General features: G+C 35.8%; 2 protein-coding genes across 7 annotated transcripts; both read right to left on the bottom strand.

The window, feature by feature from the left end:
* Positions 1-22,313: 22,313 nt before the first annotated feature.
* Positions 22,314-55,544, bottom strand: LOC145666961 (trypsin 5G1-like). The gene is made up of 7 exons (XM_081734596.1): positions 55,443-55,544; positions 52,137-52,231; positions 41,368-41,453; positions 38,874-39,021; positions 32,169-32,282; positions 25,332-25,481; positions 22,314-22,525 (listed from the first exon to the last, which is right to left on the bottom strand). The coding sequence occupies exons 1-7, from the start codon at positions 55,486-55,488 to the stop codon at positions 22,382-22,384; spliced, it is 783 nt and encodes a 260-aa protein (XP_081590722.1). The 5' UTR covers positions 55,489-55,544; the 3' UTR covers positions 22,314-22,381.
* A 22,890-nt stretch (positions 55,545-78,434) lies between these two features.
* LOC145692637 (uncharacterized) lies at positions 78,435-138,147 on the bottom strand. Of its 6 annotated transcripts, none has more exons than XR_014132625.1 (5): positions 137,964-138,147; positions 126,404-126,579; positions 105,711-106,198; positions 104,642-104,927; positions 78,435-80,470 (listed from the first exon to the last, which is right to left on the bottom strand). XR_014132625.1 is itself a non-coding variant. In XM_081768001.1 (5 exons), the coding sequence occupies exons 4-5, from the start codon at positions 106,061-106,063 to the stop codon at positions 79,132-79,134; spliced, it is 1,692 nt and encodes a 563-aa protein (XP_081624127.1). In that variant the 5' UTR covers positions 106,064-106,198; positions 109,101-109,354; positions 126,404-126,579; positions 137,964-138,147; the 3' UTR covers positions 78,436-79,131. The 6 variants fall into 6 exon arrangements, 5 of the variants coding, with proteins under 5 accessions (XP_081624127.1, XP_081624119.1, XP_081624111.1 ...); XM_081768001.1 differs by lacking the exon at positions 104,642-104,927 and adding an exon at positions 109,101-109,354 and having other exon boundaries at positions 78,436-80,470; XM_081767993.1 differs by lacking the exon at positions 104,642-104,927 and adding an exon at positions 109,101-109,328 and having other exon boundaries at positions 78,436-80,470.
* Between the last annotated feature and the right edge of the window lie 6,032 nt (positions 138,148-144,179).

Genomic DNA, 144,179 nt, shown 5'->3' with positions numbered 1-144,179 from the left:
TTCAAAATCGATAAGGATATATCGTAAAAGAACTAATCTTATGCCATTAGTAAAAGGTGCCCACTCTTGGATAATTTCTAATTGCGCATTTTATACTAATTTGAGGATACTGAATCCGATGGGACTATACCTTACATATCCGTTTATAGGGTCACGAGAAAAATAACCTGAAAGTTGATATATTTACATTTATTTATATCTCAACTTTGAGATAACTTTTCTTCTGAATTATGGGCGCCTGTATTTAAAAGCAGCTCAAAACGTTCCACTGGATTCAGAATTCTCAAATTAGTATAATAGCACAATTCCAAATGTATTCAATCATGGGAACTTCCTTACCGGTTTCATAAGCGTCAGTTTGTTCAGTAGACGTGCGATTTAACCTTAAACTAGAATATATGAATATATTTCTACAATTAAACTGAAGTCAATATCATACTCGTTTGGTATAACCTTGCGCTTCGGCCTGTAAAACACATAACTTTCCAGGAAATAAATAAAAAATTGCAGCGTTGTCAAAGGTAAGATTGTTCTGCACCCGCATCATCTTTGTTTCTCAGTTTATTGATTTATATGGATAAGTATTATTCTCTTTCATTTGAAATTAACTCGAATGTATCGAAAGTTTTAGGCCATACACCAACTCTGTTATGAATTAATATTGATGTGTTCAAACATTTAATACTTACTTACTGACGGCATCTTATAGTGTGAAGAAATACAGCAACTCGATTTCGACCCCTTCCCTGGAAAACTTGCGGCGGCGCCCATGATTAATTTTCTGAATATATTTTTCTTCATTTTTTAAATATAATTTCATTAATGTAACTAGTGATGCATACCAATTGGTAACGGCAAGGGCAGGGCAGTTGATAGATTTGACATCCCGTCATTCGCCTGTTGAGACTGAGGGCGGACATTGCCGTATTTTCTGTCAGCATATTTTTTCTGTTTTCATTCTACTTTACTTAACTTCTTCTGCATTGGCCGCAAAAGCGAGCAAAGGCTCCCTCCCATCAATATCTGATTGACAGGCCATATTCTTAAGAATTGTAGGGCCCATTATTTCTGATTTCGAACACCTGCAAAACGAATGCTTCCACACGTTTTTTTTTCTATTCCCATTAACTACTCCTCCACCAAATTTGGTACAATTATGTCTGAGTGACATTGCGTCCTTACCTCATTAGTTTCTTTATTTTAAAATTAGACAAGATCATTACATATTTAGATTTGAACATTTACATGCATGTATTTATACAGTCATATTTTGTGCCAATTTAAATACAACTTATACAACAGTGTTATGTTTGAATTATTTGCGAATATCTAATCGTCATCCTGAATCTGAATGTGCTTTATTTCTTTTTATTATTATTACAATGGCCATATTCATATTTGCATTTGAGTCTTATTACTCCTGTAGACACCATTTAGTTGGTGACTAAACTAAAGAAGGAAAATAAGTTAAATGGAAAGAACTTTTAATTAAACTGGAATTTAAGTGTACGGCAAGGTGAAGGTTTCAGAGCAAGCAAGCAGTTATATACAAGTATGTAATTAAATATTCTGTGTTTTATGTAAATGTATACAAGTAGGATGTTATTGTCAACTTTTAATATTGATTCCATATAAAGAAATATTAAGTAAGATTTCTTTGCAAATAAAAATAATTATGGCAATAACTTGAATAATAGTTCATGTAATTAAATAACTCATAAAAGAGTGACGGAAAAGAAATATAAACTTAAGAAATTGAACACGATTTAGGCTCAAGATTAGAAACTGAAAAAAATTGAATGTCTAATACGTATGTATATTGATTTTACATGTACATATACATATACATATATATTCTCAACAACTTAAACACTTGTAGTAGGAAAGACGTCAGATATATGTGGGCTAGTAAACTTAGTGCCGGGTTGTTGGAGTACCCGTAGTATGCTAGGGCAAACTCCGTGTTACGTAAGAAGCAGACTAGCAATGTGCAGTGAACAGAACAAAGTGAATGTAAACTGGGTGATTTCTGATTATCAAGGAGAGGAAATTCTTCGCGCTCAGATATATGGTGGGAGCGTGACGAAATAGGAAACTGTGATGAGTGTATCGTGATGCGCACTGTCGAAGGAGATGGCCGCCAACAAATCTCACATGAAAACTATACTATATTGACGAAAAAAGAACGGTGGTCGGAAGAAAACTCTCAGTGACAGCTACTATCAAATTTTAAAGTGGATTAGCATTCAGGACCGTCGTCAGATTGCGGTGCAAGCAACGCAGGAACTAAAGGAGCACCTTACACAGCTTCCATCTACAATGTTAGTGAGTCGTGAGACACACGAGATCGAGTATGGACACACGAGATCGAGTTACAGCTGATAATGGACCATAACACTTTACCGCAACATCAATGGTGCATCGAACTTTCAACGTGGATGCTGATAACTTGGAACATGTAATTTCGTCGGATGCAAAATTTTCACCTTACTTCAAACCACTGACCATATTTATATACAACGGCCACCCAAAGGAAGATATGATCTGGGCCGGCTCATGAAGCATGGTGGCGGCTCTGTGATGATGTGGTTGGTAATAACCTGGTTTTCAGTGGGTCGTATGATTACACTTACCACTCACGTTACAGGCCAAGATTATATTGCTATTTTAGAGGAGCCATTGTGAATTCTACGGTCTCAATTTTGTTTTATTCCAGATTGTTAATCCACTTATTCACAGAAGTTAAATTGCCTGACGTGATATGCATAAATACCACAATGAAGTTGAATATCTTCTTCAGCCCACTCAATCCAAACCTGGATATTATTGAAAAATTTTAGTTCGTCTTGGAGACACGAATCCAGGTCAGATTTCTATCTCTACCATCTCTCACCGCACTGAGTGATGCACTGCAAGCAGCATAATGGTGTGATGTTCCACTCTCTGTTATTCATGACCTCTATATCTCCATTCCAGGTAGCATCAGAGCAGTTCTGAGAGCAAGAGCTGATCCAACGCCAAATTAGTTGTTGCAAATTTTAGATATTTTTATTAAATTGATAAATATTAATACACACATATGTGCCGCTTGAATACCTATCGGCACAAATCCGTAATTTCCAGGTAAAAATTCCAGAAGAAACCAGTTGAGAATGCTCCAAGAGCTTTGCCAGAACGAACTTAAAAAGAATTAATTTCTCTTAATAACTTCTTTAAGCTTTATACAAAGTGCTCTATGTACTCTATTATTATGCTTATTAAACAGTTCTTGTGATATATCTATCCATTTATAATTTCCTTGAATAGTACTTTTTTATGCATGTTTTGTTTAAGAGTTCTTTTAAAATGTTCTATGATACGTTGTTTTACGAAGACACATGTTCAAATTGGAGGGCTCAAAATAGAAAATAATTCGCAAAATATCATCTCTCTATAACTTATGGTTTCCGAGATTAGTCTTCTTAAATCTCCCGAAATCGGAATTTTTGACCAATAACACGAGAACGATAAGAGTTATGCGAAAAATTCTATCACCTGTTTGAGATAGTTTTTGGTGCTCTGGCGAATGGAGGGCTGAAAATTAGAAAACTTAGCAAATAACACACGCACACGCACACAAACACACACACGCACAAAGAGAGAGAGAGAGAGAGAGAGAGAGAGAAATTAAAAACGAACTTTTTAATTTTCTTGCAAAATTTGAAGTTGAACACCTCATGAAAAAATCATATTTCTATTATGAAGGCATATAAAATCATAATTATTCAGTTTATGGTCTTATAATTTACTAGTGTTAATTATCGACTTCGCTGGATTAAACTTCAAGTGCATAATTTGTTATGCTATGTGTTTGGTAAAAATATACAGTAAAAGTGAAAGATTAAAATTGTAGGCTAAATTTGAATTTAAACGGCATCAGAAACGTCACTGTTCACCTCAGCGACACCGAAAACTATAGTTTCGACACTAATATAAGTCATTTTCGATCATTTGTAAATGTCTCTCTCACTCACCTACCCCTAAGTTGCACCGTCAAAATGATATAATGAAAAACATCCCAGGTCCGAACTTCATCTATCTTGAAAATTTGATCAAGGTCAGTCGGATGGTTCAAAACTAATGAAGTCACAAAGACAGACACTTTCATTTATATATATATATATATATATATATATATATATATATATATATATATATATATATATATATATATATATATATATATATATTCTCCGACCCTTCCCCTAAACTTCATCGTCAAAGTGAAATGAAAATCATTGCAGGCCCGAACCTCATCTTTGTTTAAACTTTGATCGAGATCGGTCTGGTGGTTCAAGAGTTCACATCCTAAGTTCTACCGTCAAAGTGATATGATAAAAACCATATCCTCATCTATGTTGAAAATTTGATTAAAATCGGTCCTGTGATTCATGAGTGATGAAGTCACGAAGAAAGTTATTTTCATTTTTATTTTTTACATATATTTCCCCTCCTCTTACCGTACGTTTTGCCGTCAAAGTAAAATGATAAAAATCGACCCAGGTTCGAACCTCATCTATGTTGAAAATTTGATTGAGATTGGTTGAAACTTTGATTGAGATCGGTCGTGTGGTTCAAGAGTTACTAAGTCACAAACCTAGTCACTTTTATTTTTCTTTATATTGATTTTTGTATATCTCCCCTTCTTCTCCTCTCCTATGTTGCTCCTTCAAAGTGAAATGATAAAAAAATATGTTTGAACTTTATCTACTTTAAAAACTTAATTAAGATAGGTCGTTTGCCTCGAGAGTTATTTATTTTTATAACTCCCCCATCAACCCCACCCCTAAATTCTACCATCAAAGCAAAATGATAAAACAGTCCCAGGCTCGAACTTCATCCATGTTGAAAATTTGATCCATATTGGTCGGGTGGTTCAAGCGATTAAGAGTCACAAACATAGTCACAATCAATTTTATAATATAGATTATAAACCACTTATCATGATAATAGTTTGCAGTTCCATTTTCTTGGCTTATACCACTTGTCATCCAAACTAGGTATATATTGACAAAAAGATATTCAAGAATGAAAAGGAATGAAGAATACGGTCTGGTATAAACTGTCAGAAATCAGACACTTAAATGAATAACTAAAAATCATTTGACTCTTTGTCATTAAAATATCCTGCAAAATACTATAGGGAGCTTTCTGAGCAAGGAAATTAAATCAAATTACAAAAGAAGTTACAAAAAAGACAAGGTGCCCTGACTTAATTATCCTCCCACCTATGTTTATCTTTTCCAGACACACCTGTTCTTTATATATGACAAGTTCCCTTAAAACTTTCTCTTAATCTTCCTCTGATGCCTATTAGATATAAATAACAGACTATACTACATACAACTGATTATAAATACAGCAATATAAAAATATACCTAGACATAAAAAATAAACTATAAAATATAGTAATATATAAAACTCTATATAACTATATACAATATTAAACTACATATATAATATTAAATATATGAATATAAATTACATATAAATATATTCAATCTTGTTTTTTCACTTCGATTTGTTCCAATAATTTTATCCCATTGATCATGTATTAACAGTCCATTTGTACAGTTCATTAATTTGTCACTTTTCTCTTTCTTTATCCTTCGTGCTTTCTTCCATTTCCTTATCATTGGTCTATTCTCCCTTCCTAGCCCTTTTACACCTTCCCAATCTATATCATGCCCCGTTTCTTTAACATGTTTATATATGGCATTATTTTCTCTCTTAAGTCTCACATCATCCCTATGTTGTTTAATTCTCTCCCTAAGTTTTTTTCCCTGTTTCCCCTATGTATATCATATCACAATCCTTACACGTCACTTTATACACTACACCTTCATCTTTCTCACATATTTCCTTCGTTCCACTTTTCGCTTTCTTAATCACCTCCAAAATTCTTCTTCCTCCTTTTCTGTCACCTCTTCTAAGTAAGTTCTTTAGTACTTCTGTCTTCTCCCCGATGCTCTCTATTCCGTGCCATTTGTTCTCTTCCTCTTCCTTCCTCTCCTTTCTCCTTCCTTTCCTTCTTGCCTCTTTAATTCTGTTCTTCCTTAACTTCTGTTTGTTGTACCCGTTCTGCTCTAGTAAACTGTGGAACTTCTCTATGTCCTCCTTCTTTTTCTCTTCCTCAGTATCTATTTCTTCTATTCTTCTCTCCATATTCCTCATGAAGTTTCTCTTGGTGCTGTATTCCACATCACTTCTTTCGTGACAGTAAACTCCTGCCGCACATTCTTTCCTACACCATCTTGTTGTAAATCGTCCATCTTTTCTCTCTATAGTCATGTCCAGGAAGTTTATAATGTTGTTCTTCTCCAATTCCATTTCCAGTCTTATCCCTTTCTCTTCATCTTCAACATTCTTTACGAATTTTTCCAGTTGTCTCTTTGTTCCTCTCCATACTCCCAAACAGTCATCCACATATCTGCAAAACAACATTAGGTTGTTTCCACCCTCTTCTATCACTTTCTGCTCCCATCTGTTCATCACCAGTTCTGACAACACTGGGCTTAATCTTGAACCTATACACAGTCCTTCCTTGATCTTGATTAGTTTGTTCCCTATTGTACAAAAACTATTGCCCCATATTACTCTCAAGGCTTTCACTATCTTCTCTTTCTTCCAGTCTTTTATTTCTTTCCCTTTCACCTCTTCTTCTATGACTTTCACTATGTAATCCTTCTTTATACTCGGAAACATTGCTTTAACGTCAATACTAAACATAATTGTTTTCTCCTTTTTATTTCCTATACATTCTAATATTCTTTTACTTCCTCCGTATTCCTTACTCGATGACTCTCTTCACCTATCAGTATCTCTTCTGCTACTTTTCTTAACTCTTCTTCTAATGGTTCTAGACAGTTTCTTCTACAGTTCAACACTGGCCTTAGCTTACTCTCTTCCTTGTGAATCTTCGGAAATCCTTTCATCTTTGGAATCCTTCCTTCTTCTTTCACCCACTTTTTAAATCCTTTTCTTCTTCCGTTCTCAACCACTTCCTTCAGTACATCATCCTTAATCTTGTTCTCTCCTACGACTTCATACGTTTCATCACAAAGTTCATCCAATTTTCTTTCATATCATTCTTTCTGCATTACTACCACTGCACCTCCTTTGGAAGCTTGTTCAATAACCACGTCTTTCCTCTTCCTCACTCTTTCTAAGCCCTCCCTTTCTTCTTTCAAGGGTAATAAGGGCGTAAGGTTCTCTTTTCTAACGTAAGCATTCTGCGTCACTATCGCCACCGCTCTTCTCCTTATTCTCTCTCTCTCTCTTCTTTGTCTTTCACATCCATGATAGCTTCTTTTACTGAAAACACTACTTCTTTGATATCCACTTTTTCGTCTTTCACTTTAAATTTGTATACGGAGGAACTTTCTTTCTTCCTCCGTTAGATCCACATTTCCTATAACTACCAGTCTGTTCTCTTCACCCATTGTCTTACCGTCTTTCTTCCATCCTAATCTTTCTCTATTCCTCCTTAATCTTGGTCTCTCCTTTTCCCTAAAACTATTTTCCCATTCTTCCAAATTCTTTACTATACTCTCTCTCTTACAAACACTGATAGTCTATCCACTATCTCGGACCACATTCTCTTGGTCACTTTGTAACTCTCTTTACTTTCTTTGGTCCTTTTTCTTATCACGTCCCACACTAACTCTTTTTCTAACTTTTTAACCAGTTTCTTGTATTTCACTGAATCACAATGCACACCTTTCTTGTTCACTCTCAATCCTTTGGGTGCTGTTCATATTCCTTTGGGTGTACCATATTTACATTGGAAATATAATTATTTTATTACCAGCTCATTTCGCTTTTAGTTGGTCAGGATAACCGTGTAGTCTATAAGGCTAGAGAACCGACATATTAGACATCGCGGGTTCCAATTCCACATCGGACATGTTTTTGTTGTACTTTTCACCTTACATTTCATTGTAATCTTTCTCTTTCATAGTGATTCGGATCCCACTTTACATTCCTATACAGATTCGAAGCTGACACAAGGCGTAAAAATAGCATCACTCAATTTTGTTTTTCAAATGCATCAATATTTGGTGAAACTGCAAATCCATTGTTTTTGACCTAGATTCCTTTATTACTATCTGTTGCCACATATCAAACTTCTCCATTGTATATTTTCAGCACACGTAGCTCCAATAGCGTGCAACACTGTACCACTACACTTCACTGTTATGTTTAGTGATAATAGTGCATTTTAAACCTGTGCACATTTGTATATGGTGCTATTTCAAATAAAATATTTTTATGCTGAGTTGGCAACACTGCTTCACCAATGGCAACATTGTTTATGGTTTTCGATAGGGTATTTTGTTCTCATTATATTGTGCAACTTTGTTGTGATTGCTTTAACGGTTTTCAAGATATTTACTTTAAACATACATAATTCTATTATATATATATATATATATATATATATATATATATATATATATATATATATATATATATATATTTGTATTTTCAAATTTTGAAGCCCCCTAGCTCCTATCCTTCTGGCCCATAGAACCTTAAATTTTGCGAATGTTCATTTCTCATGACGCTCTATCATATTTGCCATGTGGCAATCAGAATTTAGCGACAACTTGTGGGTCCCTCCCGTGTAAGTTTCGAAAAAGATATTTGAAACATAATATATGTCCAAAATATCCAAACGCGGACTTGATTTCCGTGTGCACTGGCGTGTCATGTACTGAATATATCACTGTATTAATTTCGAAAGAGAGTAAAACGTTCAATCATTCAATATACCAATGACATTTTCGAAGGATTGAACGTAACCATTATACCAAGTTATGATTTATGCTTCTACCAGACTGATTGCCTTATTGTATTGTGTGCTTGTGATTTTCCAGAGAAAAAAAAAGAGTGCGCTCAACTCTGAAAACTTGTAAGTACCTTTTATTTACGCGTATGATGGAATAACTTACAAAACAAATAGCACAATTTGTTTAAAAGTTGCATATACATTTCTAAGTGACATTTCACTCTCGTTTTACGTGATGGTCATCGAAAATTATATAGTGGTTTACCTGAAACTGGAATCCTCCTGAAGAAGCTGGACTCTCTCCAACCATTCGTTTGTTTGAGGACAAATCATTTCTCTGAAATAATGTGTTCGGTGCAGCTGGAAGTAAAATATAATTTATAAATACAGCTGTTTAAAAAACAGAGTAAAAAATAAACACCGAAGGTTTATGTATAGTATTTAGTAAGAATACCTAAGACAACAAAAATTAATCAAATTTTCATTGATGTTTAAAATGCTTGATCCAGCAGCTCATTTTGTTCGGGAACTAACTTTTCTATTTCCCAAACGTAACTATAAATCAAACCAAACTAGCGGCATCACTAGAATATTGAGAAACAATTAACCATTTTAATGTGGAATTGGTCTTTAGACGCGATAGAAGACGATGCTAAAACAGGAAGAGCGTCTATAGATGCGCTTAACAAAACATATACTGTCAGTGTTCGTAATTTGAGGGAAATTTCCCTAATTTAGGGAAATTTCGTAGATAATTTTAGTAAAAACGGAAAAAGGGAATTTTTCGAAAGGATGTAGAAATTCAGGGAAATTCTTGTGTTGACTGATTGGTCAATGTAAATGCTTAATTTTGCCTTTGTTCACCAGATATAAACCAATACAGTAGGAATAGTTGAGTCCGTTGGAAGTGAAGGAAAGGGCCTAAGCACTGGCCAAGTGGCAAAAAGATTGGGTCACGCTCATTGTTTGCGCATTAATGCGTGTTCGGTACAAGATAAAAGAATAAAATTTTCTCTTTTCGTTCATTATTGTACAGTGTACCGTATTGACGTTACAATTTTTATCTTTCCTTTCTCTTCAGAATGAAGTGAGTTAGTTAAACCCGGATATCCAGAATATGTGAACTATATCTGGCAGGTTCATGAACTAGCTATTCAAGGCGTCTGCCTTTGGATGACTTTTACGTCATTGAGAGTGGAAAGTTTGAACCGTTTCATGAAGTTATATGGGCACTGTAATAAGCCTTCATGGCATTGCAACTTTGGGTAGAAATTATATTTGAGTTTTAAAAGTATCAGAAGTGATTTGAAGATTTTATCTCCATAATGCGAAGATGTCTCATATTTCTAGTCAGTGAATTTATATTTTGCAATAGTATATGTGGTTTCATTAAGAACGTCAGAGTTACATTTTGTGGGTCGATCCGAGTATACATATTTTATTTCAGCTGAGTGTCAAGATAGGTGAGTGTATATTTTAAATTATTAGTAATATATTTAAGCAACCAGATTACAAGCAAAAAGCTCAATATTCAAATAATTAAGATATTAAAGTATATATAGGCCTTAGGGTTAATTGTCTAAACGCTCGTTGCTTGTTTGGACATGTTATTATACAATCAATACAAAATTGTTTGTATTGAGTGACTATTCGTATCCCATTCTGTTTAAATTTGATACAGTTTATAAAGTTTATTTGAAAAGAGAATCTAATCTTTTTGTTATTTTGCAAGATTTACTTTCTGCACAAATTTAGAATTGTCCTACATGATTCGAACAATTTTCCTATCTAGGGGTATTATTAATTACTATTATTATTAATAGGTACGTTTATAATTCCCTTGTTACGGGTAAATATGTGTCCTAGTCTAATTGAATTAGCTAGTGCCTCGCGAACGAGCTTAAGTTTATAACGAAAGCATCTTACAACAGCAGTACTTGAAGTTAAAAGTAATGAACTTCGATTTAGAAACTCCAATATAACACCAATGGAACTCGAAACTCATCCAAGTGAGAATAATGTTGGCAGCCGTACGTCCTTTGTGTCCACCATAATGAAGGAATTTAATTTCATATTTGAAAAAGAAAACTGAGACACGCTGGACGTAAGCAAACAAACCAAATTATACATTTAGAACTACACATTGAAGAAAATTATAGAAGAGCTTCCCGTACTACTACTACTACTACTACTACTACTACTACTACTAATAATAATAATAATAATAATAATAATAATAATAATAATAATAATAATAATGTCTCGTTTTAGAGGGTGAAACTACTTCAGAAACGAAAATTCAATACTGAATAGAAGAAGTAAATCTATAATTATATTGGTTTTAATAGAGGGATAAGGTAGGAGACAGCACCTATTCTTTGTAATCAGAATCCATATCAAAAGGAGTTTCTCATTACCTATTATAATTAAAGAAAGTAATGTTTTACTTAGTTTTCACTACTGCCGGTTTCAGAAGAAGAATAAGTACCGAGCTGCCAGCTATATAAATATAAATGTGTATGTCTCTCTCTATTATTTTCTTGTGACTCTGCATATCAAAAAGCCATTCCTCCCTATATCTTATCGACTTTGGTCTACGGAGATTAATATTAAAACTGGATCGTGGTATATAAGCGCCCGGAGGGGAGGGCACTGTGACCCCCACCTGGCTCATTAAATTTCTTAAGATTTTCTTATTATAAATAAAATAATACCAAACATAGTAGTAACCAGGGAGATGAGACTCCCTAGAAAATTTGCTTTGGGCGACCATGTCGTAATACGCTTCTACTAATGTTCGTTGCGATGCGATACTGGATTCATGTATAAACTAGTTGTGAATGCTCGAAATGTATTGCCAGAACAAACTTAAAAAGAATTGATTTTCCTTACTAATTTCTACAGGTTTTATACCAATTGTTCTATGCAGTTTATTATTATACTTATTAAACAATTCTTGTAATACATCTATCTATTTATAATTTCTATGAGTAGTAAATTTTTGCACATGTTTTGTTTAAGAGTTTTGTTAGAACATTCTACGATATGTTGTTTTACGAAGACATGCCCAAAATAGAGGACTCAAAATTGAAAAATTCGCAAAATATCTCTTTATGACTTAAGGTTTGTCTACTTAAATCTCCCGAAATCCGAACTTTTTTGGCCAATATCTGGGGAACGGTGGCCAGCTGGTACTAGGATGTTTACCATCCTCTTGGGCATTGATCAACACCAATATGATCTCTCTCTGATTTACGGTTTCTGAGATACGGCTCCTTAACATTTTTGGACAGTATCTCTGGAACGGTAAGAGTTACGCGAAAAATTTCATAACTTCATTGAGATAAGTTTAGTTGTCTATCGAATGTAGGGCTCAAAATTGAAAACTTCGCAAATAACAGACACACACAGACAGACGTAGAGAATTCAGTATCGAACTTTTTTAAGTTCGTTGCAAACTGCTTTCTCATCTACTGGCCTCTTTTTACTATGACGACCGGTATGAAATGGAAATCATCTTTTACCATCACTTGTATTTTGAACACAAGGATACAAATCGACACGAAACTTATTCCTAATAGAGAAACCTACACAATTTCTCGTTATCCCTTACCGTTTCTGCATTTGAATTTGTACTATCCAGTACAAATTCAGGTTTCAACATTGATATCTAAAATGGCAATGATATAGGGACAAAGTTATTCTTCCAACGCTTACCCACTGAAGAAAACCAATATTCGGTATCTCAATAACATCTTTGTTTTACGACAATCAACGAAACTAGAAATAAGACCTCTTTCGGTTCGAATAGAGGGTTAACGGGTGATGAACCTATTCTGGGGGTGTAGCATCTATTCTAAAGCAAAAATACTTCCCGCTATCTGATACAATTTTTGCCATCAGGGCCACCAATACTTATACATAGTGTATGCTATAGTATAAAAGTGAATGACAGAAAAAGTAAATATTTAACAGATTTTACAATTTTGCCAATAAAGAATGTTGCATTATAATACAGGCAGTGGCTACTTACCAATTACCACGTTTTTAAATACCACTTACCAGTTGCGCACACCAGTATAATCCCAAAGATTACAAGTCCGAACATATTTATTCACTGATTAATACACGATATATTTTCTCTTTCTTATATAGAGATTTATCTACACTGAATATTAAGCAATGTAAATCGAAAACCAATAATTCTTCTTTGAAATTGTTGTCAATTGCTTTGACCTTGTTAAGTTTAAATGGATTTATAAATCATCGTTATACTTTACAGGTAGACAATTATTTTCGTACAGCTGTAAATCACTTTATCAAGTACTGTATCATAGATCATCGTACGATAATTTAATTTCATTTCCATCTCATAAATCAACATTATATAGGCCCTACTTTGTATTTTACACAAACGTTAAAGGAATTACGGTGATTTTGAAGTAGGCTTACACCATGATTTCTTACGACAATATACGGAATGTGGCGAAAAATGAACTGAACTCCAACATTAAGATGATTACTACCTGATATAATCATCACATTTCGATTCCAGTACTTCAATTTACGATGCAGCCGCAACTGGTAACTTAACAATACTTAGAAGGTCATATTCTGTTAGTTAATGAAAGAAGTATCTTCAGTTTCTTTCCCTAGGCTTCTTCAACTGATCCAAAATTAGGAAAAACGTTAAATGTTTCCGCACTTGTGGCATATTTTTCCTTATCATTTTGCAGATTTTGTCAAACTCTCAATGTCGTAATAATGGTTTATCCCCTCCTAGTAGAAAAATATCACATTGAAACATTATATTTGCATGAATGTCGCAGAACACTGGCCGCATTACCTTAAATTTTTCCCATGGTATTTGTGCATTTCACAATTTTAAGAAATTGGGGCTCTTTAATTAGCATGTATTGTATCTTTGTCTGAATCTTTGCCAAAAATTCATATTTCGTAGAGAGCAATTACAAATCCCAAGTTTGGTTTGTTATCAATGCACTGAACATATGTATACTTCAATAGGGCAACTTTTGTTCGGCACAGATTTTCCAAATGTTTAATTCGACTGTGATAATTCAATAATACTGTTTTCTTATTTATTGTTCTCTTTCCAGTATGACAATCAGTGTTGAAAACGGACATCGTAGGTTCATCACTTCCAATTTGAATAAAGAGAGAAAAATCTAGATACATTCAAAATGCCTTAATGTCAAATTCCACTTTTTTTCTTTTTTTTCAAGGAAATCAACGAAATTTATCCGAGTGGAATACATAGTATGTACATAAGTACAATACCGAATGCAATGAAGCACCTAAAGATCATCTAATACAGAAGATTACAATCCTTGAACAGTATTCTTCTTCTATCATGTGATGTATTTTGAACAAGTACAAACTAAATCATAACGAATTGAGATGTTGAGTCTTTCCAAAGGACATTATTTCGAAAAAGTGTTTAGGTAAATATGATATCGAATCACGTAGATGTTTTTTTTTTCAAAAAAAATACATAAAGATCATAATATCGTTTAAAGCAATTTGATGTCTCGATCCACTTGGGAAATAAGATAAAATGTGAACTTTGGGTTAAAACGGTTTATTTGTAGTAACCTTTTAAGACAAATTTTAACTTATTTTGCTTCTATGACATGAGAATAACACTTCTTGGTAGATGTAATTACATTCTTCGAATTACATCATTTCAAGCAGTGTTGAAAACTTTAATTGTGTTTGCCACATATAAAGAAATATTTGGGATATTTAATTGCTGTTAACGGCATTGTGTTCTTTGCAGCTATTGAAAATATTTATGTGTTGTAAGTGAATGAGATTTTCTTTTCTAAAGAATTAATCGGATTTTTTTGTTTTTCAAAAAGTCAGATTTTCAATATCCTTGTGTAAATTTATTCGAAATAACTCAGATTGTCACGGAATCTTAATAATTTATTATTTTTAAATAAAAACAAAAATATTGGAAACATTGCGTATGTTAATTCTCAGTTTTGGAAGATGACCAAAGTTTCTTTTTTTTGGTATTCAGTTTCAGAAAAACAGTCTGAGTGTAATAAGTTTTATTTTCAGAGAGATTTCTATCAATGGAAGCATTTTGTAATTATATGTTGCTGTTAGCAAATACACATTTCGTCGGACAGCGTGGTGTAAGGTTATGAAGAATTCTGAGTGTCGACATGATGCTCAACCTGAAGGAAGTATTGGTTAACAAAGATTTCTTCAGAGAAATTTCATATGAACGTTTAATCATTTCAACCCAAATTTTGGGAGCCACAAACTGCAGCGTAAATACCTTTTATTGTAAAAATGCTATAGTTTGCTTCGTTGTAATCAGTCATTGAAGGGTCAAGGGAAGTCAAGGAATAGTAAGGGTTAGTGATGTTCAGTAACTTAGCGAATCTGATACGCAATGTGTCAGAATTATGAAAAGATGCAGAATTACCGAAAATCATCGAGATTTAGAAACAAGCATTCACAATGTTACTCACTCGTAGATGTATTTAATTCTGAGGCTGCATTTAACTTTGTACTACGACGATATTTTAATTGATAAATTCTAGGCAGCTATTATAAATCTTTCCTGTTATTGGTTAGATTATTATCTTGTGTTATCATCTCTTAGATTTGTTAGATATCCCAGTGTAAATTGACATTCAGCTGCATCTGGAATTATTTTCGTAAATAAATAAAACATAAATAAATCCAATACCTAGGATATTAGATCAATATAAAAAATATATTTCTCGCTCTCTTACAGTTTTTGGTATATTATCGATATTGAAATGACAGTAGTTATATCACTTCCAATTGTAATATAATATTATTTTGGCGACGGAAGCCATCCTTGCAGTAAACTGAATATATATATATATATATATATATATATATATATATATATATATATATATATATATATATATATATATATATATATAAGAACTGCTTTTCACTTTCTATTGATTTCCACTGTTCCAGTGGCTAGCGTGCGCGCCTTTCCTGCATGGACTATCGTCTTCAATCCTCTGTATGAGAACATTGAAATTACAGTTGTTCGAATTTCTTGTTAAAGTGTAGGTTTACCTCTCGTAAACCATCGGTGCTGAAAAGCGACTAAACTACAAGCAACCAAACAAAGCTCATCACATATTACTGTTTTCTCACTATGGTGAGTGCTGTTGAAACCGGAAGTCGTTGATTTTTTTACCATTCTAGTTTGAATAGAAGGACAAAAATCGAGATGTGATTTATACTTGAGACACTGAAGCTATGTCTCGCTGTTTTTGCTCTATCCCATTAAGATTTCTACCACTTTCGGTTGTAGTAGATAGATAATACAGGTAAGAAGAAGTTGGATTCTATTTCGCGGACAGTGAATCGATCAAACCGTTTTTGGTTTGAATTGAGGGTTATTGGAGAAGATGGAATCAATTCCTGCAAAACTGAACCGATTTTAAAATATCGCTTCTCGCTGCCTTTTAGTATTTCAGATCTGATACCTTCTGCCAGATGGACGGATAGACATACCAGTTCTAAAAGATTGTCCATGCTTACGCAGCACGAATAGGAAGGGAGAAAATAGAACAGATGACCAGTTTTCGATACCTGGATTGTATTATAAGCGATAACATGAAGTGCAAACATGAGACAAAGGCAAGGATGAGAAATATTGCTCTGGAATATTGGAGTATACTGGAGTATTGTATACAAAATAACTGGAAGATTTCAAAATGTAAGTGTAGAGAAGAAGTGAGAGAATTAGCTGGGTCGAGCACAAAGCGAATGAGAAACTAGTAGGAAGAGCAGGACAGGTAAGAACAGTTTTAGATGTAATTGAAAAGAGGGAGAGAAACAGCTTAGTATGTTGTCCCAAAATCGACTGTGTTATGAAGGACTTGCAAGGGGGTATGATGACAAGAAAAAAAAAGAAAGTTATGATAGAGATTATAGTTGATGGACAGTATTAAACAGAGAAATAATACGTGAAGACAAAGAAATTAGCTGAACACTGTGTATATGGAAACTTCTTAGTTGCAGCAAATGGTCTTCCATTAATGTAAAATACCGTAATGATTAAGCTTACGCATAGCATACTTTGGAAGGCAAAGTATGCTATATCTGTGGACATAAGTGACCAATTTAAGTATGATCTTCTGTTATATAAACATAATTATTTTCCTTTCAATCAATGAAAATTGTGCTCTATTTGAAGATTTTTTCCCAAGTTATTGAAAAATAACTTTTTTTTGGGCTGATATATTATTTTCCAGTTTGTTGTGCACTACACATAAACATTTTTTAGGATAACTGGCCTTGGTCAAATTGCTTCTTCAATCTCTCCATTCAGTGAATAATATCAGAAAGCACATAATAAAAAGTAAAAATGTAAAAATTAAAAAAAGAAAGGTAAAACCTTTGAAGTTCACGCTCACCTTCTTGTTCTTCTTCTGTTTATGACTTTCTTATCTCTTTCAATTATGGAACAAACATATCGGAGATGTAACTGTCAATCTAACTCTGATGACGTATTTTCTTAGTCACATGTCAGACTTCTCGACATAAGGGAGCTGTAAAATATGTTTTTCTCCATTTTTGAGCCATTTATTCATTAGAGTATTACTAGAAGCAGGCATGTACGCATGAATTTATTTCAGGAGGTCGAAAACTTTTCAGACGGGGATACCAAATTCAGTATGAGAATAAATTAGATTAAAATTAGTAAAATTACCCCTAAAATTTGATTAAATTTGCATCCAAGTCGGAATTTTCGAAAGGGGTTCCGGATCTCTGCAACCCATTTCTTTCGTACATCCCTGCTGGAAGTAGAAAAAGTGGCAACATTTTGAATGTGTACAGCATACGTTACAACCAACAACTAAACCAAATGTTACAAAGGAAACACACCGATTTTCGTGAAACAATTGTCTAAGTGCGATTGTAATCAACAGTTATCATTATTAAGAATATAATTACCATCCATTTTTTGTTTACGTTTGTGTTATTATCTGAAGTATTTTATCGTGTCAATCGGTACAAACGGATCTCTTGGTCCACATGGGTTAACCTAGTTCAAACAGTTTCAACCGGTCCAAACTTGTCAAACGGTCCAAACAGGTTTAACGGGCCACAGATGCTATCAGGTCATTCCGTTTCATTCGGGTAAAAATTCAATATCGATCCAACCAGCAAGCAGGCGGTCCAGGCCTATTTTAATTTTCCGAGCACTACTACGTAGGCCTACTATTTAAATTGGCCACATTTATATTGTTTTATAGAATCCAGTCGTATTTAGAAAATTTGCCACCTGGAGCCATAATAAAAATGTAATCCTCTCAATGGCAATTATAAATGACAGTGTAGAACATTTGGGCCAATTGCTAATTATGACATTAAGCTGATGTGATCAATCAATTTTCAGAATAAAATATAAGTTTGTCACAACGAAACAAAATACTCAAATTTCTTCTTGTGCTTGCAGCTGGGTTGATAAGCTTTGAAAACTGAAGGTAATCTTGTGCGTTGATCAATCAGTATTGAAAATATTTTAAATTACGATAAGAGAATCCGGTGTCAACAATGGACGAAGAAAGTAATAATTATATTTTCATAACGAAAATGTTCATAAAATTTTCATAACCTCTTTCTAGTAAAACAGTGTCTTGTTACAAGGATATTTGAAAGTATAAAAGTCACGTGTTAAATCCATATATAGAATTATAATATGTTTCTGAATTCTAGAAATTCTGAAATTTCTAGAACTGAATTCTGAAACAAACAAAAAAAAAGTGTTCGAGAAAATAGTGTATTCAGTGCAGATGAGAATCCATCCCACTTTTGATCATTTTGGACATAAAAAATAATGTTAAATTTTCCATATACCTAAGCGTACAATACATACTTTAGGTTTCTTGTCATAACTTAGTAATAGACTTTATTCCTCTGTGCTCTAAATATCCCATAATTGCCATTTAAGAAACCTTGCTGCTTATACAATCGTCCATGTAGCCCATGCAGAAATACGGCATTTATAGGAACTACCTGATATAAGTTCCCTCCCCTTCATTTTTATTATTTAGGTATTCGCTCTTTACTATAGAAAACGTATATCTATTACATTATTACTAAACAAGACACTGGAACATTCCTTCACCCGCCCCGAACAGTCTCATAAAATGTCCTTACATTCTGCTTAGGAAAAGTGACAAACCACACGAACCGCTCAGACATTTTGCTTTGGATAAATGGCAATCCTAAATAGATCATCACACACGATTAACCATATTTAAACAGATATCGACCTGTTCTCTAGCCGCCTTAGTTATTATCTCAGTGTCAGTCGCTCTTTCAGATGTATTAGTAAAAAGAAGTAATGATGTTGTAGTAGTCAAAGACGTCTATATAAGTAAATTGTGAATGTGCGTTGGGAGGTAACTGTTTAGTTGAAATGACTCCAGTCCTCGGGGAAAATTAACCTCATCGTGCAACATTTATATGATAAGGAGAGTTTTAAAGAGAAAATTTTAGCCTGGAGAACGCTCGAGGGTCAGTTCCACTGTGGTCGTCTCTCACTAAGGGAAATATTGATGTAGTATGACAAGTTCTTGAGACAGACAGGCATGTGAGAGAAGAATAATAGCAATATTCTTGGGCATTAACGCAACCGCAGTTCATTCAGTTAGTTCGAATGTACCATTAAATTTAAAAAGTACACCTTTTAGGAGTTATATAACTGGGCCGATAACTAAATGGCACGTGTTTCCTCGTGCTGCTAAATACTGAAGAAGTTCTAATATAGAACATCTTTATGAGAAAATTATTGTGGCAGATGATGAAATTTGTCTGTACTATTATGATGTCCTGACCGAGTTCAGAACAAATGTAGGTATTAAAAGACAATGAGCACCTCAACCTAGTTCGGTGCTAATTCGACAATCTAGTTCGGTGAAGAAATGAATTGTGACCTTTTTATTATATAAGAAGTTTTATATTTATTTGTGTTGGGACCACTGAAAATTATCAGAGGGAAGCTGTAAACCGAAAAATGCCTATCTAAAATTATCCAAGCTCTCGAAAAGTTTCGTCTAAACACAAGGAGGGGCACACGGTTTCTTCACCACTACAACGCTCAAAGTTTGCCCCAGTAATTGACTACTAGTAAAATATAACTGTTCAAGAACGCTCTCTATATTCCTCAACTAGCTCTATGCAACTTTGCACTGTTTCTCCAGATGAAGAACAAACTGAAAGTGATATTTCACAAGCAATGATGATCTCGTAAGGGCTTGAGACGATGAGAGTGCTCAGATTTTCAGCGTAATATTGTATGGTTTGTTTGTAGACTGGTTTCAAAGCATGGAAAAGTGTATATAGTTTATAAAAACTACTTGACAGTAACTTATAGTGCAATTGTCCGCCAACGCCTTTTATATTATATATACGGGTTGTGTTAAAAAAATATCGAGCTTTTGGTTGGCAAAAGTATATTTATTGATTTGGAAATCGGAAACACTATATTACTTCAACGTAGTCTCCTTGGTAATGCACACTCTTCTCCAGCACTCTCGTCACTGTGGGAAACACTTCTGGACAAAGATTTTGGAAATGTGAGCAACTGTGCCGTTGCATTCCGCACCCTGTCTTCTGTTAACTCAAAACATGTTCCTTTTAGTGGCAGTTTTAGCTTGGGAAATAACCAAAAGTCACACGGAGAGATGTCTAGTGAATAGGAAACCTCATGAAACACAGGGATGTGTTTGATGATAAAAGCCTGAATCAAATTTCGTAGACACTCTCCTCATGTCCAAATTCTCGTTCAAAATTGAATGTACCGGTCCGATTGAATGGTTTTCGTTTGAGTATCACCGAGCTTTTGGCAAAATTTGATGCAATGTTATTGCTCAAGGTTTTCTATCATTTTATATAAAAAACTGAAATCCGCCGACCGCTCACTACACGTCTTCACTCTTTGGCTGACTGCCAGCGACTTATACTTTCTGCTGGGGGTAGGAGGGAAATTTACGACTGCACATGACTGTCCTCTCTACATCTAAAATGAAGAAAGTTTCCCACGTTTCATTTGTTTATGCGGTTGAAAAATAAACTTTGATACATTTTGAACACACCTCCTATTACACAATAAATGCTCTTTTCATTGTACGAAGCTACGATTGGAGTTCGTGTGCGCAGGAGACAAATGACGAAAGTAGTGTGTCCACTGCTCGTGGATGTGCACGAGTCAGTTCAACGCAGCTGCGGTCCCATAATACGGTGTATGTGGTGAGTACACATTGTTAAAGAGATTATTGTGTGAAATACCGCCCGAATGCAATGTTCAAGCATGCAGAACAGCATGTATTTTTCAAATTCCAGGTTGTACGACGGCGAAATACTAGGACGATTCACAGAGGATTAGTAGAGGCCTGTGGTGAAGCTGCTCTACCATATCGTACAGTGGCGAGATGGGTTACAGCATTTCAGGCGGGACGACAGTCAAGAGACAAAATGCACTGTGTAGGGTATATGCGAAAAGCTATAGACGAAATTCATCTTGCAAGACTACGGACACTTGTTGACAGTGACCGGCGCTGGACTTGTAGTGAATTAGCGCAGGAGCTGAACATTTCTTTCGGATCGGTGTTCCGCATGCTATCACAAGATCTTAGCTTGTAGAAAATTGCAGCCAGATGGCTACCCCATGCTCTGACCAAGGTTCAAAAGTGGCATAGGTAGGAATGTGCCCACCTACAACTTCAACGTTACAATGAGGAAGGTGATGACTTCTTGCAACGCATTATTGCAAGTGATGAAACGTGGGTAAGATCCTACTAGCCTAAATTGAAACGTCAGTCAAGTGAATGGCGCCAACCAGAATCTCCACGACCGGAAAAACTTAGGCAAGAGCCAGCAGACGCGAAGGTGATGATGATAATGTCATAGACCACGAAGGCATTATCCTGTCACATCAAGTTACACCGGACGTTACCGTCAATGCTGAATATTGTAAACCTCAGTCACCATTTGCGACTACGATTGCGGCACAAACGTCCATACCTCGTGAAGTCTGGACCAATACTCCTACACGACAATGCCAGATGCCATACAGCCAATCCAGTACAGACTCGGTTAAGAGGATGGGGTTGGGAGGTACTGTAGCATCCGCCATACTCCCAGGATATGAGCTCCACTTTCATCTTTTCCCAAAAATGAAAGAACCTCTCAGAAGCAAATGTTTCAGTGACATTCCCAGCATAGTTCGTGCATTACGGCGAACTAGCAACACCCTGTCATAAAGTGGGGTTTTGACAGATATTCAATGATTATCAGACATCTGGCGAAGGGTTCAGCAGGCTAGTGGAGACTACATCGAAGGACTATAAGCTTCTTGAGGTGAGTGATTCACTACATTCCATTTCACAACTATGTTGCCACTTCGAGATAAATGACGCTAGTATAATTTAATTAACTACAAATCTATATTTAGGAAATGTTATTTATTTCACATATACTGAATGTAAATTGGATATACAAATTCAAATTTGTTTATGCAATAACACTGTTGATGAAATCTACGTAAGTAGCGACATCAGTGTAAACTCCTGGGTATCCTGCTTCAGCACAGCCGTAGCCCCATGAAACAACACCAACGAGGACACCATCAAGGGAAAGAGGACCACCACTATCTCCCTGCAAAAGCAATATATAATGTAAGTAGTGAAAAGTATAATGTGTATAATTTAATATTTTATTTATACTATTTAATCGACACTTGAAAAGACAATTAATTTTAACAGTTTTAAATCTGATATTTCAACGAATATCCTACAAGATTAGTTCTTGCTTTACACAGCAGTTCTGCAAGTGAAAGGCAAAAGTAACATTCTCAGTAGTAACAGCAACAGTAAATCCTTTGATTCAATGAAGGTTTGATTGATATATCGTTCTTTCAAGTTTCGAAACATAGTCAATGTAGTTTTTACCCACTAGATTGTCGTACAAACACACGAGTCTGAGAAATACAAGCTTAGCGAGTGTATTCTATATTGGATATTATTGTAGTTGATTTGACACTTAAAAATACGATTTAATAGTAAACAACCTAATTTGCGCTTTCCAGATACCACTTATTATTCTTTAGATATGACAGCAGAATTTTAACCCATGATACCATTGGAATGAGAATCGTAGATATATCAAATTTTAGTCAGCATAGTAATAGAAATTACATGCAACTGAAAGCGCAGTAACCTGGTTCTTAAGAAAATAACGCAGAGCTATCAACTCAACAAAGGAAACCCATCTGTCGATAATTGACGCAAGTCTCTACGCTAATGTAATAGAGAAAATAATGATCTAAGCAAGAAACACTCAATATTACAATAGTGTTTAACACAAAATTCTGATAATGTGGGACGTAACACATATATCTCTACAATAGTCCCTCTGATAGCACAATATTTTCTAATATCTTCAGTCTGGTGGTGCGGTAATGAAGAGAATCAGCCTTGACTTATGCCATATTTTATGTGTGTAATCAAATCATGAAAATGAGATATAGATTTATAACAGCACTTCTTTACATAGCATTTATTCCCTTAACCCTATTATTATGATAAATAGAAATTCTAATTTATATTTTACCAGTCAATGTCTACGTGTCCGGTGTTCACCATTGTACACCTTCCATATAGAATTTGTCTGAACTCTAAGTCTCGCATAAAATTCGGACGTCTCTTATTGGCACGTTAGGAAAGCACTGTAATCTCTTTTTTCCATTCTCTATCAAACATTTACAAACGGCGAGAACGCGTGTTTAACCATTTTAGATGAAACGCACAAACACCAAATTTCATCACTCAAGACTTAAGAGATTTCGAGGTATGGACATTTTATTATAATAAATGGAACCCTAGCCTTTTCTCCTTTCTTCTCTTCTTCTCTATTAGAAGAAATATGAAAACCCGATCGAACACGTATTTTATTGTTATAAATGAAGAATCAAAACATTAAAATGTCATGTCTGTAACCTTAAGGGATTCTGAGATTTGAATTTCTTATTACAATAATTGCAACCTAAACCCGTTTATTCTGACATATTCTCTTCTCTTCTCAAAAATGATAAAATAAGTGTTCACTTATTTTTCTTTAAAAAAGGCGAAATACCAAATTCTATGTCTCTCATATTCATATACTGCAAGATATTAACTTTTATTATAATAATTGTAATTCTCTTTTTACTGCCAATCTCATTTTCTTCTTATCTAGGTCAAAGGTGAGGAAAACGGTAAAACACACGTCCTATTATTTAACTGAGAAGTCTAAATACTATAATTTCATTGCCTATTTCTCCTTCTTTTTCATATAATTTCCAGAAATCATTCCCTATTGATATTTTATGTAACAAATTCTATGTATTATTCAAATCTGAATTTTATAGGTTAAGTCGTTTAAACTAGGCGTTAATGAGTCATTCAGTCATTTAGGACTTATTTCATATTGATAACTACTAACGTCACGTCTTGAATTAGGCAATGAAATCATAAACATTATCGGAATTATGTTATAACTAGTGTCAAAACATAAAAAGCATAAAATATAATGAAAACGGAATGTTTATGTAAGTCATTGTTTACTTGTATTTCCAGTGGATGTTTGTGAAGTGCAATTACATATTGAATTTATAATGTCAAAATTCAAGACTAGATATATAAATTGATTCTTGATTCCATATGATATAATGACCAAAAACAATGGCAGATATTATAATACCAAACACTATGTTGAAAATATCGCTATTTCCTAAACATGAATTTTAAAAGGATTAAACGATTACTAAAATTTAATACTTATGTCAACTCAAAGAATTGAACTGAAACGGGAACACGTGGTAAGAATATACACTCAGACATTTATATAAACGTTATTAACATTAAAGCTAACATTACAGTTCGTCAAAATGAAATTAAATCTGTTAGAACCAACGATTTTAGGCGCGTAACGTAATGTTTTTGAAACCTTTTGACTCTAACTTGCTTTAATTACATTCTATATCATCTTTAAACATATTGCACATTTTCCGAAGACGTAGTGTTCACGTAAAGACGTATAGTTTCTTCAAAGTTTTTCTTATGAAATCAATGTTAACTCATAGCTTCCATAAGCAGCTAGCTATGTACCCAGCTTTGATTAATAACAGTTAATTTGTCATACATTGAAAAAATATAGAACATACTTTAATGTAGAGTAAATATTTTGCTTCCACAGCCAATTATTATACTTTGTCAATTGACAACAATGTCCCACCTTAAATCAAATACAATATCTGCATGAAAGCTGAGAAGGTGTATAATATGTGAAGTGACATAAGTAGAATATACAATTGAATACATGTTTTTAATGAATTCATTCGTTAATGTGTTCTTCTGTGAAACTTGTCATACATGAGTGAGTGAATACAGTCTATCCTAAATAACATATAGTTTTAATTGCTTACCTGGCAAGAGTCCTTTCCACCCTCGGGAACACCGGCGCAGATCTCACCATCAGGAACTCCTCCGTCAGCTCCGTAAGCATCATCACATTCTTCTGGGCTCACGATTGGAACTTGAACTTGCAAAAGTTGGTTACTTGTTGCTCCACCTTCCTGTAAAACCATCACTTACGTAATTAACGAAAAACCTTTTTAACATTAGTGTTTCGTCTAGCAAGGTTATACACTTATGTTAAAGTGTTGAAATCCTTATTTTTGTTCCTTTTAAACTATTAAAAAGGTATAATATTGTACACGAAAAAAATCAATTATGCTATTTTTATTCTCATGAAATATTTTTTCCAAGTCACTAGATTATGTTTCTATATCTTCGAGAGTTACGATAAATCAATATTTAAAATGAGAGGCCACTATAAAATTGTTAAAAACAATTAATATTATAGTTTGTTACGTGTGGAAATGTTATCCACACTTTATATATATATAAAAATCTTGGAATGTATTGCCTGAGGAGTATGCAACCAGGAATAAAAATTTAAATTTTTTGTATTAGCGCCTCTGGCGGAAAGTTGTGCATTACGCACCTACAACGGCGCTTGAAGAGGATGGCTTAGCCATCCAATTGCTACTGTGCAAGTGGGCACTATCAGTTTTGTTATAGTGAACTGCGTATAATGTAATTATATATCTCTCGTTTCAGAATTAGTGAATTTTTCAGTTTATTCATGAGAAAGAAATCTATATTCCGATATTTTCTAAAGTATGGGTACCTAAGTTCCGAAAAGTGTTATTTCTGTTTGGTGATATTTTATGGATAAAATTTGCTGTGGTGTGATACCAAATCAATTAAATCGGGAGTGCATATAATTATATACCAGTCTTGTAAATAGCTGAGTGGTTAAACTAATTTGTTAAATTCCCTAATTTAAGGTGTTCCATTAGTTAGGAGTAAATATACAGTATGTCTATTTAAGTTATTTAACAAAATGCTATTAGAACAATTCTGATTTTTTTTTTTAAATTAACGTTATTGAATTGTGGTAGGGTAGATTTTGCTACTCTGTTAGACTCCTCAAATATGTTTACTGTAAAAATAGTTTTTTATAGTATATTAATTTACATATTTATTAATTCTATTCTTGTTCGATTCTAATGAAAGTATATATTGTTTGATTGCATTATGGTTATAAAAATTTTCAATTCACATATATAAACTTTTATTTCAATGTCCTGAGAGCATCTTTTTGATTATTTAAATCATGTTTTCTTGTTTTGCTAAGTTGAAACACGCAGAAATCGTATAGATGAACATTATTAGAGAAAATTTAGCTAAGATTTGCACTAGAAGGAACTCCCTTTATTTCCCTCATTAAATCATTATTATTATAAGGCATTCTTTACTCTATAGATATTTGTCCTGGTCATTAACGGCCGGTGGCCCACGACGGAGCTATACCTAAGGCACGTTACAAGTTTATAATTCTCTACATATTAGAATTATAATATCTATACGTTTATTATGAAATTATTATTATTATTATTTTGCTTGCTTGTTTGGTGATCTAAAAATATAACTATTCTACCTATTAAGTAAACGATGGGAAAACCTTCCTTTTCAAATATTCACAGTAGGAAGTACCTTATATGAACGGTTAAGTTCGCAAAATATTTTTAATGTTCTCGAATTCCACACGAAAGCAGAACTGAAACTATAGTAACAGACCCACTCGATATTGAAAAATATTCTATGATTGCTGTAAAGTGTAACTTTAGCACTTGCCGCAAATGAGACCATAGAACAGAGAAGGATCTTACAGTAAAGTTGCCAACGTCCGACGAAAAATGAAACTAAATCTCGTATAGTGGTCGACAAAATAGCGACAAAATTTTATTGTATATAGAGTTTATTACTTAAAAAATCATAAATAAAACATGTCTCTAGTGGTTGTGATAGAAGAGTTGTTTTTCAGTTAAATACCGACAGTTGAAATTATTGCATACATTAAATTCATACATATAATGTATGTCACTGAGGAGGTTGGGCGGCTAGCTAAGTTTTACTTTGGCACAGACTAGGGTGGCCGACAATGTTTTCTCTTATGGACAGGCTGAGTCCGGGTCAATTAATTATAGTTATTTAATAATTATTAACTTTCGTTGAATAACATTTAGAATGAAGTCGAACGTTGAAGTCTATGTGCAGGCAGGTGGAGTGAAAGGTATTACAAACAAAGCACTATTTACAGTTGATGTTGCTTAGCTGCGGCTTGCTAATCGGGTCGTACCAAAAACATCCAAAACTCTGGGTCCTGCCTGGACCAGGGCTAGGCGCATTCGGACTGTATTAGGCTTTTGCGGAAACGTTAGACCCATCCAGGTCTCTCGTGAGTGTGTTGTGTCTCCTTATAAACGAAATGTGCACATTAAGATTAAATACTATAGAGCAGAAACGCACAAAAACTTCATAAAGTAATGTAAGCATTACGAAAGTGCGCAAGTATTTTTCTTCTTCTTACTGTTAGTCTCTTACTACTAGTAAGAAGAAATAGAAAATCGAAGTCAAAATAAAGTCATATACAGCAGGGTAGAATAGTACAAGGTAATTACTCTAATCTAAATCGGGACCGTGGTGGCTCAGTCGTAGAGCGTTCATCTCTGGTACATGAGGTCTTTGATTCGATTCTAGCTCGCACCAAGTGAGTTATGTGGTGGACAAACACCATGTGCATGAGTTTTCTCGGGGTTCTCCCGTTTCCTCCCACTTTCTTCATTCCACCATTTATTAATTTATCATCATCACCGTCTTCTTTGGCCTAGCCAGCATAAGCGTCGGACGTAAAATTCAAACATTTCATATCTAACTTGTATCTTAAAGAAATAGATGTTGTCGCAAGAACAAGAAAGCTTTCCGTGGGTGGTTTCGGCAATGTCCGAACACTCGTATCCCCTTACTAGTGACATTGTAAGTAAATGTGTATCCACCAACGTTGCCATAGTTTTGGGTCTCTGTTATACTCTGATTTATGACTTACACATGTGGGTTTAAGAGGTCACTTTCCTCTCTTTCTTTTTCCCCCTTGCCGTGGATTTGGGATTCCATTTTGCTCTTTTCTCCCCCTCGCATTTCGCTCTATTTTGTGTTAATGCTAGTTAAAAAAAAAGAAAAAAAAGAAAAAGAAATAAAAGATTTTTAAGTACACGGCCACATCGCATATAATGCAAGAAAATTAATTAGGACGACCTATGCTTTGGTGTAGAATTTTATAAAAATAATCGATGTAATACGCGTATAATGTAATTATGTAATAAAGTAATTGAATATAATGTAATAAAATGCAAAATATAATTAAAATACATTATTCATAAATTTCTGATCTCATGTTGCCCAGTGGCGTAGGGAAGGGGGGCAGCCCCCAACCAAAGAGGTCCGACAATGTACTTTGGTACTTTGATGTTTGTAATTTTTTATATTTTATGTTTATATATTTTTGTTTGTAATTCCTCTATATGTACCTATAACAGCACTTGTCCCCCCCCAAACACACATCCTGGCTACGCTACTGATGTTTTAAGTTTTACGTCCCACGCATAAGCCTGTTACGCTAAAGGAGACGGTGAAGATGAGAAATGCATGAAATGGTGGAATGAAGAAAGTGGTAGGAAACGGGAGAACCCCGAGAAAACCCACGAGCACGGTGTTTGTCCACCACAAAGTCCACACGGCGCGAGCTGGGATCGAACCAGGGATCCCGAGCACCGGAGGTGAACGCTCTACCAAATGATTTATGAAACACGAAAAGAAATTCGTTATAGTTGTTTTTGAGAATATCACAAATTTTGATTTTCATCTTTCAGTAAACTACTCGTAGTTTTAGAGGTGTTAAGAAAATTGGAAAATGACGCTAGAGAATCTAGTAAAAAACCTTAAGTTTAAAATTATGTCTCGATACGCTGAACCGTAGATATGCCCTCTAGGCAACCGAACATATTTTCACTGGGACGAACAGAACTCCGTTTTGAGACATGTAGGGATCATCCAACGTACAAATCCGTTTAAATCTAATTTTTTTTTCATGATTGCTATACTTTCTTATTTCCTATCGTCACTCAAAGAAGACAATCGAGACTATCTTATCATCACGAGAAAACTGCTGAGCCGTTTGGAAAGAATTTTGGAACATTAGCACTTGGCTCAAACTGGGCTTTCCAGGTCTCTTTCATTATAATGAGTTTCCTAAGAGGTATTTGTCCTCCACACTCAAAATGATGTTATTTGTCATCATCATGAGAAAAACGGATAGATTGTTTCAAATGGATTTTGCAATGTAGGTAACAGTTGACTGGAGTCGGATTTCTTTCATGTCACTTTCATTAAAGGCGTATCCTAGGGGGAAAGGGTTCAAATATAGAATATGTCAAAAGCTGTTAAACAGTTTAAAATCAATTTTTGAAAATAGCACTTGGGTGGCCTAACCTTTTATAATTTAATTTCCATTTAAATACCTAAATGCGAAAAAAGGGTTCAAATATGATTAACATTTCAAATATTCTCCATAAATCTACTCTTCCCGTGAACGCCGGTTCTTCAGCCAGTTAATAAATAATTTTATTATTAGCGGTAATAAAAATAATAATTTAATGTTACAACGAAGGCAAGTTGTGTCATGTGTGGTTATCACATTGCTTTCTTTATTGTTGTTCTAGGCCAAGGTTCCCTCTTTCTTAATTCAATTATCTAAAGATGTAGATTAAAAACTGAAAATTCTGTGTTTGATCGGGAATCAATCCGAAACAAAGCATATTAAATTAACTATAATAGTAAAACAATAAATATTTCCTGGTGCTAAATTTCACATTACCATTGGAAAGTTTACAGAATTATGCAACGAGAAATCTTGACAGAATTGTCCACGATTTTCGTTTTCCTCTCAAACGAATTGTGAGATATTACCTTTTACTTATTATTTGTCAGCACCCTTTCCAAATTTTTTCCCCATTTCTCATTATAATGTTAAAATTCATTCAAACTATACCTAGATCACTATTAAATACGTAAATACCTCTCAGCAATAATAATAATAGATGAGAATAGTTGTTCCGCTAATAACTAACCATGGTCATCCTGGGTAACTCGATCTAAACCCCGTGGCCTATACATAACACTATCAAATAACGAAGAGAAAGAAGAAAATTTAATATTATGCCTATGTTCTTCCGGTGTCATGAGGAAAACTCAGTAAAAGAAAATTAATTTAGACGGCCTATGCTCTAGTGAAGAATTCTATAAAAATAATCGATGTAAAATATAGTGTAATTATGTAATAAAATAATTAAAAATAATGTAATTTAATAAAATGTAAAATATAATTGAAATACACTGTTTGTAAATTTTTGATATCTTGTTGCCTTATCTATTATGTAAATGAGAAAGTTACTTCTTCATCATGCATTTCAGATATTATTATTCGACTAGAATTGAAGATACTTTTATATAGATTAAAATCTTCCTCGTGTTTTCTTTTCAATAGATGCATTCATGTTTATCTTTTTAAAAAATGCACAGTCCAAAATGTGTTTCTTGCCTTCTTTGTTTATTCCATTCTTTCTATATAGAGAACAGGGAGATAAACAAACATTGACCAACTGGCCTGCACATTTGGTTCGCTCCTTCTTAACGGATGAAGAAAGATATTCTGTTGAAGTGTCAAATAACAAAACAACACGAAGGACTCGCAGCTTCCAGGCTACTTTTTTCTTCGCCAAAACATTTAAAACATTCCATTCCGTACTCAAGTAACGGAGATCAGCTTTTACTCACCCCCTCCTATTTTAGCTGAGAGCTGTCATGGAGTTCGAATTTGTTGGCAACATCGGATTTCGGAAAAAATATCTGTTTCACTACCATGTAATGGGCGGAGAAGGGTAATAGGTCAAGTTTCTGGACCTCACCCTAAGGCCGTCATGAAATTTCCAAAAGTCTAATTCTCACCTTGTTAATGGGAGATATGTTTGAATTATACACAATAAAATTGTTTGTTTTACGAGTAAATTGGTGTGTTCAGGATACATATCGAAATTCTTTCAGTTCCAAATAGGCGATATGATGTCGAAAGTTACGTATTGGCGACACTAACGTAAGATTGACCTCATATTGTTTGCATGCTATCGGAAAGTTGGTCAAGGTAGCTTATTTTCTCGTGCGAAATACATAGTTACATTATATTTTGTAAAATTTTCAGAAAAATTCATAAATTATTTACCAGAAAAGGCATAATCATTGTCGTACTATAATTTATTAGTTCCCTTCTGATGGACTTAGAATGATAAAGAACATTGTAAAAGCAATCTCTCTGATGCAAGATAACAGTTCACATCACTCAATTGTCAGGAAATTCTTGTTTAATATGGCAATTGACGTTCTTCCATAATATTGGATACTAGCATGATTTAGCAAACAGTGGATTGTATTTACTTTCTAAGGTATATGGTTAATGATTTACAAACAACAATAATATCAACGTACTTTGAGAGTCTTTTTTTCTACTCATCAAGACAAAGATCAAGAAATACTTCGAAAATATTATAGGATCGATTCAGTAGTGCAGGTTTTGATTAACAAGATTGCATTCAAAACTGGTAAAACTTCATTGAGTGAGTGAGTATGGGGAACGATGGGGACCTCAGCATCGAGACTATATGTCCCTCCGTAAAACTTCATCTTGCAAACTGCACATAAAGTATTACTTTTACTGTAAGTCTGTAGCGCCGTAAGTATCACTTTTGTTACTTACATTAAAAAGATGGAAATCATAGTTTTGTGATATTTGAAAAAGTACTTACGCTTGTAGCGCCCCATCCAGTGATTGTAACTTCAGTTCCAGCAGGGACTACAGATCCAGCCTCAGGAAGCTGAGCAGGTTGCACGTTATCATTGAGTTCGAACGCTTGAGCCAACTAGAACAACACTTTTATTAGACATATACACACCTGAGTCTTAGTTAATTACTTAACGAGAGATGAAATTTTTCCTGAATCTGAACTGAAGTAGAACCCTCATCTACATATCACTGACAAAACAAGCTATATAGATGCACATGTTAGTGTAAATTATATCAACTCCGAAGTTCGCCATACTCCTATTGTTTGAGTTATCTCTACATTCAAAAGTATGAATTATTTGTACTTAAAGTTGCTTTCTAAAAATAAGACTGATTAGCTTATTATATTTACTAAGGTAATTCTCACAAAGTAACACTAATTTACCAGGAAACAGTTCGAAATTTAAAAAATTACATGACTTTACTGAATCCTTATTTACCCTGATTCGTTCATACTATGTCTTCTATATTTAGAGATAAACAAGTTTATGTATTTACACACGTATATAAATCATAAATAGACAATGCTGGAAACAATTCCCAAAATCGCCGCATATACGTTATTTTTCCTGAGCGATTGTAGTTTTAAAATAATACAATGATGTTCCACAGGAAATACTAGAATAGCAAAGATCTAATCATGTGCGACATAATTTTATATTTCAAGCATTAAAAAATCTCAAATGCTAAACACAAGATTATATAGTACAACGAATGAGGACATTAGATAAACAATATAAGTTTAGAAAAAAGTTAATTAAAAATTATATTAGCTTTTGATTACTGATCGATGCTATTACTTAAATATTAATGAATTATATCAACGAGGAAATTTTCTCGTAAAAAACACATGACTGAGAAGGTAGGGGAAGCCCAAACATAAGAGAAGTGCTTATTACTGATATTGCATTTCGATCCTTATATATATATATATATATATATATATATATCCTATCTGGTCAAAAGTATCCGGTCATCCAGTGATACGAAGTCGGAGAGTCCTGAGGCAGATATTGATAGGGTGTTAGTCCCTCTTTCGCATCTATGACAGCCCGCACAATAGGAATGGACGTCCAGGCGTCCATCAGAGCTGAAGTGAGTTCTTGCAGGGAAGATGATTGTCTTGACTGGCTACGTAATTTGCGTTCCAACTCGTCCCAAAGGGCTTCAATGGGATTGAGATCGGGGCTCTGAGAGGACCAGTCCAGTGTTTGAATGCCCATGGCTGTGTAAGTCTCGATGTGTGACTGAGGCAGTTATTGTTCTCCCTCAAAATATTGCCATAGATGTGAAGAGCAGCGTTGTCCAGAATGTTCAAATACTTCTTAGAGTCCATGTTTCCCAGAACACGAGCTAAGGGACCCATCCCAAACCATGAAAAACACCCCCATACCATGACGCTGCCATCACCAAACTTCACAGTCAGCACAATGCAGTCATTGCACAAGCGCTCGCCGGGCACCCGCCATACCCGTACCCGTCCACTGAACTGCCAGATTGTATACCAGGATTCGTCACTCCACAGAAAACGTTTCAACATGCCCAAGTCCACATGGCCGGTGAGCTTTGCACCTTTGCAATCGACTCTTCGCGTTTAAATGACTGATGTTCTGCTTGTGCGCGGATGCACGACCATGTAGTCGCAGTTTTTTTTTTAACTCGCGACGACAAGTCCTGCTGCTAGAACTAACGCCGATTCACTTTTAAACTCCTGTGTGATTTCTACCAACGAAAACTTGCGATTTTGTTTCATTACATGTTTGAGCGTTATTTGGTTGCGTTCAGTAAGTATTTTTGGATTGCCATTCGTTTGTCCATCGTTTCATTGCCTGGCCGTTTCCACTTTATCATTACATCCCCCACAGCCGATGTTAGCGTCTGTAACATGTCCGCAATTTGACGAACAGATTTCCCACTACGGTGACATCCCACTACGACATGCCACAATCAAAGTAACTGTGCTTCGTAGAGTTATTCATTGTAACACGATCGCATCACTTTGACCTCCCACACTACTCCCGATACTGTTCTCGCTTTCAGTCACGCGCCACTTACGTCACCGGCCTAATCCACTTCTTCGGACGGGTGTCCAGATACTTTTGGCCAGATAGGGCATATATATATATATATATATATATATATATATATATATATATATATATATATATATATATATATATATATATATATATAGGGTGGCCCAAAAGTAGGTATGAACCCCTATATTAATCAGGTATAATATCCTAGCTTATAGGTTTATTTGCTTCTCTATTCCGAGCTTAAGGTATAAGTAAAAAGACATTAAGAACAAATAATAAAGAAGCTAAGCCTGCCTGATGGTTAGCAATAAGAAATTATGTAAAAAGCAATGAGTTGATTAGTACTGGACAATATACCTACTTTTGGGCCACCATATATATATATATATATATATATATATATATATATATATATATATATATATATATATATATATATGGGGGTGTTTTATAGCAGTTATTTAGAATCCTCTATCATACCTTTATGATAAATTTCGTAAAGTTAAATTACTTTATTCGTCAAATCAAAATGAATAAGTATGTTCGTTAACTTGACCCTGGGTCTTCCTCATATGGTAATGGCTGATTCGTTGTTTGTACTGTATTATATTACGAATTTACGCAACGCTAATATCAACATTTTTGTGCTCACATACCACATTTGTTGCACTTCTATCAACATCGCTTATTAAAACGTTTGGTATCTATGTTATAACTAATTGGTACATCTCCCATTAATAATAAAACTAAATTTTACTTATAGGAGCAGAAAGTGGAGAAAGCATCTTACTTGTCTATGCAGAGGTGCCATTACAGTATTACAATTGCTAAAGTAGCAAGCATATGTGTATCGAAATGAAATGCGTTCTTCACTTGATTCATGGATAAGAATAAGATGTAAATACTCGTTGGAGAGGTTTGAGAAAAGCCTTCGGGTCTCATCCTAAACGAAGGGAAAATCCCAACGTCTACCTCCTTGCGGGAGAAAGTGGGCAACGTCTTTGGTGGCTAAGGTAGGTGGGGACCGACCGACTCCCGGGATAAGGAGTCAGCTTCTACTAAGTGCCAACGTCCTTCTCGGAGGGCGGATGAGCGAGTGGAGGTCAGAGCACCTTCTTGTCCTTAGGAGAGGAAACTGTCCTGAAAGGCGGATGAACCACTAGATGGTCAACAGCATGGAGATGTGGAAAGGAAATGGGAACACTAACACATTATCTTTTTCCCATAAGGGACGAAGGAGGAGAATAAATAAATATGATGGTTCTTCCTGAGGTAAAAAATTCCGGAGGTAAAATAGTCCCCCGTTCGGATCTCCAGGTGGGGACTGCTCCGGGAAAAATCATCAGGGGAGAAAATAATAATAACTTTAATTTCAGCATAGGAACCTGAAACGTACAGACTCTACAAGGTGAGGGAAAACTTGAAAATTTAGTAGTGGAAATGGACAAATGTAAAATGGACATAGTGGCCTTGAGTGAAGTGATATGGCCAGGGAAAGATGAGATAATATCGGGAAATTACAGAATATACTATTCGGGTGGCGATAAGGGCGAGAATGTTGTTGCGATGGCAATAAAGAACGAAGTAGCAAGAAGTGTAACTATAGTGGAATACTGCAGTGATTGCTTGATGTTTGTAAAACTACATGCAAAAGCAGTGCATATTGTGATAATACAAGTGTATATGCCAACAACCGGCAATGATGATAATGAAGCAGAAGTAATGTATGATCAGATTAGTGACATATTGCATCAGGAAGGAAGAGGTAAAGTCAACGCCGTAGTAATGGGAGACTTCCACAGCGTAGTAGGAGAAGGAGCTGCGAATAAGGTAGTGGGACCGTTTGGACTAGGTAGAAGAAACGAACGAGGTCAAATGCTTATCGATTTCTTTAAGCAACATAATCTGGTGGTGATGAACACATGGTTTAAGAAAAGAAAAACCAAGCTGTACACGTGGAAAAGTCCAGAAGATACGAAACGCTACCAAATCGATTACATTCTTGTGAAGCAACGTTTCAGGAATAGTGTACGAGACGTGAAGACACTGCCAGGAGCGGACATTGAATCGGATCACAATCTCCTGGTGGTGGAAGGGCAAACCTGGTTAAAGTCGATCAAGAAAAATGAGAAGAGAAATCAAAAATGGAACTTGGATCGACTAAGAAATATCGACGATGATGTGGAAGAAGAAATTGGAGAAAAATTCTGTGCAATGGGCGACGTGGTTGACAATATAGAGAATAGTTGGGGAAAAGTTAAACAGATTCTACTTGACACACTCCATAATAACATTGGCACGATGGAAAGAGCGCCGAGAAATCCATGGATAACTGAAGCAATGCTTAAGAAGATGGAAGAACGCAGAAGAGCGAAAAACACGGGAATCAATGAATACAGAAGGCTGAATAATGAATTGAGAAAAGAGACAGAGAAAGCCAAAGAAAAGTACATGGAACAGATATGTTAAGACATAATGAAACTTCAACGGCGCGGTAAATATGATCTGATGTACCAGAAAGCACAAGAATTAGGAGGGAAAGCTAACAAAAATATACGAACGTTCGGCATCGAAGATCAACAAGGTAATGTAACCACTGATCATCAAAGCATCCTTAGAATTTGGGAGGAATACATAAAAGATCTGTATGATCAGAAGATCCAGCACAAAGATATTGCGATCGAAGAAGATGAAGAGGTGGATGATGATGAAAAAGGACCCAGTATATTGAATAGTGAAGTAGTACAAGCAATCAAAGACATGCAAAGGAGAAAAGCCACTGGAGAAGACGACATACCAGTAGATTTGCTCAAGGTATTAAGAGACAACGCAATGAAAGTACTGACTTCACTTATTAACAAGATCTACCTGAGTGGAGAATGGCCAAAGGATTTTCTTGGTATTACAATGATTGCATTGCTCCCCCCCAAAAGAAAAACAAGCAAAGAATTGCAGCGATCACAGAACCATTAGCCTGATTTCCCATACTGGAGAGATCATTGCACGCATACTGAACAGGCGGCTGGAAAGTAAGAGAGATGAGAGGTTAGAAGAAGCTCAATTTGGATTACGGAAAGGAAAGGGCACCAGAAATGCTATTGGATTGACGAGAATTATATCAAAAAGAATTATTGATGTAAAGGAAGAGTTATGTTTGTGCTTCATCGACTGGTGAAAAGCTTTCGACCGAGTCAATTGGACGAAACTTCTGAAAATACTTAAAAAATCGGAGTCAACTGGAGAGATCGACGACTCATTCAAAACCTGTACACAGGGAAACGAGTGAAGCTGCGCTTAAATGAAGGAGAAACCAATAGTGTGGAGATTGGAAAAGGAAAAAGCTTTGAGTTTTACGTCCCACGGTTATGCAGGTTAGGCTAAAGGAGACGATGATAATGAGAGATGAGTGAAATGGTGGAATGAAGAAAGTGGGAGGAAACGGGAGAACCCTGAGAAAACCCATGAGCACGGTGTTTGTCCACCACAAAGTTCACTTGGCGGGGGCTGGGATCGAACCCGGGACCCCAAGCACCAGAGGTGAACGCTCTACCACTGAGCCACCGCAGATTGGAAAAGGAATCAGACAAGGATGTAGTTTGTTGCCCCAATTATTCAACATTTACAGTGAATGTATAATGAAGGAAGCATTAATGGGAATTGAGAGATTTCAAGATTGGAGGGCAGATCATTAACAAGATCAGGTATGCAGATGATACGTTTATAATAGCTAAAACCGAAGGACTACAGGAGATGATTGACAAAACAGTTGACACTGGAAAACTGTATGGAATGGAAATTAACATCAAAAAGTCAAAAGTCATGAGAATATCTCGTGGAAACACGCCCTTACGGATCAGAGTAGAACAAAGAGAACTTGAAGATATCGATTATTTCAAGTATCTGGGAAGAATTTTGACGAGAGACGCTTACTGCACCAAAGAGATCCGGTCAAGGATTGCCATAGCTAAAGAAGCATTCAACAAGAAAAGATCACTCTTAACTAGCAGGCTCAATATTGGACTTAAGAAGTTGGTCATGTGCTATATATGGAGCATTGGACTGTATGGTTCAGAGACTTGGACATTACGGAAGTTAGAGAGGAAATATTTGGAGAGCTTCGAAATGTGGTGTTGGAAGAAGATCGAGAAGATAAAATGGACAGAGAGAGCAACAAACGAAGATTTTTTTTAAAACGGATAGAAGAAAAGAGGACACTTCTAGAAAAGCCAATTGGATTGGACACATCATGCGAAGAAATTGTCTTCTTCACACCGCCATAGAAGGTAAGATGGAAGGGAAGCGAGGAAGAGGAAGAAGAAGAACACAGCTGATCGATGATTTGAAAGATAGAAGAAAATATTGGGATTAAAAGAGGAAGCTGAAGATCGACAAAAGTGGAAGAAACATTTCCTGGCCCAAATCTAAAACTGAAAAAAAATCCTCATTAGTCCTAGGACCTGCCAAAACGCAGAATACTTAATAATAATAATAATTAGTAAGATAGTTAATGTTTGGAATTATTTACAATTCATCAAATGACAATATTTGTTTCCCAATAACGAATAAATTCAAAATTTATATATAATTAATTGATAATTTTCTATTAAACCAAACGAATAATTGCATACCTCAAAAACAGCAATGTCATTAACAGGAATGCCATTGGATAGAGTGGCGTAATCTGGATGAACATGTTTTGCAATTACTCTGCGCGTCTGACCTGCGCCATTTAGAGTATTTGATCCAGCGTGGATGGTGTAAAGCAAAGCAGCGAAGCTGTAATAAAAAAAATTAGTGACATTAATTAATAATTGCTAAAGACGCAAATATCTATTTTCGTATCAGTGTGTGTTCTAAAAAACTCTCCATTTGTTGTTCTCTATATGTACGGTAATTCTTAACAGTATAGTTGCATCTATTATGTAATTCAAAGAATTCAAGATAGTTTTTAAATAAAATGATTTTGGTCACAGTCTAGAGAGATTAAAAGAGCAATAATATTCTAACAGTTTTAAATCCATTATCCAATAAACGATTAACATACTTAAAATTTACATTGATTTCTTTATGTCGCTAATAATTTGTATCCTTAAAGTTAGACTAGTTCTCATTTCATAAAAAATTACAAGTTTAGAAATGTTCTTCGGAACTATTGAATATGATCCAACACGAATCTTACCCATATTTACAAATCATGTACACAATGAGGGGAAGGAGTAGTCAATTTAAATATCAGATAACATTTTAATATTTTTAAGGGATTGTCCTATAATTGAGATAATTAAACAGGTATTGATTATGTTGATAATAAATATAAAACCTATTGATATAGGGTGTGATATTTGAAATAGAATAGATCTTAGAACCGTTAAAACTATTAATAATATCCAAGTTATTTTAATATCAAGAGATAGTTTATTAAAATATTAGTTTTGGGGCCTAAAGATAAGTTTATACTTTCTCTTGATGCTTTTAGAATTAGATTGATTAATGATTTACTAAACCAACGTTTTAATTAATTTATAAAAGCTTATAAAAATATTATTTGTTTTGTTTTCCTGTTCTATTAATTGGACAATTTAGGCACGATATGTTTCATTATTCAGCGTAGGTACTTGTTCATAGTGCTTTTAAGACTGGAATTTGTAGTACTAATAATAACTTTTCTATTATTGTCTTATTCTTTATGAAGCTTACATGTTGAAAGCTACTTTCGTCTATTGTTTTTAACTTTCAGAGTTTGTGAAGGTAGATTAGAGTTGTCTATTTTAATGTCTATTGTTCAAACCTATGGGGCTTATTATTTGAATTAATTCATTGTATTACTAAGTTAAAATATTTAATATTTATGTTGCTTTTAATCCCTCTTGCTTTTAACTTTAAATTATGATGAATTGTTCAATTTTGTCTTGTTTTTATTTATGATGCGAAATATAATAGGATTTGTTCCTTGGGGTGGAGGATTTGTTCCTTGGGAGGGAGATTGTTACTTGTAGATAGAGGATTCAAATATTCTCTGATCTTATTAAGTATTTGAGTTATTATCCTTATATTATGACTAGAGAGAGAGTACTCAATAGTTCATTTTACATGAAAAGATTTCTTAGTTTAGTTTTGGTTTCTTGTATTACTTTACTCGAGACTTTCTTTTTCTAGAATCTGTATGTTCTATTTTTTAGGATTCAATTCCCACATTGCTTTTAACTTTAGGCTAAGTTTATCAGCCTGAGAGTGTGCAGGATGGCATGTACTTAGTGTTTTATACCTTGTTTGCTTCTCTCCCCTTTTAGTATGCATTTTTTTATCTTGCATATGTTAGTGATAGCTTGTTGATGATTAGTATGGGAAGTGTTATAAGAGTAGGTATAGATATTGTTTATGATCTTTTGCTTTAGTATTAGCATTCTTGATTAAGATACTATGTTTTTGGTTCATTTATGATTGCGGAGGGCGCATATCGAGGCTTCTGTAAGTGGGTCAATAATTTTAGCTGGGGTGTTACTAAAGTTGAGAGGGTATGGTTTATTACGTGTCATATATTTTATGAAGAATATTGCTGTAAGTATATATTTAATTTGGTTTCGAATTAGTGTTGTTGGTATTTGGTCGGTAAGATTAATTTGTTTGCGTCAAGTTGATGCTAAGTCTTTAATATCTTACACTTTTGTAGCACATATGTTTAGTATTAATAGGATTAATGAAAACATGGTTGTAGGGGTTTACAGGGTCTTTAACCTACTTTACGGCGCTGCTGCTCTTGTCGGAATACCACACATTCATTACAACTCGCCACACTTCATCGTTTCACACTGCCTTATGATCTCTGGAAATGTTTACAATGTTCATACCCAGTCATCTGACATTAGAACAGTGTTCCCACTAATTTTCACCCGAAATGTGTACATTCTCCCTTCAGAAATCCGGAACTTACGTGAAGAGAACAATATTTTTTAAAAAGATTTTTAGATTAATGTAACTGTCAAATGTCATAGCTACAATGCATTGATGAAACCGCTAAAATAATGTGCATTAGACCTACATTCGGTCCTTCATAACTATCCTACGAAACGCTATAAGTATGCTCTATAAAACTATGTAAGACAAAACGGTCAATATACTTACTCAGAACAATGTCCTGCAGTGACAACAAAATTTGGACTTACGATGGTTCCACCACAAATGTGGCTTCCAAGAACCCTAACAGAAACCTAAAAGATAAAGATACATTTTTTTGATGTTATGTAAGAAATGAGTCATAATTGCAGGTAAAGTACCCTGTGAAATAGCGTGGAGTGTTTTGCACTTTTGTTGGAAATTCGATGACGGCTAGTGTGGAAAGGTGCCGTTAGTGGCACCGACCTTACTGTATTTTGTTAATATTTTGGACAACCCCTTACCCTGCCGCAAAGTTTTTTAAGTATTTGGTTAGGCAACACGCACAACACTAATGACAGGAAAGATACTTGTGTTGTGTTTAGAGCTACCTTATGGCTATAATACAATTATTTTATTAATAGAAACTTGTAGCAATGGCAGAAATTATTTTAAAATGCTTATGAGTCAAAGTACAGCCATATTAGCTCAGTTGTTAGAATTAATGTCCAGATTTTGTTTGGAATACCACGTTAACGATGATTATAGGCATAGCTCTTGATATAACATGATTTAGTTTTGGAAACTCTTCGCTTGTTATGTACACCAACAGCAAATGCCATCTAGCGGCAGGCTACACAACTTCGTGGTTGCTTATTTTGGCCACGCTCTTCGAGCGTCGTCGCAACGTCCGGCTCCGTCCAGAAGATTCGCGCACCTCCCGCTCGCCTCGTGGGCTCCAGAACCTACGCCGACGTTTCTAGAATATTCTCGCTTGCAGTTCGGTGGTGGTATATATATTGCGTACTTCGGCCAACCAATCCAGCAAGCCAGTTTATTGCAGCTTAAGCTTTAACGGTTTTAGTTTCGCAACTGTTTCTGTTAAGACACAGAGTTTGTGCATTGAACGTAAAGTTATAGTCTTCTTAATGCGATACGATTCAGAGACATTTTGTATACTTTGGTTTCCAAGCTCGGAAGCAATGGAAAGCAAGATGAAGAGAAAGCCTCATAGCAGACTAACGCGCGAAATGTGAAACGAGGCTTTTTTGGCACTCCAAGTGAAATGAGTAAAGTACAGTTGCCTACGTACGCTGGCGTTATGCGACATTATTATTGGTTTCGAAGTGGTTTAAGTGGTGACGAAAGTGTAACTAAATTACCAGTGACTGACATTTGTAAACTAGTTGGACGAGTTGTACATATTTGACGTAAAGCAAGCATTCCTGTGGTTTCAGAAAAGAGAGCTTTCGACATGATGAAAACATTTTATAATAAGTGTCGCACCAAGGAAAAACATTCCAGTCGACAAGGACGAGAAACAACACTTCATGTAGGTTTTGTCGCACACGCGGAGAAGTTTCTTTTTGATATTGCGTCTTCCAAATGTAAAACCGCCGAAGATTGCAACTGTCAGAGGACACGCAAGATTCCAAAACGAGAATTCAAGTACCTTTTGGACCAGAGAACATCACGGAAAATGAGAATTTATAACATTGACGTCCGAACAAGGAAATCTCTGTCAAAGATGTTTTCCCGTAAAGTGAGCAGATTTAAGGGGCAGACAACCAAGAAAGACGCTGAAAGTGAAGGAAGTCCATCAACTAGTGGGATTAGGCATAGGCACAGGTCAAAGATATTGGCGTCGTCAGAGGAATCCAGTCAAGCTGTTGAATCGGGAAGCACGTCGGGGTCTGACTTCGAGGCGCGACCAAGAAGGAAACATAGCCCAAAGCACATCTGCCTTCAAAATACATCGGAGGCAGCGTTTAGAACTGAAGTTTCAAACAGACAGGTTGCTTTAATCGCTTCTGCCGTACTTTGGGACGCGAGACTCATAACGCCAGAGGACAAAAATCTTGTTATTAACAGATCTACGGTACGAAGAGGAAAATATAAGCTGGGTGAAGAGGTTCAGAAAGAAAAAGGCTTACTTAGACCGGGCGATTACTACTTCGACGGAAAAAAATTATGCAACTCTTGTGCAAGAAAAAATTAACGGAAAACTACGAAGACGAGAGGTTACAGAAAAGTATTTTCACAGGTCTATCGGAGCCCGGTTCAGAATACTTGGATCATGCCACACCTAAGTCAGGCACTGGCAAGGATATTGCCGACTCTATATTGGAGCTTTTAGAGAAGAACCAGTACAACGTGTCAAGTCTTGAGGCAGTCGACAGCGATGGTGAAGCAACGAACACAGGATAGGATAACGGCGTAATAAGTCAGATACAAAGATCCCTAAGAAAGGAGCTGCAACATCTGATTTCCCTGCTTCATACCAACGAGTTGCCATATCGACACCTGGTTACCGAATTGGATGGTGGGACGACCGGACCCAACGCTTTTTCCGGTCCAATGGGAAAGAAATTAAAGGATTGTGAACGTTCACCGCTCGTCTCCTTTACACCAATTCCCGTTGAATGGGTGTCTGAAATGAAAAAACCAGATGCTTTAAGCAGCGACAAGAATTATCTATTTGAAATTTGTAAGGCTGTTGCTACATGAATGTGTACTACGGATCTAGCAAACAGAAAACCAGGACCGTTATCACATTTACAATGACTTACATTGGCCTTAGAATGCTTCGCCACTACATCAGTACTGATAAACCTAGTTCAAGTTTGTGTATACTTTGAAAGTACATTGTTAAACTATACGCTCCCGTCTGGTTTTCAATACTGCGAAATACTTCGTGCGAATAGGGCGCCATGCATCTGTTTAGCATAGTTAAGCCATCACGTTTTCTGCCAGAAAATCTACAGCACATAGTTAATTCTGTTCTATAAACAAACGGATACTACGCTCATCGTGAAAACCTGCTGATAGCGATGACAGCAGTTGAAAATCCGCACATTCGAACGTTAGGCTGGAGAAGGATAAAAAAAAGTGCCGCAGCCAGAAGACTCCGAGATCAAGTCGCCCACGTGACTTCATTGTTCCGAAATTAAACTTTACAGCTGAAAATTACTACGACATGATTAATTGGTCTCATTGTCTAACAGAGCAGCCAATCACACCAAACAACGGATCAGCAGCTTCAAGAAAACATCCGAACTTCAGCTACTCTAACAACAACATTCCCTTATCATAGTCAAGCTGTGGAACGCACAGTGAAGCTGGTGTCCGAGGCAGCGTCGAAAAAGTGCGGCCAGAACGCAAGAGATATCTCCGTTAGAGCCAAACTAAAGTCTAGAAGAAGAATGCCCCGCTTCGAGACCAAGAAGAACTACGTGACCTAAGGTCAAATGTCAACGTATGCTTATTGGGTGGGTGGGTGGGCGTAACTCGATGTGCAACCACCTCCCCGTGGTGAGTTCTGGGTTACTTTGCGTACATAGCAAAAGAAGCGAAGAGTTGCACAAAAAAATCGTGTCATATCAATGACTATGCCTATAATCATCGTTAACGTGGCATTCCAAACAAAATCTGGACATTAATTCCAACAACTGAGCTAATATGGCTGTACTTTGACTCATAAACATTTTAAAATTATTTACTGGTATTGCTACAAGTTTCTTGTAATAAAATAACTGTATTATAGCCATCAAGTAACTCTAGAAACGACCACAAGTAGCTTTTCTGTCAGTGGTGTTGTGCGTGTTGCCTAACCAAACACTTAAAAATTTTTAAGTCCGTTGGGGCAGGGTAAGGGGTTGTCCAAAAAAAATTTAAAAATCAGTAAGATCGGTGCCACTAATGGCACTAGCCGTCATCGAATTTCCAACAAAAGTGCAAAACGCCCAACCCTACTGTGGAATGCCTAAATATATTTACGAAAGCATATTTATCACTATTTTGAAAAATATAATCATAGCTAATTTTTGAGAAAATTGCAAATGTAAAAAGAAATACAGTCTTAATTTTAAGTATTTGTGATTATCTCTAACAGGTTAATGATACGAATAATAAATGAAGTGAACGTCAATATAAGAGCAAAATGAAAGGATAGCAGAAAACGGAGAAATCTTATGTATGTTTCATGCTATCCACCTGAAGATCACATCACATAAGATGGAACTAAAGAATTTTTAATGAGAATTGAGCACTTCGCTCCTAACTAATATTGACGATACGGTAATTTTAATTCTACAGTTACAAGCACGAACAATTGATCATCCCGGCGATCAAGTGTACTTTTCTAGTACTGGAACCTGTCTAGATTCGAACTTCAGACTATCATCATTTCGTGCCAAAGACGGTACATCCATAATCCTAGCAGAGGACAGTAACCTAGTGTTTATAAGATATCAAACTACATTTGGAAGACTTCAATTTGTGTATTTTTATGTATGTCAAGTCACAATAAACAGCAGAAACTCTTCCTTTTCTTCTTTACTTCCCTTCGCAAAGAACATTTCCCTTGATCCAAATTTACACATCTCAGTACCTGATGTTGACAGCAATGACCAGAATTTAGGAAGGAGCTCCTGGCTGAGCCATTTGATACTTAGCCTTAAGATCCTAGGTTTGTAACCAAAGCCCTGATTGGGCTAGATCGCCGTTAAATGTAAAATAAATTAGCAGAACCTGTACTCTCAAAGTTGTTGAAATCTGTGAACCTTAATGGAAGTCAGATAACTTAGATGATAGATAACCAAACCCAAAGTTCTAACATCGGTGACAAGGGACTACTAACACTATGCATTCTCAGTTTCAGGTGTTAGGGTAGGTACTCTTAACACATTTGCCCCGATACTTACCCTTTCTCTACTTTCATGATTGAAGTAATTGGTTCATATTAAATTGAATTACCATACAAACGTCAACACATTTAGTGTAAGTTCTTTGATATTTACTGTTAGTTGCTGCTCATGTCCTCTTACTACCTGATATACTAGAATGCAGGTTAGGTAATACTTACTTTTCCTGTTACGGATTTCGAATGCAAATTTCTGTGTGTTATATTTTTTACTTCTATAATTTATGATTGTGTGTATTCCTTTCTTTCAGTGCATACTTGAAACATTTTAATTGGAAGAAAATGAAAAATAAAGGATAAAGATTAAATAGTCTCACAGTGTTAAAATAATAGTCTACAAGTCACTGTTTTATTACATAATTGCTTATCTTTATTTTGAAATGACTAGTGTACTTGTAAATAAATGTTTTTCACTTGTCAATATCTACTTATTAAAATGTTATCGCATTTAGATTAGAACAGGAAGTAGAATCTGGCGACCTTGCTGGTAATTACGAGTGAATGAAAAAAAAATACAAAAGCACTAGTACTTAAGAAATAAATCGACACCTCAGTTGAGATTTTTATTAAGTGATCCGACATAGGATAAGAAAATTAAATACTAACCTATATTTATATAAAAAGCGAATGTGAGTTTCTATGTGATTGCATCACCCAATAAGTACTGAAACAAAAAGAATAGTACTTGACATGATTATCAGCCATCAGCTTTTCAAGGATTTTATGATGTTCCATCGACAATTTTTGGTGTGCCGATTGAAGTTTAGATGGGAAGTGTTGCTATGTAAAAATATTTGAAAACCAAATATGTTAGTGTCCACCTAACAGTCTTCGGGATCTAGTTGCTGAAATTAACAGTGGCACTTCTGATCCAGTTTACCACATTAACATCGGGTAAGGGGGGTTGGAAATAGGTGGCATGCTAAAATAATCAAATATCGCTGATATCAGTATCCGATCAATAGTCGATGACATGGGAAGTGCGATTCTCAATAGTGCAACTTCAGTCTTATCGACATGGTGGCGAAAAGAGGTGAGGGAAGGAAATGGAAAGGAGTGATATTACGTATTTTCTCATTATACTTTCATTGAAATGCTTGTCCTAAGGGGGAGAGATTCAGATATGTATACGTATAATCGTACTGTAATGAGTAAATGTATGATAAAGTGACATCTCAGCTAGTATTATAAACAAAACGGATCGTTCTCTCTCCGCAGTGTTCACGGATTTTCGCGCTACAAATATCGCTGTTGAACATCAGTTACAATAGTAAAGAGTTCTTCAGACATTGTCATGAAGCTCACTGAATTAGTGATGAGCTCACTACACTTGTACAGACTCACACTTGTCAATAGTATTACGAACTCGGAGATTACAACACCGTCTTATATGTGGAAGGTGTGAAAACAGTACTCAAAAATATTGATAACACATGTTGAGCATGATTGGAGAATCGCACCGAGGAAATTGTCGTATCTTTTGGGTGAGGGGACATAATTTAATCCCTGGGCCATCCCTTTAAATCATCATTAGTTCATGCAACTCCGAAGATATAAAATAAAAATTCAATAACGCACTGTAACCTGAGGTATTTCTAATTTTTTTCAAAGTCTATGTACTCCACCCTGATTGAACTAGGGGTTACGTATATTAGCAGTACGTGCTAATCATTTTGCTATGGGGGCCGCGGTGGCTCAGTGGTAGAGCGTTCACCTCTGGTGCTTGGGGTCTCGGGTTCGATCCCAGCCCCCACCAAGTGAACTTTGTGGTGGACAAACACCGTGTGCGTGGGTTTTCTCGGGGTTCTCCCGTTTCCTCCCACTTTCTTCATTCCACCATTTCATTCATTTCTCATAATCACCGTCTCCTTTAGCCTAACCGGTATAACCGTGGGACGTAAAACTCAAAAATTTCATTTCATTTTGCTATGAAAGGAGAGCTTGCTTCTTTAAACAAAGTTATAGAAGGTTTTAAGTGTGTTGTATGAAACGAGAGAATCTATAACACAACTATTACAACATGCAATATTGCTTTGAATTTTTGTACGAGGTGTGTGTATGTGTGTGTGTGTATGTGATACATTGTCTTGAAAAGTACATAATCTTCTTACATTTTTATTATCATTATTTTCTATCTATTTTCACATAATACTGCGCTCAATTGGATATCCTACTCTTAATAAAATTGATAATTTCATTTTCAAGATGAGAGAAACCAATGTGCCATGAATATCGTACCAAGTGGCGATCCGATATAAGACTTTAATATTGACAAGTGACCAAAAGTTAAGCATAATGCAAGAAGTTACATGTAAAGTCCGGGAAGGGCATCGCGAGCACAAAATATTGTGATGGAGGGCATGTATTGCTTGTGAGGAGCATTCAACCGGTTATGACATACGTCTGCCTGGCATCCTATGGAAAGAAAGGGAATAGTAGAGCTTGGATTCGAAATAGGCGCATTCCGTATGTGTGCAATGAGTGGAGTGTTCTATTCAGCGGAGGGTACTGGTGAATTGAATGTAACAATAGATTAATGGAATATGCATAATTTGTATGGTTTACCAAAGCCCGGATCATCGGGCGCTTGGAAAAGGTTGACACACTGACACCAGTAGAACGAGCTATCAATGGGTCACAAAGTGTCATATCTAGGTTGCGAAAACAATTTATCGACACCGGAGATGACAGTCGTAAGCCTGGTGGAGGACATCGACAAATGACAACTCCACAACAGGACCGATACTTATAAGTAACTGCACGTCGGTACCTGACCATGCCAGCAAGACAACTGTCAGCGGAGCTTACAGCCGCATCAGGGGTGAGAGTATCAAGCCAGACTGTGTAGCGGAGACTGACTGCCAATAGTTTGCATGCCCTACAACCTGCAACATGCTTTTGTGTTGACTAAGGCACACAAAAGAGCCCATTTAAAGTGGTGTCGAGAACATTACCAGTGAATCCCCAACAAATTGGGGCCGCGTACTATTCACGAATGAATCCCGATTCAGTTACCAGAGCGTTTCCCATCGCACTCAGATCTGGCGCGAATAGAGAACTCGCTTACATCCCAAGGACATTTTGGAAAGGCGTTGGTATAGTGGTAGTAACGTACTGGTCTGGGCAGGCATCATGATGAAAGGTGGTACTGACCTGCACATCTTCGAAGCTGGGTCCACCAATGGACAGAGGTTCTGCATGCACATTTGTGTCTTTCGAGTGGCGCAGTTGGCCCACAGTTTCTGCTCATGGACGACAATGCCCATCCCCATCAAGCCAAACTGTTGGAAGAATACCTAGAGACGGAAGACATCCAACGTATCGAGAGGCCAAAGCGATCTCCTCACCTAAACCCGATTAAGCATGTTCAGGACGCATTAGGAAGACTTGTTGGAACCCACCAACCGTCAGCCAGGGCACACCAGAAGCTCTGTACTGCTCTTCGTGAGAAACGGAATCAGTTACCCCAAGAGGTCTTCAACAATCTGATCTTGAGCATGGAAAGTCGTCGTCAGGCACGTATGGCTGTTCGGGGCGTCCATACCCCACAGTAACTTGTTTTCGATACCGCCAGTGCGTCTCATAGCGTTTCTGTGGTATGGGTACTTTGATACCAAGATTTGAGTTTGTGTTCTGTGACCCTTTCTACCATTTTTCCTTCGAATTTGGCCTATTCAATGTTAGTATGGCCTTTACGTGTGATATGTTGGTATTATGGTTACATTTGGTATGACTTCTTTACGTTGTTCGTGCCCTATACTCTCGAACACTCATTATGCTTAAGTTTTGGACACCTCTGTATTAAAACTAACCTGACATTTGCAGACGCCTTTTTAAAGAACTGAAGAAAGCTTGGACAGCGAATGAGGAAGGAATTTTCCTATTTGAAACCAGACAGCTTCAACATCTTCAACATAATTATAAAGTACAAAAGAGATGCTTTTGAAAGTAAAAACTTCTTTCTTTTACTAAAAAATCAGTCTTTTATAGAAAGAATTTGATAATTTTAATATAATAACCCTATTCTGACAGAACTTATGGTTGTCGATTAGTATTCAATATACGGCTGATGACAAGCATTTCGTTCAGAATGCTGTTCCAATGTAGCACTTTCAGTTGCGCCTTCGCGTGACCGTTGTCATTGGTAAGCAATAAATTGATTCCGTTAATTGTACTTTAATTGTTCGTTCAACGTTGAAACTTCACAGCATATGAAGCAGATACTTCAAAAATAAATAAATAAATAAATAAAATAATAAATAATTAGGTTCCGCGAAATCTTCCTGCTCTCTCTCTCACAACTAAGAATTATACGTGGTGATGATGGTGAGTAGATTTCTTGCTTCAGGAAACGGCACATGGGACCCAGAAAGCATTTCCACTTATGTCACTGATCCTTGCGCCGCGTTCAGTAAATCCTTATTCATGTATGTGTCACGAAAGTCCACTAGCATATTAAACTCTATACTTACTGACAATGAATTTACGTTCTAGAGGGGATTTCTTTCAAATGTATAATAATTTATGTCAGTGTTAATCACTGTTGAAAACGTGGCAAAATATATAGATATTGGAATAGAGCCATCATGTAAGAACAGCTGTGCTGTTAACCTATGAGTTGGCAACATTATTTGCAATCGCACAGGAAGGAGAAACTATCTAATGACCAAGCGCACAAGAAGTCTTATTAACTTGTACGTGGTAAACATGAATACAAACTGTTTTCTCAATGTGTCAATTATATAAAACCGTTAGTTGATATCATGTGTATTTACGTAAACTATTACCAATGCATTTTGTCTTGTTGACCGTTCAATACAAGTGTTCAAGAACGATCAAGATGTATTTAAGAAGGAATACGAGTGGATACAGGTTAAGAGGTTCAATTTCTTATGACACATTTCGTTACTATATCTTGGATGTAAAAGCTTTTTTAAAAATAAGAAAATAATTTAGTGTAAACGGTACAAGCATTAATGAGGCCGTACCGATGAAAGATTCATGCGACATTTTAAAGTTGTAATCATATTAATACTCGAATTCCTCTTGGAACTTTCAAATAATAATTAAGACAGAATAATATATATATATATATATATATATATATATATATATATATATATATATATATATATATATATAAATCAAAAGTGTTTATGGTCAATATCAATTGAATTTCTTAATCCATATTAGTATTTCGTCTCAGTTATTATTATTATTATTATTATTATTATTATTATTATTATTATTATTATTATTATTATTATTATTAAAAGGAAGCAGATGGAGTGCTCTCATCAATATTGCCACACTTAATATTAACCTCAGTAAAGTAGTCAGAAAATATTTTTCAACATTTCACTAACATTACAATTTACCTAATACATCAGATTTAAGCTTTTTCCTTCATTTGAAATTTTTGATGGTGTTATGCCGATTTTCTAATCCCTATTTTTAAATAAAACCATGCTACGTTTGGAAATTTACGTCCTAGCCTTCTAAATTTATACATATGTTACGTCACACAATACGCACCAACATTAATGAAACGATGATGATGAGATGACAAATTTAGGCAGTTTGTCCACCACAAAAATCTTTTGATGGGAGCCAGGATCGAATCAGGGACCCTATAAACCAAAGGTGAGAGCTCTACCACTTCTTAAATTTCCTGACTCTCACTTTATGCACTGTTCAGGACTAGTGGACTCGACAGGAACACGAACACATAAACGTCGAGGACAGTTAAAATGCCGTCCTTGCTACTAGAGATGGACGCAAACCCCTTTCCGCTACGTTATATTTGGCATACCACTGAGCTACGTTATATTTGGGACATCACTTATTTAGCTTGTTATTTGTTCGAATGATGATCGTCGACATTTCCTGAATCGTCATTCAAAGGCAACAAATTGAACTAAATATTTTAACTTCATGTGATTACTTTTAAATGATTACTTTTGAACAATCTTCCATACATACACTAGTTCGATTCCACACATACACATGTTCACTAGTTTCGATTCATGACGATATATTTCTCCAATAAGATTTCGTTTTCTAATTTAAAACAATCATTTTACAAACCTATACTCACCTGGAAAGGAAATTCTCCTATATCAGCTGGACTTCCGCCTACAATTCTGCCATTTGGATAGATCTTCTTATTAGCAACAGATGAGTTGGGTGCGCCTACAAAATAAAAAGTACAATGTTGATCTAATATATTGCAACTCTACTGAAAGAAGAGTGACCCTCCATAATATATAGACATTTCTTCACTCAGTAGCGTACTTTCAGAACTTAAAATTGTTGGAAGAGAAGGGATGAAAATTGTACCCATATTAGTTTCGAAGCGAAAGTATTTTGAGTTTTAAAATAAGAACACATATTAAAGAGACTTGAAAATGACTTTAAAAGCTTCGATCTAGTGCAGGAGTGGAGTATCTGCGGTCTTCAGAGTCACAAAGTTCGGTCTTCTGGGTCTGTTGTGAAATACACTAAATTATATAAGGAATACGAAATATACGACAAATATAAATCTGAAGTTACATAAAACAAACCATAAGTTTCTTATTTTCTCTTTTTAATATGTTATAGTGGTATACATTTTGATATTTAGCTATATAACTAATAACTAGAAGATAACAACAAAAATTAGGTCTATGCAAAACTTTCATATGCAGCCTTCTTGGGATATGAGGATTGTCAATGTGGCCTTTAAACCAAGAAAAATTCTCCATTTGTGGTTTAGTGTATGCTCGAGGTTTAGGAAGAGGAGAATTCTAATTTCAGTACCATATCCGTCCCTATTTTTCCACACTATATGATATGTCCTCCACCTACAAAATTTTGCAATTGTGGATCGTCTTATCAACTACGTTTGATAGATAACTAACTACAAGTAAATAGCCGAAGTTATGTAGACTATAAAACAGAAAATAATAGATTTTAAATAATATTAAAACTCTTCTTCTTGCTTTATATAACAAATCGAACCTTCATGTTAGTTTGGTGCATTTTAAAACTATAAGAAATAAAGGTAGATATTAGTAATATATGCCAAAATAAATCTTTAAACATTCTATTTGAAGGTGTGTATAACATTTATTGGTATTGCTGGTTGGAATTATTAAATCATTAGCGAGATAGACCATGCATGTTAATACATTCCTTATCATGAGTTCTACTCGGGCTTATAATCGAAAGTTCTGAGAATACATTTTTAGTGTGATGTAAATCAATTTGTATTAAACAGTAAATTTATAGTCTATATCACAGTAGTGTAGTTAGATAATAAGGGGAAACAGTGAATCTTTAAAACCTTAGAATTAATTTACTTTTAGAGTTGAAAATCGCTTAAGTAATCTAATAATAAACATATAATTTCTTTATCTCAGTCGTCTGTGTATAGCATTATTGAATGATGAATTCCAATATTCCAACCCTATCTCATAACATTGAATTTACTGACTTTCCATAAGCAACAAATAAGAAACAAAATCATTAATACTTATTTTAAACACATATTAATATTTAAAATATGATCTAGTATTAAGTTGAGTACAAAATATGATTTCATATGAAAAGCCAGCTACCTAAGTTGGTAAAATGGGATGAAAACAGAAAAGGTGGAATTGTTATTCGAGGATATATAGATAAGATCTATCCTTCCTAAGAGAAATAATATATATAAAATTTGGGGAAATGTAATATATATGTGCATTGTGTATAATAACATTTTTTTTTTATTTTAGAGATCTGTTTCATCCAGAAAAAGAAAGTTCGTCGGAAATGAAGGATCTGCAGTGAAGAGTTACTGCAAAGGAGTGATCAATTTGTTTGTACATGGTGAAAATACCACATACCATCGTATTACTGGCAATAGCAAAGTTTCTGACACTAAGGAAAATTCCACTAAATTCTTCTATATACAATCGTATGATTTGGTGGAATTTCGCTATTCCTTTTGAAACCGATCCTGGTATTGAAACCTGAAAAGTGCAGTTCAATTGTGGACAAACAAACATGGAAGGGTGGCCAAGATTGATAAACACAATATGATTGGAGAACTGAGTAGTGTATGATCTTCGACGAAAAAGATACCTGTGTTGCTGTAATAGGCAAATTTACCGTACGTAGTGGTTTTGTTTCGTGCATACTTATGAAATATTGCTCTTTTGTGTATGTCCTGACTTATTTTTTTCTGTGTGATTATCAAGTGAAATGCTAGGTGGCTATAACTGAAAGGTGGATGCATACGTCAGACATAAAATGAGAATCAGAAATATAGACTGGAAAAATTGAAGATATTCGTCATCATGAAGCAAGTAAACAATTTCCTGTAAACGATGTGCTCTCGGAAATGAAAGAGATTTATTTTGACTAATGACCAGAAATTCTGACACCGTATTATTAAAATCATTACTGGAAAGCTTCAAGTCATAAAGTAGAAAACAGAATATAATTTTGAATTTCTGAGGAAAGTTCTTTATATCCATCTATATTCATTTTACTTATATGACATGGCATGTTCAGATGTACTACTTTTCCCGCACAGAACCTGAAACGGACAGTGATTTTCCTTTGATAAAAAAAAGAGCTATGTAGTGTAAAACTGTGGTTTCCATGTCAAAATTATGTCATTTTCAATAACACTCAGCGGAATGTGCTTGCTACGAGTGTGGGGTAAATGACTTGACAATGGAACAATTCACATATAGGAAACTTCTATGTACCTAATTGAATGTTTCCATAGTAGAATAAAAGTTTAAGAACATATTCTTGTATTAATGATATACCTTTGTATGAGAGAATAAAACTTTATACTTTCTAATAATAAGGAATAAAGGAGTCTAAAAGAAACGAATCAATAGCATGATAATTTGCACTAGAGATCTCTACTGCCTGTATTTATTTTTCTTTTATATTTTTGATGATTGATTAAAATTAACATTTTTCTCAACAGCAATGACATATAGGACCAGATCTACACTTTAAGTGGGATCTGAACTACTGTAGTACCTTCGATCTTCTCCAATCAGAAATCTAACTCAGAAAGTAGTGCATCAAAGATCACGGCACTAGCTTCTAGACCAGAAGTTGCTTCTCTTGTAATAATTTGAGGACCTAGATATGAATCTATTTTATTGGATTTAATCCTCAAGAAACGTTAGCGGTTAATATAGTCGCTGTTAGTCTATGAAATGTAATAAGTTTCACGCGATAAATACAAGAAATCTCGATTTTTCTGTTTGAAATTAAGTTCAATACATCGTTTTGCAGATTGTTATTACAGTGAGCATACCTAATTGTATTTTCTAGTTATATCTATTGGACACCCTTGTTTCAAACTCTTCTACAACCACTGATTTGTTTAATTACTGATGAAAGTGTAACTTACCGAAAACGCACACCACTAGAGCAGCAGCAACAACCAAACGAAACATGATTCTTTGTCCTTCAGAGAAGGATGAATAATCAAATCTTTACCTTTTTATAGAGAACTCTATCATTGATTATGTAAGATTCTTTATTCTAGTTTTCCCCAATGATGAATGAGTTTTGGATTTTTAATATCACATTTTTTTATCAATTGTGTTCATTTGTAGGTCCACTTGAAACTTGATTAATTTCTGGGTTTTTTGTAATGTTATCAGACATGTTTTATAAAGTTATTGTCATTCAAACATAAGCACGACACAACTACGTCAGTATCAGGAGAAAATCATCTAGATTATTAACATCTATTAATATAATTTCGTCCTTGTATAAGTATTTAATAAAATTATAAGCAAATATAATACGTCATAAGTAGCACAAGGACGTACATTTCTACAATAATCCATGTTACACGCAATGAAAAGGATCACGCGAAACTTAAAAGTACAGGGTGATTCAAAGAAAACTGGAAATTTTGAAAATTAAATAATTTCATGAAATTGTTTTCTTTTTTAAAAAAAGTATCTCATTTAATGATAAAAATAATGCCACTTAGAATACACAAAAATAAATTATATGCTGACAAGTTAGGAACCTTGGAAGTCATTGAATATCAATATATTTCAAGATTACATGTTCCCCAAACAATTGACGTACAGTAGCCATCGATATTCGTACTGTGTAGGACGTTTATCCATTTTGTTGAAACGAGACTGTGTCAATAATGTGTGGTACAAAGGTTTCACAACAGAGGTTCCAAGCATGGCAACGTAACAATTAGATAGTACTCTAATCGACTGTAAAATGACGGCGGAATTCTCTACGTACCCCCTCCACACTGTCATTGTTCTTAAATGTTTTCATCGCGAAAGCACGTTGCGCATCGCTCCAGGCGCAACGACAACTAAATGGCAGCGTGTCGTTGACATGCTGGCGGACTTATTCAGTGTTACCAAACTCCCACTGTTGGCACCACAACTTTCAAAATTTCCCGTTTCTTTGAATCACCTTGTATATAATATGAGATACAGATAGAAATCGTTCAAGTTACTGTTATCGATTAAGACATAAACGAATTCCATATGCGGTTGCGTATGTGGTAATATAAGAGCAACAGAGATGGTAGTATAGTCTGGAAATCTTTAATGAAGAAATTTCCATGCATTTAAACTTGATTTTCTGTTTCTTTCTTTGTGTGTGGGTGGGGGGAGGGTGTGTTTGTGTTTGTGTGTGTGTGTGTGTGTAGGGGTCTGGGTTATGGGTTTCATGTACGATGCCACGGAATTCATTCCATTAAAGAACTTGGACGAGATAATCATTAAAGAACTTGCAAGCCATTAAAGATAATCATTAAAGGGCTGCTGACACAACTTGTACTAGCATTTGCCAGTTTGCTCCAATACGTCACATAGGGTGTTCATGCTGAAATGTTTACAACTATACTTATGCAGGCATCAATGATTTATAGCATTTGTGCTGTCATCTCTTAAAATTTCTTTACCGATAGTTAAAAGCCCCGTAGATAAGAACCCATAAGTAACCCGTAGTTTCTTTTTTGGCCAAAGTAAAAGGTAGTACTATAGTTCTCCAAGTTCTTCAATTAGAATTTGATATAATTAATTTAAGGTTAAGAAAATTGTCTTTTTATATTTTATTTTCATATATAATTCAGTATAATTCATGTACTGTGTCAGCAGGAATGATTCTAACCATTATCTCTTAACTTTTAAATGACGAAATAAGTGTCACGCTTAAGATGTCATTGTCTTATGATTTGCACAATATACATAGAAGTACAAAGTATATATACAGTATGGCGCTAAATTCGTTGTACAAAAGAAGAGGAGTAATTCCTGAGAGGAAAACTAAGAAAAACGTTCCCATAAACATAGGGCGAAAACCTCATAGTTTACGTGTTATAGAATGCCGAAAACATGAAAAAATGAATTTTAAAGGTTCATAGCTCCAAAACTATGGGACCTACTTTAGTCGGGTCAAGACTTCACTTAGGAATTAGTATGTGCTCTATCCAAAAATACATGTTTTATAATCCTAAGGTACTCACGTAACAATTTTTATGCAGGTAGTTGGAAAGAGCTTTATATCACAGGCCTGTAGTCAAACTCCCTCTTTAAAAATTGTTGTGGAAGCACCTCAGGATTCTGAAACACGCATTTTTGGATAGGGCACATACTAGTTCCTAAGTGAAGTCTTGACCCAACTACGGTAGTCGCATAGTTTTGGAGCTATGGACCTTTAGAATTCATTTTCTCACGTTTTCGGCAGCCTATAACACGTAAACGATGGAGTTTTCGCCCTATGTTTATTTGAACTTTTTTGTTTGTTTTATTCTCAGGAATCACTCCTCTGCTTTTGTAAAACGACTTTAGTGGCATACTGTATATATATATATATATATATATATATATATATATATATATATATATATATATATATATATATATATATATATAATGTGATGACAACAGAGCGCTGTTCTGAAGGTCAAAATAAAGCGAAAATGCTATATAATGCTATACCCTCTAGGGCTTCCTTCAGTTGCTAAGGGGAATTAAAATTTTACTATGTGGTAAAGCCATAGATTAACTTCAAACTATTACCATTGATCTACGAATCCATCAAGCAGCTGCATCGATTGTTACGCTAGTAAGTGGTGCTAATCCATCGATACGACTATGGTAGATCTACTGAATGGGTTGTTGAAACACAGTACAATTTGCGTTCCCAGAGGAGGACCCGCTCTAGAACAGTGTTCTGTAGTCTGTGAATGCCAGTTTAGAACACCCGATATATATATATATATATATATATATATATATATATATATATATATATATATATATATATTCTTAGTAAACGAAGCTTGTTTTATGTAACTCGAACGTATAAAAGCGTCTGGCCTACAATATTAAAAGAAACTCATTTTCTTTTCTCACAAACTCCGTATTCGCATGCTTTTACATTGAAGTTTAGATCTGAAATCTGGAAGTTAAATCATCCCATAGAGAGACGTTTATACCTTGTATTTTGTTTAGAGATATCAGCTTATAACAAGGACATACATCTTGTTGCTGACGTCTGCATTAAACTTGAAAAATCAACCAATTACTGATAGGTATTCGCACGATTTTGTGGTAGTTTCATACTTACTTTTAGAGCCGGCTTGCATGGTTGAGGAGTGTAAGAAATTACTTTTGAGAATGGAGATTCCAATTCCGCTAGGCACATAAAATCTCAGGCATGTATGCTACATATCTTCCTTTTACAAATCAAATTCCATTTTATTTTACCTGAAGGGTTGAAAATGTAGAAAATAAAAGATAATAACAAAAATGTATTATGAGGAGACTTTCTGGGAAGCATTGGGCTATATTTATGATTGTTACTATACCTAAGTAAGTGAATGGGATCATTCTATGAAAATATAAATACACATCAAGGCCCAATCTGATTCGTTACTTTTTGTATGTCTTTTTGTAAGAACGTTATCACGAACATGTTGTTTCTCAGTACCCACTTATTACAATGCAATGTAAAGCCTTGTTTACATCATATCTTCACTTCCAATCGTAATATCAAGAAAGCTGCGGCCTTTAAACTGGCAAACGCTTCAACCTGATATGGTGTTAATGCAAAGTTGTACACGAAGCTATTGATTTTCTGTAAATTTAGAAGTATGTATTGTGTAAACTATTTGCAGTCTGTTTTGTGTTTAAGTCATCTATAAGAGCATTAATGGGTTTAATAATTAAACGAATATATAACCTGCACCTGTGATGTAATACACTCAATATCAGTGCAAACAATTAAGTGAACTTTGTAATAAACTAGTACTAAATGCGATAACACATTAATCGGCAGAGCATTCTTCTGCAAAATTTACCTACAGGGCCAAGTTGACGTTTAGAGCAGTCTTATGCTGAAAACGATTTTCGCAGAAACCTTACTCACTGAAAGCAAATATTCAGTTCATGCCAGTATGTTTCGTCCGGTCCCAGGCTACAAGTAAGTCGCGCTAGACATATGTGTTTGTGTATCAAATTATATAGCCTACACCTGATGATAACAAAAACTTCGAGTGTATCAGAAATGATACACGTAACCTGGACAGAACATGCTATGTATATCATCTGTGGTATACTTGCGATTTAAATTAGTACCAGATAATTTAAATGGCACTCCATCGACACCGAGCTGTTAAAATGGTTGCAGTATGCAACTTGAACTTCATAGAGTACATGCTTTACTGATAAAATATGAAGAGGATATTGTCGGAATGTGTAACACATGGATGGAGCATTATTATTTTTATATTTATACAGTATACTGTAGTAAAATAAAGTTCTTCAAACTTTTGAGGTTGGTTAATATGTATTTTATTTACAGACACCATAACCAAGTTGTACACACTTATTCAAAAGTAATTGCAGAAAGAAAATAAATGGAAAGTTATACTTTTTTGATCGTCTGTGTAGTTGAACAGTTGCTCTTATAAACTAATAATCACAAAATTTTATAAACCCAATGTACGTCGAGTGGCTATGAGATGCTGAGAAGCATTGCCAATGTTAAGATGGTTTGTCATGAGTAAGATCACTTGATATAGTTCAAAATGTACAACAAATATTAAGAAAGCTGTTTCTCTCGTCAATTAGATAACATCATGTAGCCAGAATTTAATTCAGTATTCATAAGAAATTATAAATTACGTAATGACAAGAACAGTGCTACGCCTTGATGGTTACTACTCTCAGCCGGACAAAGGATTCTGCTTGTATCAATCTGCATACCGAGTAAATCAGAAATCCGGGGACAAGGAATGTTGTTGGAAATGAGTGACTTTCAAACTATTTCCGAACTTATCCGTCCATGGAGTCACGAAAAAAGTGATCTAAAGTTAGAGTATTTATGTCACATGACTCCATTGATGGATATTTTAAAAATAGTTCTATTGTATCTACTACCCTCAATTAGTACAAAAGTGTGACTTCAAATGTTTCTGGGGGCGGGCATCTTTAATATTGACATAAGTGGTACTTCAAAGACTCCAACTTCTCTTGTGACACAATGGACAAATAAGATTAGAAATAGCTCCATTGGATTTACCACACTGAAATTAGTACATAAAGTACAAATCGAAATGTTTCCAAGAGTGGACGCCTTAGCTATTCACATAAACGGTACTTTATATACTCCAACTTCGAGGTCTTCTTCCCGTGGTATCAATGACAGAATAAATAATTTCTTTGGATTTAACGCCCTCCAATTGCATTAAAACCGCAACTAGAAATTTATCGAAACGTGGGTATTTTTATTAATGTCATGACCGGATTTTCGTTTTCCAGTCACACTAGCTGTTTGGACTCCAGTCGTACTGACAAGATGCTGTATGTTAAACGAAAAAGTGATTTATCTAGCTCAGCAGGCTCTTTGAACAGAACGTGACGGCAGGTAAAAACAATAAGAGAACTTGTATATTATTTTGTGGGGAAACCTAGGATGTCTCGAGTCCATTTCTCAACAATGCTGTGTTGTTGACATGATAAGGGCTAAAGGGAACAGCCTGCGGAACAGTCAATATTGCTCTTTCACTCAACCTAAGGCACTTTATCAGTATAGAAAACCAAAGGGCTGGTGCGGAAGAGTGGAACTCCGTATACACGATACTTGTCCATTGGAAAGGCCATTTAATAGAAGTTGGAGTGGGACCAGGCACCTCATGCAACAGAGATTGAGTACTCTAGCACTTAATGATCACGACTAACACACACACACACACACATTATATATATATATATATATATATATATATATATATATATATATATATATATATATATATAAATCTGGAGTGGGCACAAAGTAGCTTTCCCCAATATCTGAGAAATAACAAAAGAAGCTAGGTGAATTAACAATTTTTATTGTACTTACAAATACTGTTTAAATTGTTTTACATCATACTCAATGCACAGGGTACATCTCTTCTGTATTAATTTGCAAATATCATGACACAACTGAGGGTGCATAAAATCTCTCAAGTGTTTGTTCAATTAACTGTTTCAAGTGGTCCAAATCATGTTGTTGCCCACAAAACACCCAGTTTTTGACCATACTTGAAATGAGGTTGTCGCATAGTGTGATGTCATATGAAGGAGGTGGCCCTCTGTCATACCGCAACGACCAATTCATTTATCGAAATGTTGATTCATGAAAACCCTCACAAGTACCTCAACACCAAAGTGAGCAAGCAGGTGCTCCATCGTGTTATTACGTAAACCAAGTTTTTTTTGGGGGGGGACGAGCGATATTTTCAACTTCTCGAATCACAACTTCCTGCAACATCTGCAACAACTGACAACAGTGCCATTCAAAAAAAAAAAATAGTTCTCTGAACTATCACAGCAGATACCACCCCAAACAGTAACGCCAGGGATGTATAATTGTCTCAATTTCGTGTGGATTGGTAACACTCCAATAAACATAACTGTGCCTGTTTCTGCGACCGTTCATCTTGAATGAAGACACATCCAGACATATAATTCGTTTCCATAAGTCATTATCAGCTACGTTTCAAATGAGAAAACACTCACAGAACTAAACACGCCGGTCTGGATTACGTTTGTGCAACGTGTGCATAAACTTTCACCGCTAAGCTCTCATCTTCAAATCATTTAGCATATTCCTTAAAGAGATATTTGTTATTTCCAGTCCAAGTGTGCGCCTTCTGGTAGACTTCTTCAGGCTAGATATATAACTCTGAGTCACAAGTTCAATGTTTTCTTCATTCGAACACTTCATGGTCGTACGCTTCGTGGTAGATCACACACAGAACCCAGAGCCTCAAATCGTTTATTTATTTTTCTCATGTCTTGATGTGATGATTGTTCCACACCTGGAAATCTTCTCCTGAAGTCTTCGACACAACATTTTCTGTTTTTGTTGTGCTTCGACCAAGTTTGTACCACGGAAACAAGTAATTCCTTCTTAATTTTCGATTCATCTTAACACTTGTACTACTCGCCACAACTTCACTTAGTAAACAACAGTTAAACGAAATACATACGAAAACTTGTTATCAATTCCAGTCATACCAGAAAACACAATAGTACCAATTCAGGAATTAAAAAAGTAATCCCTTGTAACTTGCTTATTTCTATGCTTTTCTTACTTGTTTTGGAAAAAAGCTACTTTATGCTCACTCTGTATAAAGTATAAAAACACCCTAATAAGTGGCAAACGCTGCAGAACAAAACCAAAGTGGCAACAGAGGTGGGGAATAGGTATAGGAGAAAATGTTTGAATGTAAATCACAATCATGTCTGCCATTTTGAATTTTACGCATTGTCTTAAGTGAAAAACATAGTATTTGATACGTCATTTTAATAGCAATTTTTGTAGAAGTTGAGTTGCAATATTGTTATGTTTCTGTACTAAAAATTACAAAGTTATACCAGTTTTCTGTTTGTACGTTGCAGATGACTTACTAGCAAACGATGAACTTGGTGCATATAAAGCGCATTGAGAACGTGCTGATCTCTGGAAAACAAAGCACCGAGGTGATTGCACAATTTTGACTGCTGTCATCTGAAAAAGAACTCCCATCAGCAATGGTACTATGTTCAAACTGCTGATGAAATTCCAAGATACCGGATCAATGGCAGATTAACCCAAGACTGACAGACCATGCACGGCGACAGACAAGGCAACAGTTGTGACATGGTGGTATCATTCAATAAATGTCTCCAGATAAGCATGCGTAGTGTAGCTCGTGAAAGTGGTGTTAGTTGCACGTCAATCATGCACATTCTGTCAGTGAATATGTAGGACCATTATAAGCTGCAACGTCACCAACACCTTACAGAAGATGATCTACATCGTCACCTGGAATTTGCTCAAAAAGCCCGTAGAACAGCTACGACAAAACTCCACATTCGCCTGCGATGTATTGTTTACTGATAAAACAAACGTTTTCTGTGTCAGACCAAGTTATCAAACAGAACATGTGATACTGTTAGAATAGTAAACCACATTGGTTTGTTGCAACCACAGGTTTTCTCACTAGGCAATGAGTGGTGTTGCGTGTTATGAACGCATGTTCTGGGTCCGATCTTCATCGATGAGTTATCGGTGCATCTTAATGATTCCTTCAATCACTGCTGTCGGGGGATTCATCATTTACTAATTTTTCCAACACGAGAGCTCTCCATTCCATTATGGTACCTATCTCCTTTGAGTTTTCTAATGCTTGAGTTGATCGGTGAGGTGCTGTGAATAGTACCCTTCTATCCTCAGCCCGATCCAATTGAGCTACATGTGGAGCCATGTGAAGTCGGTTGTATGTGTGGTTAAAATTAGAGATGTTGAGCATTTCAAGGAATTAATTAGGGGCGCATGTTACAACATAACAGCTGTCACTTTGCGCAAGGTTGGGGTTACTAGGAACTAAGAATGCACATTTTACAATCAATTGGAAAGGGACCACATTGAACATGTTTTGTAACAGTAAGTAGTCATTCTCGTGCAACTAACCTCTTTGGTTGAGGACATAATCTCGTAATGGTTAGTGCTAGAATAGAAATAATAGAACAGAAATAATAATAATTCAATTTCTACGAACATTTATTATTTAAATATGTCACATGTTGTGGTTTCCATTTAATAAAATTGCATAAAATTTAAGATGGTCACTGTGGTGTCTCCTCAAACATTTCCCCAATACCTATTCTTTCCTTACAGTATTACTTCCGTTATATTTTGCAGTGTCATTTAGATTTCTCCTCTAACACTTCCCCGATAACTATTCTTTACTTAGAGTACTATTTCGGTTATAGTTTGCAGTGTTAACCATTTATTACGTTTCCAAACTTTCGGACTACCCTGTACAGTATAATGTCGTGAGGGGTTGACGCATGTGTGTATGTATAGTAACTGTAAACAGTCCTAACATAAATAATATCACGATTTTAGCAGATCAATACAAAGTGCTTGTGTTTTCTTGAGGTTCTTCCCTTTCCTCTTACCGTCTCCATTCCTCCACTTCAGTCCTTATCATCCTCACTGTCTCCTTTAACCTACATGGCATAATCATGCGGCGTAAAACTGATATCATGTATTTTTTTTTACCAGATTAATAATTTATATTATGACAAAAAGAAACGAATTATTTTAAGAGTATCGGCACCATCAGATAATGGTAAAGAGCTGAAGGATGAATAAGTTATTTTTTTTTCTCTACAAAAATACCCATTGACAGTTCTTCACTGATTGCATCGTATTTTATTTACAACAGCTGTACAAACACAACGTGAAAAGCGTGATATAAACTTAGAATGAAATGTACGTAATTTGATAAGATTAACCTATTTATTTTGATTCCGATGCACATAAAAGTGTTCATGCAGACAAACATACAGTAAACCTTCGACTCACGTAATACGCAACGTTCGTCAATTCGCAGTTAAGTAATAAATCTTCAGAATTATTATATGGCTGTATGTAAAATATTACATTAATTTAAGTATATATTTTTGGATCAAAAGATCCAATATATTTCAGTCAGAAACTTTCTTGAAGGTCATATATCTGGAGAACTACATATAGTGAAGCCAAACCCAAACTATCACTTTGCTCAGTATGATGTGCTTATTCCGCAAAAAACACGAAAAATCAATCTAGGGGGCGTTCAAAAATTTTGTGGCCACTGATCAGAAAACTAATTATTGGCCAAGATCGCAATTTTTAATGTATTTTTGATCATTTCTAAAATTCTTGGCCAAGATCGCAATCTTTTGATCCAGATTTTGCGATCATTCCTAAAATTCTTGTTTTAAACTTTTATACAATATATTTACACCGTATATTATACAGGAGTCCCGTGACTTATCTAAGTATAATATTAAGAATTGAATTCAAAAGAATAATAGGCTATATATGAATTGAAGTTTTAGAACTGAAGGTTCAACCACAGTCTAAAAATACTTGGACCTGAAACACTCTCATACGTAGTGGGTAACATAGGCGGAACTAGGAAAAAATGAAATGAAATGAAATCTTTGAGTTTTACGTCCCACGGTTATGCCGGTTAGACTAAAGGAGACGGTGATGATGAGAGATGAGTGAAATGGTGGAATGAAGAAAGTGGGAGGAAACGGGAGAACCCCGAGAAAACCCACGAGCACGGTGTTTGTCCACCACAAAGTTCACTTGGCGGGGACTGGGGTCGAACCCGGGACCCCAAGCACCATAGGCGGAACTAGGAATTGTCTGCGGAGGGGGGGGGGTCAAACCTTTTGGTCGGTCTCGGGGGTGTTGGTAGGTGGCCATCTTATAGGTGGCATTTTTATTTTTTGTCATAAAGTTGGGGGCAATGCCCCCCATGCTCCCCCATAACTCTTCTCATGGTAACAATCATTTGATCATTTCTAATGAAATGTTACATACTTTCGGTGAGTTAAATGGGCTCCATAAAAAAATGTTGCAAATTCAACGTTAGATAGGTGGTGTAGTTAGTTTTACTGGATCAATCGATCATCGATTTACTCATACTCGCCCCCTGCCCCACGCATTTAAGCTGTTGCGTTGGATATATATATATATATATATATATATATATATATATATATATATATATATATATATATATATATATATATATATATATATATACTAACAGTATACAAAGTTGTTTATATTAAGAAACTTAGTTTTTACTTATCTTTTTCCTAAGTTATCACTACTTAATATGCATTATGTTCATAGGAAATTAAATTACATTACTTAATTCAAACTGCTACTTTTGTACTTTAAAGGTAGATCATTGCTAATTGCTCTTAATACAAGTAGGGAGTACGTTCAGGATAGTTTATAAGTGTCAACTAGGTTTCAAACATGCCCAACTTTCGTTTTATTCCCTGGTGGGGGTGAAGCCCAGAAAGGGGCACGGCGCGCTGATTGCAATGACTCATTATGCAAAACTTTCACTAGGCATCTAGCTAGACAAACATTGCAGTGTCGATTGTCCAGATATTGCTCAGTGGGGACCCAGAAAGGGGGCGCGGAGGTCGCACGCCTTTCCATAAGGAATAAAATATATAAATTAGTTTCTATTGAAGCACTTCTTGAAAGGCTGTGGAAAAATAAGTTTTAAAATTTCTCTCAAAAGGAAGATTCTGAGTGCGTCCTCCACTCATTGAAGATAATGTATGGACTTCCAGATCATGGTAATCCTGGATTCTCTCGTGTTAAACAACATAGCTTTCCTCAATACAGAGAAGGACGTTGATAAATACGTATTATGAAGCACTTCAGTCCACATTTTTAGCTACGGAACCAAATATCGAAAAAGGCGTCAAGTTTATTTTTCAGACCTGCGTCCCCTTCAATAATTCCTGAATCCACTCCCGGTATAGGTTGTTGTCAAGTAACTGCTAATAGTCATAGTGTACCTTTTGAAATGTTTTCTATTTCTTAATAATAACGATTACATCTTTCCAGTACCAACACGTTCTAACTTGCTCATTTCTCCAAGCTGGGTAAACTATTTTTATAAACGTTCAATTCAGTTTCGGAGTTGGTTAAAACACGAAGAAGACATTATTAGAATTAGACAGAACGACAGAACAGTAAAAGACTCAGAGTTTAACCAGGCAAAGTGTTTGCTGTAAGATATCTAATCTAAGAACCAGCGGTCCGAATAAGCTGATTATTGAGTTTGAGACCACGAAAAAATATCAAGAGAATGATAAGTGCAATGCTATCACATACCCAATTTCTACCAGGAAATAGAAGTTACCAGAATATAAGACACCGTGCTCGGCACCCATTTGAACACTCTAATCTTTTCATTTTCCCTTATTTACCTTCCGCCCCAATCTGTCTTGATATTGTAAATTATATGTTTCATTTTGCAGACTAGGGAATAGATCTCTTACGTTCTGCTTGACTCTGATTCCTAGAAAGAAGAATGTGAGCCCATTTCCTTTTACACATCCCCTGAGTTTTAACAAGCTCGTACTGCGTCGGTGTTTCCCTAGCTGAATAATACACTGAGAAAAATCCGTTCTCCGGACAGCAGTATATTGTACAGTACAAATATATGGAATTCTCTTGCTTACAGAAATCAGTACGGAGCATACGTTATCCGTATGATACATAGTTACTGCCCTTAGATGTTACATCATGCCGTTGCAGGACATCTGATATCTAACAGTCTTCCTTATATTACAGACATATATGTATGTTATCTTATACGTCAGCTATATGTTATATAAGTCCATTTGTATGTGAGATCCTGACCGCCTATATTATTTCATACGTAAAGTACGTACAGATGGAGCACTTATACAGAAAGAATTATAAAACATGCATTCTACGTTTGCTGTACGTTGAGTCCAAAATCTACAGGATTTACAAATGTAACATACGATTGTACGTATGCCAAATATTTTTTTTTCTCAATATAGGATCTATGTTAAATTGAGTAGTTCCCTACAAGTTTTGTAAAGTATAGTAAGTACATACAGAAGCACTCGTGAGGGAAGTCAGACCTGTAAAAAATAACATTTTATTGCTTCAAACAAACAAACAAAAATACTTCATGATCTAATTTTCGTACGCAAGAATTAGATTGTTCGGTAACTGTTCTTCTCTTAGTTTGAAACGATAGTTCTTCCGCTCATTGATTTACCATTTTATCTTACTTTTAACGCACTTTAATCCAATAACATGAACACGTAAGAATGTTACAATGAGAGGGTAAGTGGAATTTATAAACCTTTGTGCAGACTTATATGAACATCTTTGATTTAATTACCTTTGTGGAAACTCATATGAAAAGTCCAGCTTTAATTACGTTTGTACCCACCCATATAAAAAGTTCTGACTACGTCCGTGAACACCTTATTGAATTTCACCTTAATTATGCAAATATGAGTTGTTATATAACAGAACAGTTTAAGATATCGACCATACAAACATTTGTGAGTTATCTTTCGTGCAATCGGAAATATTTATACGTGCTCGTAAATATTACAAGTAGTAAGAATTCTATATTTGATCCTTGTATAATCCTAGACACTTACAAATATCCATTTCATTCTCTCAGATTTAACTACGCGTACAACTGAAATAGATGTATTTTTTCGTATTTGTGAGGACCAAATTAAAATACATTAACTGTTCTTATCATGAGACTATTTCCAGTATTTTTCACATTACCTGTTTCGTTATTTTGTTTTCTTCGGATTAATCACGAATGATTAGAGCTTATAAGAGTATATATATAAAAATGAAAAGTGACTATGTTTCTGATTTAATAACTCTTGAACAACTCAACCAAATTATCAACATAGGTGAGGTTCGGGCCAGGGAAGGGGATGGAGATATATATATATAAATATGATCGAAAATGGCTGATTTTAGTGTCGAGACTATAGTTTTCGGGATCACTGAGACGAACAGTGGCACTTCTGATGCCATTTAGATCCAAATTTAGCCCAAATAGTAATATTTAATTTTTAAGACACAAGATCGTTTAGGGGCCGCGGTGGCTCAGTGGTAGAGCGTTCACCTCTGGTGCATGGGGTCCCGGGTTCAAACCCTGCTCCTGCCAAGTGAACTTTGTGGTGGACAAACACCGTGTGCGTGGGTTTCCTCGGGGTTCTCCCGTTTCCTCCCTTTCTTCATTCCATCATTTCATTCATTAATCATCATCACCGTCTCCTTTAGCCTACCCGGGTTACTGGTTCGATCCGTTGCAAAGTAAATTTGCGATACAACACCGTAGGATTTTTTCAGCTACTATCGTTTTTCTCCCAGTATTGCTCTCTTAGCGGGAATCTAACCCGGGATACTGTGTACCATTTGCATAAGCGCGAACTATTAGACCCTGCGGAAAGAATAATAGAAATTTTCATTTTAAAGTCATAGCCTTCAATGGGCTGTAGCGGGGTCGAGAGGGTACGGTAGCTCAGTGGTAGGATACTCACCTCTCATTTTGGTGGTTCCTGATTCTATCCTAGGTTAGGTTACTATATGGTGGACAACAACGTGTCCGTGTGTTTCCTCGGAGTTTTCCCGTTTCGTCCTACACTGTTTAAGAAACTGGTTAATTTCTTACCAAAGCTTTGGAGAAAATTGTTGAAAGGTCTATATGAATTCGGTTGATTTGGAGTTTAGCATACAGTTCAGCAGCAAGGGTGAACCGTGGACCTATAGTTAAAGGTACGATCCCGACCACACGAAATCTTATAGGGTATCTAGCTCGTACGCTAATATGGCATAGGGGAGTTAGACATGAATTTAGGATTTTTAATTGGAGTTTAGCATCGTTTCTACATGTATAATTTAAGATGAGGTCTGATTTTTGTCATAGCCATTCATCGGGTGAAGGGGGGCACGGTTGTTTAGTGGTAAGATACCATGTCATTTTAAAGATCATACATGTGTTTGTTAAAGAAAATTAAATAAAATATTTCCAGGTTTTGTACATTAAGGAGAAGGATGTGAACTAAAGGAGGGATAATAACACGAACTCAGTTTCTCTGCCACGTCCTGATAAAACCGTAGTGATGTTCTGGCAATATTACTCGAAGTCTTGTCCATATGGATCATCACCTGGTTCGCGTCCATTCCATACAAATGTCGAATGTAGGCTATCTCAGATAAATAGGTGTGATAATAGATTCTTGGAAGTATCTAGCATTCACCTTCACGTCTTTGTCCACCTTGAGTATCATCAACTTATCTTCATATCTGAATTCCGTAAGAACCATAATACCAAGAGCAAAACTTTATCTTCACTGACGAATGAAGTTGCTGTGCCTCTTACCGTCAACGTCACGGTATGTGATCGCCGGAATGTGACCATCAGCAGGAAGATGGACTTATGATTATAGTGGCAACTTTCTTCCATTTGGAATCCGCCAGGTACTTGAAACGTGAGTACGTACGAAAACTTAGCATGGAAAAGGTTCATTATGTAACTTCCCCATATTTGTTGATTTTCGGCGCCATTTGATAACACTCACGCACCTACAAGGTCACACACAGCACCACTCCCGCCAGCAGACTTATAGTTCCAGTATGATACGATAGTGCAGCACCGAATCGAATATAGTCGAATATAAGTGAACGACCTACTGTAAACATTTTTTTTTATTTCATGGACGATGAGATACTTTCTCACCAAATTCAGTTGAGATCCGACCAGCAGTTATCGAGAAATAAAACACCACATACAGATACACATACACCTGGTAGGAACCTATAAGCTCCCGTATACTTACACCTGCATCTAATAATACGCATACCTGCAATCATTATTGTATGCATTTTTATGCCGTTGTATATACATGAAAAGCTACTTTTCACTATATTTTACCGTTCTACCTCGCAATATTTTATCATGTGCAATAATAACGATATTACAAAATACAGTGAAACTTGTCTTTAGCGGAATCGAGCGGGACTCGCAAAAATTCCTGTTAAGGTCAGGTTTCCACTTAACAGAGATAGACTTTTACTTAAAAAAAATACAATTCAATTTCATGTTCTTCGATTATGGAATGTAGTTTAGCAACACATTCATTAAATATTTCACCATTTACATCATACCATAACCACAAAATTCGTAAAAAACTACCTGATGTATTTTGCGTAAACTTTCTAACTATACATTGTATGCTTTGAATTCAGTTTTGCCCAGTTTTTCAGCTCCTGTTTTAGCGTATTCCTGTAATATAGGGCCCAATATGCGGTGATTTTACAGTTTGACACTAACAAACCACTCCCATACTATTCCATTAATGTCTTATTTTTCAGTTTCCTTAACTTCTATTTATATTTTGCCATTACTGCAGTTTTATTTTGCCATTACTGCAGTTTTCTCACTCCTTCAAAATTTTGATTTTTTTCTTTAGAATCTCGTACACCTGAGTTTTGCCGACGTTGAACATCTTCATGATTTGCTTTACATTCAATTATCTCGTTCACTAGCATGAATAATTTTATTCTAGTGTTAAGATCAAACACAACTCTTGTTTTACAAGCCATAATGACTGCTGCCGAACCAATGTAAAAATGTAAGTTTAGAGCAGTATTGGTAAAAGTTTTATTTCAATGTGATTGATCAGGTGTAAAACCGAGAGTTAAGAAGGTCAAAGACAACAATAAACAGGAAGTTACTGTATATTTCTGGGTATTGATGGGTGTCAAGGAACATTTTGTTTCCTTAAATCTGGTATGTCCATGTTTATGAGATTTCAGAACCATAAACTGCTAAGAGCAAGGGAGAGAGCGTATCAGAAAGGGTAAATGAGAAAGAATGACATAATTTTCTTAAATGTTCTGCACATGAATTTTTGCTTCAGACCGAGGTACATTTCGTCTAAACCTCGCGCGGTATAATTTTGGACAGAAGAGTTTTCTTTGGAATTCCGAAACTCCTCTGAATCCTTCACTGCTTATCTTCACGACACGTGATAGAGATTATGACTCTTGCTTTGTTGGTTCAATTTTTTTTCAGAACATTGTTTTATTAGTTTTATTCTCATTTCTGTCGGCTGTCGCTAGTCGCTATACAATCGGAAAAGAAGTACACCTACAAAGAAGACTGATAGCTGACTTGCTTCGTACGTCTAGCCGAAAATTGTGGGAGTGAATATGAATAGTGGCTGGGGAAGGTCAACACTGTCCAGAAAGATTTAACAGAAGAACGAACTTATCGCAGACATTATGTTTGCCCTCTAACAGGATGCCTAAAAATTTTCTAAATGTTGTAGTCCGGAACTAAGAATTTTCCGTTAAACGTTTGTTTTGCTTTCCGTTGTCGGCATAACATAGTTTCTACTTAATGAAGGGACGTTTACTTGCTTTTACTCCAAACTTCATGGGAACGTGAAATATTTCCCTTTTTAGTAGTAACAGAAACCATTTTGTTCCGGTAATTAATTACTATATAGTTATGATACCGTTAAGTTAGAAAGTCCTGAGAATAACCTATACAATAATAACGTTAACGCTATTGATACATACTATATTTCAGTCTATCTTTTCTTAACGTTATTTAGTGATATCGGAAAGCATTTTCTTCTTCTAATTCGTCACTATATAGTTACGCGAAAAGTATAGTAACATTATCATTTTATAACAAATGTAAAAGTTATAAATGGTACATAACGAAAAAATTAACAAACACATTGCTATACTTGGCTGGATTTCCATCTTTTTCGTTATTTTAACATTAAGTTAAATTTGTAAGTCTTGGGAATAACCTATAAAATAATAAAGTTATTACAATATACTTTATTCCTATCAATCTTTTCATAAGATTATTAAGTGGTAACAGAAAGTAGATTGATCCTGTAATTCGTTACTCTATAGTTATCTGATAAGTATAGTAACGTAATTGTTTCGTAGCAAATATATAAAGCTACGATCGGTACATAACAAAAAAATTAACAAATACATTGCTATACTTGGCTGGATTTCCATCCATTTCGTTATTTTAACGTTTTAAGTTAAATCAGCAAGCCTTAGGAATAAACTATAAAGTAGTACCGTTATTACAATATACTTGTAGTGGGCCGCAAAATCGCAATCTCTTTTTGCGAATAAATATTCTCTTTTTTTTACATTTTTAAACCTGCAACAGAATTCGTGTTTCATTTACTTCTTTTAAAATACAAATTCGTGTTGAGCGTTCTTTTTTTCTCTTAGTTAGAACGAAAGACTTCTTGTCTTCCCGTTCTGAGTAACCGAGTTCCCCCTTCTTGACCTCAGGGTCAACCGTCTGGTAGATAACGACATTCTCTCTGTAACAGGGAAATGTCTGGCTCTTTGTCTGACATATATGTATTCTTCTTCTTCTTATTATTATTATTATTAGTGGTAGAATACTGTTAAGAAAACCCATATAGTTTTGTGTATCTGTTAAATGTCATTTTTTGCTTCTGAAAGAAGATTCTTTTTCGTTCTTCGAAACATTAAATATATATGTATGTCTTTGGTTGAAAACAAGCAGATAAACTGTCGAAGGGTCTTGAGTTCATTATGTATAAAACCTTTCAAGTTTATTACTTGAAATCTTTTACGTTTAGTATATGTTTTATAGTTTAAGATACTATTTGTACAATTCTCTGTAATATCTCGTGTAAAATCATTCTTCCAGAGAAAGGGGCTCACACACCTAAACTCAAGGACTACACATCACACGCACACGCATGCGCACACACAAAATCTTATCTTTTGCCTGGCTCCGCCCAAGGCACCTTGTTCTAGCCAATCTAGATGTTAATGGCATGGCTCGTTCCAATAGCTAGTATCTCCACCCCTCAGAGTGGAACCCTTCCGAGCACTTGTGCACCCGAAACCGTGTGCAAAGCCAATAATCTTTCTTTTCAGGATACGGGTCCCCCTCGGGCTCCGCCCTAGGTACTTTTTACATCTCCACGCATGCTCAACCTCTGACCTTACGGTCTTGGTGCAACGTTTGCACACGTTACTATTTTGCACACAGACCGTAAATTGGTGCCGGTTGCACCCCCGACCGAGGCCCTTAAAAACGCATGTTTTGGGCTCTCTCGTCGGACAACGCCCCTCTCCTGAACCCCTCAGAGACGTGCAGACTACGAGGAGTACGCAATTCGTTAGGTACGTCTCAGTTCAGGAACTTATCACGAAGAAGTCTCTAGTTGTCCATCCCTTTGCCTTCCAACCTCTCTGCCTCTACGGAGGCCTGCCTACTCAATCTCTTGGTTACCTACCTCAACCTCTTGGTTTACCCAGTACTTGGCAATCTGTTTCTAAAAGCTCGATGGCTCAGCCAGGGTTCTCCCATAATTGCTGGTCGGCTTAGGAAACTGACGGTCAAAGTACTACCCTACCTAATCCTCACGGTAACTTGGCAATCTGTTTCTAAAAGCTCGATGGCTCAGCCAGGGTTCTCCCATAATTGCTGGTCTGCTTAGGAAACTGACGGCTAAAGTTACCTCCTTCCGAACTTGGCAATCTACTTCCGCAAGTTTCGCTTCAGCCCGGACTCGCTCCAGAAACTGCTGGCAAGCTTAGGAAGTTGACGGCTAAAGTTCTGTCGCACCCCTATTTGATGTGTGTTTTGACAGACTCTAAGTTTATTGCTTAGCTGGCCTAAACGCACGGGTAATCAAATAGTTACACCCTGTTTGATGTCTGTTCGCAGACCGGTAGATCAAACGGTAACCTTAATTCCTTCTGGTAACCAACTTTGTTTGATGTCTGCTTAGCAGACCGGTAGATCAAACGGTAACCTTTACACCTACCCTGTTTGATGTCTGTTCGCAGACCGGTAGATCAAACGGTAACCTGTTCCTAACCTCTGGTAACCTACCCTATTTGATGTCTGTTCGCAGACCGGTAGATCAAATAGTATACCTCTTACCTACCTACCCACTAGGACTGATTCGTGCCCTCCCAGTCTAGTGCAGCTTTGTTTTATTGTGAAAAGTGCTACAGTTAAGTTTGTTTTTATCAGTGACTTTTAGTGAGTTATTTCTTGAACTATCTATTGGAACACCGCCACGTAAGTTAAAACTCTTTTATAAATATACAAAGTACTTACACTATCGCCCCGGCTGTGGTTCTTGTAATTTGCTTAGAGCCAATAAACTGCAGGCTTACTGCAAGGAACATATTTGTCGAGTTTTGTTTCAAGAGATATCCCAAAGGATTGTTTGGTTATCAAACCATAATCAGGATAACGATTCCATTGTTTCCATTAGAAGATAAGTCTTGGACCAGGCCAACGCTACCGTGTAATACTAAGATTCTTCAGACTGTTTTGTTAGCTGAGTTCCTGTTTCCAGTATAACTTTGCCGCTCGAGTTATAGTTGGTGTTTTGCAGAAACTTTGGTTGACTAATTAGAAGTATTTTGGTAAATTACAAAACTCTCTTGTGTGGGTGCCGGTCTACGCAAACGCATACCGCCGGCCCGCCACATACTATATACCTATCAATCTCTTCATAAGGTTATTTAGTGATAACATAGTGTGCTCCTTTAAGACGTTAACATTATAGTTATCTGATAAGTATAGTATCATTAGCGTTTCGTAACAAATATATGAAGTTACAATTGGTACATAACGCATTGTCGTAACAAATATATTACGTTACTTCCGTCTATTTCGTTATGTTACAGTTATGTTAAGTTAGCAAACCCTGGTTATTTCCCCATCAGGAAGTCGAGGTCTTAGAGAGGGATTGCTGTCGTCGATGATCTACTTGTTCAAAGTTGCCGACCTTTTGCGGAGGCGGCAAGCGGTCGAAAATCGTAAAATAAAATGCCCTTTGCCGTCAGAGTCGGCAAAACAGTCGGATAGGCCTCTTTCTGTCCCTCTGCCGACTCCTTATACCGGCCTCTTTTCGACGACAGCGCCGACGCATTTAATACTCGTTTCCGGCTGTTTGCCGACTGCTCGGCAAGGCAACTGTTTGTCGCGGTCGAAAATCGCGCGGAAGGACGCCAGCATTCCGACTGAGGAATCTGGTCGGCATAGACAAATTGTCCAACTGTAGGCGGCAGGATCCTGATTGAGTTGGTTAAAGCACTGGTCGGCAAAATGAAACTTTTTTCGCTCCGACGAAGGAAAATAGGTGGTTCCTATAGGTTTCGAGCTCCTGAGTTCGAATCCGTTTTTTTCCAGGACGTACCAGTTTTCAGGGATGAGGGGGTGCTTCAATATCCGCCCAGAGATGCTATTCTCCACCCATAATAATTTGCACGTTATAATTTAAATATCAATATAAATTATGCAGATAAAATTGCATAAAAACACTTACGTGTCACTTGGTTTTCCTACTCCTCTTGTAATTACTACAGGGTATCTTGCGTGTCGCACTCCAAAAGAAGTCTGTCAACATATTCACACTTCATTTACCACTGTAGCGCCTCTCCATGGTAGCTATTTGTCTTTCTCCGTGTTCGTCAGAGACCTCCCCAAGCTGTACATTTCAGGGAAGAAGTCCAGGAAGCGTAACTTTAGGGACATATTACATCCCATGTTACGAAATGAAGTAACTAACCTGCTCACAATGTCTTTGTAATCAGGTGACTTTTGATTGCCTAGAAAGTTACTGCACACTTCTCGAAAGGCCTCTCATGCCTCATTTTCCACTTCATTAAGCTTAGAAGAAAATGTAGTATCCTTTAAAACGTCTCTGATTTGAGGTACCGTAAAAACACCTTCTTTCACCTTGGCCTTGCTGACTCTTGGAATAGTTTTCTGAGATGATTAAATGCTTCGCCATTCCGGTTCAGAGCCTTGACGAAGACTTTCATGAGCCCTAATTTGATATGAAGGGGTGGTATACTGATTTTTGGCTCGACTATCCCAATGACACAAGAAGCAGCAGTGCTTTGTGTAATCTCCTTGTAAACCGGTGAGGATGGCAATAACCTTAAGGTCAGCGCATACAGACCACTGGAACTGTTCTTACTTTATTTTCTGCAATAGGTTTCGCATGTTTCTTTCATATGTACAGCATGAGCAATAGGGATGGCTGGCTTTTCATTGCCATTGTGTAGTAAGACTGCCTTGAGACTTATCCTAGAATCTACAAATAGCCTCCAATCTTCAGTTGTCCCATAAGCGATCGAATGTCACTGCAATACACCAAATCACCGTTCTTTGCAAAATTAGGAACTAGGCTCACCTCCCTTTTCCTATACATCGATATATTCACACCTTGGTTTAGTAGATTCCATTGTTGAAGTCTTGATGCAAGCAACAGGGCCTTAGACTTGGGAAGGTTTAAGTCTCTGATCAGATCATTCAGCTCTTCCTGACTTATCACATGTGGTTTATTAGTGTCAGGCACTGGAGCGTAATTGGGATCTGACTGTGTACTCGAAGATTGTGCAACATCCTCACAAGCAGCAGGTTCTTCATGGGATGAAACACTGCACAGGATGTGAGTCTGGTAGTACGGGTACAGGCAGACAAACATGTTTTACAGGTCTCCTCGCGGAATCCAAGTTAGGATACTGTATTTTATGCTTCATGTTTTTTTGAGAAACCTTTTATATTAGTCAGGCAGAAGTAACAGTCTGAAATGTGATCACGAGGCTCGCGCCAAACCATAGGTACGGTGAACGGCATCGATTTATGTGTACCTTTCAACCATCCTGTGAGAGTACGCGCACACGAGTTACAACTTTGTTTCGGAGCCAAAACGCGATCCTGGTCGCCGATTTTACACCCGAAGTACAGATGGTAGACTGTCTTCAGGAACGGTGACAATGGCCTACTTTGTCCCTTGAAAATCACTTCCCCACATATGTAGCATAATGAATCTGTCGAATTGTTGCAAGTTCTCGGCATGTTCGTTTAACGCAAACGTCAATATTTCACGCAGAAATATTTTTCACCTACGGTATACACAGACACAGCGTAACGCCACCTTCTAACACGAAGATTAACTCGAATCTGAAATATTTGTTTCACGCGACAAAGTGGTGTATGTCTTGGCGCCTTTTTTTAACAATCTGTCTGTCGTCTAGACAAAAGGGAGCCGACGAATGATCGCAAGTTGATTACGAAACCTTTCTCCGTCAATAGCGCCTAGGTTTTAGTGTATGCAGTATGGAACGACAATAAATCTTTGCAACCCAAGGGAAGGGGGTACGTTTTCGGGGGGTCGTGAGCTAGAGAAAAGAATGTTCCTGGGATATAGCCTAGTAACAGTTCTTGGATTAACATAAAAATTCAGAATTATGCACTTCAAACACGGAAAACACATATTAAATACGAAAAATACGATTTTTCTGTGAATTATGCAAACAGCACACCGCCAAAAAAAAACTTTTTCGATGAGATATTCGTAATCAGCGTATCGAAATATATCCGGTACCCCCTTTCACCCTCGTGGGAGGATTTTCATGCCGACCAGTGTTATACAACAATGACAAAAACCAAATCCTAATACATTTCCAGTTTTTATTACTGAAATTTTATCCTAGATGAATGGAGTATACTTTGTAGTTATATAATTCTCCAGTGACACTATTCTAAATAATTTTTATTACATACAAATAAAGGTCATTTTGCATACAAATTTAAATTATTTGAAATATAATTACAACTTTCCCAGTAATGAACTTGGAACTGGAAAATTTTCATTTATAAAAATTTGGTATCTATATTACGTAACTATAGATCAAGGTCCTAAAGGTTGATAACTCCCCCCCTTAGGGAACTTTTGCCACTATATTAGAAATGTTCCCTAGGGTCCTTAAAATCAAAAAATAGTTGTTGGTCAACATGTAAGTGCAACTTGTGTGGTAGTCTGTAAATATACACGGTTGCTAAAGGGTTAAGGTCCCCAGGACACAGGTGGTGACCAACAACTATTTTTTGATTCTAAGGACCGTAAGGAACATTTCTAGTATAGTTACAAAAGTTCCCTAAAGGGGAGTTTTCACCCCCTTGGCCCTTAGTCTACTGGTTATTTTAATTAAAGCTTCAAATAAAGAGCTTCGACGAACACTTCGAACGAATGCATGTATAACTAGCCAGATCATTTGGAATTTTCACAAACTATTAAGACAAGTTGACAAAATATTAGAAAAAAAAATTCCTGTCATATTACCAGACATAGTTATGTGGTTTTACTTGTATCAGTTGATGATCCGTTATGTTTTCGCATATGCACTCTGAGATTATGCTTCATTGAAAACTTATGTTTACAAATTAAACACTGAAAAGGCTTCATCCCGCCATGAACAAATTTCATGTGAAACCAGTAGGTCCTTCTTTCACACAGTTCTTTTTTACAAATAATGCACGTAAAAGTCTTTAATCCAAAATGATTCTTTATATGAAGACGCAGTTGCTTTTTACCTCGAAATTTACTTTGACAAATGTCACATTTAAATGCAAAACTATCACTTAACGGATAATGAAGTCTCATATGACGCAAAAGGTCATATTTTGTGACACTTCGCTGTCCACAGTGGTCACAAGCAAAGACCTTTCTTTCATGTCGTTGCATATGACTTATAAGACCCCATTTACAGTAGAATCTCTTCCCGCATTTACAACACGGAAAATTTCTTTGTCTTCTTTCTTGAAGATGTACTATTCTTACGTGTTTAGTAAGCTCATGCTTGTATCGAAACTTTTCTCCACATTCAGCGCAATGGAAGGGTTTCTTACTTGAATGTACACGATAAATGTGATGCTTTAGATTAGTTTGTAACGAAAAGCTCGTATTACAAGTTACACAATGATATGGTTTCTCACCAGAATGACTTCTCATATGTAGTACAAGAGAAAATTTGTTATGAAATCGCTTCGAACATTCATGACATTTGAAAGGTTTTATCTTCACCATTGAATGAGATTTCATATGTTTCAAAAGAATGTAGTTAAGTTTAAACTGTTTTCCACACTCCGAACACGAGAATGGAGTTTCATCTGAATGTACCTTCATATGTCTTCGAAGATCACACCGAATATGAAACTTTCTCTGACATTCCGAACACGCAAAACGCTTCTCAGTAGTTGAATGAACAGTTTTCATGTGCCTTACAAGATTGCTTCTATGAGAAAATGATTTGTTACAGAGATCACACGCATATGCAACTTCTCCTGTGTGACTATTAATGTGATGGAAAAGATAGAATCTGCTTTTAAACATTTTGTGACAATGCGGACAAGGAAATTTCTTTGCAGTACAATGTGAAAGTAAATGCAAACTAAAGGCGTGATTTCTTTTAAACTGACGTCCACATTCTCCACATTCAATTATTTTTTCGAAAGTAGAATGTGTTTTAATATGAAGTACACAATCGTCTCTTCGGCTAAACATCTTACCACAATGATAGCACGCAAAGTCCTTTCTAGTTCGTGAACAAAGGTTTTTCTGGGCCTTTTTTAATATATCAGCAGTCTCACCTTTATAGCTGCGAATTGTTGGTCCAATTTCAATTTCAGCTCTATAAAAAATAAGCAGAAGCAATTGATTATAACAAGCTAAATAAATCAGTATCAATAAACAAACTACCATTAAATGTTAATTATATAACTACTATAACGACTATATACATGTTTAAACGCACCACGAAAATATGCTTTAGCTCAATAAAGTCAGTTAACGCACTTCACTTACACAGTACGTAAACTATACATGACTTCTTGCCTTTAAAAGAAAAAAACTAGTTTCGTTTGCGAAATAAAGGAAAAGAATTCTATCCTGCTCCTTAGGAAAAACTTAAACACCATCACAAACATTAACTGGAACCCACAATTACCAGTAATGGCGATAACTTGTAAAGGTAACCAAGAAAGTTCTGTCGCTTTTTGTGGAGGACTATGTTCAATTGGGCCTCACACAGTGGATTGAATATGAAAGGAGATAAGGCGAAGGCCAGTTTTTGGTGTGGGTATATCCAACATACTACCTGGTTGTGGTAGTTCATTTACACCGTGAACATGGGCAAGGAAAGAGTAAACATGGGACCTCTACAGAGCGTCATAACGGCGTGTATGTTGTACGGGTTCAAACTGGGGTCGAAAGATATATGCCCGGCCTTTGGTGAGAGTGTCGTGAATACATGAACAGTGCAGCGGTGGTTTAACAATTTTAAGGACGGTGACGAAACACTCGAAGACGCACCTCCTACTGAAAGACCAACACATGTACAAAATGAAGATCTTGAGGTAGGAGTTGAGGCGAACAGTGACCAGACGTGTGAATAACTCGAACTAGAATTCAGTGTGAGTGGAGAAACCATTCAGCAGCATCTCTATCAACTTGGGAAGCACTAGAAGTTGGGTCGGGGGGGTCCCACAAGATTTGACTCCGGGCCAGAAGGCAACGCAAGCAGACAACTATGTTTCCTTGCTGTTTCGTCTGAGGAAGGAGCCATTTCTGGACAGGGTGTTGACGACATGTATGATAAGTGGGTCCCCTACGGAGGCCCACGGCGCCGTCATCATTGGTTAGCATCCCATGAACAGGTTGCAAAACACCCAAAATCACCACTGCACCAGAAGATACGCTTGTGTGTTTGGTGGACTGCTTACGACGTCGTGCTTCGGAAACTGCTAACAGCTTGTAAGAGCATTAATGCAACTGTGTACTGTCAGCAGTTTAGCTGTGTTCAAGAAAAACTCAACATTCTGGAGCCAGCACTTCTGAATCGCAAAGGGGTCCTCTTGTTACAGGACAACGCTAAGTCGCACGTGGCTATGATGACCCGGAACACCATTCTACGCCTTGGATGGGAAACACTATTGCGTCCGCCATACTCCCCAGGCATTGCACCGTCCGATTATCAGCTGTTCCATTCCTTGGACAATTACCTTAGTGAACGCGAGTTCAAATTCCCAGTAACATGCAAAACGCACTTCATAATTCTTTTCGCTTCACGGCCGACCAGTTCTACCGCAATGGAAATCATGGTTTTCCAGACGTTGGCAGAAGGTCGTCGACTATTTTTGATCTTGCAGGTACGTCTTAGGTGACATATCGATATTCAAAGGTGGTGGTTGATAAAGCAACAGAACTTTCTTGGTTACCTTTATAGTTGGTAAAAGTCATGAAATAAATACACCTAACTTTTTGATTAACAGACACATTACTTTATAAACAATAACGCTTCGTCCTTATGTGTCGCGGACATGTAATCTGAATCACATGAACTCACGCTGGGAATCGGACCCGGATTTCTACCGCTAATAGCTTTTGGAAACACTTGCTTGTCTTAACTCCTTAACTCAATAGGGTAGAAGGGGGTAATTGGGCGGATTTTTTTTAATTATATTTTGCATTTCAGTATATTTTTATGGAATTTAATTATTACACCCAAATTTTGGGTGGGTAGATTTTGATCAGAAAACTTTAAATGAATTTTGAAAGGGTGTAATAATGATTTAAAAAAAAAAACTGATTTGATTGAGAAATGACATATTTGAAACCGGGTTTCAGGTTTGTGTGTGTTTTGCTTTCCATCAAAATAAATCGCGCATGTGTTAATGTTTTAATCCAGATTTTTTACTGCTGCTTAAAATATCATGAGCATAGAGGCGTGAAGAGTAGCTATCTTGAATCCTCACTACGAGGCAGTTAAAATTTGTACCGTCCACTTACCCCCACGAGGTATTTAGGCGCATGATGCGGGGTAAATGGGTGGAATGTTTTAAATGAACATTTTTTGTTTAGAATTCATTTAAATGCTGTACTATCTTTGTCTTTTGTGGTGTACACTTTTGTTTCATAGTGCATTGTGCTTATGAAGCTATTTTGTTTAACTTAGGCCTCCAGTGGCCGTTGTGTATGCCAATAGTTCTGACGCTGTAAATAGGACCTGTTTATCAATCCAGAGTTCCAACACATATTTTATTGTAATAGTTTATAGTTATTTAGCGTTAGTCTTATTACATTCTCCTATGTTTGTTTGAATATCAGGGCCTGTTCTCTTGGTTTTTCTGTTTATTTTATTTTTCTTTTCTTTTCAGCCATAGTTTTCACCGCTTAGTTTTTTTTTTTTTTTTATGTGAACATTTTCGATTAAGCTCACAGGACAATATACTATGCTATAAACAATGACTAGAAGGCTTGAAAAAGCATTCAAATACCTTTGAGATTTAGAAATGTTACTCCTTATTTTGCATAAACAAAGGTATATTTTTTTCTAGGCTACATAAAACTATTAGTTTTCAAATGGAATGCAAGTTATATACAAGAAATGAAACTTGAATTTTCTTCATTTACACCCAACCACCTCCATGGGTTTATATACACCGGCAGTGGTTTTAATCCTTTTGCACCCAATTACCCACTCAGACCAACAACAATAAAAATGTTGCAGCATCAAAAGTAAAGATACCGAAAGCTTACCATTATCACAGTAAGTGCAGAAGAACCAACAACATACAATCAGTTCTTAAAACTAGAAAAACACCTATAACCTGTGAGGAAGAAAGGTTAAAAAAAAACACATACCTCCCAATTTTCCCCTTCTACCCTATCTTTTGTATATTATCAACATTTGAAATTACGGACTAGGAAAACTTTATGAGTAAATACATTCACTACGTAAAGTTGCTGAACTTTTAGGACAATGGCAAGGTCAAATTCAACAATTTAGTCAAGAATGTTTTAGTACATGGCAAAACAGTAAATACCACCTTTCTCCAGTTCGATGTCACATTGCAGTAGAAATACTAGCTCGCCGAAAAGCACTTGTAGTCCCGTACACAAGGCAAGTCTTAGTCGCCAATGCAGCATCAAATCCGCGGAAAGACACGGCATTGCAACTTTAAAAACAAGGTATTGGATAAGATGTCAGATCTACAATACGACTCTAATATTGAAACAAACGACATATTTAGTGAGCTGAGTGATGAATGTGATAAAGCAAGTAAGCACAGAAAATAGGCCCATGGATGTGCGACGTCTGGATCGTTAAAAAATCCGCAAAATTATCCAAAATTTCCATCACAGAGTTCAAACAGTAAGTCATATTTTGGGTTCAAAATTGTAACTCAATTTCAGTAAGTCCCGCAAAACAAGTGGAAGGGAAGGTGAATATTGCAACAGACAGCCGCGATTGTGGTCTTGCTTCTAGATTAACGCAAGAGTGTGATGATATGAACGTAGTGGGAATTGTTAAGGCTGGTGCAAAACTAAATATGTTGTAAATTCATGTATGGACCAGAAATCGTTCTCAGATATTGGTAATGTTGTACTTATAGGGGGTACTAATGATGTGTCAAAAATGAGTCTGTAGACGTTCTCCATGTTTTAAAGACTACACTCAGTACTCTCACTCACATATATATAAATGTAGTTAATTTATCTCACTGGCATGATTTATCGAAAAGTTCTTGTCTTAATTCAGAAGTACATAGAATAAATCATACCATCAATAACATTTGTAGTCGATTTAAAGAATGTACAAATATTAGATGTAAGTAGTCTTCTACGAGAGTTTCACACTCATGGTTTACATTTGAATAATCTAGGAAAGCGTCATGTATATGAAAATTTAAGCAATACGATTAAAAATCAGAACTGGAATAGGGATATCATTTCCCTCACTTTCTCCCTCAATTGACATTTTCCCTTTCCCCATCGTAATGAAAATGTAATCATGTACATTCGGACAAAATGACGTAGAAAATGTAAATCTTTTAGCACACACGCAAAAAATCTGAACCCAAGATAATAAATACACTAAAATTTTTCCATCAAAATATACAAAGGATCCAGAATAATATAGAATATTTTGAAGTACTTTTAGCTAACGATTTGAAAGAATGTAAGGTTATTTGCTTTGTTGTACATTGGACAAATGATGCATTTATCAAGGAGATAAATTTTGAGAACTTTAATCCGATCACTAATTTTCTCGTATCTCACACGAGCGTCGGAGGTGATGTATCTTTGTTCAGAATATTTTAAAAGCTTCTGAAATAGATATTAGAAAATTCACTTGTGAATTTGATTTTGAAGCTGTAGCCATCAATTTGTCAAGCGGTAACCTTTGTATTATATGCATTTATAGGTCATCATCAGTATAAATACTGTTTTTCTAAAGAAACTTGAAATTTTATTGGATTTACTAAGAAAACACTGCAAAAGGTCATCTGTGGTGATAGAAATCTAAATCGATTAGTGGAAGCAAAATAAATAAATAAATAAAATCATAATCCGACCTACGCGACTTATTCAATGCATACAATCTTCAAGTGCTAGTTGATATACCGACGCATCATAATAAAAGCGCTCTAGATCACTTCATCATTACTATAAATCAATCTGTCCATAGCCTCGAAGTATTTGATCCCCGGTTTTCTGATCACGATACGATTACATTAAAAATAATTTTAAACAATACCGCTACTCCTATGTCTAAAGTATGTACAAAGATAATTCTCTCCAGTCATAATATCATATATATTAATTTCTTCCTGTTTTATAAGTCTCATATGTAACACGTCCAACACTGGACGCAAAATTAAATACTTCTTTGAAACTCCTACATTATTTCATTTTGGCTCCTCATAAAGCATGTAACATCCGTATAGCGTCCACTAAACCGTGGTTAACCAAAGGTATTAAAATTTCTAAAAGCAACCCATTTAGATATAATAGATTACTCAAAATAAATAAATCAATTTCTAATAAGTTTCGCAACTATATTAAATGCAGGAAAACATAGAAAAGTAACTAAAATAGCTAAATTACTATTTAATAGTTCCACTATACTTACATCTACTAATAAAGCTAAAACTACGTGGAAAATCTTAAACAGCGGAACAACCAATAATAGGAGCAATTTTGATTGTAAGAAGGTTGAGGACGAAATTATTAAAAACCCGAAACAGATTGCAGATGTCTTGAACAGTTATTTTCTAAATTACGCACAATTACTTAACACTACACAAGCAAATCATGACGACTCATTGAAAATCTTAATACCATCACACACTTTCCTTTAAATTTCAGCGACAGTAAAGGAATTATGGAAAATACTGAATAGGATGTGAAATTCAGGATCTCAAGGTTTTGATGAAGTTCCGTCGACTGATATTAAATTTTGCTTTCCTTTTATTGTAGATTATCTGTTATTTAGTAAACGTTTCTCTTCAATTAGAATATTTCCCATCAATGTTAAAAGAAGGCGAAAGTAACTCCTGTCCATAAGAAGGGCAGTATGCATGATATAAGAAATTATTGCCTGGTCTCCATTTTCTCTGTTTTCAAGATTTTTTGAATATGTCATGAAGTCATGACTCTACAATTGTTTGTTATCGTGTAATTTACTATCACCATCGCAACATGGCTTCCAAAATAATAAAAGTATTCAAACAGCTAGTTTAATTTCATGTCTAACATGGCTTTTCAATTAAAAAGTATAAGTATACTGTTGGCCTATCCGAAGCTTTTGAGAACATTAATCATGCTATTCTTTTGAGTACGTTACATGCTAATGGTATTAGAGATGTAGCTAACAACAGGTTTCTTTCTTATTTATCCAACAGACAACAAGCGGTACAAATAACAAAATTGGTTGCAGATTGGGTTCAAACAACTTGTTCATTATCAAGTACACTCAGAAGTGTTCTCTAAGATTCTATTTTTTGACCTATTGTTTTATATATAAATGATTCGTCAGAATATATATATCTAGCAAAATGTATTATATACGCTGATGACCTAAGTATGATTATGTGAGGATTATATGAGGTAAACAGCGCGTGTTTTGCCTTATATGAACTTGATGGTATGGTGTTGACAGAAGCACTCCTTAGCTTTTACACGCCAAGGTAAATTCATTAATTCATCTCGGAATAATACACTGGGGAAACGCTGAAAATAGTTTAAACACTTTTCGATTGCAAAAGAAAGCGATAAGAATGATTTTCGAAATACCCACAAAGTCGTCATGCAAAAAGACTTTCATAGAAGCAAAAAAATTTAACACTTCCCAGTCTATATATTTATCAATTTATTTTTTTTACTATGAAAAACCCATCTTTTTTAACCTTTAATCAAAATGAACATACTCCTAATACAAGACAGTGCCATATTTGTGATGGTGCAAAAATATCTTAATATAAGCAAAACTGTGCATATGAATTGTTAGGTGGTATAATAAACTTTTTTGTGTACTTACAGAATATGACTAATGTTATCGTTCTTCGTAAGAAGTTATTTAACCTACTTGCTGTAAAGTGCACTTATACAATTAAGGAATATTTAAATGATTCATTAAATGAAGGGTAGGCAACAGATACTTACTCCTCAGTATATGCCAGGAGTGTTATCAATGATTTCTTAATTAGGATGTAAATGTTCATGTTTTTATACTTAATATGGTTTTTCATGGTTTCATATTTTAGAAAAATTCACAAGTGCAATATTACGTATACCTTCAGGTGAGCTAATGAAACAGGCAAATAAATTAAATAAAATGTTCTATTGCGCTTAAAAATGCCTAAATAAATATTAGCTTTCACTTTGGTCTGTTTCCTGCTCGGGATGCTACTTTGTAAGAATATTGAGCTCGTTCAGGAATATAAGAAAAAAAAATCTTGGAAGTGCCTGGTGAAGTTGAAATATAAACGTGTGTTGAAACAAAAAGGAATTTAAAAGAATGTCTTACAGGGTAATAGACAAATTATTACGGCAAATGGTAGTAAAATTGGTGAAATGAGAACGTGGGAGGAAACGAGACCACTCCGAGAAAACACATGGGTATGACGTTATCCTACCAGAAACTTTGTCGGGGATCGAACCAGGAACCACAAGCACCAGATAACTATTTTCTATTTGACTATTTAATATACATATATGTATATAGTGACAATTAATTAATGACCACATTTAAATTTAGTATAATTTAATTCGTGTGAAACTTTCAGGTAGAAGATTAAAGTAGTATCATACAATAAAATACGGAACATTAATAGGCATTTCCTATGTTTTGATAATTACAGACTTCAGGTGTTCTCTGTTGAACTGTATACAATGCTTACAAGGAACTAACATGGCATACATAACTTTTGCAAATATTTCATTTGATATCAAGTGAATTTTACTTCTTATGGCAGCTCTTACATCCTCTATGTTGTTCAGTTTTTTGACACAGTCTTTCAATAATCTGGAGCAATTAAGTCTTAGGAACCCGAAGGTCATTCAATGTCGCCAAAGTGAGAAATGATTATGAAATGTCTATTCAGTAACTGCCTTCTTTCAAGACCTGCGTGGTTTGTTGCACCATCGCGCTGAAAGAACATGTCCCTAACGTTGGACTTCCGACCTTGCAAGTCATAAATAAAACCATGTCTAACCATTTGTCTGTAACTATCACAATTAACAGTGATAATAACACCAGTTTTGTTCTATTTATCCATAAAAGTAATAATGCACACAATAAAGTAATTTTTGCATTATGTAACGTATCACTTAAGGCAAGGTTCTTCTCATAGGCATAAAAGAATGAATTGTATTTTCTTTTCTCTTCGTAGGATGGATCAAATAACCAGCTCAGCGATTTACATCTGCATACTTCTAAGTTCTACAACCTGTGGCAATGAACTCATATTCGGCCAGCTGGGACTTACAGTCGCTAGATATAAAACAAAAATAAATTATAATGGCACCGAATTCGTACCGTATCGTCTACACTTAGACTTTTCCGCAGTCCAACTCAAAAATGAATCATGTTCTGGATATGAACATTTAATTTATTTATTTCATGGTGATAGACATCGGAGTTTTGTACGGGGCGCTCTTTTTATTAACTTTTTAGCAGGCACTGATGAGGTCAGTATCAAAATCCATGTAAGTTTCATTATCCCTCCCTCCTTTTCTTCTTACTTTTACGAGTGCGATTTATGCCGGAAACTAAATCAGGTAAACAGACATATAAGTCAGGAGGAAATAATACAAATATGACAGAAGGTGCATTTAATACATCTTATAACATGCCTAATTTGACGAAATATTTAGGACACGTACACAAATTATACCGGTATTTCGTAGTTATTCACATTCTGATTCATGGCGTGTTCGCGCAGTTGATGGATCTACTCACTAAATGATTCATGCTTTTGGTTCAAATTCCGATGCGGTAATGCTGAACAAAATTCAGAACAGTTGAGACAAAACTGGAACTGAACGCGGATAATAGACTTTACATTCACTAGGAACGGGAACCGGTTCACTCATTCCAAACCAGCAGTTCAGTCGACATGTTCAAAACATTAATTATTATTATAAAAATATTCCCGACCATGAGACAGAACCCGGTACCGTTACAAAAATGACGCCCGAACACGGACACAAACACTGAACTATTAGTTAACAATCAGTGACAGTGAATTCAGGCGTGAGAACGGAATCATTAAAATACCTCTGTATCTATATAAATTCCTAGTATAAAATTGTCTTATTGAAGCATGACAAAATGGATCAAAATCGTGTTATTGTTGGATGCAACCAAGTCAAATAATGAAGAAATACAAACTTGACGTGAATCTTCGGAAAGTAAAATAGTAGATATGTGAGGAAACCAAAAAACAAATCGATGATAAGTTCGAGGTACAACTTGAATTGGTAAAAAGGAATGTTTGGTTAGAATGCGAACACACCTCTCAAGAGATAAATGCAAAGTATGAACAGGTAAACGACAAATAGGGGAATATATTAGTTAAAACAGTTGAAAATACCGAAAAGCTAGATACTCTTACGGATAATTTAGGCGTATGTGAAGAAAAGGCAAACCAAGCGTTAGAAGAAATTGAGTTGAACTGATTTTAGTTTAGCGTCCCTTCCAGCAGCGAGGCTATGAGACGTGGACCTACTGATTAACATGGAATCCGAACCACATGAGCTCCCGCCGGGAAACGAACCCGGGTCTCCCGCGCCAAAGGCGCGTACGCTAACCGCTTAGCCACAAGGGAGCTCTAGAAGAAATTGAATCTGTCGAGGAGTCTGTAACCAATTTCGAAAGTAATTTAGAAAAAGACGTTAGTTTTAGTGAGTGAAACTACACATAAATTAGAAAGAAATGTTGCAATACTACATCACAGGGTCTTTAGTTTCTCAGAATACAGTTCCTCAAGCCATAGATGTAAATAACATGAGCCAGTATATTGCTTCAATAAGTGATAGGTTGTCAGGGTTGGAAATAAAGGTGGATGAAACCAATCGCAGTTAGCTTCCTTAGTTGAGAGTGTTATTAAAGACGAGAAAAAACGTGACGTGTTATTTCGTGAAAGTAAGCTAGTTAGATCAAACATATTTTACAACAGAAGTAGTAATAAGTCAAAGCGTAGTGAGAAAGAAAGTAGTAGCTCTAATCAATCAGATTCTAGTTGCTCCTCATCTAGTGAGATAACTAAACTGAAAAAGCGAATTAAAACAAGGAAATCAAATAGGACTGCTTTAAAAAATGCTAAGCGACGAATATTACGTCATGGTGACATAGAAATGTTTCCCAAATTTTTAGGTTTAGATGATGGTGAGTCACAAATTTCGTTCTTAGAACAATTTGGGAACACGGCGCATTCGTAGATTTACCAAAATCTCAATATTTAGATGTTTTAGGGTTTATTTTTACTGGTAATGCACGGAAATGGTACAAATCAAGATTAGGTACGTTCCGCTCATTTTCAGACTTTAGAAAAAAAAATCAAAGCTCAGTTTGCTACCGAACAAATCATTCCGAGTAAATTGTCAGTGTTACAGTCTCATGCGTTTGATCCGAAAACAGACGGTACCGTCACCGATTTTGTTTTCAAAACATTTAATAAGATACGTGGTTTGTCATTTCCATATAGGAAACGTTCATTGTGAACAGAATTAAGCAATTGTTAAGCATTTCTTACTAGTAGAAGAAACAAACGAGAAAAAATGGCCTAACCCGGAAATAATTGCAACACAAATGTTTTTTTTTGTCTATCACTTCCAAATAGCGTTGCTAATAATATATTCAAAATCCGCTTTCGTAATGCTTGGGGAAAGTCCGCCATCTTGGATTCAATATGGCGGCCACACCGAGACATCGACTCACACTTAAATGACAATATCTACTCACAGATTTAAGCTGAAAACTTTGTTCCTGCGCCATTTTCAAGATGATAGCATACCTTAAGGGATGAAAGTTTGCATGCCTCTATGTACTACCGCCATATTGGAAAATGGCGGCGATTATTAAAAATATAGTTTCTTTTTAAATTGGCAATAATATTTTATTGGCAGAGAACTCAGAAACTAACAGAGATATGCAGAAATTTCTTGAAATAAACGTAAAAGCTCATGATCTTGGCTTTCCAACGAGGGTACCTATGTTCGTTTATCTTACAAAGTAACGGAGCTAGTCGAATTTATGTGGCACTTGGTGTGCGATTTTCGATAATATGACTTTTTTCTCAGGTTCCTGCTAGAAGCTAAGTAGACGCAGTATACGGATTGACCAGTAAATAATTGCAACACAAATAATTTTTGAACCAGGATGTGTAACAAGGTGTATTTAGCTACATATTAAAAATCTTCTACTCACCTCCTTGGGGAAAGTCCTCCGAAATTTCGTTGAAATATGACTTCTGAGATTTCGTTCAGATGTCGCTACAGACCGAGATAATCCATCATTGAAATGAAAGAAGATGTGAAAAATTGCTCAAAATTACGATATTTCTTCAGTCCTTGTTATGGTTAACGCTACATGTCTATTTGAAAGGCAAGAATTAAAACAGTGTAGCAACCTCTTCACTGAAAAAATTGTCCTCATCTTTACAAAGTTTACACCGTTTTCCACATTATCATAAGTTTCTTCCAGGCAATTGTCACTAATTTATATTAGTAATAGATCACGTTTCTGGCATGAATACTTCATGTCTCTATTGTTTTCATGTATGTGTATATATAATGGATAACAATTAAAACAGTGTAGCTATCTAATCATTAAAATGAATGATCATCTTCATAAAATTCTAGAATTTCTTTACACATTGCACAAGTTTCTCTCACATAATGCCCACATTCAATGTACAAACTATATCTATTTTGCACCGCATACGTGTATGCTCATACCTTATATGCATATTCAATACATAAAAACTACATTAATAACTAAAACTAATAATTTTCATTTTCAAAAACTTCAGTTTTGTCTCCCATTATGAAAATATTTAACCAGAAACTGGTCACAAATTGATGTACAAAACTGTCCATACTCCTTGCATCAACACACCATACTGACATAGTTTCCTGCGGATATGTATATTTAGTAAATGGCAAATAAGCAGCATACCAACCTAATTACTAAAACAAGTCGTCTTCATTGTCAGAATGTTCTGATTCCCTTTCGACATTATCACAAGTTTGTCCCAGACACTGTCCACAAAATGATGTACAAAACAGACCATACTTCTTGCAAGAACACTTCATGCTTATACAATTTCCATGACAATTACGATGAATGATTTCCATCATATTCTCAGGAGCAGGTTTCCTGTCCATCATCACTGGAAAATACATTCCCTTATGTAGTCGCCATCCCCAATCTTCTGGTCGCATTTGGGAGGATAGACTCTTCCTTTCCATGATTTGGTAGTAAACACGCAGAAAATGATATTTAAGTGCATCAGGAGTAGGGGGAAGGTTTTCTGGTTGTACAAAATCTGTTGCTGTACTGATTGTGCTAGAAAACATTCTTATTCTTAAAGCAACAAGAGATTCATCTTTCTTGCATTCGTACAGCCTTGTTGTTGCCTGTTCTCCAGCACGAATAATTTCTTCTTTAAAGGCATCTTTAGAATTAAAAATAGAGATGGATTTCTGAAAGGCCTCATCGGAATTAGCTAGTTGTAATGCCACTTGTTTTCCTTTTCCAAAAAATCGTGATGTTGTATCACAACCAAGAAATACATGGATACATGGAAGATTGTTACAGAGTTCGCCAAGGTTTGTTTTCGTAGATTTAATGTCCCAAAGCCTAGTTTCTGTTTTATAAAACAAAGCATTTGTGTTTGACGGTGATAGACTTAGGAAAAGAATGAGCAGATCAGTATAATTTCCAACAACACAAGTATCTTGGTTTCGTGATTCTTGAATAGCTGTGTTGACTATCAGTGTGTCAGCATCCCTGTCTGAATACAAAACTTGAAATCCAACAGCAGAAAGCTCCAAACCCAATTTTCGAATTAGTCTCTCCCTTTTCATAGAAAGTTTCATTTCTGGAGAAAGGAGCACTTCAGGAGCGCTCAAACCTCTAGTTCTCCTTAGGTGTGTGCAATTCTTTATCGATGGACCACTAATGTAACCATCGAAAATAACTGAAGCGTCACTGAAGTGTGTCTTTATGTAAGAAACGTAGGACTCAAATACTGTTTTGAATGTATGATTCACTGGCCAATTGACCTGGTAGAGCAACCACCCACCGTCAATCACATATTTACAAGACGTTGGTGTATTTGAAGGTGAACTTGTCATTTTCCATCAAGCATTAGCCAGTGCTGATTTATTTGCTGGTCGTAGATTCTCATAATCTTTAAATAAAGTTCTTGGAACAGAACAAAGCTCATAGGAGAAAACGTCTTCTAGATTCATGTTTCCTCTCATAGCAACAATTGCTAATCTTTCCAAAAGCTTGTTATGTTCCATACTGATTGATCCGGTACTCGTATGTATGGATTTCTTGTCTGCCATTGTAATGGCTTTATCCTTCTTCGAAAATATGAATGAGTCTGGCGAATTTTCCTTCATTTTCAGTAAAATATAAATATTTTGCCCAACACATTTTGCTTTATCAACATTGACACGATCTTGGGCAGTTAAACCGTTCGTAATATTAATAAGTTCCTCTTCAGTTCGAAACGGCTGACATAATGTTAAGAAATGAAGTATTTCTTTTTTTAGCCCTACTCATCCTCTTCAATGAAATATCTCTATGCTGGTTGGTGTGCTGCTTATTTGCCATTTACTAAATATACATATCCGCAGAAAACTATGTCAGTATGGTGTGTTGATGCAAGGAGTATGAACAGTCTTGTACATCAATTTGTGACCAGTTTCTGGTTAAATATTTTCATAATGGGAGACAAAACTGAAGTTTTCGAAAATGAAAATTATTAGTTTTTAGTTATTAATGTAGTTTTTATGTATTGAATATGCATATAAGGTATGAACATACACGTATGCGGTGCAAAGTAGATATAGTTTGTACATTGAATGTGGGCATTATGTGAGAGAAACTTGTGCAATGTGTAAAGAAATTCTAGAATTTTATGAAGATGATCATTCATTTTAATGATTAGATAGCTACACTGTTTTAATTGTTATCCATTATATATACACATACATGAAAACAATAGAGACATGAAGTATTCATGCCAGAAACGTGATCTATTACTAATATAAATTAGTGACAATTGCCTGGAAGAAACTTATGATAATGTGGAAAACTGTGTAAACTTTGTAAAGGCGAGGACAATTTTTTCAGTGAAGAGGTTGCTACACTGTTTTAATTCTTGCCTTTCAAATAGACATGTAGCGTTAACCATAACAAGGACTGAAGAAATATCGTAATTTTGAGCAATTTTTCACATCTTCTTTCATTTCAATGATGGATTATCACGATCTGTAGCGACATCTGAACGAAATCTCAGAAGTCATATTTCAACGAAATTTCGGAGGACTTTCCCCAAGGAGGTGAGTAGAAGATTTTTAATATGTAGCTAAATACACCTTGTTACACATCCTGGTTCAAAAATTATTTGTGTTGCAATTATTTACTGGTCAATCCGTATACTGCGTCTACTTAGCTTCTAGCAGGAACCTGAGAAAAAAGTCATATTATCGAAAATCGCACACCAAGTGCCACATAAATTCGACTAGCTCCGTTACTTTGTAAGATAAACGAACATAGGTACCCTCGTTGGAAAGCTAAGATCATGAGCTTTTACGTTTATTTCAAGAAATTTCTGCATATCTTTGTTAGTTTCTGAATTATCTGCCAATAAAACATTATTGCCAATTAAAAAAGAAACTATATTTTTAATAATCGCCGCCATTTTCCAATATGGCGGTGGTACATAGAGGCATGCAAACTTGCATCCCTTAAGGTATGCTATTATCTTGAAAATGGCGCAGGAACGAAGTTTTCAGCTTAAATCTGTGAGTAGATATTGTCATTTAAGTGTGAGTCGATGTCTCGGTGTGGCCGCCATATTGAATCCAAGATGGCGGACTTTCCCCAAGCATTACGAAAGCGGATTTTGAATATATTATTAGCAACGCTATTTAGAAGTGATAGACGAAGAAACCATTTGTGTTGCAATTATTTCCGGGTCAAACCGTATATTGCCTCTACTATACAGGCGACAGTTAGCATTGTTTCCAAATTTAAATTTTACTTTGTTTTTAATTGCCATACAAAACCTTGAAGCTTTGTATTACGACAGTAGGAAGTGGAGATAGGAATAACTTTCGTGGTAGAACTGTTCGAGTTAATCAGGTAGATGAAGTCAAAGGTAATGATAAGAAGTATAACAATAAAGGTAAATTTAAAAATGAAAAGTAGAAAATTAAGGGATCAAATCAAAAGGGAAACGGAAACAAGAATTTTCGTTGGAAAAATCATAAGAATGATCACGTTACAGGTATTGATAGTGATTAGGGTCAATGTACAAGTAACGATAATTACAAAGGTAATTACGATCAAACCATAGCGAATCAAAATGAAAAGGTTAGTTTTGTGAACGGTAACCATAATGAAGTCATGAATAAACTACAGTCAGTGCCTTCTTATTGTCAATCTGAACCACAATTTCCATATTTTAATCCAAAGGTAAAGTTTCCGCAGAATAAAGAACATAATTTAAACTAAGTACGCTCTCCAACGCTAGTGCGGTTGGTAGAGTTGGTAATGAACATATTCAAAGTGAAAATGCATTCAAACAAAATTCTCAACGCGAATTTGTTGTTATTGGTGAAAATGTAGTAAATGTGGTAAATTGGGACGTCGGTTCATCGAAAAGTAGCGATGATGGATCAAATTTTAGAAAATCAGTCTAGGTGAGCGGAGATAATGGTACAAGTCATGAATGAATCTATTGTTGCCTTATGCGATTCTGGAGCATGTTGCATTATTTTCCTTAGAGGCATGGAAACGAATAGCGTCTTTAATTTCCCATCCTCGCATGGGACCTGCCCATGTTTTGTTGGTGGATTTCTTCGGGAAGAAAAGAAAACAGGTGCAAGGTAAAACAGTGTTGTGTATTGAAATAGGGAATATTGCTTTTGACGTACGTGTTAGTTGTTTCCGATTTAAATACAGAATGCTTGCTGAGAAGAAATTTCCTTACTCAGTCTAAGGCTACTATAGATTTTGGTAGTAATTCTGTCATTGTTGAAAAGGAGAAATAGTAACTGTACCTATGATAAGTCATGTTGGTAATAAAATTAAGGTTGCTAGAATACTGACAAAGGATGAAAAACAGCAAAAGGTACATTTTGTTTTTAAAGTTGATAGAAGTAATGTAAATGTTGTCAGCGATACTGATAATGAATCGGAATGTTTATTTTATACTGAGAGGTTAAAAACAGAATGTCCCATAATAAATAATTTAGTTTGTGAGAAACGAAAGTTAGAAAAAGAATGGATAAATCATATTGAAACTGACCATGTTTACACTAAAGTTCGAAACTTTTGTAGTACTGAGGAAGGAATAAAGGGGTTGAATTTAGAAATTGAGAGTCCGGATAAATTTTTATCTGAATATTACTCACAAGAAATTTCGGAAATTGATAAAGAAATTCAACAATCGCATTTTAATATGTTATATAGAGTTGTAACTTGTAGTGGTAATGTTAATCAGACAGAGAGTGAATTTCTTTCTATTTCGGAAATTCAGGAAAAAGTTACTGAAGCTAAATTATCTGAAGTAGAAAAAGAAAGGTTGTTCAAATTATTGCTGAAACACGAAAATTTTTAATACTCCTGGTTGTTGCAATAAGTTTGAGTACACAATTGAGATAGACACGGATGAACCTTTGTTAAAATACAATATACTTTACCTTATAAATTCAAAGAAAATATTGATTCTCAAATAGACGAGTTGAGTTAAAATGTGGAGTTATAGAACCATGTGTTTCGAAACGTTCTCATACAATTTTTTGTTCCAAAGAAAAATACTATTAAAATGCGTGTGGTTGTGAATTTGACAGTTCTCAATTCTCATGTAAAAATAAAACAGCTGAAGGTAAATAAAATTGATGATTTGTTAAAATTCCAAGGTACAAAGTACGTTTCAAATATTGATCTATTAGGAAGTCACACGCGAGTTCCAATTTCTGAAAATTGTAGAGATTACACGGCATTTTCGTGGAATGCAAGAATGTACAGATTTACTTCCTTTCCATTTGGTTATTGTAATGGAGGCGGCAGATTTGTGGCTTGTCTGTGTTAGGTCATGCATTATTCGATAAATTAACAACATATATAGAAGATATTTCAGTGCCAACTTTTTCTTTTGGAGAGCAATTAGAGATTTTAGATTTGTTGTTTACGAAATTAGAAGCAAATATGACTATAAATTTTAGGAAATCATTTTGTAATATGACTTCAATTTGGTTTTGTGGTCACACCAAAAGACGTGGAAAAGGATCCGTCATACGATAAAACAATTCGAAAGTTACCACGTCCTAAAAATGTAAAAGAATAAAAACAAATTTTAGGTTTGTTCGAGTGGTGTTCAAAATTTTGTTTATCATTTTGCTCATTTGGCCAATCAGTTATTTGAACTTCTGAAAAAAAATAAAAGGTGGATTTGGATTGATGAATGCGAACAGTTGTTGAATCATCCGTTCTTGGATCATGATTTCTATTTAGTAACGGATAGTTCCTTAGTAGCGGTTGGAAATATATTGTTTCAGGAAATAAATGGTGAGAAACACATACTTGGCTTTTATAGTAAACTTTGAACACTGCACAACGAAATTTCACTATAACTGAACAGGTAGCGTATGATATTGTGACCGCTATACGAAAATGGGGAATTTATTATATGGTCATCCTGTGAAGCTTTATACGGACCATAACTCTTTAGTGTTTCTGAATATAATCCGTCATTGGAATTCCCGTTTGGCCGGTGGAGTCTTGAATTGCACGGATTTAACATAGAAATAATACATATTTCAGGCAAAGAAAACGTTGCTAACGACGCGCTTTGTAGAATAGTTCTGGCCGCTCCCAGTGAAATTGACATAAATAATTTGAAAGTTCTCCCTTCATTTTTTTTAGAAAATTCACACCAGTAGAGTTAGTCGAGAAACAAAAGGAACAGCCTGAATATGATAAGATTATAAGGTATTTAAAGAAAATGGACGGTCCTTATAGTAAAATTAAAAATGGAAATGTGGATGAGTTTTATAAATTAGGAAACGGAATCTGGTTGTACATAAACTTTCATTTTCCCTACAATTGGAGAATTTGCATCCCACCTTCTTTAGTAAATTTAGTTATTGAAGAAATGCATAACAACCGTGGATATTTTGGGTGTGAAAGGATAGTATCTTTTATTAGTGAAACGTGTTATTGGAAGTCAATGCGGCGAGATGAAATGAGTTAAATAAACGACTGTTTCGATTGCAAAAGAGTTCAAGTTGATACTACACCTCTAGTTAGACCTTTAGAATCCATACAGGTGGAGGCCCCGAGAATGTTGCTTTCGACTGATACAATTAGACACTTTGTGCCATCTCCTTCGAAATGTATATTCATACTTTCTGTTCTGGACATTTTTACACGATATCTTGTTCTTTATCCTATCGGAAATGACACTACGAAGTGTATAATTAAATGTTTAGAATCATTATACTTTGTGCATCTAGGAATACATTCTGCAATTCTGGCAGATAATGGAAGTTGTTTCGTTTCGAAAAATTTTAAGCAAAAGATGGAAGAATACGTTGTTAAAATTTTCTACGTGACTCCTTACTATCTTTCTTCGAACGCAGTTGATAGAATTCATCGCGAAACGAACAGATTATTTAAGTCGTTTTATAAGGACGATCATGAATCATGAGAAAAATTCATACCACAAGTTTTTGTGTTGTTCATTTACTCAATTTCAAGTAGTGTTGGTGTTAGTCCCGATAGTTTGCCTTTAAATATCAAGGCTGAAAAACCAATTTTTGAACATTTTGGTATCTTTCTAAATGAAACAAGTGATGACGATAGCGAAAGTTGGGATAATAAACTGGTAATGGAAGATTTTAAAAGAAAGAAGGTACTACGAAAGCGGACCGGAAGGTGTAACACACAACAGGAGAGTAGGTAAAAGTGAATGATTTGGTTTTCCTGAAACGAACAAATTTAAGTTCAGCCACTGATAAGAAAATTTCGAAATTCTTTCATGTTTTCAAAGGGACCTTAACGGTGTGTAGATAAGCCTTTAAATTCAGAAAATGTATTTTAATTATTGGATCCACTGACCAGCAAATCCATTGGTTCTCATTCTGTAAACCGCCTCTAGGTGTGGAAACCCACCAGTACAACTCGGAAAATCTGACTTGATTTAGCAGTATCACAATGTAATTTCAAACGAGTTTAAAGATTCAATTTGGAAGATAGTACTGAAACTGTTACTTGTAATGCATTAACTGCAATACCTGTGTGTTTATTCCAAAATGTAAAGTCACGCACAAATGGCAAAAGGATAATCGAAACTTTGAAAGATTGCTCGACATTGATAAGTACTTAGATTTCTTGTACTGTAAAAACTTATGGTCATCCGATGTGTTGGAATTTGCATTGATTAATCTACAAAACCCTTACTTGTTGAATAAACATGTTTAGACCAAGTAACATCATGGAAAAAAAAGAAGATAGTAACTTAAGTGTTTAAAGTTATTTGAGCAGGAATCTGTGACCAGCGATGCGAGATCCAGATGGCCGTTGATATTCTTTTCCTAATGGAAAAACCAGCTAAGCTAAATAATAAGGCATTGAGATGAGGTTCCGTCCCGCACTTTTTAAGTAAAATGTTTTTGTAATGCTCGAAGTTAGCAATTTCCTTATCCCCATCTTTATTATTTTGATTTTTAACATTACATTCTGACATTCACCCTCATCTCGGGGTTGGGATTGAAATTACTATATTACATGGGTAGGTTTCTTTAAATTTTAGCAAGGCAGACCCTGTCTAGTGGTTACAGAGTAGCACAACTGAATTATTACTTTGTAAAAAATTTAGCTGTGAAATTTCCTAAATTAAATCTCGACAAATTTGAAATATATATTTTGTTATATATTGTATATTAATAAAATTATGTGTTGACATTATTGAATACGAATGTATTCCATGAGGTGGAATTTACAGTTAATAGAAAATATTCTAGTATAATGTGAAAATATATAAATTTAACCATATTTCTTGTGTCATTAATATTTGGTAAGCCGTATAGTAATGTCTAATATAGTAATGACACTATGAGAAGGAAAAATAAAATGTTTATCTGTTATGATTCAGTATTGAGTCGTGAATTTTTATAAGAAGTTATTATTTTGTTTATTCTTAAATATAATATTGAGCTACTTTAATTTTGTATTTCTGTTGAAATGTGTAGCTTTGATTAAAAGGGCCAGAGTTACGCACAAACAAAATGGTAGGTGAATTATTTAAAAAAAAGGAGAAAAAACTGTTTAATGTGATGTTCACCATGTTTGAATATACTTTATTTGTATTTGCATAAGTAATGTTTAGCAGTGTTCAAGAAAAGAATTAATAATATAAGTAAAAAAAATATAAACTTTTAAATCATATAGCCGATTTCATGTACATGAATAGCCCATTTCGCGTTTCACGTTTCGACATTTCCAGTTATTTTCGTCAAGATATATCATTCAAGAACATTAAAGAAGATTACAATACATAAACTTAGGGGGTTCTGATTCTTTGGGAAGAATCATCGTCCTGTTGGCCGCCATATACAGATAAAAGGTTAAATCTCAAACTTGTACGGAATTAGGACATCTTCTGGTGAACTGCATGACATTCTGTTTCGTATAATCTGTTGCGAAACTTGCGTGAAGATGTGCATTAGTGTGAGTAGTTCTTCCGGTGCAAAATCATACTCTAATATGGGGATGATATGTGTCAAGAAACCATGAGTGAACTTGTAAGGATAAAGACGCCTCTTTGGTACACCCTGATTTATCAAATCTTAGGCAAAAGGTATAATTAATAAATTAGTGATATCATGTGTACAAGATGTATGACTTAGGGGTTTAGCAGTGGCGAAAGAATACAATTTGACAAGTTATGTATTCACTCTGACTGATGATGCGAAAATGAAAAGAAGGAACTAAACATCCCGGTGGAAAAATATCGTAAACATATAATAATTGTAAATGAAAGTGCAACAAAACAATATTAAACATTATTCACAAAGTTCAGAAAAAAGTGCACGATATAAGAATGTGAAACGTATTCGATTTTCGTAAACATTCGTGTTGGTGACCGTATTCGCGCGTTCGCGATCCCGTCGGTTTCGTGATCAAACATGGGCTAAATAAACTAATATTAATAAAATAGATGTAACATAGTAATATTTAGATGTAGATAGTAATATTTGGTAACTTGTAATTCATGTAAGTATCAGTGACAGTATAAGGGCAGTGAAAAGAAATGTCATAACGACAGCCATACAAATATGTATGTTAAATGAAATAAGGGTTGTTTAATAAAAGTGTTCTTCTCTCATTGCATGATTAGTTATAAGTTACATGAATGCTAATTTTGTATAGTTTGTGCTTTAATGTGAATAACTGAACGAAAATCATACCGGTATTTCGTATTATTCACATGCTGATTCATAGCATGTTCACGCAATTGAGGGATCAATGATTCATGGTCTTGGTTCGAATCCCGATGCGGTAATACCGAACAAAGTTCAGAACAGTTATGAGACGAAATTGAATTGAACGCAGATAATAGAATTTTACGTTCACTAGGAACGGGAACCGGATCACCGATTCCGAACCAGCAGTTCGATCGACATGTTGAAAACGAATTATTACTATAAAAATATTGCCCGAGCATGAGATAGCACCCAGTACCGTTACAACAGATGCAAGCAAAATGACAATTCTAATACCAAATCTTAATAGTAACAGCGTCACTATAAAGGGAAATATCCCAATGGCGGTTCTAGAGGAAGGGCACGAAATCTCTTTTAACGCCTTAGGAGAACCAAATTTTCTAGAAAAAGCGTATCAGTTTAAAAGAAAAGAAGAAACTGGAGGACGCTTAAAATACACGGAAAAACTTTTCAATAAAGAGCTCTTTGCCGTCAACCCCAACTTAGACGAAAAGCAAAAACAAGAAGTTTATGAATTATTTTTCAAGTATAGGGATGTTTTTACGTATGCTTCTGACGACACTCAACATTTTAGGAGATATGTTCATAAAATTAGGATTTCTAAGTATGCTGTATTTCACGACTTTATTTATCAACACAGTCTCCTCCAAGAGTGATACATTCATCCCAATGCTACTCTCACATATCGGTGCCTTTTTTTGTGGAATGATTTGTCTTTAAAATAGGCTTCAGTTTCGGCAATCACTTCTTTATTGGGACAAATCTCTTTTCCTGGACCATTGCTTTTAGGTCTGCAAACAGGTAGTAGTCGCTGAGAGCCAGAGCCGGAGGGTACGGTGAATGGAGAAACAATTCAAAGTGGATTAGTTCAATTTTGCCATTGTTGTGGTCGATTTGTGACACAGTTTATTTTCTTGGTGAAAGAACACTCCTTTATTTCGTGTCGGTTTTTCGCAATTTCTTCCTTGAAACGCAACAATAACACCATATAATGTTCCCTATTGATGACTCATCCTTTCTGAAAGTAATCGATGAATAAAATACCATATGCATTACAAAATACGGAGACCAAAACTTTACTAGCTGACATTTGCTTTTTTGGTTGCTATGGCCGGTTGCTGTCCAGTCAACTGACTGCTGATTTGTCTTTGGTGTGTAGTATGGATCCATGTTTCATCAATTACCATACACAGCATGGAAGAATCCTTCTTATTGCGATGAAACAACCCCAAACAGACCTCTGAACCGTCGACACGTTGTGAGTTTTGGTTGACTTTGAGCACATCCTGTACCCAGTTCGGACAGTTCTCTCATGAACAAATTTTCATCCAAATGGTGAACACACTGCATTCTCATATATTTAAAGTGTCAGCTATCTCACGCAACTTCACTTTACAATGGCCAAAACTATTTTACTCATCTCTTTTTTCGTTTTGTGGAACAAATGCCGATTTTGGGCAACTAGAGCATTTAGCTGTTCGTATGGCCAAATCTAAATTCATCAAATCATTTCTCGATCATTTAACTCTATGAAGCAGAGTCCGATACCACTTGCCAAGCCATTTCTTTGCTTCAACGGTAAAGCAATGTTTTATCAAGAAATGAATTCATCCTTTTCCATTGTTTTGAAAATTACAAAAGTTGCGTCACTAAAGCCACTGTAACTTGTGAACTGAACACCAGATTGTTATGATATCGTGACATGTACTATTTGAAGGTTAGTACTTCCTAAACCTCATATTGGTCTGTGAATAGTGGCGACATCTATGTCATCCTACAAACTAATTGAGTGATGAATTAAAGGGCGTTCATGAACTTCACATGGGGTTAGGCCAGGCCATTACTCACATTGTATTTAACCACGTAACCGGATAAATGGAAATGTGCATCCTCAGTCATTATGAGTCTCTCTCGAAAGATCCGATGTTCAATCCAATCAGTGTTGCATAAGACAAACGAAGTTGAAAATCAACTGTATTCAACTTGGGGATATCTGAGGACTATAAGGAAACAAGCAGAATACTCTTCTCAGCATGCTGCGCAATACTTCTCCGTTCACAGCAATTTTTTTTGACAACCTTCCTGCTAATTTTCCTCCGCTGTTTGTGGTTGAAGCTCTCACACTTTCAGCGGTTTCTTCACTATAACGTACCTACTAGTACGTTTAGAGTCCATTACACTGCATCTGTTTCTATGGAATTCAACATTTTGCTGAAATGATTTTCGAGGAGCTGAACACATGCCAAACCTATTGTGAAAGTGATAACTGAGTAATTGTTAGGAAAATAAAACTCAAGTTTTAAGGCTCGCTCTTCTATACTCCACTTTCACACGTTATATCACTAAATTTTGCAAATATTGGGTCATCTTAACCTTAACAAAAAAGAAAAAAATAGTACCACAAAACTTGAAAAATAAATGTGATCATTATTAATACATAAAATTCTATATAGGGTGGCAATTAATAATGACCACATTCCAAAAGAAATTTCCTTAACAGCATTAATATAGCACATGGACGCTTAAGTAATAGCTGAGTTCATACTGAACCCATGTTTTAGTAGTTGCGTAAGGACATACCATAATGGCTGCATGAACCAAAATGAAATGGCAATGTGCAAAAGAATAAAGAGAAAATATATATAAGTAGTGGATGTTAAACTAGACGTAATTATAACATATTCTTAAATTTATTTAATTACCATATACAACTACTAATAAGAAGAAAACTAACTTTTTGTTTGCAGTAAAAAAAAGTACAACTCACCAAATTCCCATCAAGCATCAATTGGTGACTAACGATAAACGACATTCACAACCTTAAGGCATAGAAATAAAAGTAACTAGTACATCATGCCAACGGAACAAATATTAATAACAGTTGATTTCTGAATACATTGCTTGGTAGTCCATAATAGCACGGAGGGATCACGGTAGTAGAGCGTTCACCTCTGGTGGATGGGGTCCTGGTTCAATCTCAGCTCGAACCAAGTGTACTTTATGGTACACAAACAACGTGTGAATGGATTTCCTCGGGGTTCTCCCGTTTCCTCCTGCAAAAGGTGGAGAATTTTGTCACTAACAAAGCAGAATAACAACTGATAATACATGTAAACAAGAAGTAAAATCCAGAACAGAGCAGAAAAAGAAGGCATTTGAAGAGAAAATCTGTACCCACAATAACTGACGAAAAAGCAGACATACGTATATGTATGGAGCGGGGCGTTGTATGGATATAACATGTGGTTACTTGGAAGAAAACAAAAATGGAGAATGAAAGCATACAAAATGTGTGTTATAGAAAGACGCTGAAAATTAGATGGGTGAATAAGTTACGAAATGAAAACAAGAAAAGAAATGGAAATGGTAAGTGAAAAAATGCAGTATATTCAAGACCACTTCGAGAGGAAAGAACAGAATGATCGTACACTTTTACATGAAAGAATCAGACTCTTAGATATAGACGAAATGATAGAAGGAAAGATATCCTGAGCAACGCCGCGACTAAGATATATCTACCAAATAATAAAAAATGGGGGAAGTAAAACTAGAAGTAAATGAAATTAGGTCCAGACAAGGAAAATTTAAAGAGCTACAACAAATCGAGAGCCTGCTGACCCAAACTCTTGAACAAGCTCCGCTGAACCACACGGTAATGTTAAATAGGCATTCTATAGCATCCACCAGTAAATTCATTACATATGGATAAATCCGTTGTTGTTTTTAAACTAATACAAAAAGTACCGTAGAAACACATAATTCATACAATTGAAATCATAACAATAAATATATATGTGTAACTAGGAATACAATATTTAAAACTAGGATATACCAACCTGATTTTTGAATTGCTCAAATCAACATTTTTAGTTCCCTTTACACTTTCGTACGCAGATCTACAACTTCCTCTCTGATATCCTGACTCTTCTTTACTGTTGAACTTGGTTTTCCACAGATTTCTAACAAAAAGATCTGCGTCCGCTATTGACAAACGTTCAATCACACATACTGCTCTTGCATACAATTTCCAATCATAAGGCACATAATTTGCAAACCTGATGCTAGACTTTATGGCATTTTTTACATCATATTTCTCTACAATTTTAGTTTTCACAATTTCATTTTTCAATGGGTCATTTAGAGGTAACGTAGGAACAGTTGCATAAATACTATACAAATCCATCGCCATGTTCTTATCCTTAATTGATCACCTGAGACTTCACTATATTGGAAATATTTAAAATAATCGAGTTTCGAACGTCCATTTTAATTTTTAATATTTGTAAGTCTCGGTATTCGAATAAAGCGTAAGAAATAATTAAACCTGAAAAATAAGAAACTATGTAAACATCTAAATAATAATAATAATAATAATAATAATAATAATAATAATAATAATAATAATAATAACAGAAGTTTCTAACTACATAATTTATTAAAACAGATAATGAAGATAGCACAACGCCAGAACAAACCTAAGAGAGAGAAATTGCTGATCGAAACAATTTGATAAATTAAAATGCATAACAGTCTCACAAGTAAACCTTACGTTTGGGTGAATCGAGTTGCTGACTGAGACACATATGAGAAAGTAGTACTAAATGTAGTCAGTATTTCAGTGAAGTTGTAGCTGCGAAGCTCCAGGGGTTTAGGAGATACAGCTACCAGAACATCACATGGAAGTACACAATAGTCTTCATAGTGTTGGAGGTAAAATCTCTGTAAGAATTTTGTAACAGCAAAAGGTGAATAACAAATATATGGGTACATATTAGGACTAAGGAGAAGTCATATAGTAAGGGTATACCTGACGGCGGCCATCTTGAAATCCGCCATTTTGAATTAAGGTTAAGTTTTTAAAATAGGAATAGGGTCATGTGATACATGATTTAAGGCGCAAATTTAATCAGAAGAACAATGGTGACGTTAATTTTGATTTACGCGCAATTGGTAAAAAGTTACAGGGAAATTAAATATTGTTGCACCATATGTATTAGTCCTTTACCCCATCTTGTAAATTTTGTGTTAATGATAATAATTATACAAAAAGCAGGTGGATAAATATTAGGTCTATGGTAAGAGTTGCCTTGATGGCGGCCATTTTCAAATCGATTGCCTCGTTAGGTGTGCTCACTGTGAGCAGAGCATTTGTGCAAGTCATGCACTCTTTTCTGAACTACATATTGATTGTACTAATTGAGGACTTTTCTGGAAGAAAGACCCAAGTTCAATTATGACTCAATTCCACTTTGGTCATTTTTCCTTAAATTAGCAGCTTGTTTATGCGATAACAAAAGCTGGTTAATGATAAAGCAAAAATGGTTATACCGTTGGATTTATGGTAAAATTTGCTATTAATAAGGTGTCACTGTTATGCGTTTTGTTTAAAACTTTTGTCTGTTTCAAAATGACGGATTTGAACATGGACGCCATCAAGGCAACTCTTACCATAGACCTAATATTTATCCACCTGCATTTTGTATAATTATTATCATTAACACAAAATTTACAAGGTAGGGTAAAGGACTAATACATATGCTGCAACAATATTTAATTTCCCTGTAACCTTTTTACCGATTGCGCGTAAATCAAAATTAATGTCATCATTGTTCTTCTGATTAAATTTGCGCCTTAAATCATGTATCACATGACCCTATTCCTATTTTAAAAACTTAACCTTAATTCAAAATGGCGGATTTCAAGATGGCCGCCGTCAGGTATGCCCTTACTACATGACTTCTCCCTATTCCTAATATGTACCCATATATTTATTATTCACCTTTTGTCGTTACAAGAGGTCTTAAAGAGCTTTTACCTCCAACAATATGAAGACTACTGTGTACTTCCATGTGATGTTCTGGTAGCTGTATCTCCTAAACCCCTGGAGCTTCGCAGCTACAACTTCACTGAATAACTGACTACATTTAGTACTACTTCCTCATATGTGTCTCAGTCAGCAACTCGATTCACTCAAACGTAAGGTTTACTTGTCAGTATTCGCCGGTCAGAACAGGAAAACTAAACAAAATTTGTTTCAGCCAAGTGTTTACAAATTCCATTTTGAGTACTCTACCCTTTTTCAGGTTTATTACATTTCTTTATTTCTAAGATTCTATAAGGCGAATTTTAAACATTTTTCTTGTATATTTTTATTTGTTTTTTGGATTACTACACGCTTAAAATATTTTTATTTTCTGTTATATTGGGATAGGCATGATTTCTTTAAAATGTTATTCAGCATATATCTTCGAATTCATAAAGAAACTGCTCAACAGAAAAGTATTTGTTCTTTTAACAGAAACCGAGAAAATTCCCCTAATTCCCCTCCTTTTGTCAATCTTTTACGCAAACGTGCCAAGAAAAGAAAGTTATAGAACATATTAGGGTAGTATTAAAAGTATATGCCACAAATTTTATAATGTGCCACACACATTCCCTTTCTGCACGCACCAACTTAGATACTTTGGTAACCTATACTCACAACCTAGCCTAGCCTACTCTGCTCTACCCTCCTAACATAATCCTACTTTACCCTATTGTACCGCTGGTGTGTATTTTTTGAATTGTTTTCATGTCCAATCTTTTCGAAGATATTGTTAATCTGTATGTAACTAATTACAAATGTGTAAGATATATATATATATATATATATATATATATATATATATATATATATATATATATATATATATATATAAGTGCAGAATCTCTTATAGAGTAATTTAAGACTAGGGAAATAAAAAAAGCGTGCAGATAGACAATATGTGTGCAAAACTTATATGACCTTTCATCAAATGCCATAAAATTACGTATGCAAAAGAAACACTAACTAGAGCAGAAATTAATAACAACCTAGGCTAGATGGTCGCTAACAGGCAGAGATAATATCTTATTACGTACGGGCTCGAGTTCAGCAGTGGTGGAATGGTGGAGTGAAATGGTGGAATGAACAAAGTGGGCGGAAACGGGACAATCCCGAGAAAACCCACGAGCACGGTGTTTGTCCACCACAAAGTCCAAACGGCGCGAGCTGGGATCGAACCAGGGATCCCAGCACCGGAGGTGAACGCTCTACCACTGAGTCACTGCACCCCCTGATTTTCGCAATATAGTTTCAAAGACCTGCGTGTTGAAACGACGTCTAGAAAATAGAGAAATGTCCTTTCTTTCTGAAAGGTCCTGATTTAATTTATTTGCAATACTACAATATTTCCTTCTTTACTTACATTTCCAATCACAGGTACTTTTTGTCTAAATAATAAACTGCTGTTTTTGAACACTCTTCAGAAGGAGAACAATCAACAAACCATTGGTTTGCAATACATTCTTCTCAATAAATTATCCTTGTTGAGATGTCGGTAAGGTAGCAAAGGTTTCTTATTTCAAGATACGATAGTGATGCCAACAAAGTTACGTAGGAAGTTCCCTCGTGCCGATCTAAATTTCGCACATTCCTAAAAGAATAACACGCTTTAGAAACCTATTAAATAAGAAAAAAATAATTAGCCCTACACAAAATTTCACTGTATGTTCACAAAAATTATCCGCAAGCGCAAATAATAATTACCTGTTTATTAATTATAATACAATTGAAATTATTTTACTATATTATCATTATTTGATTATAGTACAAATGAATTTGGTTTGCGCACTAGCGACTTATTGAGCGGAGTTACTTCGCTTTCTTCAGTAGTGTTATTTGCCTAAGTATATTTGTGTGAACAGACAGAGAGCAAGGTACAGCCTGCGATAATTCTTTATAGTTTAGTCGTGACTATATTATTTTTCGAGATGCCTCCAGGACGGAAATATGTCAGAACTATAGTCTCTCTACCGATTTATTAAGAGAGAGAAAACAATGATGCATATTGTGAAAAACGTTCAGCTCAGTTTTTCATTGCCAAGAATGGGAAATCCGAGAAACAACGTCATCCACAAGCGGGGAAAATAAAAATACTGGTCAATTCACCTGCTTCTAGTCCAATGGTTTCTACATTTTTTCGAAGGATTTTGGACAGAATGAACAAATACTCCCGAAAGCAGAAGCATATTTTACGTTTCACACAGTGATGCATAAGGAGTCATTTCATTCAACAGACACTGGTTCTGAGCTCATCAGGAAGTGCTTCGAACCTCAGTATTCGTGTTTAAGAACAAAATCTGAAGCCACCGTAGTGAATGTGATTAGCCTTTTGGCGATCTCAGAAATGTAGAAATATTTAGATCAAGTAAAATCGAAAGTCTACGAAACTGTTGCCATTGTTTGTTCGTTACTTTCACCTTCTATTGGAGTGAAATTTATAATTCTTGAGTTTCAAGAACACGGTGGTGAAACGTCTGACAATCTTTCCACATATATTCTACGGACATTACAGAAGAACAAAATTGAAAGTAAAATAGTGTGTTTGTGTGCTGCGAATACGTACTCCAATTTTGGAGGTGCAGCAAGGAAAGGTAAGATGAATAATACAGTATTCTTCAGAATTGGTTTAACGAGAAAATTGTGGTTGCCGGTTGTTCCTCACATATCGCGGATAAGTGTATAGAAACCGCTTACCAACTTGCATCGATAGTGTGGTTCAGAAAATGTATTTATACTTTTTACATATATGTCACACATGAAACTACATTGCGTGAATTTTGTGACTTCGTGGGAGTCGAGTACCCGAAACTCCTTTTCTTCAGGCTTTCTTTGTGACAAGCTTTAGAGCCTTAAAACAGTATTTTCTATTGTGTCCCACAATCATTGAAATTTATTCCAATGACCCTTTGTTTAAAATACGTCTATTTTATTCACAGCCAGGTATAGGTTTCTAGTGATTTTGTTCTTTTTCTTGAAGGTCAGTAATTGTTGTTGAAGGTTCAGTATTGATCTCTGAACTCAAAGCAAAATTGGTTGTCAGATATAACTGTGCTTTTCTTCCTCTTGTTCAGTCAAATGAAAAAATATAAAAAAGGTAGTATTTGCATCGAATTTTAAGAAATATGTGTGTTCAATTTATTCAACTTCTATTGAGTATATTGAGCAGTGATCCACACCTTTCGCAAACAGTAACGTTTTAAAGTGGAGAAGACTTTACCAAATAATTGAATGGGATAATGTACAGAGCAGTTTGAAGTATGTTAATAAACTGTCAGGAAAAGACATGAATTATTCCTACCTGTTTAATGAGATTACAACTGTAAAGAAGTATGTACTGTTGAAAATAATTAAGAATGAAACATTGCTCAAATGTTGGTAGATTTAAGATGAAGTGAGTTGTGCAAGCATTTTAAATAAAATTTCATTCCGTATTCCCAAGTATGTGATACTGCGAAGTTTAGTATGCACCTCCCTGCGAAGAACTCCAACTGAGAGAGTATTTTCTATCATGAATAATTTGTGAACTGACGACAAATCTGTTAAAAACTGAAATTCTACAACACCTAATAATAACCAAATGTAACTATAATTGTATCTTCAATGAATTCCATGAGATGATTTACCAAAACAACGCGTTGTACATTAAACGATAAATATGTGACCAAGCACTGTACTAATGTTTAGTTCGTAAATAGATGACACATATTAATGGAAATAATTTGTTAGAATTTCTGGGAAAAGTTACCAAGACAATGTATAAATCGCAGATAAACTTTTGTTTCAAAAAACAGTACTTTTGTTTCATTCGAATTTTATGCTTCAAGTTTTCTTTTTCGTACTTAAATTTTGTTATTCATTAAAGTGACTGCTTTAAGTTACTCCACCAAATTGTTCTAAATTGTTTCATTAATCTCGTATTTATCTTTCATGAAAGAATTTGGAGGCTGTTAATTCCTTTTTTTTTTTTTTTTTTTTAACAAATATGAATGATTAAGGTTAACGTTAAATGAAAGAAAGACATGCGTATTGCCGACGAAGTAGGCTAGGCTATCATATACTATTATACTTATGTGCTACTTTCCGCTTATCAGAATCTGCTCACCTTATTGTAAACATATTCATATTTATTTGCCTGTTCATAGCTTACAATATGAGGACAATCCCCAATTAAGCATTACAGTTGTCAGATATGGTTTATATTCTCTATATGTTACACTGTTCAACAACGAAAATGTAAATTGAACAAAATCAGCTAATTCTTATTGATTTTGTGGTGCTGATCACGAATTTGAAAGTTATTTTCGAATATTAGCTCTACTTTTCGTTTTACAGGCATGTCTAATAATAACGCTTTAAAAATAAATATATTCGCTTCGTTTGGGGTAAAATGCTACACTAATCCGGCAACACTGGAGAAACTATATGAACGCTTGGTTTCATTGTGTTCCTTATCTCAGTAGTGTTCTGCTATTGTTAGAAAAGACAGGTTTAGTGCAGTTATCAGCGTTTTGGGTGTGACGCTTGTGTAGTGCAGGACATAAAAATACAACTACAAGTACTCAAAAATACTGGTATTTCGAATGTATATTTTTAAATAGTTGTGGGAACTATTTCAAGTGACATTTTGAGGATTTCAATAAACAAAAATGCCGCGAAATTGTGTAAACAGTGCGGATAGCTTCTGCTACGTGTGTGGGGAAGTGACATTTTCCTCACAAAAGCAGACTATAACACCACTAATAAGAAAAGCCTATCAATATTACTTTGGTTGCAAAATTGGAGACCAAGATAAATCTTGGGCACCCTACATTGTGTGTAACACTTGTGCCAGCAATCTAAGAAATTGGATTAATGGGAAGGGGCGCTCAATGCCTTTTGCAGTGCCCATGATTTGGAGGGAGCCAAGCGACCACATCAGAGACTGTTATTTTTGTATGGTTCCTTCCGTCAAGAAGGGAATTTCCACGAAGAAGAAGCGGGCCTTGATCTATCCTAACATTCCTTCTGCAATGCGCCCTGTTCCACATGGAGAAGGACTACCTGTTCCTGACCCACCTAAAGAATACGATCTTTTTTCTGATGATGATCAAGAAGTTGAAGCTTTTGAATCAAGTACTTCGAAGGACCCTACATTTGTTGTAGAAGAACCTCCATGTGAACCACATAGACTTACTCAAGAGGAACTAAGTGATCTAATCAGAGACTTGGACCTCTCAAAAAGCAAAGCCGAAATTTTAGCGTCACGCTTAAAGCAATGGAATTTATTGCAGAAAAAAGTAAATATTTCAGTGTATCGGAATAGGGAGAACATGTTCACTTCATTTTTTACTATGGAAGACATACTTGTGGCATGTACAGATGTAAATGGTCTCATGAGGGCACTTAAAATTAATTACGAACCTACGGAGTGGAGGCTCTTTATAGACTCGTCCAAGGTGAGTTTAAAGGCAGTGCTTTTACATATTGGAAATGAACTTCCTTCAATTCCTGTAGGTTATGCAGTTCATATGAAGGAATCTTATGAAAACATGAAACGTTTACTTCAAGCCATTAAATATTACGATTTTCAGTGGCTCATTTGTGATGACCTTAAAGTAATAGCACTGTTGATAGGTATGCAGTTAGGGTATACAAAGTATTGTTGCTTCATATGTGAATATGACAGTAGAGATCGTGGTTCTCATTACCGCAAAAGTGATTGGAGTACCAGAGAAACTCTTTAGCCGGGAGTGAAAAATGTGCAGCATGAACCACTGGTAGATCGTAACCGAATTTTGCTTCCCCCTCTACATATTAAATTAGGACTTATGAAAAGTTTTGTTAAGAGCATGAACCAAGAGGATGAGGCCCATAAGTACCTAAGAGGACAATTCCCTCGATTAATGATGCCAAAGTTAAAGAGGGTGTTTTCATAGGGCCACAGATTAGGCAACTATTCAAAGATCACAAGTTCGACGAAATTCTCCAAGGTGAGGAGAAAGCTGCGTGGGAAAGCTTGAAGAGTGTTTGTTCACAGTTCTTGGGAAGACGGTGTCACGTCAGAAGAGCCCGGACAAAAGGGCGAGGACAAAAAGGCCCGAGTCAAAACGGCCCCGCGTCAAAAGGGCCCCGGTCATAAGGGCCCGGGTCAAAAGGGCCCCGCGACAAAAAGGCCCGAGTCAAAAGGGCCCGAGTCAAAAGGGCCCCGCGACAAAAAGGCCCGCGTCAAAAGGGCCCCGGTCATAAGGGCCCCGCGACAAAAAACCCGAGTCAAAAGGGCCCCACGTCAAAAGGGCACCGGTCATAAGGACAAAAGTGGAATGGGCCCCGCGTCAAAAGATGCCGGGTCAAAAGGGCCCTCGGCAAAAGGGCGTGAGTCAAAAAGGCCCTGCGCCAAAAGGGACCCCGAGTCAAAAGGACCCCGCGATGAAAGGGCCTCACGTCAAAAAAGCCTGAGATATAGCGTGAAAAGCATGAGAAATATAAAAATGCTTATTAGATTAAAAGTATTCAGTGGACACCACCTGATTTGTGTTGAAAGAACGTACATGTATATCTGTATACAGTGTTAGTCAAAGTTATTACGACAGACCAGTTACGATTCATGTGAACAGAGAAAAGTGTTGCAGGTAGGTATTGATCAGTGCCGTGTCATGGTGCGGGTGAGCGGGGCAACGGCCCTGGCTGCCGAAGTAAGGTGGCGCAAAATTCGGGAGTATGAAACAAAAGGAAAGAAGGAAAGAAAAAGAAAGAGGAAGTAGACGAAAATATCAAATCTAGAACAACTGCTGGAAATAAGTTAGTAAATTATTGCCTTCATTGAGAGACCTTCTCCAATTCTCCTCATTCCAACATTTTTTTCTTTCTGGAGGAGAGAAAATCTTGCTTGCCTTTGGGCTCCTTATAGTATAATTTGTACCATACGGGTGTTTCATGGTACACTGCGTTATTTCTCATCTATTTGATCTTTTTCGTCCGTTTTTTTTTTGTTTATCAAGTCCAGAGGCATTGTAGAAGACATTACGTATGGTTTCAGACCGTCCTGCGTCCAGACGTAGGAGGTGATGACGTCATAATTTTGAAATACATATTTTCACTTATGAAGCCTATGTTCATTATTTTTAGCGGGCTTATTTTTGAACGTAGAAGATTGAAATTTTGCACAAACATTCAATCCACCGAGTAGTATTTACCAGATTTTTCTCAGATTTCTGCGTTAAAACAGGGGGGATCCAGAGGGGCAAAGTGTTGAAAAAAGGATATTTTTACTCCAAAAATCCCGTTTTTCGTCATTTTCCCGCCTTAGATACATGATGGAGACAGGTGAGTCATAACGTCTGAGAAGCTGTTCTATTCTGAAGAAAATGATGTGCAAACCATGATCCTAGGATAATTAGGGATGTCTCAGGGAATTTTTACAAAATATCCCTCTGTATACGGGAATATGGTACATTGTCGGTATATATATTTTTGGCGGGCTTACTTTTGCTCCTAGAAGATTGAAATTGTGCACAAACATTCAGCCTACCTAGTAGTATTTATCAGATTTTTTTCAGATCTCTACGTTAAAACAGGGGGTCCAGAGGAAAAAAACTTGAAAAAAGGGATATTTAGACCAAAAAAATCCCGTAATTCGTGATTTTCCCGCCTCACATACATGATGGAGACACGCGAGTCATACCGTCTGAAAGGCAGTTCCATTCTGAAGAGAATGACGGTCGGATTATTATCCTAGGGTAATTACGGATGTCTCAGGAATTTTTATCAAAATATACTTCTGTATAGGGGCATATGGGGTACTGTCGGTATATTTTTGCGGGCTTACTTTTGCACGTAGAAGATTGAAATTTTGCACAAATATTCACTCCACCGAGTAGTATTTACCAGATTTTCCCCCCGATTTCTGCGTTAAAACAGGGGGTTCAGGGGGGGAATTTAAAAAAGCGAAATTGATTCAAAAAATTCCGTAATTCGTGATTTTCCCGCCTTAGATACATGATGGAGACACGTGAGTCATACCGTCCGAAAGGCAGTTCTATTCTGAAGAGAATGACGGTCGAATTATTACCCTAGGGTAATTAGGGATGTCTCAGGAAATTTTTTCCCTGAGATCATGGTGTTTTGCGGTAATTTGGGGCATTGTGGGGATTCTTGATAAAATTTCTCCCGCCCTTACTATTCAAGATAGAAACTTGAAATTTGGTACACACATTTAGTTTATCAAGTACTATTTATCAGATTTTTTTGAGATCTCTATGTTCACACAGGGCCGCTCCAGAGGGACCCAAAATTTGAAAAAATTCCCCCCTGAAATTTTCCCTTTGATATCACTTTTCCCTCTTCTGGCATATGGTATGAGCATGCAAGTGATACCATTTGAAAGCCATCTCTATTCTGAAGAGAATGAGATATGAACCATGATCCTAGGATAAACAGTGACGATGCAGTAGCTGCTTGACTGAAAGTCTAAAAAATAGCCCAAAAAGCCAGGATCCCCAGGGGGGTATGTATTGAAATTGAAATTGAAGCATTTGAAAAACTTAGAACCTGACCGGGATTTGAACGCGGGTCCGCCGAATATAAGATCAATGCGCTAAATACTTACCCACCTCGTCACTTCATCTTCCGCCTAAACTATTAGCTAGTTAAAAGCATTGCATGTAAGACTATACACAAAATACTCGTACTAAAACTCGTATACGGAGACATTCCTTATGAGTGTCACAATGACTTACTCGAGGTTTCCTTCTTTAACTCAAAAACAAATGATATAAACCTTCGTCAATGAGGAAAATATCGCGAAGCGTTCTTTAAGATGAGGCTACCTCATTGTTTTTAACTGGTCCCGATTTATATTACTGCAATTCTTCCTGACCGTAACTTCTAATTTCTAAAGAAGAAAAGCCGGCAGAGATTATTTTCGCATTCTTTGAATTGCATCAACACGTGTAAAAATAGTGTGTGCTATGTTTATGTAACATAACTACTAGTTTATTTTCTTATCTTTGTATCAAGTGAAAGCAAAGAACTGCCATTTCAGTGACCCGGGTTCGAATCCCAGCGAGACAGTTATTTTTTTCTTTATTCGAAGGTATTGTTCACGTAATTGATATTGTCATTCTGTTATTATTATTATTATTATTATTATTATTATTATTATTATTATTATTATGCGTATAACTGTATGAATTTCGATGGCAACTATCGCCGAATATTAAAAAGTGAATATGGTAGAACTATGAAATAAAGTAAAGAGATGCGCGTAATTTTATCATAAAATTATATGGCGCAACGAATTTTATCTTATCGCAAACGGTTATCGTCGAATATACACGGTTAAACGAGCAATCTGTTGATCAAATTAATAGAAGTTGCTAGACAAGTATTGGCCACCGGCAGAAAAAAATACAGAGTAACTGGAAGTCGAGTACGTACTATTGTACAGGAATGTGCTCAAAGACCTTTAGAGAACTACAGGTGGTGAACAGAAAAATGGAAACACCTGTAGTTGGCAACACGTCAGTTCTATGGGTTGGCAGTGGTGTCGTGGCGCCCGCAAAGCCGGACCGCTGGTAGTGGTGTGTTAGGTCGGTCTCCATACTACGTCAGGCGCAGTGGAATAGTGTCCAGTGGCTGCAGCAGACGGAGGTAGTGTAAAATGGGAAAACTCTCAGATTTTCAAAGAGGGCAAATTGTTGGTGCGCAGTTATGTGGAGTGAGTGTGACGGCAGTGGCTACTGTGTTAAGTGTGTCGCGTGGGACAGTGTGAGGTGATAGGTGGAAGGTGATAACGGCCTACACAACACACGGGAAAACCACATCGGGGAAGCGGAACAGTGGGCGGTAGAAAATCATGAATGACAGGTCACACCGGGTATTAAAGCGCATTGGCACGCAGAACCATCGTGCCACTGCGGAGTAAGTGACGGAGGAGCTCAATCAGCACTTCCCCCACCCTTTTGCGACAATCACAGTCCGCCGCGAGTTACATAACATGAACTTACGGGGTCGTGTTGCACGGGCCAAAACGGTCATCAGGGACCATAACGCTTTCGCATGCCGCAAATGGTGCCGCGACCATGCAATTTGGACCGTTGAGGACTGGAAACGTGTGATATGGTCGTGAGTCATCCTTCACCCTTTTCCCAACCACGGACCGTGTTTTTGTGTGGAGAACGCCCAAAGAAGCTTATGATCTGCAGTGTCTCCGCCCAACTGTGAAACATGACGGCGGCTCGGTGATGCTGTGGGCCGCCATATCATGGTTTTCATTGGGTACTGTGGTCACACTTAGCGGACGAATCACTGCCAACGATTTTGTCGCAATTTTAGGAGACCACTTGCATCTTATGGTCCGGATGTTGTTCCCGGACAATGACACCATCTTCCAGGATGATAAAACACCCATTCATACAGCTGGCGTTGTTGCAGCGTGGTTTGAGGAACATCGGGATGAAGTTCAACACCTCCCTTGGCCCTCCCAATCCCCAGATCTCAACACAATTGAACATCTGTGGTCCGTCTTGGAAACACGACTCCGGCGACGATTTCCACCTCCATCCTCTCTCACAGAACTGGCCGATGCCCTGCACGAGGAATGGTGTAAAATTCCACTTGCTACCATTCACGACCTCTATGCCTCCATCCCACGTCGCATCAAGGCTGTTCTGAAGGCGAAATGTGGCCCGACACCATATTAATCTGGTAAGTTGCAATTTCGTTCAGGTGTTTCCATTTTTCTGATCACCATCTGTATCTTCGTGGCTTGGCTCACAATTTTAATTTGCAATCCACGTAAGCAGTTTGAGACAAATGTCAATCGTATTTGGCATTTGGAAAGTTAAGCAAAAATGATAATAAACTTATTCCAATATAAGTTGGAAGAATTTCAAAACAGATTAAAGTAGCCAGAATTTTTCAATGTAAGTTCACATACTTTATATATATCTGCGACTTGGGACTAAAAGGTCTAATGTCAACACGAAGTAGTTTGGAGTATATATACTATTGATATTATCATTTGTTTTTTTTTGCAAAAGAAAATATCCATTTATAGGCGTTAAAATTTGACGAACATCTCATTTTTTGCCAAAAAGTGACACTCTCCCTTTTACACCCGAATCACATATTATATATATATATATATATATATATATATATATATATATATATATATATATATATATATATATATATAATTTAATCGACACGATATGAAGATTTTTCTTTGTTTGTAAGGATTCATGTTAAGTAAGTACTTTTCAAATATAATAAATGTAATATGTTTATCTCAAAAATACTTTTTGTTAGTAATGTCTTTTTCTTTCACTCTTTTTATCTTATTAAGACTTTATGCAACATTGGTACTTCTAAAATATAATGATCATAATGTAACGTTAATCAAAGTCAAGTTGTTCAAAAAATATACTGTAATGTAAAATAAATATATACGTATAAAATCTGATCAGATGCAACAGAAAATACAAACAAATGCTATTTGTTTGTAATGTTTGTCATTTGTCTTTCAACCGTTTTTAAATCCTTATTATAAGGCTTCGTGTTAGGTTAGCACCGTTAATATATAATAAGAATAATGTAATGTTCACCGAAGTCAAGTTGTTAATATTATATATATCTATATATATAATTTGATGAGATTTAGTGGAGAAAATATATATAATAGTTTTTAGTAAGAATTATTTGTTTACAATATACTTCTTGTTTCATTATTTTTTATTTGATTGCATGTCAGTAAGGCCTGGACAAAGAACGACGTGTACCGAAGAAGTTGTGCTCAATGCAATATCGTATATCAGTGGCTTCCAATCATGTTTACCTGGCACCCTCAATGCAAGCCCTTAATACTTCACACATTTCTTACCGCTTGTTGGCTACACGTACTTTTTTCTGATCTTTTACCTGATTTCAGATGCACCATTGAATTTTCAATTCGATAATAATAATAATAATAATAATAATAATAATAATAATAATAATAATAATAATAATAATAATCTCAATATATTTATATTTCCTCTAGCAAGACTTCTGAATACCTTTTTTTGTAGTCCAATATTATTATTTACCAGCTGTATTCCTAATTAAACCACAGTTCGTATTCAAAAAATATTTTGCATTCCTACCTTTAACTTAAGATCTCTCTTATATCATTCGTAATATTTCTAATTAAGAATGTAGTTTATTTCTGTCAGTACCTTCTGCACTTTTGTTCTTGGAAATAACATCCCATCAATGTGGGTTTTCATCACTCCAATAGTGATAATTTTTTCGGTTCACCAGACCATATAAGGTAAATATCACTTCATCAAAGAATACAAGAGGGAGGGGCACGGTGGTTCAGTGGTAGAACGCTTAGCTCGGGTGTGTAGGACTACTGGTTCGATTCCCGGCCAAGTAAGGTTGTGGTGGACAATATTGTATACGTGAGTTTTCCCGGGGTACCCTCGTTTCCTTTTGATTTCACCCGTTCTTTCATAATCATTCACCTGCTTTAATCATCGTCATCCTAAAGGGCATAATGTGGGACGTTAAACTGAAAGTCTGAAAGTTACCAGAGAATACCATGTCATTTACGACAATATTGCTGTCATCGATATTTCATATCATTACTTCGCAAAACTCAATGCGGTGATCAAATTCGTCTTCCGTTATTTCATGCACTAAACGCATTCTCCTAGGATTTAAACTTATACCGCCTTATGCAGAGTCGTTTTGATGTATGATTAGCGTATAATTGACATACAATTAGTGAATAAAGTTTTGACTACTGCAATTAACATATGTTAATCGAACTCTTTAGTATGGTACTAATCATACTTCAGAATGACTTTACATAAAGAGCATAGCGTACAAAAATTTATTGCGCTGAACTCTGGGAAACACCTAGCTTGTTGGCAACTGGTTATCAATGAATGCGGAATTTCCACAAAAGATTGTAAATTCAAAGAAACTGCCAAATTGCTACATTGTTTCGGCCTTCGTGATCGCATGCGGTACCTTTCTGCAAACCATTCAATGGTCTCTTAGGCAGTTTACTAAGAGACATTCGGAAAATGTAGCATTAAATAACTGTTGTACCTCTGTATATGATCTCTTCCTATCCTATAACTGGTGTCACGTCAGAAGGGCCCGAACAAAAGGGCGAGGACAGAAAGGCCTTAGTCAATAGGGCCCCAGTCATAAGGGCTTGAGTCAAAAGGACCCTGGTCAGAAGGGCCCCCTGACAAAAAGGCCCGACGTCAAGAAATCTGGGATATAACCTGCAAAACTTCAGAAGTATAAAAATACTTATTAGATGAAAAATATTACGTGGACATACGTGTTTATTTGTGTTGAAAGAACATACATGTGGAAAAATATAGTTAGTAAAAATGTTACGACAGAGCAGTAATAACGATACGCGTAGACGGAGGTAAAGTAAATATTGCAGATGGTGGATTCTGCGATACTTGATATCACACAATATGTTTTGAATGGAAAGAAGTTGGTTTGACACATCAATTTCGGGTAGAATGTTCCCACAGATGAGAAGAAGAACTCATTTTTTTTAAATCTATCTTCATTCGTTTGCGAGATAGGGTGCTACGTTTGACATTTGTATCTAGTAGACCAAAGTATCTGGACAGGCAAAGAGACACGTAGACGTAGAAAAGTAAAAGGTTGCAGGTGTGTTGATGCGAAAACTGCACTGAGTGAGCGCGTGGACATAATGACAGCCATCCTAGATTCCGCCATATTGAATATCACATAATATTTTTAAATGGAAAGGAGTATGTTTAGCACATCAATTTAGGATTGAATTTTCCTACAAACGAGAATATGATTCATTCTTTACCAATCCTCATTCTTTTACGAGGAAAGTGTGCTATGTTTGACATTAGTGTGTAGTAGACAAAAGTATCAGGACAATAAAATAATAATGTGGCGGAGGAAAAGCAAATGTTGCAAGTGTGTGTTGTTGCAAAAACTACATTGAATGGGAATGTGGGCACTGTTGATCACATAAATATTCAGATATTATTAAACAAACTACTATAAAATGTCCTCTAAAATTATTTTATCCCTCCAAGTTAATACAGTTAGTATTTAATAGCAAACACACAACGATTTATAACTTTCTTTAAGCATTTCGGCATCGTTGTTACAATTTTCCTGGTGTAGTGTGGGGAAATATTGTTCCAATCCGTACGTAATGCTTTTCTCAAACCTTCTTTCACCATAACTAGTATATATTGACCTTACGTTGCAATTCGTTCCAAAGATTCTCAATGGGATTAAAGCTGGTACTGTGTGGTGGAGTTTAGCGCACTTTTGGGCAGTTTTAAAGCAATCTTTTCTTTACAACATATACTTTGTTTGGGATCAATATCTTGATAAAATTAGAAGTCCTTCTAAGAACGTTAAGATATATTTCTTCTGTATTTTAAAGTAGGCTGGAAGTTCCTGACATTTATTTCTGTATTCACTTGTCGAAACACTATTATTCTACCATCATATTCATGCAGGTTTAACTTAAATTCGTCGATAAAAAACATTCTCACCAGTTTTTGGGTTTATTTTCAAAATCTCTTAGAAAATTTAAGTATCTTATATTTCTTAATTTGGGTAAAACATGGTTTCTTTCTAGCAATTCTACCATTATATCCTTCCCGTATTAACTCTACATGGTACAATACACTGACCAGAAGAAACATCGTTATCATCCACTACTATTTGAACGACGTTGTTGAGCTCTGCCAAATATTCGAAACTGCACATTAAGAGCATTCTATTGCTTTATAGTCGTAAAGTAACAATTAATCACAAATATACTTACTATTAAAATATATTATACATATGTGGTAACTTCTGAATATTTTACAAACGCAAGCAAACGAACAGAAACGTTAAGAACACAATGAAGTACTATTTATTAGTTACCTGTCTAAATACTTTCTTCTACTAGAAAAAAATGTCAAACTTAGCACACATTATCGCGTAAATGAATAGAGATCGGTCAAAAGTCGACTCAGTAAGGGATGCGAACGAGACGAGTCGAGACAGAATTTTCTTGATAATACCCGAGTCAAGACACAGCTCTTCCAATAGAAAAATGCACATTTTTCGAGTCGAGACATCACATTTACAGTACATTTTTGAGACAAGACAGCCTCAAATCTTGTCTCGTGCGCATCCCTAATTCAGATTATCGTTTGTAGCAAGATTCTAGCCTAAATTTATGTGACACAAGTACCCCTGTCTATTTGAAAATATTTTATGGTATATAATATGCGGAATTCAAGTTGGGTGTCATGATCATTTAACGCAGTTTTAACACCAATACCAACCTGTAACATTTGCTTTTCCTTTGTCCATTTGTCTCTTTGTTACTGCCCTGTCATGATACTTTTTTCTATTAGATACATATGTCAAACACCCTGTCTCATAAACAAATGGTAATGTGTCAAAAATGAGTTCACATTCACATTTGTGGAAATATAAGCCTAAACTGAAGTGTAAGATCATATCCTTTTCCATTAAAAATGTACGATCCGCAATATAGTGTAACTCAAAATGGCTTCCACGGTAACCACACTCCAAGCCAATGCAATTTTTGCAATAACACCAATTGCAACATTTGATTTTTCCTCCGTCCACGCGTGTCGTTATTATTGTTCTGTCCCAATACTTTTGACTAACCCTGTATGGAGATCCACATGTATGTTCTTACACCAAAATTAAAGAAACGTTTTCAAGATAATATTATTCATATAATACATATTTTTCTACTTTGATTCAGGGGCAGAAATTTAATTTTAGAACTAAGGAAACAGTCATTAATAGATAGTCTGATTAGGCTAGGTCTCGAGAATACAAACTCAGAAATATGATATAAGATTTTCACTTTAGCATCCCTTTCAGCAGCGAGGCTGTATGAGATGTGGACCTACTATTAACGTGGAATTCGAACCACATGAGATCCCGCCGGGAATCGAACACGGGTCTTCCACGTGTACAAACTCAGAGAGACGCGGTTGAAAGCAAACTTTCATCGAGAACCGACTTAAGCAATAGGGATTATTGCAGAACAAACAGCAACCAAACAAAATTAAGAACACCATTGAAGTTTCCTTTTTGTCTGTAATAACCACTGATATTCTTCCTTCTATTGGACAATCACTTCTTCTTATTAAGGTGGCACTATCCCCTCGTGCATCTGATTTCCACTTCTGTTTTGATTTCAGGCTTTCTTCTCCGTGGGACTATTTCTACCTGAGCTCTTTCGATTCAAGCCCTTTCTCGCGGGGTCCTTCTGATGTGAAGCTCTTTTGACTCGGGCCCTTTTGTCGCGGGGCCCTCTTGACCCGGGCCGTTTTGACCAGGGCCCTTTTGACGCGGGGCCGTTTTGACTCGGGCCTTTCTGTCCTCGCCCTTTTGTCCGGGCCCTTCTGACATGGAATCGGGAAGACACCGAGCAACAAATTACAAACAACTAGTAGCAAAGTTGTTATTGTGCTACGAAAATCTTGGTTGCAATATGTCTCTGAAACTCCACTTTCTTCATTCACATCCAGACTTCTTTCCCGAAGATTGTGGAGCAGTAAGTGACGAACATGGTGAGCGTTTCCATCAAGATATTGCAGCCATGGAGAAGAGATATGAGGAAAAGTGGAGTTCTAACATATTGGCCGACTACTGTTGGACTATTGCTAGGGATGCTCCAGATGTAACCTACAAAAGGCAAGCCAAGCGAAGACGCTCAAAATAAAATAAACATAATCCTGTACAAGGGATCACTTGAAACTTTTGTCTACATTGCAGTTTAGTTCTTGCACAAAAAGGTATTTGTACATATTTTTCATGTTTTGATGTTAATACTGATTTTTATTACGGAATTGTTGATGTTTAACTTGACCACGGTTACTTTATTTTCTGTATCGCTGTGAAACTGGTATTTGCGCAATTTTGAAAAAGGAAGTACAAGGCTATAGAAAGCTATAGGTTAGGGTACTTCTTAACCCCCCAGCTTATCACATCACAGTGAAATAGATAAAAAAAAGTGAAATGTAGGTTTTTACAAGGATTTTGCGTAAATGTTCTATAAATATTAATATATTTGTATATATACAGCTACTGTTGTACAAGGGCGTTTTTTTCACAATCTGAGCTAAGAAAATTTTTCTATTATCATTTTCTTTCATATTATGCTTAAATGAATGTAAAAATCGCAATTTCAAAGAATTTACATACTTTCGATGAAAATTTGTTGAACAGTGCTATCAGTAAGATAGGTTTCCACAGAGTAATAGCTCTTTTCTAACAATAATTCTAACAGAGTATTTCTGAATATCAGTTTTTCGTTAATGTCTTTATACTTTGTTGGTAATTTGTTATATAATTTTATACAATTCATATATAAAGTTTTGCTTAAATTTTCATAGTTCTGCTGGGTAATATACATATTACAATTCTGCCTAGTATTCTATGAGTGAATCGTACTAGCTAATGTAAATAGATCCTTGTGTTCGATTACATACATAATTGTGTAATATATATATAAACTAGGTAATGTCAATAACTTATATTTTTTTAAAACATTTTTACATGAGGATCGTTCAGGCATACTAAACATTATTCTCGAATTCCCCCAAAATATAACATCTTAGTTTATTATTGAAAAATCTTTGCTATAGTATAAGGACATGTCAGCTTCCATGCACAAACTACCTTGCAACCTACGGAATGCAAAGCAGAATGAACTGAGTTTAGTATTAACGTATTCAACATGAATATTCCATGTTAAATCTTCATTAACATATATTCCAAGAAATTTAATAGATGTTATTGGAGATAATTCTAGTGTCTACAGTTATTGGTACAAGTTCATTTCCTTGGCCCGGGAATCGAAATTTGACAATGTTAATTTTTCCTAAATTCATAGTTAATTTATTTATGTTTAACCAACTAATAATTTTTATTAGCATCTTTGTAGTGAGCGTTTCTGCTTCATTTACTGAGTCTCCACTAACAAGAACATTTATGCAATCAGCATACAATGTTGACTTCACACAGCCTAGACTGTTAACCAAATCATTAATATATACAAGAAATGAAAGAGGACCCAATATTGATCCTTGTGGTACTAGTTTTGAAACTTTCATTACAGATGATTTAAACATTTTTCTTCTGCCATTTACCTCTTTACAGATGCCCACAGTTTGACTACGTTCAGATAAATACGACTTTACCCAATTCTTTGCCACACCTCTGATGCCATAAGAATACAATTTTTCTGGCAAAATACCATGGTCTATAGAATCAAACGCCTTAGATAAATCAACAAAAATACCAATCACATGTTTTGCTTTGTTCATATCCATTGCTACATCAGAGATGAAATTAAAGATTGCAGTGTTGGTTGACTTCTAGCTTTGAAACCCGTGTTGAATTGTGGATATTATATTATTTAAAAAGAAAAAGTCATTTTGTCGCGCTAGAATTGCTAACTCAAATATTTTAGAAAAGTACGACAAAACTGAAATAGGACGATAATTATTTAACTCCAATTTACTTCCCTTTTTATACACAGGTGTAACTCTAGACAGCTTAAGCCGCGTAGGAAAAATTCCTGTCAAAAATGAATGATTTATTATATCAGAGTTGATGTGCAACAACAAGAGAACTTACCTTTATAACCATGGATGGCCCTTCATCCCAACCTGGAGAGCTGGAACTTTTTAAGCTTTTTATTATTTGTAAGATTTCCTCTAGTGTAGCTGGTTTCAGAAAAAGCGACTTAGGTATTCCGCTCTGTAGCTCCCAGTTATTTTCTTGATGAGTTATTTTGATTGGGTTAAATGTTTCTAAAGTTAAGAAATATTTATTAAAATGATTTGCAATTTTATCTGGGTTACATACTACTTGAGAGTTTATTTTTATTGCATCCATTCCTATTGTTTTTACCTTATTCATCTTACCACTAATTAACTTCCACATAGCTTTACTTTTATTTCTCGCTGCTAAGATGTAATTTGTAGTGTATAAAAGCTTTGCCGTTTTTATGACTCTTTTGTACGTCTCTTTATAGTATTTCACATATTCAATAAATTGAGGTGTTACAGCATTACACGTTTTTAGTTTTCTTTTTTTTCTTTCTTTTTTTTCATAACTCAAGTAGTTTGAGTTTAGAAGTCCTAATTCCTATAGTGACCCATGTTTTCCCCATCCTAACCTTACTGTAGTTCTTTCTGGGAAACGCAGTATTGAAGTGAAAGAGAAATGTATCTAGAGAATACATAATTTACCATCCGTATCACCAATTTCATATATTTTGTGCCAGGTTTCTTGTGCTTGCAAGTTTAGAAAGTAATTAATATTAATTTTTGAGAAACATCTCTTTGTTATAATTTTTGATTGAGTACGTACGAATATTTGAGATATGTGTATTTGCCCTATTATTGCATCATGGTCAGAAAAGCCTGGGTTAAAGATATTCGAAGAAGTAAATGACTCTGTGTATTGTTTGCTTATCATTATTTGATCTAACGCAATTTCCCTCTAGTTGGTTCTCTAATAAGAGGCTGCAACCCAAACATATCTAATATATTTTGACATTTTGTTTTTTCTATTGATTGAACCAGCCTGTCAATGTTAGTGTCACCACAAATTATTACCGCACTATATTTCTTACACAAAGACTCAAAAGCAGTTTTAAGATTCCTAAAGAATACATTAATATTTCCTGCTGATGTCCTATAGATACAAATTATACACAGGTTTTCAATTGAAATAGCAATTATTTCAAAATGCAATTCAACAACTAATTGACTTACATCTATTTCCTTAAAACCTAAATGGTCACCTACAAATATACATACCCCACCATGTCGCCTACTAGCGCGTGAATAGTTTGTAGCTATACTACGCGACAAAACATAACCAATTTTTTTCCTCGAAGGTCAAGATCTAAGGGTTTACTTGTCCCTACCATAAATTCTTCTAGATTTCGGCGTTGCCGCTCCAACTCAGGTAGAACTGTATAAAGCTCTCAGTATGGCTAACCCCATTACGGTTATGATAGTAGCGTCGTACAGCGTTTGTTCCCTCTGGCATCTGTAGTTTTACAGCATGATTGAAGAGCGTATATTTCGGTAGTTAGACTTTGTAATCAGCCCACATCATGTGACAATATTTGAAAGCTATTTTATTCTACTTTGTTCAGCTTAAAACACAAATTACTTTGATGTTAATTATGTCGGGAAATATGTAAATGTTATCGAATAGAACAAGTCTTCTCTACTCCCGATCCAAGCCTTTGCATTATGTTATTTCCATAAATGACGTAAAGACAATGCTCTAAATAGAAGAGGGGGAGTATGTGGGGTATACTTCCTTAGATCTTCCACTTCGACCACTGCGTAAAGGAATAGGAACACCGTTTAAAAACCGAGCTCTTCCTATCTCGAATATTTTCAGTGCGTAGCTGATGCTTGTTGTATTGCGACATTCGGCAGACACAGCCCCTCATGGACCGTAGCTCCAGGGAGTCAGATTAGTACTTATCTATATTTCCTAGCTAATTTCCTCACTATTTCAATATGCATTTATTATTTTATTACCAACATCCTAGCCACACTGGAATATCACTCTCCATGAGATCAACGAAGTCAAGCAGTCCAGGGTCTGGTGAGAGGAAAGATAGGTGTGACTATTCGTACTCACCGGACGGTGTTGGCGCTGCGTCGTCCACCCAGCGTCGTGAAGACAATTGGAAGCTACTTGAAAGAAAAAAGTAGCGAACTGCAGTCCACGAAGAAAGCATTAACGGCGAGGGTACTACCTCAGAGTAGCCGATCTACTGACAACACATCTAGAGGTCTGCAGGGGTCGTAATTTTTAGCCCGGGCCCGGCCCGGCCCGTGAATTTATAACGTGAGGCTCGACTCGAGTCCGAAATATGTTTTAGCATGTAGGCCCGAGCCCACCCGAGCTCATGTCATAATCAAATAAGCTCGAATCACAGAAACTTATTAATGAACGCAAAATTGCATTTTATTTACAGTAATTGGAGGTTTAATTTTGCAGTTATCCTTTAAGTTCTCCAGAAATATGGTTGTATATTTTAAAACTTACGGCGCGAGCCCGGCCCGGACCCAAAGTGATGCATGCTTTGTAGGCCGGAGTCCGGTCCGCGGGCTCGGTCCGAGCCCGTGCAGACCTCTAAACACACTCCACAGGAATGAGTGCTATAAGTCCAGGCCTTCTAAGGGCTGTTGCGCCAGGAATTTAGTTATCATTATTATTATTGCAAATAATAATAATATTAGTAATAGGCTTAATAAAGATTCTGCCTGTTTGTCTGCTCTGCTCGTAAGTATATTATTTCTAACATTATGATATCGTTAGACAGGCCAATAATTGATCAGTTTCTTTCTAATGTGATTCCTCACGTGTATAAAACTGGACAAACTACAAATTAGGATACTATAAACAGGAAATTAATATGTAATCGTTATTTACGTCGTGGTTCGGAACAACTTTTATTTTTCATACATTCCCCCTTTTCTTAATTGTGATTCCCAGTCACGCCATGACGTATACGATCACTCGCCCATGCCTACAGTTTCCACCTACGATAACTGGGAATATGGTAGATGAAAATGTAAGCAACGTAAAGTTTGTTGTTTAGCTACACGTGTAAAGAAAAATAAGTAATAAACATGTAACAAATGATAAAGTCGCTTTTCGATAAAAGAAATATAATGTTACTATGAGAACACAAACATTACATGCCTTTATATTTGCAATATATATTCACCATAACAATTTAACACTATTGACACGATGGCGGCGTGGCTATGATAATAAATGACGATGGTGGCTTAAAGTGTTAATAAACTCACGTGTTTCTTCGGCTAGCCTGTTGAAGTTGCTCCCTTGTATACGAGCTGTCTCTGAAGTTGAAGTCCCAACGTTAAATGTCAACTGCTACTTCCTTGATGAGAATTCCAAGTTGTCGCCGTATTATCAGACGAGTACGCTTACGTAACAAGTTTGATGTGAAGAACAACGAACTATCACTTCCACATATAGATAAAAAACTTTATCTCTTTGAATTTTAACACAGAACGTTTACGTGCACGTCATTGACTATTAGTAAAAGTGAGTATAGGCAGCCTGAATGCTGCTTTCAGAAGCGCGTTGGAACGAACGTCGACGATTGCATCGTCGATTAGGTGCAGAGCAACTGCTCCCTTGTCCAGTCAGCTATTGTGTATAAGTTCTAGGTGCTCGAGCGCCCCGATGATGACGTATACTACCAAGTTCACACTCCTTGGCTGAAGAAGTGCGGACATTTTAAATAATCAAATCAGCGTGGAGCAATAACAAGAAGTAAAGTATTTTTGCGACTTTCCCGATTTTCCGGAGTTAGAGAACGTTCACAAAGAGAGTCGTTGTTTCTGCGTCGTATGTCAGTATATGGTTACGAAATCTACCGGAAGTCTACTAACACAGATGAAAAGGCATTCCAAAGCGGTGACAAAGAGTTTCTGGAACATTTGGATTTATACGAGGGTTGGTTAATAAAGTTCAAAATAAACCTATCCTTTTTCAATATTTCTTTTAAATCGCAAAAATGAGCTGTAGGGCGGTGACAAATAATGATAGCTTTATTACTCAGATATTAACCTGCATACATTATTAAATATGAGGATCTAGGTACTTAATAGAATGCTTTGTAATCATTTCTTTTTTTGAAGAAAAAATTTTTAAATTGTCATTATAGACAGACGGTCGGCCAGATAATAATCATAATAAATTTTTCCCAGGACATTGAACAAAGTTATCGTGTCTTGCAAAATGCTTTTGATGGAGACAAGGATCATGTAATCGAGATAGATCAATCGTCCTCAGAAAGTGAGGAAAACGAAAACGAGGACGTTTTAAACTCTTGAAATGTTAAGCTCTAATTGTTTATTTTATCTATTTATGTGAGAATTTTCAAAATAATGTTCAATCAGGTCTAATATAGTGCTTTACGTGAGATTGATTCTAAGTTGCATGAAGGGCATAAACAATAATAATAATAATAATAATAATAATAATAATAATAATAATAATAATAATAATAATAATATTTATAAAAGACTAACATTACCGCATCACGCTAACTCCTAATAGTAAATGACGTTCATGCTCATTGCATAATATAATGAAATAATTTAGATTTGAGCACCAGCAAATTCGTTGGTCGGCTAATTTAAAAAAAAAAAAAAGAAAAGAAAAAGTGAATGCAAACTATTATGCCAAGCTCTTAAGTATGACTTTAATCTATAATTAGTGCTTGAACTTTTCGGGTAAATAGTACCCTCCCGATACCCATAGCGTTTGGTTTACTCGATCCTTAGACCTGATAAACCCATTTGACCCGTGTTTGGCCTGTTTGGACCATTTGACCCGATAGTCTCGTTATGAGTTTATACATGATAATAAGAACGATTTGTGTTACGATAATAAAGTAAAACAACACATTTACAATAATGACAGACTAAGCTTGTTTTTATAAAAACTGTGTTATAAGGTCAACCCTATTCGTACGGTTCAATCGGGGAAACTCGATTCATACGGGTAAAAATACAATATCGGTCCAATGAGCGGTCCAGGATCAATTCTATTTTCCGAGCATTACCGAAAATGCACAGTAGCCCGACAATCTTATTATTATTATTATATTAATAGGAGAGAAAATTACTTGTTGACCTGTACGTATTTTATTCCTATTTTTATAACGACTCACCAAGGGTAGTCGTCAACCTGGTTCGGCTTAGTAAGATATATAAATCTTAAGTGGTAGTATTTGTTTGCATGTAAAAATTATCTTTAATAATTATATACCATTATTCTCACCTTTTCTATTAGAATGATAACGTCGATGAACGTTGCTAAAATGGTTTATTATCTGATATACTTTATAATATATTTTCCTTCAAACTGTCAAGCACACAAACTTGCTGACTAGGTATCCATAAACATGTACATAGCAACAACTATCCCATAATAATAATAATTTACATATCTTAAAAACATTCTTCTTTTGTTATTATTAAATTAACATTCTATTAAGTATAGTGCACATGTATGAGCACTTTCTGCCCACGGTACAGGTAATTATTAATCTATCCAAAGTATTTCGTTATATAAAAATGTCGCCCGACAATTGGACTGAATATAAAAGTCATGAGTGAGCTTGGCTTTTATCTTCAAGAACAACTGGTCCGTTTACAATAGTGTTCTTAAATTACATATGTTCTTTATATTTTGATCACACCTCGTATATATCTTCATTACATTTCATATATATATATAGATACATTTATAACAAATCTTTTCACTTCATTAATATTTATCTTTTATTACATTAATTATATTTATTTCATTATTATCAAAAACATCGTCGCTTATTAATATAATTAACGAGGGTGAAACACGAATTACTATGATTAATAGTTTTGATCATTATTAAAACAGTGATGTTATAAATAATGTTTAATCTTTCAGGGCGCATTAAATAACAAATAAGTTAGATGTTGTATTTTAATGTATACATTGTAGCACTAAGATGTCATAGTAAAGAAGAATCTTGTTCGAATAATATATAGGATAACTCATAAAAACAGTCGTCGAATAATTAGTTTTATAGAATGGATCTTATTCTTAACATAATCTTTGACAATTAAGTTTTCAACACAAATCAATCTAATATAAATAACCTTTGCTTTTAATCATTTATGAATCGAATTATAATTCTTACATATATTAAAAACATTTGAGAATTATCATTGATTAATGAGAATTAAAGAAAATTAAATTGAATAAAAATAAAATAAATGTTCATGAAAATCTATAGCTGATATGAATTTAACCTAATTTCATTAACGGTAATCAGGTTACGTTCGTACTTGCATACGATTCTAATAAAGTACATTGTACTGCACAATCATGATTATGTCCCGCATTATTGTTCTGTACAGAAATTACTTCAATACCTGGATCTTGATGCGAAGTGCCATCTCTTGTCCTTCCATTACGTCTATCCACGTAGTTCGCTGTATTCCTGGAATTTTGCCATACATTTCGTCTATTTTTAAACCTATTTTGATTATATGGTCTAACATATAGATTGCTACGATTAATTAGGTTAGGCGGATTCCCTACATAACTTTGCCTATTTTGCTCATTTTGATTGCTAGAGTATACTCGGCTTAGGTTATGTTCCGTATTATTCACACTTCGGATATTTAAATTCCGAACAGGCACCAAATGATCTGAATTATTCTTATTTTTACCCATTCCTGTTTGTTGATTCATAGCATGGTATTGAGTTTCAAAGCATTGGACCAGCATTAATAAATGGTTGAAACTCATACACTGTGTGGAAAATAAGATCTGTTGTAATTTAAATGGAAGCAAATTTCGAATCGATGCTATTATTCTCGATTCCGATTGCAATGGATTAACGACCTTTAATTCGTTGTAGGTATTTACAACAAACTCTACAACAGATTTATGCAATCGAGGATTGAAGTGTTGATTTCTAATGGTAGCATCTCTATTCGCAAGCAAAAAGTCATTTTCATAATTGGCGATCAGTGCCGCTTTGAATTCTTCATATGTACTGATGTGATCACGTACTGCTTTAAACCATAGTGAACAAGGTGGGAGTAATACATGAGGGATTAATTTCATATATTGTGATCTATCTATACACATTATATTGCACTCATCCTGGAATTTCTCTAAGAAAGAAGTAGCATTCTCGTTACACTTACCACTGAATTTACTCATGGCTCGTATTTCACTCATCTTAACACTTAATTTTACCTTCCTTTTATCATTCCATATACCCATTGGGTGACAGTTCCTATTCATGACGTGATGTGTCGTTACACCATCTATGTTTCGTCCATCTGTACTCTTCGGATGAATTTCTTCTAAAATGATATCCTCATCAGATACCGGCGAAGGTGGGTTCATCTCTGGTGAGTGTGGAAACTCCAAGCGACCATCACACAGGTTATTGTGGTATGTGTGGTCCTTAACCTGTAGCATTCTAATTTCTTCCTGTAACGTAGCTATCAATTGCGTATTTGCACGTATATTGTTAGAATTATTGATGACCTGGATCATTTGTTGTTGAACAGAAGATTCTGTTACTTCTAAATCCTTTTTTACATCACTGATTTCTTGTCTCAGGTGATTGTGATTACCCTGGCATTCCTCCGATATTCCTTTTAACTTTTCCTCGAACTGCGAGGTGATATCGCTCATCGTCTGGATAATTAATTGTTTCGTTTCATCCGACTTCTGTTCCATCTTCTGTTCTATCGTCTGCTTCAATTCTTCGTATTGCTTGTTAGATTCATCAGACTTCTGTTCTATTCGTCTACTTAATTCTTCATATTGCTTGTTAGATTCATCAGACTTCTGTTCTATTCGTCTACTTAATTCTTCAGAGTTATGCTTCATCGTCTGCTTTAACTCGGTAGACATTTGCATCAATTGCCGCTGTAAGACTAGCAAGATTCGGTCTTCTCATGTCAATCCTGATGTTACACTAGGTTCACCGTTGTCACTATTAGTGGATTCATTCTCCATTATTTCAGTGTCCATTTTCCTTATAATTATTCTACCACTTCTCAATATGGTGAAATTTGTACTCATTAACTTTATGACAAAAGTAAATTCAACCTTACTCTGCTTCGGGATATGAATTTACAACAAATCCCGGGTGAGGTAAACCAAAATTTTTAACTATCGATTCACTCAGGGTAGTCGTCAACCTGGTTCGGCTTAGTAAGATATATAAATCTTAAGTGGTAGTATTTGTTTGCATGTAAAAATTATCTTTAATAATTATATACCATTATTCTCACCTTTTCTATTAGAATGATAACGTCGATGAACGTTGCTAAAATGGTTTATTATCTGATATACTTTATAATATATTTTCCTTCAAACTGTCAAGCGCACAAACTTGCTGACTAGGTATCCATAAACATGTACATAGCAACAACTATCCCATAATAATAATAATTTACATATCTTAAAAACATTCTTCTTTTGTTATTATTAAATTAACATTCTATTAAGTATAGTGCACATGTATGAGCACTTTCTGCCCACGGTACAGGTAATTATTAATCTATCCAAAGTATTTCGTTATATTTTAAATGGTTATTCTTGTTTTATTTATCTGTTTATTGGTTTGCAACACTGCAAAAGGATAATACTTCCAGACTTCATTGTTTACCCTGGCGACAGGGAGCGCGGCTAAGCTTTTCTAATACCGACAACATCCAACTGGTTGACAAACCGCACGTGGCGGGTAATAACAATTAGACAGTTTTACTGCTGATAAGAAAACTTGGTTTAGCTTTGAAAAGTACTATAATTGATGGTTATTTACGTGCACCATATTCATCTGATTAGCAGATAACTAATGTTTACTAAAGCACATCACATGCATACCTTCAAGATACTCTTTAACTAATACATAAAAAAAAATCAAGTTTACTAACTAAACCTTGCACGTTCTGGTAATATACATTTATTACTTTATAGTCACTATTACCTCTATTGGCAAAGTGCTTGGAATTATTATTGGGACTTGCATTAAAAAGCTATTATCATCATACTTTGTAGGAACCTTTCTTATTCTATTTGATTTTCGCTGAGTTGTACTAGGTGGATCGTTTTGTTCTATACCATTTGTGGATACTTGCTGCGATCTGTTAACATCCGGTCCCAGTTCTTTCGTACCGTGACTTGTATTATGTGGGCCTTGTATTAACGATATTCGATTACTTCACTTTCAGTAGCCAAAAGTACTCCTGGCTCCTTGTCATTGCTTACGTGTGACTTCCCTGTCAATTTTAACACTTCATCCTCATCCCGATTTGCTGCGACGTAAGTCGAACTGTGTCTAATTCAAGCTCTGTTTCACACACGAGTCTGTTGTTGTAGAGATTTCATTTTTGTCATGTATTTGTCGACATGGAATTATACTACTTTTGCAGTTAGTGTCAAATGTTTCGCGCACCGTATCATTTATATGTATAATTATGGGGGTTTCACTTTTACTAATATTTACTGAAAACTCCCGCATCATTACACAAAGCTTCTCACAGTTTTTTTTTTTTTTTTTATCTGTTCTGTTTAAAACCTGTGCATACCATGTCTTGTGAAATATCTACGAAGAAAAGACTCAACATTTAGGTAGTGCAAATGGCTATACCGTTTACACAAGGTATTAAGTTTCTTATTAAAGGTTTTTACCTCTTGATTTACACAAGAAGAGCAAATTAAGTCATAGCAGAGTGGTGCTCCTACAATTACCACGTTTGTACGAATTAGGTTTGGTATAATTGTACACAGATTCCTTATAGAAGCATCACCTTCATTCCTAGCAATGTCGTTCGTCCTTCCGATAACTTGTACATCGTTCTACGTTAGGTTTTCATTAATTGAAGCCACTGAGTTAACTATGTTACCCATTCTTGCTCCTGGTTTAACTAAACTAGTACTTTCTTTACCTACCACCTTAAAGTTCAAAATACCAGCCAATCCTCTCGCATGACTGTCACCATATATTATCAATACATATTCTTATATTTGTGCAGAAACATTCCGTGGGTGGATATTAGTATCTTAGGCAATTCTCCTTCATACGCACTCACTCATTTTAATCGAAAAGTCACCATCAATTATCAATCTAGACTGATTAATTTTTATTTTTAATTTTACCTCTCTCAAAATGTGCGCACATGGACCAGTGAATGAATAGTAAATAAACAGGGAAATAATTTTTCAACTATAATTGATTGCATTGCCTTAATCTTTCGTTACATAACACTGTACGTCAAAATACATACATTATCATAACCTATCACATTAACATATTCACATATATAATTCATCATAAATATAGTATATCAACATTGTGAGAATAGTAAGTCGTCTGCCCAGCCATGAAACATTGTTGGCTACTTATTACGTGTAAAATTAATAAGAATGGCGTATTAGTAAAGCATCAAGAGTAGATAGTGGGAAAGTCCTACTAGTTTACTTTTGGCACACCACTAGAAAAAATATTGAAAAATTTTAATTCTTTCACTCATTTCCTTCTTATTTTTCCTAAGAGATTTGCAATGGGCGACAAAAAAATCTGGCTTGGCATAGATAAAATTCAAGGGGGCAACCAGGCGTAATTGTTGAAAAGAATTAAATTCCTGCGTAATACAATTTGCGTATAAACACGGCCTTTAGATGTTTAGCATAAAAATAGTAGAGTGCACAAAAGGACACAAACCAACTTGTGCTAGGTGGACACTAAAAAACCAGAAATCGTATCTAACCGAGTCATGGCAGGAAGAAGTACCGGTAGGTCAGTGCGCAGCACAAGGGAGCGTTCGAAAGTAGCAGGCGCGCCAGCGATGGTGAGTGTACGCGTAAGCGACGGTAGAGAGCAGAAGGAGCTTTTGGCAATGATACGACTTTCAATAGCACATGTAATGATTTCACAGCTTCTGTACACTGTGTTCAAATATACCGCCTGGGGGAAAAGTAATAGAGTCACCTTTCATATGCAACCACTTATTTTAACCGTCGTAAAGCAATTGTAATTTTACACGGCTTGTTAGCCTGAGGGGAGCAAGCATTCTTTCCAAAAATATATTTTTTTTTAATATTGCCTACTTTTTGAGATGTCATTTAGCATCTCCCCCAACTCGTTTCATGACTCGAGTGCCGAGTGCCTTGTCTTTGTCTAACTTGTGATAAAGGTAGAAGTAGAAGGGCCATGGGACCTTCCAACTCCCTTCGCTAGCTGTCCTTAGCTCACCTATATTTTGTAAAGTAACACTGTTCTAAATCTTATATGTGCAAAATTGGGGGAGATACTAAATATCAGCCAAATTTTTGTTTGGTAGCGTTAGTTTCGGTAAGATCAGGTTGGCATTCAATGTAAATTTTATCTGTACTTATCTTGGACAACCTCTTTCCGAGATGACCCTTTTATCCCATTGATCCCACATTTGTATACCTAAAATATAGCTGTATTACTTTGTATTTATTTATGTCGTATGCTAAAATTTGTCTTCTTATGCACGGTGTTAAATTTTACCAATAAAACTTCCAAAATATGGTAAGTCAAAACTACATCAGTACATCAAAAAAGTTACCATATTACCTTTGACGCCCTGACACCATGATTATGCAGTTGATGATTATTGTTATGTGCAGCAGTGTGATCCCTATATGAACCATCAATTAATTTCTAACTTTTCTTGACGTTATTCACTACTGCTTATTCTCATTAGAAATACTAGCAGAAAGGTAATACCATTAGAAACAATTCACTGTTGCCAGGAACTGAAGTTTCTTTCGGAAGTAGAAAATTGTAATTTTATTACTGTGTTCAGATTTTCTGAACATTGTACGCGACTGAAGATGGGTGGGCAGATTTTTTCTGTCATATCTTCAAAACAAATAAAAATATTCGAAAAGTAGAAAACGTAGTGAACTAGACAATACGATTTAGGGATATAGTATACATGAAGCTGCATCAGTTCCCGAAGGAGGAGGACGCTCATACTTTTAGGGGTTATTCATTGAGTATGTACGAACTTACAAAGGGGTAACAAAGCGACTTTTATTTACTTATCGACTGATACGCAAATAGAAAAGAACTTTCATGTACTTTATATCTGCATGTGTAGTGCCCTTGTACTTTATCTATGACTATGTGTGTGTATGGGGGGAGGGGGATTTAACGCATATCGCATGTCTTGTGCACATGGATACTTCTTACTATTGCACTACGTAGAAAATTTATGGTATTTAATGTACAAGTGGTAATAGAACACAGAAGAAACGCAAATTAGGGGGTTCTCATGTATACTATTACCCGATTTAGTATGTGATACCTTCACCACAATTCACCTATCTTTCAAACACGTCAAAACAGTGGCGTAACATGAAGGTTCTTCTTCTTCGCTGCTTTCTTGCCTTGGCGCCAGACCCTTGGACAGTTCACGTATATATGAGCCAGATGGTATAGGTGAATTTTACACAGACCACATGCGGAGTATATTCACTGAACTGTTATATATGGAATAATTACAGTGAAAGTCATAAGTATTCGTACACCGACTGTAAACTATGAATAAATGCCTGTAGCTCTGATTTCCTTGGAGATAGAGCATTGAAACAAATGGCACTGCGTTCTGCATTAAGTTCTTTAGTATTTACAAAAGAAATGTTCCATGAATGTGGAAACATAGATAAATAATAGCAAAAGAAACAAAAGTAGACATGGTTTTGATGTGTCAAAAGTATTCGTACACGTACGAAATGTCCAGAAAGAAAATGATTGTGCATGATTCAATACTTGGATGGGTACCCTTTGGCCCTAATTACAGCTGGAAGGAGCTTCGGCATCGAGTGCACCAAATATTGACTATCTTCGACTGTTATAGAAACTCATTCCTCTTCAAGTGCAATTTGCAAAGAACGTTTACTCGTAATGCTGCGATTGCGGTGTTTCTTTTCGAGTCAATACCATAACACTCAATCGGATTGAGGTCAGGCGATTGATGAGGAGTGGCCAGTTGTTTTGGCATATTGTATAGTAACCAGAGCCTTGTATTGTGTGCCGTATATTTGGAATCATTATCCTGTTGAAATATAAAGTGATCGTGCAGGCCCATTTGATCAGCACTAGGACGTAGATTTTTCTTCAAGATATCAGTATACATATGCTGGTATATAATACCGTCGATAATTGTCAACTTTCGCACTCCCGAAGCACGCATGCGCCCCCAAACTAGCACTTCTCCACCTCAATGCTTGACGGTTTGCTGCAGATATTTCGGGTTCACCTCTGTATTTGGCTCCCGCCACATTATTTTTCTACCGTCGGAAACAAACACATTAAATTTGTTATCATCTGAGAATATCACTTTTTCCCAGAAAGCTACATCTTTGTTCACGTAAGCTTTCGCAAACCGGAGCCGCTTCTTCCTATTCATCAGCATCTGTGGAGCACTGATTCTTAATTTCTTCTTAATTTCATTCAGCAGTATGCGCTCACATCGTCCAAATATCTTCCGTGGACGTCCACTTCGCGGCATGTTTTTGACTGTGTTTGTTTCGAAGAAGCTATCTATGATTGACTGCACGGTCGAATGTGGTCGTTCGATAACATCTTATATCTTCCGTATGAATTTGCAGTCAATGGTAGATCGTTATGAAGCCTTATAACTATTTTACTTTCTGCATCTGTTGTCTCCGTCCCTTTTTGACCCATTACGTCTTCCGTAACTCTTTGAACTTGAGTGATATTTCGCTTGCCTGTAGTTGTATTTAGCTTTGCAAATTTCCAGAGGGTGTTCTATGTCAACAACAGCTCGAACAGCTGAACGTTTTTGTCTTTAATTTCAGTGTACGAATACTTTTGACAGATCAAAACCATGTCAATTTTCGTTTCTTTTGCCATTGTTTGTCTATGTTTTCGCACTCACGGAAAGTTAGTTTTGTAAATAATAAAGAACTTAATGGAGAATGCAGTACCGTTTGTTCCAATGCTCTATCTCCAACAAAGTCGGAGCTACAGGCATTTATTCATAGCTTGCAGCCAGTGTACGAATACTTATGACTTTCACTGTATATCGAAATGTTGTTGACTATAATGTACTGGAGAAGATGATAAATTACAGGGCGTAGATTGTTCGCTAAGATAAATGAAATGGTCACTGGGGAAGTGTTGTGAAAACGATGTATTATCATAAAGAGAATGTCCCGATAAGCTGGCGTTAATTTACACTGAAGTATAAGATGAACTAAGCTTCCGTCCGTTTCACCGCAGTAACAAAAGGGTGTATTGCGGTATCCTTGCTGATATAAACGGTACGGTGTTTGAGCGATACCTAGGTCTAACCTAAAGAGTAAACATACGGGAGTTCTTAAGTTGACACAACCAGAGCAACAGGACATGACGTCACTTAATGTCGTCACTACCCTGGAGCACTTCATGCGCAGTGTATCCATAAGCAAGGCAGCTCTGTTGACAGCATTACGGCTGAGATAATATGCCAAGGTGAATTATAGTTTAAGACATACCTGGAATTTGTTCGTGTACTGGTGGACAATAAAAAACACATTATGTTGTTACAGCGGTTGTGTGAGTTGCGTTTTACATTCAACAAACGAACAACACAAACAATGCACTGAATAATGCGTAAATAATTGCGGCTCGTCCCATCAAAGGCGGGAAGAACGCCGAAATCTTTTTAAAAAATCTCATTTCGTGCTGCGCACTGATACGTGTATCAAGATTGAAATTTCAGGTTTCCTCAGTTATGTTCTATTTTATAAGTGTACTGGCATTCATGATTTATCAATTTCTTTTAGCACCAAATGAACCCTTGTAGGTTTAGTAAGTGTTTTGGAGTGGCAGCAATGGGATTAAGAATACGTGGACATTTTTAAAATTACAATTTACAGGTAAAAGGTGTTAATTCAGAACAAAAGACAATGTTTATGGAATTTACTTATGAAGGCGCAGGATATGTAAGTCATCTGTGAACATAGATACAGCAATAAGATTTCTATTTCTATGAAACTTTCCGTAAGGGCGTTATTCCAGGGCTGCAAACTAAAGTACAAGGGACTTGTAATATGACTATTTCGCTGCCTGAACCTACCCTAACCTAACCCGAACTACTGCTACTCTACTACTTACTACTAATATACTATTATTACTACTACTACCATTACTGCCTTACTATACTACTACTACTACTGCTACTAGCCTATTATTATACTATCATTGCTACTACCAGGGCCGAAACCAGCTACAAAGGTTTGGGAGGGTCGTGAATATGTTACGGGGGGCCAAGTCATTAAAATTATCTTATAAATATCTAAATTGTGTTTCCTGTATTAATAATAAAATTTTGTATTGAAGTCTGGAGGGACCACAAAAAGTTTAGGAGAACCTGCCCCCTAGCCCCTCTATGGTTGCGGCCCTGGCTACTACTAAACTACTACCCTACTACTACTGCCTTACTACTACTATACTATATTACTACTATTACTACTACTAAGTGTGCACCCATAAATCTTTTTAAAAATGTAATTTTTGAACAATTATCTCTTGTAGCGCCCCTGAATTTTATCTGTTCCTGGTGGATCACTGACATGCGCCAACACATGTACAGTCTAGAAGGCGTGATGACACTATTTTCATCAAGAAATGTGAGTTTCAAAGTAATATGAATTTGTCCACGTATTGTTGATCTGAACTGCGGGAACTGCTCTATCCCAATTTAAGGATGCATATTAACACTGATATAATAAGGTAATTATGCAGCCTATACCTAAGCTACACGAGGTTTACGTTTCCGCACCCACTGCTCAACTTTTGAAGTATTTCGTTTTATTAGCTTATCGACGTCGACCATACCCTAGACGCCGCATGGACAAAGTCACACATAGTACGAACTATTCGCAAAATCAAAGTAGGCGAATCACTTATCGACAATTTTCGCATTTATTACTGCTTTAAAATGGGAAGGTCATTAAGTGACATAAATTCCTGCCTATATTTGTGTGCGTTGTGGATTACACGCACAACATTTAATGGATTTATCAAGAAATACTGAACCCACAGGTTCAGCACCCACATAACTGCATTACTTATGAACAAGGGCTCCATCAGGAGGGACAAGGTGGGGCGTTTGCCCCCCTAAGAGGAAATTGTACTTGGGAGTATTGAAAACCCAATAGAAATTTACATTACTTACAGCAAAATTTGAAACTATATTTGAAACGTCGCTTATACTTGCCCCCCTTGGAAACCACAACATGGGCGCCCTTGCTTATGAACTACACACTAAGAAAAATCCGTTCTCCGGACAGCGGTATATTGTACAAATATATGAAATCCTCTTGCTTACTACAGAAATCAGTATGGAGCATATGCTACATACACACTACCCTTAGATGTTACATCATGCCGTTGCAGGATGTCTGACATCTAATAGTTTTCCGTATGTCACCTATGTTACATTCTGCAGCTATATTCTATTCTACTATGGACATTCTGCATCGATTTGTATGTGAGATCCTGACCGCCTATATTGTTTCATACGGAAAGTACGTATAGATGGAACACATACAGAAAGTATTATAAAACATGCGATTTCAGTTATACGTTTGCTGTACGTTAAGTCCAAAAACTACAGGAATTACGCATATAACCTACCGTTTTAAGTACGCTACCTACAATTTTTTTTCTCAGTATGTGCTTTGAAAACTAGCCATATGTCGGATTACGGGGAGAAAGCATTTTTTGGTGAAAATCATTGCTGTTTTCTTAAAATGTTTTTGAGGTTAATCTACCTAAAGCCAAATATACCACTAACTAAAGAGTTTCAGACAGTATTGCTGAGCATGAGTAGTCGCTAATGCTCTCGCCTTTGGTTCTGGGCTCGATTTCCGGCAGGGTCAGTCGGTCGAAAAGGTGTAACAGCTTTTTCAGGCTAGCTATCCTAAATGAGGTTTTTTTCTGGGATTTCCTCATTGACACCAGGTAAATGCCGGGATGGTATCTAATTTACAGGCCTCAGGCCGCTTCTTTCCTTATCCGTTCCTTATATCCCTCCCCCCGTACCGTGATTGTGTGCTCGCCGAGGATGTGATCCCTCCAACGTGACTTGCTTAAGGCCATAGATGCCGGTAATGGCCATGACTTGTATCAATAAATAAATATTGACGAGCGAGCGCTAGCAAGCGAAGTCGGATTAGAACGCCGCAATGCACGTTGTATTCGTCCATTCTAATTAATAGCAAATAGTAATTGCAAAATTCTCCATTCCGCACACGGCATTTCCAGTCTACTCAGTTCACAAATTACTCACATATCAATATCAATTATCTTTCCGCAACATGAACTCATTCCACCTATAAACATTGTGTTTTTAAATAGTTTTGGTCTCCCGTAATCCTACAGAACCCGAGAAATATATTACATACTTATTTCCTAAATTTTGCAAATTCAAACTCATAAAATAGGACTGCACCATCGTTTTCTACATACAGTAAACGTTATAAAATTTTTAAAAATTAGTAGTACAGTCCTCTTTCTCACGCAGTCATTCATTTTAATCATAAATTACTGTTTTATGTTCATGTATTCTACACCTGCATCAATTTATCCAGCGCCGTAACTTAATTTTTTTTCTTGGAAGGGGAGTAAGCATTAATACGCGTATTTGATGCTCCTAAAAAAAAGTTTCTCTAATTCTTGGGCTCTCTCTTTCCATCTTTCTTTTACTCTTTATGGGCTCGGGTCGTTAGTTACACCTTTGGGCCCTTTCCATACATGACAAATGAATTAAGGGAA

The sequence above is a fragment of the Thermobia domestica genome, chromosome 1 (genome assembly GCF_964235325.1).
Source record: "Thermobia domestica chromosome 1, izTheDome1.hap1.1, whole genome shotgun sequence".
NCBI classification, from domain to species: Eukaryota; Metazoa; Arthropoda; class Insecta; order Zygentoma; family Lepismatidae; genus Thermobia; species Thermobia domestica.
This window is presented reverse-complemented; position numbering and strand designations above follow the sequence as displayed.

Excerpts from the sequence above, each read along its gene's own strand:
- LOC145666961 (XM_081734596.1), bottom strand. The coding sequence starts at position 55,488 with ATGTTTCGTTTGGTTGTTGCTGCTGCTCTAGTGGTGTGCGTTTTCG. Across the intron at positions 41,454-52,136 it reads TAGGAGAATTTCCTTTCCAG|GTTTCTGTTAGGGTTCTTGG; the intron begins GTGAGTATAGGT and ends TTTATCTTTTAG. Across the intron at positions 32,283-38,873 it reads ATGACATTGCTGTTTTTGAG|TTGGCTCAAGCGTTCGAACT; the intron begins GTATGCAATTAT and ends GTGTTGTTCTAG.
- LOC145692637 (XM_081768001.1), bottom strand. The coding sequence starts at position 106,063 with ATGGCGATGGATTTGTATAGTATTTATGCAACTGTTCCTACGTTACCT. Across the intron at positions 80,471-105,710 it reads TTGAGCAATTCAAAAATCAG|AGCTGAAATTGAAATTGGAC; the intron begins GTTGGTATATCC and ends TATTTTTTATAG.